At 43.2% G+C, this 132,442-nt stretch overlaps 1 protein-coding gene and 2 non-coding genes across 4 annotated transcripts; 2 read left to right on the top strand and 1 right to left on the bottom strand.

The window, feature by feature from the left end:
* Window positions 1-21,860: 21,860 nt before the first annotated feature.
* Window positions 21,861-21,967, top strand: LOC133049787 (U6 spliceosomal RNA). Its single transcript, XR_009691467.1, has one exon. It is a non-coding gene; the product is annotated as a U6 spliceosomal RNA (small nuclear RNA).
* A 21,409-nt stretch (window positions 21,968-43,376) lies between these two features.
* UBL3 (ubiquitin like 3) lies at window positions 43,377-90,576 on the top strand. Of its 2 annotated transcripts, none has more exons than XM_061133569.1 (5): window positions 43,377-44,031; window positions 79,052-79,160; window positions 83,613-83,699; window positions 87,282-87,359; window positions 87,659-90,576. In XM_061133569.1, exons 1-5 carry the CDS (start codon window positions 43,990-43,992, stop codon window positions 87,709-87,711), a joined length of 369 nt encoding a protein of 122 aa, XP_060989552.1. In that variant the 5' UTR covers window positions 43,377-43,989; the 3' UTR covers window positions 87,712-90,576. The 2 variants fall into 2 exon arrangements, with proteins under 2 accessions (XP_060989552.1, XP_060989553.1); XM_061133570.1 differs by lacking the exon at window positions 43,377-44,031 and adding an exon at window positions 44,431-44,454.
* A 9,237-nt stretch (window positions 90,577-99,813) lies between these two features.
* TRNAG-CCC (transfer RNA glycine (anticodon CCC)) lies at window positions 99,814-99,886 on the bottom strand. The gene has a single exon. It is a non-coding gene; the product is annotated as a tRNA-Gly (tRNA).
* Window positions 99,887-132,442: the final 32,556 nt, after the last annotated feature.

Genomic DNA, 132,442 nt, shown 5'->3' on the forward strand with positions numbered 1-132,442 from the left:
AAATTCCATCACAGAAGAACCTAAGACCTACAACTAGTCACAGCAGTTGAAAATAATATAATTATCACCATGTATCAAGTACTTACAAAGTGCTAAGATTTATATTAATATTTCCTGATAGAACCTCGAAACAACGCTCTGCAGGAGATTTTATTATCCCATTTTGCAGCTGTAGAAACTAAAGCTTAGAGAAGTTAAGTCATTTATTCAGGGTGATACAGCAAGAAACCTGCAGGACTAAGATTTGAATTCAGGTCCATCTGATTTTCTTATGCTCTGGTGCCTCTCTGATATGCCAAGAGCAAATGGATAGGGCTATGACCACCATTTGACTAACGAATACATGATTCTCTCTTCTATAAATGGGCCCTGGCCAGGGCTCAGACAAAGCAGTCTAAGCTAATGAGATTTCTTATCAGCCTAAGAGTCATTGAAGGGGAATTCATCCATAAATGATAGATTCCAGAGCAGGCAAATATGTTTCATCTCACTAACTCTGAATACTGATTAATGGGTGCCTGAACTGCTGTGTTGAGAAAGATTCTGAAGCCTCATGGAGCCCCAGAGCAAGGAAGGCTGTGATACATGGAGGATACCTGGCCTCGAGAGAGAATTTGCTGCAATATCCTTCCTATAATTTGATGTATCTTGGCAGCCAGAGTCTTTTTTATTTTTTGTTGCACCGTGAGACATGTAGAACCTTTGTTCCCTGGCCAGGGATTGAACTTGTGCCCCCTGCAGTAGGAGCACAGAGTCTTAACCACCAGACCACTGAGGAAGTCCCAGGAGTCTTTTATTTTCCCCAGGAGTCTTAAAATTCCCTTGAATTTAGATCATATGCTAAGTCAACAATTGCCATAGAAAATTAGGTATTAATTTGATGGACTTAATAAACGCAGTGCTGTTCACCAGTTCTGTGTGATGTGGGAACTATGGTTCACACCGTAGATCAGATTGGAATGAATGGTACAGGCATGCCTCATTTTAAGGAAACTTGACTTTGAAAACCAAAACTCATAAAATAACAAGACGCTTTCAAAAAGCAGCATCCCATCGCCACCCCATATGTATCCAAAACTTGCAAAGGGTTATTTATAATCTTTGTGACAAAAGAGGGAGCAGGGCAAGAAGCATAACTATTGGGAGTTATATAAAAGAATTGGGAGTTATAGAAAAGCAGTCAGGTAGGAGGATTTATAAAACTGATGCTGGAGTATTCGACCAGAGAAGTGAGAATTCAATGTATTAAAAGTTAACTGACATGACTTTTCAAGAACGGGTTTATCAAAGAAAGGCTTAGCTATTGAGAATCTTTTTTTTGTTGTTGTTATTTATTTATTTATTCAGGGAGATCACACCAGTCAACCCTAAAGGAAATAATCCCTGAATACTCTTTGGAAGGACTGATGCTGAAGCTCCAGTATTTTGGCCACCTGATGGGATGAGCTGACTCATTGGAAAAGTCCCTGATGCTGGGTAAGATTGAAGGCAAAAGGAGAAAGGGGCCAGAGGACGAGATGGTTTGAGAGCATCACTGACTTAACAGATGTGAACGTGAGCAAACTCCAAGAACAAGTGAAGGACCAGAAAGCCTAGTGTGTTGCAATCCATGAGGTCACAAAGAGGTGTACACTGAACAACAACAGATTTTTTAAGTCTTTACTGAATTTGTTATAATAATGCTTCCATTTTATGTATTGGTATTTTGGCCCCCTATGCACATGGGCTCTTGGTTCCCCAACCAGGGATCAAACCCACACCCCCCGCACTGGAAGGCAAAGTCTTAACCACTGGACCACCAGGGAAGTTTCCTGATATTCTTGAGAAGAAAAATATCAGTGGAGGAGGAAAGATCTTTATACCCAATAGTCTGTTCCGTGAGGTGATTTAGCGTTTGTTAGGATGGCATGATGCTGTGTCTTCATTGGAATGTGGCATCTTCAGAAAGGTTTGACACACTTGGAGCAACCTGCCTCTGGAATCAAATCATCACCCAAGGACCTTGGAACCAAGGGAGACCCAGGGTGGAAGGCTTTTCAGAGACAACCAAGCACCTCCTAGACCCACATGGAGCCATCGCCTGAGACAGGCTCTTGGAGACCAGACTAGAATTTGATGCCACCTAATTCCAGTACTTTGGCCACCTCATGTGAAGAGTTGACTCATTGGAAAAGACCCTGATGCTGGGAGGGATTGGGGGCAGGAGGAGAAGGGGATGACAGAGGATGAGATGGTTGGATGGCATCACCAACTCAATGGACATGGGTTTGAGTAAGCTCCGGGAGTTGGTGATGGACAGGGAGGCCTGGTGTGCTGCAATTCACGGGGCCGCAGAGTCGGACACGACTGAGTGACTGAACTGAACTGAACTGAATCAAAGATGCAGGAACTAACAAGAGTTTGGTGTGACTTTGCTCAGAAGTCTGAAAGAATTGCTTGATTTTCTGTTTCCATTTCCATTAAAACTATGCAAGAGTCACTGTTTCCTGATTAAAGCACAATTTCATATTGGGAACATCTTGTACGATCGCAATAATGTTGGGGGACTGTTTATATTTAATGAGCTTTCAAAGTACATCTGCAATGTACTTTACCACCAGAAGAAGAGGTGACCAAATAGCATGCGATCAGAATTTGAAAGCCTGCAAAGCTCATCTGATATTTCATTATCATTGGCATTGACTTCACAGAAGCAGTCGTCTTCTGGGCATCGGTGGTGGTTCACACCCACCTGCATGGACCCAGTGGGCCACTGAAGTAACCCCGTGAGTCAGCCCCACGCAGGGCTAGTCAAGTTCCACTGAGTAAGTAGATCCCTTTGGCTGAGAAGGATGGAAAGCTGAGACCACCTCTAGCTATATAGCAGCTCCTGTTTCTTCTACTCATTTGGAAGAAGAAACTTACAGGAAGTATATGTTGTTCAGTCACTCAGTCTTGTCTGACACTTTGCGACCCCATGGACTGCATCACGCCAGGCTTCCCTGTCCTTCACTATCTCCCAGAGCTCGCTCAAATGCATGTCCATCGAGTTGGTGATGCCATCCAACCATCTCATCCTCTATCACTCCCTTCTCCTCCTGCCCTCAATCTTTCCCCAGCATCAGGGTCTTTTCCAATGAGTCAGCTCTTCGCATCAAGTGGCCAAATTATTGGATCTTAAGCTTCAGCATCAGTCCTTCCAATGAATATTCAGGGTTAATTTCCTTCAGGACTGACTGGTTTGATCTCCTTGTAGACCAAGCGACTCTGAAGATCACAAAAACTTGTACCTTGACAGAGGGTTTTCTAGGATTCACTGTTGGAAATACTACATTTGACATCATGACCAAATACGCATATCCACAAAAATATGGCTGAAATAAAAGTCTCATGAAACAATAGTTAGCCTTACTCTATAGAATACATTCTCATGTGTTCTACTTGATTTCATGTTTTGAAAAATGCTGCAAGTCTGTTTGGAACATCAGAGAAAGTTCTCTGATGATAGAAATGGGCATTGTCTACACTGTCTAAACAGGGACCATGAGCCACAGGGGGTTATTGAGCATTTGAAATGTGCTGGTGCAACTCAAGAACTCAATTTAAAATTTTGTTTCAAGTTAAATTTAAATAACCATGAGGACAACCTGTGTCCAATGGCTATCATACTGGATAGCTCAACTTGGAAAACTGCTCGGTAGTATTTACTAGAAATAAATATGTCCCAACCCTGGGACCCAGCAATTCCAGTCATAGGTGAAGAACTGACTGTGGGAAAAGACCCTGATGCTAGGAAAGATTGAAGGCAGGAGGAGAAGGGGACGACAGAGGATAAAATGGTTGGATGGGATCACTGACTCTATGGACATGAGTTTGAGCAAACTCCGGAGTTGGTGATGGACAGGGAAGCCTGGCGTGCTGCAGTCCATGGGGTCGCAAAGAGTCAGACACGACTGAGCGACTGAACAAAATGCACATACCCAAGGAAAAATGAGTGGCTGTATCCATCAAAGGACTTGTAAAGTCACAGCACAAAGCTGGAAATAAACCAAATGTTTAACCATTTGAATTAATTTCTTAACATGCAAATTATTCATACAATAAACTACCACAGAGCAATTAAAAAAAAAAAAGAACAACTGCCTTATAGATACAGCATTTGGTTGAAAGAAGCCAGATAAAAGAGTATCATTATATGATTTTACTTATATGATGATTACGAATGGGCAAGATGGGACTTCCCTTGTGGTTTAGTGGTAAAGACTTCCCTTTCCTGTTCAGGGGGCACGGGTTCGAGCCCTGATTGGGGAACTAGATCCCACCTGCCCCATAGCATGGCCAAAAAAAAAAAATTTTTTTTTTTTTTCAAATAAGAATAGGCAAAACTCACCACAAAACAGTGTTTGTCTGTCTCTAGGGAAGTAAGTGGGTATTTACTGGGATGTCGCAAACGGGCACTTCCTGGGCTGCTGCAGATGTTCTATACCTTGATTTGGGCTTTGGTTGGTTTTATGTATAAACGTGTGCTAGGTCGCTTCAGTCATGTCTGACTCTTTGCAACCCTATGGACCGTAGCCCACCAGGCTCCTCTGTCCACCGGATTCTCCAGGCAAGAATACTGGAGTGGGTTGCTGTTCCCTCCTCCAGGGGATCTTCCCAACCCAGGGATCAAAGCCACGTCTCTTGTGGCTCCTGCATTGCAGGGGGATTCTTTACTGCTGAGCCACCAAGGATGCCCCGTTATGCAGATATAGATATAGATATAGATAGATAGATACTGCACACACATATATATAAACATATATACATTTCTGAGCTATATAGTACATTTAAGATTTATGTACTTTGTTGTACACATTATGCTTCAATTAAAAAGTTTTAAAAGATGCTGGTTCTCAGTCCCTGGATGATCTTAGGATTCTCTGCTGGGTTGGGACCCGCAGTCTGAAGAACAGTGCTGACACAGATGTACCCAGCCGCCTTCTCTAGCACATGAGTCCTTCATGGAAAGGTGAAGGTATTGAAGGGTGCTTTCTTACTCCAGCCTGGATTTCTTTCCATTTTCTCCCTGGCTCTGGTTGCTCCCACATTCTGATATCTTTCTACTTTTGGGTAGAAGAGCTGATATAAATGTATGTGGAATCAAATCAATTCGTGCATCACCCCAACGCTTTTTCCTCTTCGCTGTAGCTGGTCCCTCTGTTCTGTTTCCCCTGCCTTTATCTGTTTGCCTGGTCCACGGACAACATGGGGAGAATCAGGCAGGTAAACGCAGCAGTAAGAACAGTGCTCTGTAGTCACAAGCCGGCATGATGTTTCACCTCCTCTTCTCCCTGTTGCCAGGAGAAGGCCTCTCACACGCAGACAGTGAGTGCCCTTGTCCACATCCCCTCCCCCAGACCCAGCCCAGTGGCTGGAAGTGCTGTTCTCCCCACCTGACCAGAAGGGCAGGGGGTCTGCTCCACACTGGCCTAATAGCTGATGTTCTGCCTGGCTCTGCCCACTTGCTTACTGAGGACCAACAAGACGGGATACCCCAGCCCTCCAAGAGGCACACAGCCACCTGGAGGAAGCCAGAGCAGGAGGGTCACAAAGCGGTTCCCTGAGAAAACATGGGATGGAAAGTGCCAGGAAGGACATAGTGACTTTCAGGGGAGTACCTCAAGGACCAAAGGGAAAAGAAGTCAGGATGTGGAAACTAGGTGGGAAAGGGGAGACTTGTAAGTATGGAGCCCCTGCCCCAGGAAAACAGGGTGAATTATGAATGGAAGAGGGGTTGGGGCACATGTCCAAGGTCTGAGACTACTTGAAAATAATGAAGGAATAGTGAGGGGGTGAGAGAGGAGAATTGAGACTTATCAAATGCCTTCTAAGTGTAGATTCTTCAACACTTCTGATCTCATTTAATCTTCACAATCACTCTGTGGATAGGTAGCAGTCTATCCACTATACAGATGAGAAAGTTGAGGCCTTTTCATGCTGAAGACCTTGGCCAAGTTGTACCGCTAAGACTCCAACTGATGCCGTGCAGTTGTGAAGTTCATGCTCCTTCTACTCTGTTTAGTGAATGACCCTCCTGCCAAATCACTGGGATTCTCCACTCTGGACCTTCTCCTTCCAGTCCTGCCTCTTCAGATAATAGGAGGGCCTTTGGATTAGGCAAGTGGTAACTCACTGAAGAGTAAAAACAAGCTCCGTGATGTTTGCATGACAAGGGAGGAACTTGTGTTGCTCATAGTGACCAAAAGCATGTTACAGTTTTAGACCAAGAAGATTTCTCGACCCCTGGAAGCTCATTCTAGCTCCCAAACATCCAAAGGGATTCTAGTTCCCTACCAAGAGGTCCGAAAGTCCTGTTCAAGGCATAAGGGTCTCTGGAAAGGGGGTGATGGTCTGAGAAGTTCCCAATCCAACCTGAAGGGTACCCAGGAAGACAGAGAACATTCCTTTTCCAAAGTTTCCCAGAGACTTCCAAACCAAATTTTTTCTCCCTAAAACTTGATGCCTCTAACCCTCCATTGTTCACTGGAATTTCTGAAGTAAACAAGAAACCAACAGAGGCCCTACTTCTTTCAGGATGCACGCATCCTCCTTTGGCCCAGTTCGGGCAACAAACACATTGGTCCAGTGTTTGGTGAATTTGAGTCCAGATTCAGGTTCGACTAATGCTTATTAAGACCTACCAGGTGCCAGATGTACTCACATATACTATCTTATTTCATTCTTCCAGTAGTCTGGAAAGAACATGTTATTATCCCCTTTTTGCAGATGAGAAAGGAAAGAGGTGGAGAGACCTGTCCAATATCAAACTACTCATAAGTGCCAGGGTTGGCCTTCAAGACCACAGTCTCCAGCCATACCTCCCCAGCTCATTCCACCATGTTGTTCAGCTTCACATGGGGCATGCAGTTGAGGGGCCTCCACTATATCATCATGGTCCTTAATTACCAGGCTCTACAAAGCTCATGAGAGCCTCATAAAGGAAGGAGAAAATGCATTCACCTCACTAAGAGTTCAAGCATGAAGACAGCTTATAATCATGCCCAGAGTATAACCAATGTGTGTCCATCCTGACCATGGCCCTCAGTTCAAACAGAAAATCTCTGATGTATTTCAGGTACTTGATAAAAATACAAACAGTTAGATATCAAACCATTGAACCACAGGTTACTCCTCAGTCGTTTGAGATTAGCCCCTGACAGAATCTATAATATTAAAAGGTTATGTTTATGATCACTTCACTCCTGCTGTGTGTCTTGGGGTTCCAAGATGGCATCTTGAGTGGTATTCTAGTGTTTTAAATGGAAACAAGTTGGATTGTAATAAATTTTTGGAAAGAGTAAAAAAAAAAAGCACATATATGCTTGATCCCTATCTGAAAAAGCTTTGTAAAATAATGAAACTCAAATTATTTAAGTATTAACTGAACTCCAGTGTTTTCATATTAATTTTCTTTAGCGTATTTGGCAACCAGATGACCAGATTTTCCAGTTTTGTTCAAGGTATGAGGTAGATTATTAACCAGGAAACAAATTAAGTCTGCTGTGGCAACATGGTTGCCCAGGTAGTGTGGTCAAGCCTGATCATCCTGAAATGTGTGGAAAGATAGTGAACACCTCTTTTGTAAAATCTCACTGACTCCGACAGGCCCTAAATCATCACATCCAGCAAACTGGTGGTTGTGAGACACGTAATTAGCAAAGCTGGGAGTAAATGCAAACATTACTCTTAGCCACTGAACAATTGTTCCATAAGACTTCATGATAAACATTTCATTCACCACACTAGAGGAGAAGCTTTAAATATAGATTTTAATATTTTTAATTCAAAATCAAATTAATTCAATTTGATTTATATTTTGTTTATAATACATATGTATAAATATTTGATATAAATAATAAATGCTTTTTTACATACATAGTATGTTATGTAGATGTTATGTATAGTTATTATATAATTATATAAAATAACAGCTTCTTAATCTGTACAGTGAGTTATCTTGGGAACTCAACAGTTTCATGAAGACAAAACCAGTGATCTATTTATGGTAATGGTAGTTAAACTATGCAGAACAAAGAAAACTTGAATTAATTTAGGTTAAAAAAGAAAAGCTTTTTCTCTTTAAAATTCAAACAGTGAAGACTTACGGAAAATATTGGCAGTAGAATTTTGCAATGTTTGCCATTCTTTTTTTTTAACTTTTTACTTATTTCTTTATTTATTTTTGGCTGTGCTGGGTCTTATTTGCAGTGTGTGGGCTTCTCATTGCAGTGGCTTCTCTTGTTGCAGAGCATGGGATCCAGGTACATGGGCTTCAATAGTTGGGGGGTGCGGGTTCAGTGGAAGCTCTGTGGAACTCTCCCAGACCAGGGATCAAACCTGTGTTCCCTGCATTGGTAGGCAGATTCCTATCCACTGGGTCACCAGGAAAGTCCTACCATTCTTAAAATTAGACTGATATAGTTAAAACCTTTAAAAAACATAATCCAAAGGCTGCTACCTGCTAGTGTAAAGGTTATATGGGTTTTCATCATCCTTCTTTGATACACTTGGGCTTCCAGTGGTGTGGTTGATATTGCCAGTTCCCAGGGACATCTGTGGCATGCATGGGGAGTGAGAATGGGAAAAGAAGAAGAAGGAATAATGAGTCTAAATGAACTTGGCACCGATGATAACTGTAGATTTTAGAAAAGTGTTTTCTTTGCCAAGAAAAGGGAAGCTATTAAACTGTGACTAGATTTCATACAGAGCTTCGAAAGTCACACTGAGGGAGGGCAGGGCAGCTCCAGTCAGTTGGATGCTACCAAAGAGAACAATATGGCTGCGAGTCAATGTCAGCAACGTGCCATCAGCTCCAACGCCGTGGTTACAGACAGTATTAGGCCTTTCTGCAGTCAGTGAACAACGATGCCTATGGGGGCTTCACATAAACCATGTCCAGCAGAGGGTCCAGGGCTGATGTTGACAATTGCTTCCATATTCATAGGACTTAGCAAGGTCAGGACCTTCCTGTTCTCATCCAAACATCCTTTTCTTCAATTCCTAACTTCCAACAATATCAAAGCAAGAGGCAGTTTGGCAATAAATATTGGATCTCTTTCTAAGGGCATCCTCAAAGGTCTGGTGAAGACTTTGTCTTTCAAAACTAGAAAAGAGCTCCTCAAAAATTAAAGATTTTTAAAAATTCACGTGAAGGTGAAGGATGGACTGAGACAAGGAAGTACTTATCTTGGTAAATGACATAACTAATTCTCTACAAGACCATTTGTATGGTGGAAAAGAAGAAATTAAGTCTTCCAGATGTTTTACCCACATAACATGAAAAACTTCTTTGATTAAATTTTTTTATTTTCATTCCTGTGTTTTATGTTGCATAGACAAAGTCACAGGTAGGAGAATATGACAAGAAAATGAAAGGCATGTGGAAAGACATCATCAAAAATGCTTTTTGATGATAATAAAGTTCCCCTTTAATGTTTTAGAGTTTTCTTCCAAGCAAAACTAAATAGGTTTTACATTTATTTAGTATAGGGCATGTATTAGCACAATTGAGGACCTTTGGAAGCTGTTGATCTCAACATCTAAAAATGAAAGAGGAGAGTCACGCACTGAATTTTGGAATGTCTTTGTCATAAAAAAGTTTGCTCCTGGTAGTTATTTCAGAAAATAAGTGGTTAAACCAAAGTAGAAGCTAATGCAGGAAACCTATGTTTAAGGGAGGACATGCACCTTGTAAAGGCAATACAAGAATAAGAATAGAGACATACACTGGATGGCCTTGAAAGGTCTGCTGTTTTGAGACTTAATTGTAGAGAAATGTGGATGCCAGATGGGGGACTAATTTCTTTCATTAGTCCCTGAAGGGTCACCAATATTTATTTTTAATTTTGTGTTTATTGGTTGCCAACAACAGAATTTACTCTGCCTACTCCAAGCTGAATGAGAATTTATCACACAGTATTAAGTAGCTTATAGAAACCTCAGGTGAGCTCTACAGCTTGGCTCTGAAGCCAGAAAATCAGAGCTACATCATGAAAACACATCCCACCAACACTCCTGAAGACTGAATCTCCCACCTGCATTTAACAGAAGAATGGATCCCTGAAATCATATACCTGAGTCTTAGCTGCAAAAGAATCTGTGGTATGAGGTTTCCTAATGTCAACGTTAGGAAGACATTGTCCCCAAATATGGAAGGGTATTCAATGACGTTGGGCAGCTTCTACAGACGAAATCTATTACAGCAAGGAGATGGCTATAACTAGGAAAATCGCATGCATGCACAGTCAGACATGACTTTTTGTGATTCCTCTAGGCTACTCTATGGGACTTTCCTGACAATAATACTGGACTGGGTTGCCATTTTCTGCTCCAGGGGACCTTCCAAACCCAGGGGTTGAACCCACCTCTCCTTCCTCTCCTGTGTTGGCAGGCAGATTCTTTACCAATGATCCACCTGGGAAGCCCTTGTAGGAAAGTTAATTCGTCATTATTTGTGGACAAGGATTGGCATGGAAAAAGGATGGACAAGAGAGGAGCCTCTTCCACTTGTCAAAGGAAGTAGTGACAAGGTCTTTCACTACCATGTTTGTTAATGGTGGGAACACAAGGGAGTGGGGAGGTTCTGAAATCACTAGACAGAACTAACAACATTCACAATGATAGTGTCACTGAACCAAACTTGGGTTCACTTGCCTAATTGCAATAAAGCCCATCTACTGACACCAGGTTGTGGTGAAGGAAAGGGCAATGTTTATTGCAGGTGCCAAGAGGACTCCAGGCAGTTAGCACTTAAAAGGCCTGAACTCTCCCACAGCTTTCAGGGACAGATTATTAAAGGCAGGATGAGGGGGGAGGGTTGTGAGGTGTGTGATCAGCTCATGGACATTCTTCTGACTGGTTGGTGGTGAGGTATTCGGGAGCCAACACCATCAGTCTTCTGGTTCCCACTGGTCTGGGGTCTACATGCTTGTGGGTAACATACAGTCAACTTCTTCCACCTGGTGGGGGTTTCAGTATTTACAAACAGCTCAAAGGACATGGCTCAGAATATTATCTAAAGCTTTTGAGGAGAAACTAAAGGTCCTTCACTTTGTTTACGGTTAAAGTACTATTATTTTGTCTTGTTTGACTGTTTTCCTTTCTTACTATATTTTCTCACTTCTCTGATTAAATTCACCTTTTGGAATCTGGGAAAGGCCAGGGAGACTAGAGGTTTTCTAGAGACAAGAGGCAGGGAGAGGACATGGGCATGTCTCTCCCAGCAAGGCCCCATAGCATCCTGCTTGGTTACAATAGTTGATGCCATCAGGGGAAACAAGGAAGTCAGGAGGAGATACCCTTCCAAAGGGGAGGGTGGAGTTCAGTGGCAGACACATTCAGTTCAGGGACAGCAAGTTACCCATCATTGGAAAAAACCATGATGCTGGGAAAGATTGAAGGTGGGAGGAGACGGGGATGACAGAGGATGAGATGGTTGGATGACATCACCGACTTGACAGACATGAGTTTGAGCAAGCTCTGGGAGTTGGTGACGGACAGGGAAACCTGGTGTGCTGCAGTCCACGAGGTCGCAAAGAGTCAGACATGACTGAGCAACTGAACTGAACTGAAGCTACCCACTGGCGGGCCAATCCAGCAAGTGTTGGAAAGGCAGATCTGGAGTTTAGAGAGAGGCCTCCAGACACAGGTATTAGAGTCATCCACAGAGAGAGGAGAGCTGAAGGAACAGGACAGGGAGGATGTAGTTCAACATTAGTGTTTTCATTCCATTTGAAAATTGGTTTCTTTTCTTTGTGTCAATGCTCCTGGGCTTCTGCCAAAGAGATTTAAGGAGACCTTAAACCAGAACCTTTTCCCTCCAGCAAAAAAGGGACGATTTGAAATTTTGCTCTTATCCAAAGAATACATTCCTTTCTGTTTTGAGAAACTTATCACCTGTCTATAAACAACTCCCCTCTATTCTTTAGAGAAGGATGTCTTGGGGGTTTGAATACTTAATTGTTTTTGTCCAGCTGATGGGTTTGTCATAAATAAGTAAAGCCCAGCCTTGTTTTTATCACAGTCATTCTTTCACCTGGTCTGAGAAAAAAACCAAACGACATGGCTGATGGATCAAAAGAGTCTACATCACAAAAACGCAAGTTTCTAAATCTCCCACCTGAATAAGCCTCTCCCTGGAAGCAGAGGGAGGGGCCCACTTCCTGGGATTTCAGTGCCCTGAGAGCTTGAAGCACGGGTCCCCACCTTCCCGTCTCCTAACAATGCGCCTTCTCTGAGGCTCCAGAGAAAGGGACCCTCTGGAGAGTGAATGGGAGGCTTGTTACCCACCAGGAGTAAACTAAGAAGTTAGGACTGGCATTTTCTTTTACATCAACAGACCCTTTTGTTTTGAAGGACAAAACTGTCTCAGAGCAGCCTGGTGCTCCCAGGGGAAAAGCCTCACCACCTATTCTGCTCTGAGCAGGACCGTGGAGCCCCCACGCTGGCCAGGGTCTGTGCCCACAACACCCCAGAAGGATCCAGAAGCTATGCCGCCCTAGAAAGTGGAGTCCAATCAGCCACTCTGGACCAGTAAATGGGTACCACGTCCCAGGTGCTTGCCTTACATCTGAGCACTCACCTCCTGACATGGGATTCTTGTACAGGATGCTGGGGAGAAAACCTTCACACACACACACAATGCCCTGCTACACAACCAACCCTCCCACCATGCCATCTGTTTTCTGACAAGTAAGAAGGTCTGTGGTTGCCCAGCATTGAGACCAGCAGATGCTGCTTCTCTGATGCAAACCATCCAGTCCTTTCCCGTCGGGAGAAGCAGGGCATTCTTATTTAACACCTTGGACCATCACAAGTACTTCTTCTAAACAGTAACAGACATTGTTCCTGAGACAGAAGAGTCCTTCACCCAACTAGAAAGACATAGTAGGACCACTCGGGCTGGGTAGGGCTGGGGGTTTCCTTCAGGAGATCAGATGACTGAAGAGAGTCAGGACCAGCATTTCCATTCTGGTTAAACTCAAATTTCATGCTGTCTCGGGGTGGAGGGGGGCATTCTGCTGTCAAAGGCTTGACAGACTGTTCGAGATGGGGTAATGGATGATCGAAGGGAAAAGCAAACTTGTGCGTGGCAGAGCTTACTTTCCTCATGGGTTCACTCGAGCTTTAGATTTTGCAACTGTAAATGGAGAGACTATCTAGGAGGAGGAGGAAGACACAGAAGAAGGTGCTGTGGACTTGGTCCTCCAGGCAGAATGCAAGTCCTGAGGCGAAAGATCTCACAGGGATCAAGAGGTCAGTTAGGGCTGCCAAGGTGGCACAGTGGGAAAGAATCTGCCTGCCAACGCAGGAGACACAAGAGGCTTGGGTTCGATTCCTGGGTCGGGAAGATCCCCCGGAGGAGGAAATGGCAACCTGCCCCACTACTCTTGCCTGGAAAATTCTATGGACAGAAGGAGCCTGGTGGGCTACAGTCATGGGCTCACAGAAGAACTGGACAGGACTGAGCGCTGAGCATACACACACACACATAAGCAGTCAGTGCCTGATGACTCGACATAGATCAGCCTTCCCACCTGGGGCATGTTCTCAGACAGACCCTTTGGAAGGCCTCTAGGGGCCCCTATACTGGCTGCACCCTGGCCCTGACAGTGTTCCGAGGCCCTTGGGACTGAGTCTTAACCACAGCACTTCCATCCAGCTGAGCCATAATGGAAAAAAAAAAAAAAGTGATGCTGTTATAAGACACCTCCCACGTCTCTCAGCAGCAGCAATAAATCCAGGGTCAGCTTTTATGCCCTGTAGGCACTAAGTCAGCTACAGGAAGTGAGCATAAAAGATTTTATCTGTCTCTTGGTCCTGCAAATAACAGAATGTATCCCAGATCTCCTCGGATGCCTGCTCAGAGGGACGTCAAAATGAAAATGGGAACCGAAGGTGTCAAAGTTCGAGCTGTCAGCTTGCCCGAGGATTGTCTAGGACAAGAAAGAAAGAGGGGAGTTTGGGGGACTCTTGGACAGCGCTGAGGGTGGTCCACCCACACTGGTCCTTGCCACACTCCAGGCAGTGTTGCACAAAGATGTTATTTACCCACCAGCCACTGTGCAAATGTCTCTTTGTGGGTGGTCTGATCTGGTGGAGCTGGAGAGAATAAGAGGACAGGATGACTTGAGCCTGCTGACCTTTTACCTCATCACTTACTTGAGGGTGGTCTGGTTCTCACTGGTTGCAGAAAAACCAAGGTGGTCCCTTACCCCTCAGGCTGGTTGAAAGCTTTACCTTCCTACCTGTCCTCTTCCTCTGGTGGGCTGTCAATGACAGTATCTTCACACCTGGAGAGGTGTTTACAGACCACAGAACACATATGTCTCTGAAAACCCTCCAGACAGCCCAGTGACTAGTTATCATTGCCCTCAGGTTCTCAATGTGAAAACTGAAGAGATCGGTCTGATACATTACCATCTAAGGAAAAATGACTAGGGTCTATCTAGTGTTCATTGAACACCTACAACCTTTTAGATAAGTGCTTTATGTGGATTGATGATTTCATCCTTGTAACAGCCAATGTGGGGATATTACTGCCCCCAGTTTATAGATGGGGAAACTGAGGCACAGAGAGCATTCATGCATCTTGCCCATGGGCTCAGCATGCAAGGGATGGCAAGATCATGTGAACTAGGTAGTGTGGCTCCCAAATCCTGGCTTTCCCTCTTTAAAAAAAAAAAAAAATTATTTATTTATTTATTTATTTATTTTATTTGGCTGTGCTGGGTCTTAGCTGCAACATGTGGGCTTTAGTTCCCTGACCAGGGATTGAATCCAGGGCCCCTGGGTAGGGACTGTGGAATCTTAAACACTGGACTACCAGAGAAGGGAAGTCCCCAAACCCTGGCTCTTCATCCCAGGGTGTTCTGCCCCTGCCACTATGGGAAGCTGGTGGACGCTTGAATGGAGGTCCTTGACCAGTTTTTTCAGGAAATGGGGTATCTCCTTGAAACGCAGGTTCTGATCCCTCAGGTCTAGGGTATGGTCCAAGGTTCTGCATCTTTTCTAAACAAGCTCTCAGATGACACTGGTGCTGATGACCTGCCAGGGTGTTCTGTACAGTCTTTATCTCTAAGACCCAAATCCATGGCCTCTTCCCATACATACTGCTGCGAAGTCTACTCTTAATTAAGTGTACCTTTCTATTCTCTGGTGGTATCAGTTCGGACAACGGTCCTTCGCCAAGAACAAAGATAATAATCACTTGGGTGGCCCTTTCAACACAAAACTCTCACCTCAATGGCAGACCTTCTTATTCCATGTTATCAGGAGAGGGGCCCAGGGTCAGGACAGAGTTGTTCTCTGCCCTTTTCAGTATAAATCAACCCATTTTTCTCTAACCAAGACCCAAGTGACTTATACAACTAGACCCACGAAACGGGCTAGCAAAATCCGATTTCTCCTCCGTGGTGTACACTTATCCTGAAAGGGTCGTCTTCCCCACCATACCCCGATAGGTCGACTTCTCTGCCAATCACACAGAGTCCATTCACGGGATTGGCTCTCCTGCTTCTACCCCACCCCCAGTGACACAACTTCCCAGCCACAGACTTGGTTCTGCTAATTTATCAGCTTGGCCAGCAGGCGTAATGCCTAATCACTTCTGATCTCACATGTCTGAGACTGAAGGAGCATCAGTGTTATTTTCTCTCCCCCAAAGTCCTGAGCCCAGTCATTTAGCTATTATGAACCTTGGCTGAGAAATAAGAACTCTTCAAGAAGAGTCCTTTTACTTTAAGGATTTTCAAAGACCAATTTCCTGTGTGGTTATGTTTCCCCCGGACTTTTTTCTACACTTCCCTAAGAAAGAAATTCTCACATTGAGAAAAACTAGAAAGGTACGATGTTAGTGATGTTAATGCTCTCAGGAGCCCTCCTTCCAAAGTCTTGTTAATTGTACCCAGTATCTATAGTGATAAATTTAAAGACACATGAAACAGCAGATCTGAAAGACAGTGGACTGTTGTATTGACCTATTAAGTTGAAACAATGGAGCCAAGTCTCCAGCCTGTTTCCAGGGCAACTGAAAATGCCAGGCACAGTCAGGTGGGCTTTCTATGAATTTTTAAAATAGGGTTTCACATACTTTCTTATTTAAAATGGGAATGTTAACTGATCAGTATCTAGATAAAATATGAACACTTTGAATTAGAAAAATATATCTTTGCTTTAATCCCAAATTTTCTTTTTTAGTATTTGGTTGATTTGTGGCAAAATAAAATTTCTCATACCAAGAGAAAAAAATGGGCCCGTGGAAAACCCCAAAGCAACATATTACCCCCCAAAAAAGGGATGAATCGGCAGATTGAGACTGACATATATACACTAGTATAGGTAAAGTAGACAGCTAATAAGAATCTGTTGTATAGCACAGAGAACTCTACTCAATATTCTGTAATGACGTATATGGGGAAAGAATCTAAAAGGGCGGATATATGTGTGACTGATTCACTTTGCTGTACGCCTGAAACTAACACAACATTGTAAATCAATTATGTTTTATTTTTTATTTAAACTAAATTTTATTTTTAAATAAAAAATTTTAAAAACAAACAAAAATACAGCTGTAGACCAAAAAGTCCCGAGCTGTGGGCCTAGGGGAAGTTGCCAGTGTGTCCCACTGGACACTCTGCCCTCATTCTCTCCATCTGGCCTTGTCCCTCTCTGGCCCCGGTTGGTCCTCTGCACTCAGCTTTGACTCCTTGCCATGGCCTCTCGAGCCTGACCACCCATTTTGGCAGCATTTTTCTTGGCTGACTTCAGTATTCTCCTTTGGATGAGCTTTTAAATCCCTGCTCTCTAGACACATTGATGGTAACCAGGAATACAAAATTCTAAAGCTATGCTCTCCAGTATGGTAGCCACTAGCCACATGCAGCTATTTAAATCATTTAAAACTAAATAAAATATAAAAACCATTTCCTCAGGCACACTAGTCACATTTCAAGTGTTCAATAGCCACATTCCTTTTACTGCAGAAAGTTCTCTTAAACAGTGTTGATTTACAGACATCCCTATTTCTCTGGTAGCCCAAACAGTAAAGAATCTGCCTGCAATGATGGAGACACGAGTTCGATTGATAGATAGGGAAGATCCTTGGGAGAAGGAAATGGCAACCCACTCCAGTATTCTTGCCTGGAGAATCTCACGGACAGAGGAGCCTGGCAGGCTATGATCCATAGGGTTGCAAAGATTCAGACACAACCAAAGTAACTTAGCATGCATGCACGTAGGGTAATTACAATATCTGCTGATGCTCTTGCTTGACTTACCACCACTTCAAAACAACCCTATAGAGAAGAAAGAGCAGGAATGAAGCTCCAGGGTACCTCATCACAGATCACATATCACAAATGAGAAATTATTTGTAGGCACCTACTGTTATATACCCTAATAGGTGTTCAACACATACCTGATGGGCTAATTATAGATATTTCAAGTTTAAGAATAGCTTTAGCATTTGAATCACTCTGAAGCATGTTCATCCATCATGAATTTAATTTTAAGTCCCCAAAGCAAGTTTTCTCATGTATTTTTGATCAAATGAGCAAAAATCAGCCCTTCCACCTTTCCCCACCCACAACAAGACTTCTCCTTCACTCATTTGTTTATTGATTCATTCAACAGCTATTTTGTGCTCCTGCTCAAGCACTGTCCAGTCTCTGCAGAGGATAGAAAAGTTGACGAATACTCCTTGGTCTAGAAGCTTGACAGGTGACTGTGAGTCCCAACTAGGACCCACAACAAGTAGAATAGAAGATTCTCATCTTTTCTATCTCTGACCTCTGTCCTCCATTCCATGTTTTAGAAGCCCCAGCCCATCCACTAGAATACATCTTGGGTGCCTAATTGAAGAAACTCAAAATAGGCATGCTTAGACCAGATCAAACTTTCTATTTAAGGTAAAAAACCAGAGTTTGCCTCCAGGACTAAGATGATGGCTCTTCTGGAATCCAGGCTCCTTCTGTTCTCTTGTTTCACCAACCTTAGTCCATCACTTCATGATGTAAACTCTACCTTCCAGGTGACAGAAAGAAGGGAAATCAAAGAAGAGCATCCTTCACCCTTGTAGGAGGCTTCCTCTTAACCTCATTGGGCAAAAGTTAGTCCCGCAGCTGCACCTCCATACAAAAGAGGATGGGAAGTTTCATCTTTCACCCAGCAGGCTTCTAACTGGAAAGAGAAAGTCTGGAATGGATGGTAGGGTAGACACCTAACAATGTCTGTCACCTGCCACACTGTGTGTGCACACACTGCACACTCTATATCAGTGAGCTACTCTAATAAAATACAGAAGCAAATATCTATGCCCTCTGCTGAGGGAAACAAAGGGCACTAAGCCTGAATGAAGTTATTCACAGCACCAATGTTCTTTCAATTGTGCGTATTGCAAAGTTCTAATCTCATCTTTTGCATGCTTGCTTGTTACTGTAGAAGTAAAATAGATGTCAGCGGATGCAACGATTAAGAACTTTCATATATATTAAGACAAAACCTTTGCAGAGGCAATAACAAAGCCATAAAACACGGAAAGCTATAACATTAGACCATCTAAGTTTTTATAAAAAACAAAAACAAAACATTAAACTGGGCATATTGACCATGGTATTTTAGACTTCCAATTATCCTGCTAATTGCAAAATCTTAGACCAGGACATGGAAAATGAGGAAATAAATTAACGTTACCATGAAAACCCTAATTGTTGAGACCATAACTTTGAAATAACTCTGTCTTTAGTTCTTATGCATAAAAGGAAGAAACAGCACAGAGTGGAAAACACTGGCAAGTATAATACTCACAGTGACAAAGTCCATGGAGGCTTTGATGTTAGTATCTGACAGAGTTTAAAAAAGGACCAGATCAGACCTCACCTGCTGCAGATAGTCATTTGGGGATAATTAAATCACCATTAAGTTTCCCAAGCAGAAAAGACACACACTTTCTCGTGTGAAGAAACATGCTTCTGTAAGTTCTGCCCAAACCATAACCTAATCTCACAGTTAGAACTTCTTTTTAAACTGTGGTATAACTCAGCAGGGTTTCACTTCCTTTTGCCCTGACAGTTGATGTTGGATCCTGGTCCAAAGCAAGGTCCTCTCTGTCTACAAATGTTTCTGAGAGTTTCCCATGTGTTCCATGTGCTTGTGGAAAAGCCAGGTTGAATTTCCAGGGGGCAAATGTGGTGCTATTTCTGTTTATCTTCCACCTCCCTGGTGCCCCAGCCCTCTCCTCCCTGACAGAGTGCCACACCTGCAGGCCCAGTGACTGGCGGCCATGTCCCTGGGGGTATGGCCCCCCAGCACCCTGCCAGCACTTCTGGTCACTCATGGGCTCCTCAGTCTCCCACCTCACTGGCAAACATCAGATTTCTAGCCAGCACTGCCTACAAAATCAGTATAAATGCTGATGTGTGCCTGAACCTCAACAATGGTTGGGATGGGATGGGATGGATAGATGGGAGCTGCAATCCTGTGGCAGAGACTCAGAATTTTCCCCGATTTCTCTATAGTAATAGAATCCATAATTTTCACAGTACAAAAGGAGGACCATGCTTTTTGAACTCCTCCTGCAGCTAAATGTAAGAACTTATGTCTAAGTTCTGGCTTAAGAGATGTAAGTAAAAATGGAGGAGAGGGGTCATATCCTTCTTTTTCCCTTCCACCTATCTGTTGATGAGAATGCAGTTGCGGTGGGTGGAGCTCCAGCAGCAATCTTGAGTCATGAGATAATCTGGAGAATGGAAACTATACATGCAAAAACAACCAACCAACCAAACAAAGAAAGTTTGGGTTCTCCTGAAACTATGAAGTACAATCTATCTCAAAAGTAACTGTCTCTGGGCTTACAGAATGTAAGAGAAAAACAATCTTGCTTAAGAATCACTGTTATACGTTACTTGCAACCAAATTTAATCATAATTATATGCTACAAACACAGAGCTATCCATAATTAAAATAGTGACTGTGTGTTCTGAGTCATTTCAGTCGTGTCTGACTTTTTGCAACTCCATGGACTAGAGCCCACCAGGCTCCTCTGTCCATGGGATTCTCCAGGCGAGAATACTATAGTGGGTGGCCATGCCCTCCTCCATTGGATCTTCCTGACCCAGGGATCGAACCACATCTTTTAAATCTCCTGCATTGGCAGGTGGGTTCTTTAGCACTAGTACCACCTGGGAAAATAGTGACTAGGGAATTGATTTTTACATCTTCTGGACCCTCTTTCTTCCAGAATCCACTGTCTTCTGATACTGTCTGTCTCTGCACTAATACTCTCCACTGAAGAGCCCATGCTCTGCAATTTTTCTGATCACTCTTCATTTATCCAGATTTGCCAACACTTCCCTGGTGGCTCAGAGTGTAAAGAATCTGCCTGCAGTGCAGGATACCAGGGTTCAATCCCTGAGTTGGGAAGATCCCCTGGAGGAGGGCATGGCAACCCACTCCAGTATTCTTGCCTTGGACAATCCCCTGGACAGAGGAACCTACAGTCCATAGGGTCACATGGAGTCAGACACGACTGAGCGACTAACACTTTCACCAATGCTACATTCTATCCCCTTGGGATCTGGCAGGTGACTGACTAGGTAATGTGACCATTAAATTTATACTCAGTTATTCATGGGACATAATGAGTATTTTTATTCTAATATAGCATCCTAATAGGGTCTTGGGTAACAGGACCTAAGGAATGACTAACATGGCTACCCTAGTAAGTAATTTTGGTAAGTCATTTCAGACAGGCAAGCTTTTTCACATCTGATATTCAGAAAACTAAGATCATGGCATCTGGTCCCATCACTTCATGGGAAATAGATGGGAAACAGTGGAAACAGTGGCTGACTTTATTTTTTTGGGCTCCAAAATCACTGCAGATGGTGAATGCAGCCATGAAATTAAAAGATGCTTACTCCTTGCAAGGAAAGTTATGACCAACCTAGATAGCATATTAAAAAGCAGAGACATTACTTTGCCAACAAAGGTCCATCTGGTCAAGGTTATGGTTTTTCCAGTGGTCATGTATGGATGTGAGAGTTGGACTGTGAAGAAAGCTGAGCGCCGAAAAATTGATGCTTTTGAACTGTGGTGTTGGAGAAGACTCTTGAGAGTCCCTTGGACTGCAAGGAGATCCAACCAGTCCATCCTAAAGGAGATCAGTCCTGGGTGATCACTGGAAGGACTGATGCTGAAGCTGAAACTTTAATACTTTGGCCACCTCATGCGAAGAGTTGACTCATTGGAAAAGACCCTGATGCTGGGAAAGATTGAGGGCAGGAGGGGAAGGAGATAACAGAGGATGAGATGGCTGGATGGCATCACCGACTCAAAGGACATGAGTTTGGGTAAACTCCAGGAGTTGGTGATAGACAGGGAGGGAGGCCTGGCATGCTGCAGTTCATGGGGTTGCAAAGAGTCGGACACGACTGAATGACTGAACTGAACTGAACCGATAAGAAATATAATTCGGCAAACTGTCAGCCAGCTCCAAGTTTACATACATAGCACGTCAGATTCAATTAGGATTCCTAGATACTCATCTCAGCTTTCTCCTTGGATTGCTTACTTGTGTAAACCCATGCTGATGGTGTTCGAAATAAGGTACATGAGGTCTGGGTAAGAGGGAATGTGAGATTTTGCAGTCTGGAAACTTTGAACGCTTTCAGACATGGTATTCTTTTCATTTTCCTACCAATGAAATTGGAAAGGGTATTTGAAGGAGGCCCCCACATCCAGCACTACAATGTGTGTTGGAAAGTCTTAGGCTATCTCTATAATCTCCATCGTTCAGTTCTCCGCTACCCCAAAGAAGCAGACCATCTAAATAAAAACAGTGAGTGCTCGCTTCAGCAGCACATATACTAAAATTGGAACGCTACAGAGAAGATTAGCATGGCCCCTACGCAAGGATGACATGCAAATTCGTGAAGCGTTCCATATTTTTAATGAAACTAGAACATATTTTTAATGAAACTAGAACACTTTCTAACACCATACACAAAAATAAACTCAAAATAGATTAAAGATCTAAAACACTCTCTGACATAAATCACAGCAGGATCCTCTATGACCCACCTCCCAGAATATTGGAAACAAAAGCAAAAATAAACAAATGGGACCTAATGAAACTTAAAAGCTTTTGCACAACAAAGGGAACTATAAGCAAGGTGAAAAGACAGCCTTCAGAATGGGAGAAAATAATAGCAAATGAAGAAACAGACAAAGGATTAATCTCAAAAATATACAAGCAACTCCTGCAGATCAATTCCAGAAAAATAAATGACCCAATCAAAAAATGGGCCAAAGATCTAAACAGACATTTCTCCAAAGAAGACATACAGATGGCTAACAAACACATGAAAAGATGCTCAACATCACTCATTATCAGAGAAATGCAAATCAAAACCTCAGTGAGGTACCATTACACGCCAGTCAGGAAGGCTGCTATCCAAAAGTCTACAAGCAATAAATGCTGGAGAGGGTGTGGAGAAAAGGGAACCCTCTTACACTGTTGGTGGGAATGCAAACTAGTACAGCCACTGTGGAGAACAGTGTGGAGATTTCTTAAAAAAAACTGGAAATAGAACTGCCATATGACCCAGCAATCCCACTCCTGGGCATACACACCGAGGAAACCAGAGCTGAAAGAGACACGTGCACCCCAATGTTCATCACAGCACTGTTTATAATAGCCAGGACATGGAAGCAACCTAGATGCCCATCAGCAGACGAATGGCTAAGGAAGCTGTGGTACATATACACCATGGAATATTACTCAGCCATTAAAAAGAATTCATTTGAATCAGTTATAATGAGATGGATGAAACTGGAGCCCATTATACAGAGTGAAGTAAGCCAGAAAGATAAAGGCCAATACAGTATACTAATGCATATATATGAAATTTAAAAAGATGGTAACGATAACCCTATATGCAAAACAGAAAAAGAGACCCAGATGTACAGAACAGACTTTTAGACTCTGTGGGGGAAGGCGAGGGTGGGATGTTCTGAGAGAATAGCATTGAAACAAGTATACTATCAAGGGTGAAACAGATCACCAGCCCAGGGTGGATGCATGAGACAAGTGCTCAGGGCTGGTGCACTGGGAAGACCCAGAGGGATGGGGTGGGGAGGGAGGCGGGAGGGGGGATCGGGATGGGGAACACATGTAAATCCATGGCTGATTCATGTCAATGTATGGCAAAAACCACTACAATATTGTAAAGTAATTAGCCTCCAACTAATAAAAATAAATGGAAAAGAAAAATAAATAAATAAAAACAGTGAGTGCCATATAGAACTACTGCTTCTAGAAAAGCCTCTTGGCTTCAGTCCTTCCAGCAAAACTGTGACCACCCCCCCCCCCAACGTCCTCCACTTTGGAAGTAGGGGCTACCCCTGATAGACCCAGTATTGATACCCAATACTTCTTGAAACCATCACAGCCAACTTTACTGTTTAATAGCCCGGGAACTAGACAACGAGCAGACGCGGGAGCCCACCTGAATCACCAAATACCAGCTGCATAAACACACTTGCCTGAGCCCCCCTGGCATCACTTCTAATAGAAATACAGTCACTTGAGCCTGTGTCTTGAACTCTGAAGCAACAGCTTATGACAGGCATGTAACTGTAAACCAGCTTCCTTGAAGATAACAGTACCTTGAAATGCAAGGTTGGCCTTGGAAAACAGGGAGGAAGTGACCTCACAGTGACCTTTTTTCTTTTGGCCGGTATCTTAAGTTTCCTAACTAGAGATGGAACCCATACAGGTAGAGTGGAAGCAGGGTTATAAACACTGGGGAAGTCACCCGGTGGCCTCTTATCTTTTCTTTCAGCATCCTTATCTTGCCAGCCTCTTCCTTTTCTCCCTCTCTTTCATCCCACTGTCATTTATGACAGTAGACCCCTGGCAGGAAACAAGTTAAAAAAAAAGTTATGAACACATCTTAAGTTACCCACGATAAAAAAAAATTTTTTTCTTACCTCCCCCATTCTCTTATTTTCTCCTGAAGAAACATCCCCTGCATTGCAAAACTAGCAATTCCAAGTTGCGTAAAATAAAGCCATTATTTCATGCAAGTAACATTCCTAGATATTGGAGAATGGTAACTCAGGCAAAACTAGGGACTAAAATTAGAAAGGATGTAGGAGAAGTGGATCCAGTGAGGATAGGGCTGAAAGAAAGCCTGAATAACAACGATAAAGCAAGCTGAGGAGGCAGTAACTCAGGCTGGAGCGGGACAGAGGGCCCTAAGAGGAAGGTAACCGGAAAAAGCAGAAATTCAAACACGTAAACAGTCAGAGGAAGCACTGGGAGAAAGAGAGCCTGGTGTATTGTGCAGGGAAGAGATTAAGGGCTGGATGAAACATTAGCAACAATGTAACACTGTGCTATTGATTTAAAGAAACTACAGGTATGGTGTATGTCTTGGCTCTGAAGTGCATGACATTTGTAGAATTATGACATATTTGTAGAATTGTGACCTTTTCAAGTATATTGAGAAGGTGAAATAGGAGAAGTCAATGTAATTTTCACCTGTCAAGGAAGAAACTTTTAGGCAAGATCTAATATTGAAGAGGGCTTCCCTTGTGGCTCAGCTGGTAAACAATCTGCCTGCAATTCGGGAGACCTGGGTTCGATCCCTAGGTTGGGAAGACCCCCTGGAGAAAGGAAAGGCTACCCACTCCAGTACTCTGGCCTGGAGAATTTCATGGACTGTATAGTCCAGGGGGGTCACAAAGAGTCAAACACAACTGAGGAACTTTCACATAGGGCTTCCCTGGCGACTCAGATGGTAAAGAATCCACTTGCAAGGTTGGAGACCTGGGTTCTATCCCTGGGTTGGAAAGATCCCCTGGAGAAGGGAATGGTGACTCACTCGAGTATTCTGGCCTGGAGAATTCCACGGGCAGAGGAGCCTGGCAGGCTACAGTCTATGGCGTCGCAGAGTCAGACATGACTAAGTGACTTTCACTTTCAAAATATTGAATAAATGTGAATATTAAAAATAATGTCCCATGTACACACTGCTATATTTAAAATGGATAACCACAAGGAACTACTGTATAGCTCATGGAACTCTGTTCAGTGTTACGTGGCAGCCTGCCTGGATAGGAGGGGAGTTCGAGGGAGAATGGATACATGGATATGTGTGGCGGACCCCTTTCTCTGTTAGCCTAAAACTATCACAACATTGTTCATTGGCGATACCCCAATATGAAATAAAAAGTTCAAAAAATAACGTCCCTTCCTATATATCAATAACTGTTACTGTTTCAAGCCCTGACCTCCCAAGCTCACCAGGTCAGAGATCCAAGCCTCCAACACAGAGCTGAGAGCCAGAAGCACACGTGTTGTCTGACTCGTGCTATCCCAGGCTCTGTGGCGGAGTGTGAGTCACTTCTGACACACCTGTCACGATGAACAGGTAGGTCTTGTCGGAGGAGACAAGACAGGATGCATGCAGCAATGAGAAAACAATGTCAGCTGAAGGTAACTAACAAGGCTGTCATGCTATAAGTCAGTCCATGAAATAACATCGACGCCTAAAAATAGAGCTCAGGTGAGTAAGGAAGTAGGTGGGTAGAGAGGTGTAAGAACCGGAAAGGCCCAGTGAGGGCACTGTGAGTCACGCCAACTTCAGAGAGAGTTTGCAGAACTGCCAAGGGCGATTGTTTTGGCCAGGGCTTAATCCCGTTAAGGTCTTTCGTAAAATTTCAGTTTTGAGACATTCAGCACCAGTGGGGAGACAAAGGGCTTCCCAGGAGGCCCTAGGGGTAAAGAACCCACCTGCCAATGCAGGAGAGGTAAAGAGATGCAGGTTCGATCCCTGGATTGGGAAGATTCCCTGGAGGAGGGCATGACAACCCACTCCAGTATTCTTGCCTGGAGAATTCCTTGGACGGAGGAGCCTGGTGGGCTACAATTGGGGTCGCAAAGCATCAGACACGACTGAAGTGACTTAGCACACACGCAACGTGAGGAGGAAAGGACTCCAATGGGTGCCCTTTCTCTACAGTGGGAAAGTCATGTCCATCACTGGGCAAGAATGACTCTTCTGTCTCCGTCTATAAGAGAGCTTGGAGTTTTTTTCTGTGGCAAAATCCTTGGGGATGCAAGAAGAGGAAGGAAAGAGAAACCCTAGGAAGCTATTTGAGGAAATAAATGCAAGTGAAATGAGGCTTTAATCTTACTTTTAAGCCGTATCACACATGTATAATGCCTAACTCTAAGCTTTTTTATAAAAGGAGCTATAATTTAGATGCACTGAAGTCAATGTTTAATTACCTATGAGTTCAACATTATGTGTCCCTTTGCAAATGTAAAATCCTTGCTATTAGGAAGAAAATCCCAGCCTACAGTAAGGGAGACTTTGCTTCTAACTTAAATAAAGGTTGCCTTTAAACATGGTTTAAATTGTCGGGTTCATCAATTTATGACTTTGTGTTCAATGGGATAGAAAATGCCCAGTATACACTGGCTGGCCATGGTGTCTCATGCTCGGTAAATGTTAACTTATTATTTTTCACAAAACTATAATTAAGCTATGATCTGAGCATTCCACATTTTTCATTAACTCACTTTGTGCTTCTCCATTGAGATGAGCTTAAAATGCACAATAGGAACTCTTTGAAAATGTTCACAGTTTTTAAAATGATTCTGGACCCTCCCTACAATTCTCATCTCAAGGTTCTGTACTAGAACTAATTCTCCTCGTGTATTTTTGTAACCATATTATCTCAGCCAGGATCTGAGATCAGCAGCTTATAATTATCTCACCAAGTCAAACAGATCTTCATTGACAGACAAGACCAGGCTGCTTCCTGGAAGTGGGGACATTTTAGCGCAATGTATGGATGTCTGCCCATCATTAATCCTTAAAGAAATTCCTGCCGACCCAGTTTTAACAGCTGTTACCTGTCAGACTTTCTCTGGTAAGTGGTTGGCATCCTTGGCCATTTGGAGGGTATCACTGGCTTTACCCAAGAGAAGAGCTCTTGGTATAAATTAAAGGTAGGTAAACCAAATGATTTCCAGTGCAACAGAGCTATCAAACAATCCTCTAGTGGCTCCTTTGCAAAGTCAAGAATTCTTTTACAAAGCCAATAATCGCCTCCTAATGCATGGGGTTTGCGGATCTGGAAGGTAATCCTTCAGACTTTCTTAAAGCAGGCAGACCCTTCTTTATCTGTTTCTCTGAGCATTGGTCTTTTGTTTTAATTTTATTTTTTTATTTTTTAATATATTCTTTCCATTTATTTTTATTAGTTGGAGGCTAATTACTTTACAATATTGTAGTGGTTTTTGCCATACATTGACATGAATCAGCCATGGATTTACATGTGTTCCCCATCCTGATCCCCCCTCCCCCCTCCCTCTCCACCCGATCCCTCTGGGTCTTCCCAGTGCACCAGGCCCAAGCACTTGTCTCATACATCCAGCCTGGGCTAGTGATCTGTTTCACCATAGATAATATACATGTTTTGATGCTGTTCTCTCGAAACATCCCACCCTCGCCTTCTCCCACAGAGTCCCAAAGTCTGCTCTGTACATCTGGGTCTCTTTTTCTGTTTTGCATATAGGGTTATCATTATCATCTTTCTAAATTCCATACGTATGTGTTAGTATACTGTATTGGTCTTTATCTTTCTGGCTTACTTCACTCTGTATAATGGGCTCCAGTTTCATCCATCTCATTATAACTGATTCAAATGAATTCTTTTTAATGGCTGAGTAATATTCCATGGTGTATATGTACCACAGCTTCCTTAGCCATTCGTCTGCTGATGGGCATCTAGGTTGCTTCCATGTCCTGGCTATTATAAACAGTGCTGCGATGAACATTGGGGTGCACGTGTCTCTTTCAGACCTGGTTTCCTCGGTGTGTATGCCCAGGAGTGGGATTGCTGGGTCATATGGCAGTTCTATTTCCAGTTTTTTTAAGAAATCTCCACACTGTTCTCCACAGTGGCTGTACTAGTTTGCATTCCCACCAACAGTGTAAGAGGGTTCCCTTTTCTCCACACCCTCTCCAGCATTTATTGCTTGTAGACTTTTGGATAGCAGCCATCCTGACTGGCGTGTAATGGTACCTCACTGAGGTTTTGATTTGCATTTCTCTGATAATGAGTGATGTTGAGCATCTTTTCATGTGTTTGTTAGCCATCTGTATGTCTTCTTTGGAGAAATGTGTTTAGTTCTTTGGCCCATTTTTTGATTGTTTTAATTTTAGTTTAAAGAACACAAGCATCGATTTCTCCAATCACACTCCAGTTCTGGCAACATTGATGATCAGTGTGTAAGGGGTAATTTGGTGTAAATGGAATGGAAACATAAGGCACAGAAGTGGTCTGAAGTCCCTGTGCCACAGAGCAGGGTGGTCAAGATTCTTGCAGCAATAGAGAGGCAGCCAGAAAGAATAGACTTGTAGACACAGAGGGGGAGGTGAGGGTGGGATGAATTGGGAGAGTAGCATTGACATATAAACACTACTATGTGTGAAATAGGCAGCTGAATGGGGCGCTGCCATGTAGCACAGGGAGCTCCGCTCAGGGCCCTGTGATGACCTCGAGGGCTGGGATGGGAGTGGGGAGTGGGAAGGAGGTTCAGGAGGGACGGGATACATGTATACATATAGCTGATCACTTCATTGTAGAGCAGAGACTAACACAGCATTGTAAAACAGTTATCCTTCAATTAAAAAAAAAAAAAAAAAAAAGATCCTTGCACAGCTGAAGTTTGAATATCTCTGATTTTCTTTTAAAATTTACCAGGCCATTTGGAAGATTACATCCTACAAAAACAAACAAAGAAAATCCTGATATTCCACAGAGCTGAAAAAGTAGGAATGCATTTAAAACTGATTCTATTCGAGCGGGTTAATCTAGCACAAAGAGACATGAGGGCAGAACACGGAAATCTGTAAACTGATGTTGTAAAACAAAACCACAGAGATGGAAAAGGTCAAAATTAGTTGATGAAGTATGTTTTTCTAACCAGGAGAATAGAAAACTAAAAATAAGACCTCCTTCCTATTAAAAAGGACTGGACTGTGCCTTTATAGTTCTCTTTTGTACCCCTTACTCACATGCTCGTCTTTTATTGCACCATCCAGCCCTCCAGGGAGAAAAAGAATCTTGCTTTGTCCCTGCCAGGCCTTCAGAGCAAATGTAGCCCTTTGTATCAGAGCTCTTTCACCTTCACAAAATGCTGACACAGTTTCTACAGATCTGAGGCAATCCTATGGTGGGAGTGAGAGCAGGTTTTGCAGAAGAAGAATTTTCCTTTCAGTCACTAAGACAGGAGAAATTTAGTCATGTTCCCTGGTATGAAGATTGCTGTGTTGGTGGCCTAGACCCTTCATGCTTTGATGATTTCTTTCTGGAACTTTATCCCTACAACACAGAGCGGGGGAAATCTAACCCACCTAAAGGTTCTGTCTCTCCCGCTATCTACATTTTCCTCAAGAGTTTCAGCTGAATGTTGTTCAAGGTAATGCATTTTCAAAAGAAAACTTCTAATTCTGGTTGCTTAGCTCCATCAACCTCTATGAACTTCCCTTTCGGGTTCTCAAAATCCTCAACATGTTTTACTACTTCAAATTGAACGAGAGGGCATTTTGGGAGATCAATCAGAGATAATAGGAGGGTTCTGAGCTTTTATAGTTTAGAAGAATGCAGTGTTCAGAAATGGTGAACAAGAGCTCTATTATGAGCATTTAATTATTTCTATGAATACATTACAAACTCCTCCATCACTAGAATGTAATAACTAAAAACTGCCTTAGAATGACATTTAAATGAATTTCATTCCATGAAAATGAGACTTTAAAATCAGCCAGGCAAACAATGGCATTTTTTTTTTCCTGTTGGCTCCTCAAAACTATTGCTCCATCAAAACACCAAAAGAATGTTGTTCCTGTCATGTAAGACGTGATAGTAACATAACTTTCATCCTAGTTCCAAGACCCTAGTTATGTAATATTCCAGGGCAACTCCACTTACTTCAAGGATATTGTGAAATCTCTTTAAAAAAATAAAAAAACTAATTGTGCAGCCATGAAATTAAAAGACACTTGCTCCTCGGAAGAAAAGCAATGACCAACCTAGACAGCATATTAAAAAGCAAAGACATTACTTTGCCGACAAAGGTCCGTCTAGTCAAAGCTATGAGTGAGTGAGTGAAGTCACTCAGTCGTGTCCAACTCTTTGCGACCCTGTGGACTATAGCCTACAGGCCCCTCCATCCATGGGATTCTCCAGGCAAGGATACTGGAGTGGGTTGGCACTTCCTTCTCCAAGTCAAAGCTATAATTTTTCCAATAGTCATGTATGGATGTAAGAGTTGGACTATAAAGAAAGCTGAGCGCCAAAGAATTTATGCTTTTGAACTATGGTATTGGAGGAGACTCTTGAGAGTCCCTTGGACAGCAAGGAGATCCAACCAGTCCATCCTAAAGGAAATCAGTCCTGAATATTCATTGGAAGGACTGATGCTGAAGCTGGAACTCTAATGCTTTGGCCACCTGATACGAAGAGCTGACTCCTTTGAAAAGACCCTGATACTGGGAAAGATTGAGGGCAGGAGGAGAAGGGGACGACAGAGAATGAGATGGTTGGATGGCATCACTGACTCAATGGACATGGGTTTGGGTGGACTCAGGAGTTGGTGATGGACAGGGAGGCCTGGTGTGCTGCGGTTCGTGGGGTTAGAAAGAGTCGGACATGACTGAGCAACTGAAATGAACTGTGATGAAAAAAACACCAAACTTAAAAAAAAGTGCCAAGTTGCTTCAGTCGCGTCTGACTCTTTGTGACCTTATAAACTGTAGCCCACCAGATTCCTCTGTCCATGAGGACACGACTGAGTGACTGAACTAAACTGACTGATAGTCATATTCGGAGGCGTTGGGGGTTAGGGTTTCAACATGTGGAGTTTGAAAGTGACACAATTCAACCCATATCAGTTACTTGTATGCTGTCTGGATAGCCTATTTATTTTCTGTCTCTCCACACTAACTTTTTATCATCACAAGAGCAGAGGTTTGTCTTTTGTTCACTCTGTAGACCTGTGTCCACTGCCACATCATTTCATAGGAGATGCTAAGGGTTTACATTAAAGCAATGAACAGTCAGTGGTTCTGCATAATTTTTTGTTATCTTTCCCCAATGTGCCCCCTTTTTCTGAAAGATTTTTATCTCCTGAACTTCATTTATTAAGTTTTTATTAATAGATTTTTTCCATGAGAGAATCATGCTATCATGTTCCAGCCAAAAATCCAAGAAATGTGACATTTGATTCTCCCGAGCAGCCTTATCAGTTTTAAATATAGAATTCCTATTAACTATTTTAAAGAGTTGAAAGTATTTCAAGGATTCCTCCCTCCTCCCTTCCCCATCACCATCTTTTCAGATCCCTGACATGAAGGAACTCAAGCTGGAAACCTCATGGATTAACCCTTACAGGTTGTGCCTCTCTAAGTTTTCCTCTGATTCTACAATCAGGCTAGAATTAGAATACAGCGGTTGATCAAAACCTACAAGTGCCAATCCTCCACCCAGGACTATATATCCCTTTACTTATCCACGTGATAAAGTGAATTCCAGACCCACAGCCAGTTAGGTCATTTGAGCAAAAAACAAAGGCTGAAAAAGACCATCTACTTGAGTTAAAGAATCCATAATGAACCATCCTATAAAAAAATGATTGATTCCAAAAATGGTAGGTCCCTATCTTTGATGTGAAAGCTTTGCATATCTTGCAGTCAGCAGAAATTTTTACAAGAATGAAAATAAACACACCCAAGTGCAGTAAATAAAGAGTGAATAGGGTGCCAACTCAATGGCATCACAACCCAGTAAAACATGGGGGCCAGCAGGCAGCTCTGCTGAGAACCAGAGCATACCGTTGACAAGACAGGTACCATTGATTTATAATCAAGACTTCTAATCTATACTGAGCCTCATAAGAATTATTGTCACTGCCATTTATTTGTTAATTTGAGACTTCACACTTTTGACTTAACATAGAAACTAAAACCAAATAGCACGTACCCATGTAAAGAACATGTGTGTTAGTCACTCAGTTGTATCTAACTCTTTGTGACCCAATGGACTGCAGCCTGCCAGGCTCCTCTGTCCATGGGATTCTCCAGGCAAGAATACTGGAGTGGGTTGCCATTTCCTCCTCCAGGGGATCTTCCCAAGCCAAGGATCGAACCTGGGTCTCCTACATTGCAGGCAGATTCTAAGTCACGCTATAACTGGAATTTAAATTTGGGAGGGAAAAAGGCACCTCCAATGCCAACAAAACTCTCCCCAAAGTATTTTGTAGCTATTATTTAGCATATTTCAAAGGAATAATCTTATTCAGAGTAGGCTGGCCTTTTAATTTAATGACCAGACATTCGGCCCCAAAGTACCACCAGGTGTAGCAGAAAGCACCCTCAAGCTTCAACAGACTCATCCTTCACTTCGTTCAATGTGCAGCCTGGAAGGAATTTGAATTTGAAATTTGACAAGCGCTTCTTTAGAACACTTTAAAAAATGAGCTTTGAGCCACTTGCTTCTGTCCTAAAGGAATGGTGTTTGCAAGAAAAGAGTAAAAAAGCAGAAGATCCATTCAGGCCTGCAAGTATTTTATGGTGTCAGGAGATTCACTGAAGCTTGCCATCTCTTTGTGCTAATAAATGTTAGTCGTGTGATTTGTTATTAAATAACTGGCAAAGTTTCATTTCAATTTCTTTGACTATGTCATGATGCAGAGCTACCTGGAATCATATTTGTACAGAAAGAAGGAACACCTTTCCAGGAATATGAGAACCCCAAGAGTGAGTTTAATGGGTAAATTATATACTTGTCACTCAGTCGTGTCCAACTGTTTGCCACCCCATGGACCTTAGCCTGCCAGGATCCTCTGTCATTATAACCTTAGAAGAAACTAAACTCAAAGGCCAGTATTTTATGAAGGCAATAACTTATTTCTGGGTTCCTATAGATACTTGCCTGTTTTTGCTGTTTGTGGAAGAGAAGCGTGTCTGCATCTGCGAAGGAGAGTGAGGCTTCTGCTTCTCTAAGATTTTTAACTTAACTCTGTCTTCATGAGTTAATGCAAACTGCCGCAGGGTGCTTTTTCTGATTGTTCGCTGCCCTTCTCCTGAATCCTCAAAATTAAACAGATCTGAGTCAGAATCTTAGTGATTCTGAGAAAGTTGTCTTACTCCTGAGTCTCTCCTTCATTTGTAAAATGGGCAAAACGACGCGACCTCCCAGGGCTGTTGTAAAGATTACACAAAATAAAGTATGTGAAAACCCAAATGGTGCCCAAATGAGCTTACCTGGGAGAGCTTGCCTTCTGCTGCCCTCCCCCGCTTTTATTTCTAGTCTCCTCTTGTCTTTTCCTTCTCTCTCTCTAAACCTTTTTTATTTATCTATTTTTGGCCGTACCATGCAGCATTCAGGATCTTAGTTCCCTGTCCAGGGATCAAACCAGTCCTCTTGCTGTGGAAGTGAAGGGCCCCAACTACTTGACCACCAGGGAAGTCCCTTAAATCATTTTTAAAATTGAAGTATAGTTAATTTGCAATGTTGTGTTAGCTTAGGTATAAGCAAAGTGATTCAGTTATACACACACACATAAACACACACATATAGTTGTTGTTGTTGTTGTTTAGCCACTCAGTCATTTCAGACTCTTTGCGACCCCATGGACTGTAGCCCCCCAGGCTCCTCTGTCCATGAGATTTCCCAGGCAAGAATACTGGAGTGGATTGCCATTTCCTTCTCCAGAGGATCTTCCTAACCCAGGGATCAAACCCATATCTCCACGAGGCCAGGCTTTTCATCAGTGTGGTTCTACTGGTCTTTATAACAAGAGGCAGACAGTATGGCTGGATCCCAGCTGAACAAGAACAAATAGCTGAAAACTCAGGCCCTAAGAGAAGCTGGTTTAGTCAAGTTACTATCACAAATGAAAATCCTAGTACAGCAGAAAAAGAGAGTGAGACAAACACTTGAAGTCTCTCCCAGTGTATCTCATTTTATTATGATAATTGTCATCATCGCCTATTATTGACAGCTTATCATGTGCTAGAAACAGTTCTCTTTTAAATTTTTGTATTTTGTATGTATTTTTCTATTTCACAATTTTTTTTTAAGATGAAAAAATTGAGTAACTTACCCACATTTACACATGTAGTAAGTGGCAGAGCCAGGATTTAAATATAGGGCCCACATTCATAACCAATATGTTACTTTCCCCTCTCTCTTTCACTGGAATCTGTTGATTTAAGTTCGCTTTAGGTCTTCTCTTTTATCTGATAGATAAGACAGTAAAGAATCTGCCTGCCATGCAGGAATCCTGGGTTTGATCCCTGGGTTGGGAAGATCTCCTGGAGGAGAGAACTGGCTACTCAATCCAGCATTCCTGGCTGGAGAATCCCGAGGACAAAGGAGCCTGGTGGGCTACAGTCCATGGGGTTGCAAAGAGTCAGATGCAATGAATGACTAACACTTTTGTCTGTGACCTTACATCAAAGGTTGCCACTGTGATAAATTTATGACATCTGAATTCCCCAGAAAGATGAGAAGGTGATGTGGCATGAAGCCTCCTGACTTGCTGAAGGAGATGCCCAGTTAAGCAGGGCAATTCCTTTATCACTGCTGCCCTTGAGAGATGGTTAGGTCCCGGCTCCTGTGTGAAGTCTCTGATTGGCATGCTGGAGGAGGCGCGTGCTGATTATTCCATGTAACATGGTCATGAAATGCAGCCACATGGGTGGTTGCCCAACAAAGCCTGACTCAAGAGCTGAATCAGTGATGATGACAGAGGCCACTCTCTGGTCCCAGCCCTTCCGATTAGTTATCTCCCTGTCAATGTGATACACTGGAAGCCTTCACAACCATACACAAGGCTTTGGAGAAATCTTTCCTGGATTTCTCTGCCTTAGATATTAATATAATGTGCAATACATTTATTGATGGACAATGTCACTGTCTCCCTTGGTAAAGAAAAAAACACAGTTTGAACAGCATGGACTTAGTATGGGTCAATCAATCAAAAAACTAGTCTCAAAAACAGTAACTATCTGAAACTAATGTAACAGTGTAAATCAACTATCCTTCAATTTAAAAAAATAAAAACAAACAAAAGTCCAATGACTATTGTAGAGGTTATTAGGGTATAAAAAAAATAGAATTTCCAGTTCATGCCACAAGATTAGTAATCAAGAGAATTCTCTTGCCTACATTGATGAGAGTATAATCTTATACAGGATTTTTTATTATTATTGAATAGAGTTTTATTACTTTTGGCATTAAAAAATGCCTTTTCATTGAATAATCCTATGATGGTGGACTGATTTGCATGGCAATGAAAACCAAGCATAATGACTGTATTTTAGGAAATCAATTTGATGATGCATTTTATATTCGTTTGGTATATTTGTCATGACTTAACATAGAATCATGTAATAATTCAACAATTACATAATGCCGCTAGGAACCGTTCTGCCTTTTGGTTTCTTGGAACATCTTAGAGGAAACTCATTCTTATGTTCATTGGAAAATTATAGAGAAGACATGGGTACCTTTTAAGAGTTTCTATTTCCTCATTGGAGATGATGCCATTGCTAAGGTTCCTTCTAGATTCAACTTTAGATATTCAATAGTGCAGGCAAAACCCTGCAATGGTGTGGGCAAAGTGGGGTTGAGTCGGGAAGAAAAGCATTGTAGGACATCAGCAGGAGGTCAGATGGGGGCTGCTTTTCTGGTGGCCCGTGAATATAGTCTGCCCAACTCCCATGGCTGTTTGTTTGCAAAAAGACTTGTTAAAAACATGTTACCATTAAAAAACAGAACTCACTTTTTCAAGGTGAATTCCAGCCTGCACACAAAAATCGTCTTTCCATTGGCATATTCTCTTAGTCATGGGAAAGCAAATGAGCGAAGCCTGAATATCATTTCTGCCTTAATGAGGCACACTCCTAGGTCTGAATAGAACATCAAAAGATAATCCCTGACTTTGCAAAATCACCGAATTGGGAAGAGAATGTAGAGGTTCGTCTCTTCCGTGTGCTTACTGACAAGGTTATTGGGTGCTATTCCTACAATATGTTAAGCACTGGGGCTTCAGAGATGAATAAAACCCAGCTCAGACCCTGAAGGAGTTTACAGATAGTTGGAAGGAAAGGTGGCTACAGCCCAAAAGAGGAATAATAAAGCTGCCTATCTGTAGCAAAACTGGGTGTCACCTCCTTCACTCGTGATGTTGTGGCCCAGGAACTATATTAGGTATGTAAATTATTTGTAAATAAAGAAATAATTTGGGGGGGTGGTCCAAAATCACTGCAGATGGTGACTACAGCCACGAAATTAAAAGATTCTTACTCCTTGGAAAAAGTTATGACCAACCTAGACTGCTTATTAAAAAGCAGAGACAAAAATAAATAAATAAAAAAAAAGCAGAGACATTACTTTGCCAACAAAGGTTTGTATAGTCAAAGTTATGGATTTTCCAGGAGTCATGTACGGATGTGAGAGTTGGACTATAAAGAAAGCTGAGTGCCAAAGAATTGATGCTTTTGAACTGTGGTGTTAGAGAAGACTTTTAAGAGTCCCTTGGACTGCAAGGAGATCCAACCAGTTCATCCTAAAGGAAATCAGTCCTGAATATTCATTGGAAGGACTGATGCTGAAGCTGAAACTCCAATCCTTTGGCCACCTGATGCGAAGAGCTGACTCATTGGGAAAGACCCTGATGCTGGGAAAGATTGAGGGCAGGAGGAAAAGGGGACGACAGAGGATGAGGTGGTTGGATGGCATCACCAACTAATGGACATGAGTTTAAGTAAACTCTGGGAGCTGGTGATGGACAGGGAGGCCTGGTGTGCTGCAGCCCACAGGGTCGCAAAGAGTTGGACACGATTGAGCGACTGAACTGAACTGAACTGAAGGAAATAATTTCTGACTGTTACCTGATTGATAGCTGTACTACAATGACCCTTAAGGGACTCCCTGGGGGTCTAGTGGTTAAGACTCTGCGCTTCCAGTGCAGGGGGTGTGGGTTTGATCCCTGGTTGGGGAACTAAGATCCCACATGCCAGGCAGTGCAGCAAAATAAAAGACCCTTGGAACTCCAGGGTCATGTGACCCATGCCCAGCCAGGGGAAGATGCATCCTCCAGCTGTGGGGGGCCCCTCCCAGCTGTGCATCAGGCAAGATTCTGGGGCTTGCTCCACCCTGGCCCTGGACCTTACTCTGCTTGCTGCCCTGTTTCTGAAGGCAAGCCTTCAGAAATGTTTATTTCTTACACACAGGGAAAGGTTTGACCAGATAGAGATCATCTCAATGCAAAATGAAAAATCACAAGGAACAGGATTTTTTTCAACCAAAGGACAGCAAGGAGATCGCACCAATCCTAAAGGAAGTTGACCCTGAATATTTATTGAAAGGACTGATGTTGAAGGGCTTCCCCAGTGACTCTGGTGAAGAATCTACTGGCAATGCAGGAGCTGCAGGAGACTCGGGTTCAATCCCTGGATTTCAAAGATCCCCTGAGGCAGGGCATGGCAACCCCCACTCCGGTATTCTTGTCTGAAGAATCCTATGGACAGAAGAGCCTAGAGGGCTACAGTCCATAGCATCTCAAAGAGTTGGACATGACTGAAACGACTGAACACACACTGGGATGCTGAAGCTGAAGCTTCAATCCTGGGGCCACCTGTTGCAAAGAACGAACTTATTGGTAAAGACCCTAATGCTGGGAAAGACTGAGGGCAGGAGGAGAAGGGGATAACAGAGGAGGAAGTGGTTGAATGGTATCACCGACTCAATGGACATGAGTCTTAGCAAACTCCAGGAGACAGTGAAGGACAGGGAAGCCTGGCGTGCTGCAGTTCATGGGGTTGCAAAGAGCTGGACACGACTGAGCGACTGAACAATAAATTAGCATACACAGTCTTGGACAGATCAAAAGTTTCTAAAGGTAAGGGGTTTCCTATCTGGGTGGAGTGTGTACATATGTGTGTGTGTGCTCTTTCTGATCACCCCACTGTTCAACCAGCCTTCACCCAGTTCAATCCCAGATACCTCAAAGCTAAATTTGCCTCATTTCCTGTGTGCTTTCCGAGTGCTGGGTGCTAGTTCCCATGGTGGCATTTATCAACACATGACATGGTATTTTAAATTTCACCTTCCCCATCTCTATCTCTTACTGGACTCTGAGCAAAGAGGGAAATGTCTTGAGATAAAGAGACTCGGGCTGTATCAGAGGAGAGGTCAACATCTGAGTGGCTGAATGAGCACAGTGGGGTGGGGGAGGGGAGAGCAGGGCAATGATGATTATTCTTTTCATCTTTATGACTGTGGCCACCTTTGCAAATCACAGTACCTGCAGGTTGTCACTCATTATTAAGACAAGACTGACAAAGAGGAAGGAGGCTGATCTTACTTTTGAATGAATTTTTATTGGAGTAAGGCTTCTCTGGTGGCTCAGATAGTTAAGAATCCACATGCGATGTGGGAGACCCGGGTTTGATCCCTGGGCTGGGAAGATCTCATTGGAGTAGAGCTGTTTTACAGTGTTATGTTTGTTTCTGCTGTATAGCAAAGTGAATCAGCCATACATGTATCTCCTCTTTTTTGAATTTCCTTCTCATTTAGGTCCCCATAGAGCACTGAGTCGAGTTCCCTGTGCTATGCATCAGGTTCTCATTAGTTATATATTTTATACATAGTAGTGTCCATATTAATATGTCAATCTCAATCTCCCAATCTATCCCACGCCTATTTTACCCCCTTTATGTCCATGCATTTGTTCTCTACGCCTGTGTCTATATTTCTGTTTTGCAAAGAGGTTCATCTGTACCATTTTCTAGAGTCCACATATGTGCGTTAATATACAATATTTGTATTTCTCTTTCTGACTTACTTCACCCATGTGACAGTCTCTAGGTCCATCCATGTCTCTGCAAATAGCACAATTTCATTCCTTTTTATTGTCCCATTGTATATATGTGCCACATCTTCTTTATCCACTCCTCTGTTGATGGGCACCTAGGTTGCTTTGATGTCATGGCTGTTGTGAATAGTGTTGCTATGAACATTGGGGTGCATGTATCTTTTGGAATTACGGTTTTCTCAGGGTATGTGCCCAGGATTGGCATTGCTGGATCACATAGGAAAGAAGCTGAACTTGAAGGAATTTGACTTACATAGTGTTTCTCAATTGTGGCTACACAAGTGAATTACTTGGGTGAGCTTTGAAAGATAGTGGCGTCATGTGTGGTTCAGGAGAGTCTGACTTACTTGTGCTGGGGTAGGGGTGGGGCATCCATCTTTTTAAATGGCTCCTAGTGATTTTTATAGGAACAGGGTTGGGAATGTCTGGTTAGGGGAGTGTAAGGTTAAAAGGCTAGACATAATTGCGACTCGTGTGTAAGGGTCTTCTCGGGAGTGAAAACAGGCCAGCCACGTGTCCGCCTGTTCCCTTGCCTTAGACAATTTAACTCTTTTTTTCACATCCCAAAAAATGTATTCATAGCACAGTTCTTAAATCTACAAACACACATAGTATATTCATTCTGTTCTGGAAAGAGTAAAGACTAAAGGTGGGGGAACTTCCCTCACGGTCCAAGGGCTAAGACTCTGTGCTCCCAATGCAGAGGACCTGGGTTTGATCCTTGGTCAGGGAACTAGATCCTTCGTGCGGCAACTAAGACCTGGCATAGTCAATTATATATATATGACTAAAAGGGGAAAGTCCATTACTAAACCAGTAACTATCAAATTATCTCCTGTTTCAGAGAAAAAGTCCTTGATCTTTTATTATGGTAGGAAAGTGACATTTATTGAGGACACTTCTATTGATAGTTTTCACATTGGCATTAGGGGGCTTCATATAGGTTTTCTCATAAGAAAGAAACGCAGTATACTTTTACAAAGTAAAACATCAAACTGACTCTTACACTGGAACCAAAGAAGACCGGGTCAGCCTTGGGCAACATTGGATGGAGGTGACAAAGGGGCTGGTGGTTGCCAACGGCTGGAGGGAAGGGGAATGGGAAGTTGTTCATTGATTTGGAGTTTCAGTCTCACAAGATGAAAGAGTTCTGTGGATGGATGGTAGTGAGTGTAGTACAACAAAGGGAATGTTAATACCACTGAATTGTGTGCTCCAAAAAAGTTAAGATGGTAAATTTTATATTATGTATATTTAACTGTAATTTTAAAAATAAAAAATAAATTCATCCACATAAAGTGTGAAATTCAATGGTTTATGGTGTATCTACTCTAGAATTATGCAGCCATTGCCATAATCTAATTTTAGAATATTTCCATCACACTCAGCTCCACCCCATCCCACCTCCAAAAAAAAAAAAAAAAAACCCTTATACATGTGAGCAGTCACTTGGGAGAGATATTTTTAACAGATCATGGGTGTCATGTGTTATTCTTCCGGAACTTGACTTCATAGACTCTTAGAAGCGACTTAGAGACTTTTAGTCCAATCTCTGCAGATGAAGAAATTGAGGCTCAGAGAAGCAAAGCATCTTGGCAAAGGTCACACAGCAAATTCATTGGCAGAAGCAAGGCTTCTGATTTCCCATGGAGTTGCTTTTCCCAATAAAAAAATGCTGTGTCATTCACTTTCTTTAGATTGTTGCTGACAGTGGATTGAAGGTATCAAAAAGATGCTACCCTTTTCTATTGTGGACACAGGGGTTCTTTCTCCAGCCTCTCATCTTACCCACCTGAATCGGGAAGTACAGAGTAGACAGGAGAGTGCAAAAATCTGCGGTGGTGTCTGGTCATGCTTCCTTATGCCTTAACACTATTAGGGAAGAGCGATAATGAATTTTATGGAGAATAATGTCGCAGCCTCTCTTAGAAGAATGATTAGCAACACAGCCAGGTGTGAGGACTTTACTTTTGAAAGATGTGGCGTTTTGCTGTGGCAGCAAACAGAGCACCACGTGTCAGAGATGCCAAGGTTTTGGGCTGGCGGCGGAGGTCATTACTTCTCTTATCATTGTATGATTATTGGGAAAGAGCAGAGGAAGTGGGTTGAGGCTTCTATACATCCTGCTGTCTTCTCCTTCTTGTCTTTCTACTTTCAGACTTAGCAGAGCCTTGGCCAGGGCAGCAGCTGGATGAAAGTTGGGATTTGGAGTGGGGGTGGAGGACGAACTTGGTGAGCTCCTTGAAGCACCTTTGGCAGTCCTTATTTCCTAGAGGGCTGGTGGAGAGGGCGCTGAGGTTGCTACATGTGGGGAATGAGGCCAGGGAGACTCACACAGCTACAGACTTAGACATATCTAGATCAAGTCCTGAAATCTACTCCAGGTTTGGGTCTCTTTTGTCTTCTGCCCTTTGGTCTTTCTGGGAATTTGACATACCCTCCTCCTTCCTGGTTACCACCCTAACTCACCCCAGGATGATGTACACCCCCGGGAGTGTTTGGAATTTCTCCAGCCAGGCTATTCAAGAGGTAGGTACTCTAAACTTCCTGAGGGTTTCCATCATGATAGACACACCTGACTGGAGAGATTGCTGGGAGAATGACACAGGCTCCTAGCCAATGGAGGACACTGCCTGGGTTAGTCATCTATTAAACTTCCGGTGCCTCGCTGAGGGCCTGGAGGGTTTGCTGAATGAATAAGTAGTAACATTTCACATCAAACGATGCATATTATTTACAAAGTGATTTATTTCCCATGCACGGACTCATCCTCACAACTGCCCCTACTTGACCCCTGGAAGGTAGGCAAGATTGTTTCACAGATGAGGTCACAGAGCTGGAGGTTGGAGAGGTGGCTTTCAGATACTGAAGTCTGTTGGCATTTTTATACAGGTTATCTTATTGAGATGGCCTTTCCTAAAACAAGCGTCACAGAGCTGGAGGTTGGAGAGGTGGCTTTCAGATACTTAAGTCTGTTGGCATTTTTATACAGGTATCTTATTGAGATGGCCTTTCCTAAAACACTCAGAGAACTAAGAGAGATATGAGTCAGATAGACGTTTGCGGTCTCTGCATTTCATTCCTAAATCTAGGGTAGACATATTCTTCATCTAAGTCTCTCACTGATGGTATTATTTTCTGTTGTTTGCTAATCACTGCAGGTGTATAAGTTTTCAAAAACATTCTGAGTTAAGTGGGATTTCAGGGCTAGCCTGGTAAACTCGTGTCACCCCATGTGGTTTGGCATGGGTAGCTGTTTCCTGATAGAGATTTTGCATCATACACTATTGTATCTAACACAGTTTTTGGTTCACACACTATTGTCTTGAATGTAGTTTTGGGTAATTTCGATTAACTGGATTGTAGTTTTATGGCCCTGGGTCGTCAAGAAACACATGTTCAAACATTCTCCCTGCTTAATGATATCCTTACTCTTGCTGAACTTCTAGGACCTTATTGGAAATCAATGATTGCTTCTGATCCTCCAAATGTATTGTTGAGGAGAGACCTAGATGAAATCACTATATGAAATGCTTTGAGATTGCAGGATGTGGAGAGCGCGCTGTCGTTAAAATGAATGATTCTGCTTGGAGGTAAACCATGTTTTAAGTCTGCGAGTATATTGTGCATGAGGGAATTTCTCCGTGCAGAATCATTTCCCCCCCCAGTAATTCGCAGGATCACAGCCCTCCTGGCAGCAGGTATCTCCCTAAACTCCTGGGCAGTCGCCGGGCTAGAGCGAGCTTTCCTCTCCTAGCAACTGTTGCTAGGAGGGGCGTGGCCTCGGAGTCCGGCTAGAACGCGTTTGGTGTCCCGCTCCCCACCCCACCCCCACCGCGTAGACTACATTTCCCGTGATGCTCCAGGGTGGTCTCCGTAGTGACGCACTCGGTGTTCGCGGAAAGGGGGGGTGGTGGGGAGAAGGAGGGCGGGGGCGGTGGTTGCGAGGAAGGTAGGGGGGAGGGGGCGCCGTGCTCTCCGCGGGCCCCCGGCTCGCGCTCCAGCAGCTGCCGCCGCCGCCGCCATGTTGGCTTGAGGGGTGATGACAGGAGGCGGCTGCGGCGTCGGGGACTGAAAAGTGGAGGAGGAGGAGGCAGAGGGACGGAGTTCTGAGAGGAAAAGGTTCCCGGGTTGAGGAGAGGAAGGACCCGGCCTCTTCCGGGGTCCGGCCGAAGTCGGCGTCGCAGGGAGCTCGCGAGGCCGGGGAGGGGAGCGGAAGGCGGAGACGGTGGGGGGGAGGCGCAGGCGGAGGAGGCGGGAGAGGAGCGCTGGGAAGCCGGAGACGATGCGCCCCGAGCCTCGCGGCTGCCCGGAGGCGCCCGCGGCCTGAGCCCCGACGGGCCGTGGGGGTCTCGCTCCTGGCGGGCCGAGCGCCCCGCGCTCCCCCCCACCCCCAACCCCCCGCTCGCCGCCCCGGGCTCTCCGGCCCGGGCTAGCGCTTCGGCTGCCAACGAGTTAAATGCCCTTGAGCGCGGGTTTCCGCGGCCCCGGCCGCGCGAGTTGAGAGCCGTTTGCCCGCGCCGGTCGCCGGGGACACGTCCATGTGTAGCCACATAAGTTCTCTGTGTGTCGCGGCGCCCGGGTATCCTCCTCCCGCTTCATGAGGACTCGACTCGGGAGCGGGTGTGAATCACGGCGGGGCTGGGAAAGGAGGAAGGCGATTTAACCCCCTCCCACCCCGCTCCATGTCCGTGTGTCACTCGGCTCGGTCCACCTGGCGCGGCCGGTCCTGGCGCTGCTGCTGCCGCTGCTGCTGACTTCAGAGACCCGGGAGTTGCTCCGCTCCGGCCACAGCTCTGCCGGCGATTGTTCCTCTGCGCACGGCCAGGCCGGCACTTCGGCTCGGAAAGAACTTACTGTTTTATTTAAAAAAATTATTTTTGGAGAGCACATCTCGAACTAATTAAGATCTTGAAGATTGATTTCTGTTAGCTCGAAGACTTCTCTTTTTTTTAATTTGTTGTCTTAAAAAAATTTTTTTTTTCTTTGCGTAAACATCTGGGTATATGTCAAACGGCAAGATGTCCAGTAATGTCCCGGCGGATATGGTAAGTGAAGGATTAAGAGTTAACGACAGCCTTTGATTTAATTGTGGTTTCCAATCTCGTTTAATCAGAAAGGATGCAGGCGTAGGGTGAAGGTTTGCGGGGTGGGGGTGGGGAAGCCACGGTGCTGGGAGATTGTGGAAGAAGTTGGAGGGTCTGGTGTCGCTCTCGTTGAAAGCGCTGCTTTTAATACGGATCTTCTCACTTGGTTGCGTTTTCTAAATGGTAAAAGACAATGGAGAAGTTGGGAACATGTAGCAAGGTGCCTTGAAGTGGAGAAAAATCTCTTCCGCTTTGCTAGAAACCTCTGAATACTTGTGTCTGAAAGCTTCTGAAAACGACAGAGCTGAGGCCGGGTGTCCCTGCTGGATACAGAGGTTGGCAGGAAATCGGGGATCTTGCCCTGTGACACTGCTCATGGATGCAGTAGGTGCAAGCCGGGTATTTCCAAGAAGTGGGGACGTCTTATCTCTTAGAAACTCGGCCAGGATTTGCTGTGAGCTTTTTCGAAACGTTTGGGAGAACAAGTACGGCGACAGAAATAGACGTTTTGGAATGTTCACAAATCCAGGCTGACTGTATTTTGGTACTTTTAATGAATATTCCAGGACTTTTAGTACCAAATACTTAGTAGTATGACATCACTGGGCTTTTAAAGGCTAATAAAACACATTATTGATTGAACCTTGATCCTGGAATGTTAAGAACTGGAAACCAAAGTACTCTTGTTTACTGACGCTTTTCTTTTTGTTCATGAAGAAGGTTAAGCTTATGAAACTGTTGATTAACAGGAACCGTGTAGGCTTACAGCGCTGGGAAGGTGGGTTTGTGTGAGGTGAAATTACTGTTTGCTGTTCTGGGGACAAACGTAATGCAATTAACAGGAAGGAGAATAATCTCCTTTATGAAAGAATTGAAGTGAACGTAGTTATGCTCATATATATGAAGTTAACATTTGAGCATTTGTATATTTCAGTGAAAAAACAAAATTGAACTTTGCTGAGGATTAAATTTTAAAATGTCAGATGTTTCAGTTAGAATGAACCCCATTTACGGGCTGTAAAATTAAATTAAATGGCTCTAAATGGCATATTTTGACCTTGGTTTAAAGACATTTTGCTTGTGTTTGATTTCCCTTTCAGTGCACTGTTTAAATGCAAAGGAACCACAATATTCTGTCTCCTGGGTGGCCACAGAGCAACCCAACACTCTCCTTCCTGAGTCTTAAAACTAGAGCACTGTCCTTTTAGTTTTCCTTTCCCCTACACACCGGAGCATAGTCTCCTGCCGGCTTAAGGCTAGCCAGACTGGATTTCCTTCACCCTGTTGGTGAAGTTGCCTAGATAGGTCTCTGGATGGAGCAGGAAAACCGTCTTTCCCCGATGGATACTCTGTGGGCTCATACCCTCCAGCAAAGACTTGCTCTCTGGCTAAAACCTCCGTCTTATATCATCATGCACACTGTGTGATATGATCACCTTACGTACTATATGTCTGTCACAGAAGTTGTCGTGCAATAGATCTGTGAGATTAAAACAGTGCAACAACTTCCTTTATTTAGGCCCAGTGACGAGAAGGAGCTGAATGTGCGTAGCTTCACTCGCAAATTGGGGTGATTTGGAGAATACTGTTTCCAAGTCAGAGAGGAGGTTTGGAAGCTAGTGTACGGATCGGGGTGCTGGGAAGGGATGGCAAGGTTGTATTAATAGCTGTAGTTATCAAATACAACTGTTTCTGTTCTGGACTGTATTTTAAGGCCTTGATGATTCTGTGGTGCTTTGAGATCCCTTGATTAAAGGTGATAGGCAAGGGCAAAGCAGTATTATGTAATAAACATATAATTCCTTGGTGATACCGTTTCAGAGTGTGTCTAAGGTACAGCTCAGATTAGATGATTCTGAATAATTTTTATGTTTCATTTTCTAGCCATACAACTCGCTGGAGGCCTTCAGGATTTTTTTCCAGCATTAAAACCTTTTAAACCGTCATTTGCTATTACTCATTTTGCATTTTTGTTTAAGAAGTGTCTTCCTTTTATATGTACCTAGAATTACAGCTTTTTGAAATATAACATGATAAATACCGGTTAGAGGTCGTGGACTCAATACTTCGTGTTTGTTAAAGTTTTCATTATCAATAATTGACAATCTGCACTTACATTCTGACTTAAAGTGAGGAAAATGCCACCGCTCTTGAAAAGCATCAGCCTTCTCAGCCCCACCTCTCCACAATCTGATACTTCCCTTGAAGCATAACTCTAAATTGATTGGGATGCATATTCTTGCAAGTATGAATACATACATTTGCCAGATGCAGTAAGCATTTTAAGTTTCTCCTTGGTGACAGTGTGTGCTATTTAGAAACAAATGTTACGCTTTTTCACCTGTTAATGGTGCTTGTCAACTGTATAGGAAAATCCTATTTCGGAGAAGAGGTGAGGCAGTTAAATTATAATAAACCCTGTCATGGTTTCAATAGAGATAGTTCATTCTTGAGTTCTAATAATTGCTAAAGCAGTTGATGTTTTTGGTAAAGTCTCCTGATAGCAATTATTGTGACTCACTTTTTAAAATCGATTCTTTTTTAGCATGACTTTTATTTTGTAAATATAACTAATATTTAAAATTTATTTTTAAACATTCAGTATATTTTTTTGTGTACCATAAGGGGTCTCTTTTTCTTAGAATCCAAATTTAGCAAGTCTATCTTTTAGGGGAGGGTACGAATGGTAGGTACCCCTAGTGAATGGATTTGCTATATTCTTTACAAAAAATAATTTGCAGTTGATACTTTTTCAATTAATATTCTGTAAAGATGTTCTATAAATGGTATAAATGTATTTACTTAAAATGTTGGCTTTTTCTTTGCTAAAGGTGATTGAGTTTGAATTGAAATTTACTGACATTTCAGTGTAATAACTAATTTGTGAGAAAAATCTGAAAATATCCTGAACCGAGTGTCATTAGAAAACATTGTATTTAAGTGATTCATTTTCCCTCTCAGCCCAAATCATAGCTCATGATGCGGCTGTATTCATTGTTTATACTTGTAGCATGAATTATGTTAATGATTTAGGCTTTCTGAAAGAAAGTGTTTAGTCTTTCTATCAGTAATAAAGCCCAAGACTGGTTAGATAAGCTGGTAATTTCGTTTTCTGGATTTGGAAAGTTTTCAAGATGTAAAATAATATATTTATAAAATTATTATATAAAAATTGGAACTACTGTTTGGAACTATACTTTATGATATCTATAAAATTGGAAACCCTATGTAAGAGAGACATTGACAGTGTGAGAATAATGGCAAAGCAGTTTTGGTTATTTGAAGCATTCTAGGTGATAAAGAACCTGTACCTTTTTAAGCTATGAATGTAAAATTGTAGCACATGTAACCATGTTTAGTCTGGGATTAAGTGAGCTAATGATAATTTGATTTTTTTCAGTGCTTAATGAATATTTTTATTGTAATGTCATATCTTTTCCATTTGTGAAAGAAATATTGGAGCCCTCTAGTGGACAGGAAATGATTCAAATGGATTTCTTTTCAAAGTGAAGTTTTATCACTTTTCTAAGTTAAATGACAGATATAGAGTATATACTAGGGGGAAAATGTCATGCTCGAAAAAGGTATATCTCTTATGGTATATTTCTTTAAATTGTTTTACTTGAATGTGTCTTAAATTTGGTATCTTGAGTTAGACATTTTTATTGAGAAAACAAATAGCACATTATTTCCCTCCATTTTGAATGGCTTTTCCTTTCCAGCTCTGAATCCTACTCCAGCTCATGTCCCTCTCTTGTGAAACTGGCTTTTAGTCCATTCTAGTCCACAGTGATCTTTCCTTCCTGTGAACCATTTTCTGTCTATTTCATATTCTTACATGATGTCAAATTTACACGAATATATGTCTTGTATTTATTATAGCTACCGTAATTTCTAAAACATTTAAAAACTGTTGAGTGATTTTCTTGACTCATAAGGCATTACTCTTTCTGGGGGAACATAAATATTGTCCCGTACCACTACTACTACTAATGACGGTGTTAAGCATGAAGTCTGTGATGTCTGATACTACTTTAAATATGGAAAATGTATTTTTAGTGTAGTTTGGAAGTTATTTTAAATTAGTGGATAAAATACTGATGGCTTTACTAGTTTTCATAACATGAAAGAGTAAATAGGTTTTAGGAGACTGAACTTCAACATGCTCTTTAAGAATTCCTCTCTTTCTGGAGGGGGAAAATTGAAAGTGACTAGAATTCATGGTAACTGGAGACCCTGGGTAATAAATTATTCTGAATCAGTAAATTTTTTGGATACATGATCATTATTTTGGGGAATATCCCAGTCTATTTTGGATTTCTGTCCTGTTTGCTTACATGTAATATGCAGCACATAATTTAACTTACTTTTGGTGACTTAGAGCCATCATTTGAATAATACTGATTCAGTCCAATGAAGTTCATTGACTGTTTCTCTAGAATGTACTGTCATTATTCTATAAACTACAGCATCTTAGCTCAGCATCTGATACCGCTTTTGAAGCTTTGTGCCCCTTCACTACTAGTAATTGGCAAAGTAAGATGAGGCAAGTCAATTGCGATTTGAGAATAAAAATATTAGAACTTCTAGTTTATTTTGTGCTCCAAAAAGAAGGAGAAATTGAACTTTTTTTTTTATTAATACATAGATTGGGTCTAAAAAACCTCCAGGCTTCTCTAGGTCCACATTCTAATGAACATTTTCCTGAGGGACAGTATGAGAATTTTGTAATGTAGAGACAGCAAGACTATGAGTTTCTCATAGTTTTTGCAGTTTCTTTATGATAGTCTTTTTATATAGGTTCTTTAAAAATTATTTATGTTTGGCTGTGCTGGGTCTTCGTTGCTGCTCAGGCTTTTCTCTAGTTGCAGTGAGCAGGGGCTTCTTGTTGGCTTTTCTAGTTGCAGAGCATGGGCCCTAGGGTTCATGGGCTTCAGTAATTGCGGCTTCCGGGCTCTAGAGCACAGGTTTAATAGTTGTGGCTCATGGGCTTAGTTACCTTGTGACATGTGGGTTCTTCCTGGACCAGGGATGAAACCAACGTCTGCTGCGTTGGCAAGCAGATTCTTTACCACTGAGCCACCAGGGAAGCCCTAGGTACTTTTTAAGAGAATCTATGATACTTTGAATGGAAATGGGGAGCAGAGGTTCACTGTCAAAGTACCTCAGAGAGTTGTAGAACTCAAAACTGAACAACACATTTTTATTTTACTTAAGATGAATATCTTAGATGCTGATCAAAAAATAGTCATATTCAGTAACAGTGGTCTTAATGTTAAGAGTAATAGTATTTTTAGTGGTTGCATGATGAAAACAATGTTTAAGATAGTTAATTAAAATTAAAACAAAATTTTAATCTTTTAATTTTGTTTTAGTGTGTTTTATAATTTGCATAAAATGTATGGTTTATAAATGAATATATTATATATATTGGCATTGTATGCTGAAGTATTTTATGGTTGGGATGTTCAGTCAAACTTTAGAAGCTGTAAGATGACTTCAGATTTCTAAGTATTTTGAGTTCTGTTTGATGTAGTGTTCCCGTCTCCTGCCTTGTTGAGTATTTTTCTGTGGTCAGTATGCCTAACTGTCCCTCTCTGACTTCATAGTTGCTGATTCTAATTTGCTGTGGGTGTAGAAATCAGATTTTCAAAGTTTATTAGGACAAAGTGTTAAAAAGGAGTAAATGACGTCCAAGTGGGATTTTCAGGCATTCTTATTGGAAAGTGCATAGTCTTTTATTTCATGGACTTGGTCATGTCTGTTTTGGCTGTTAAGAGTTCTGTTTACTTGAGGGGCTTATTTCCTGACTGAGTTTTGGAGAGATGTAGATTTTTGCAGGGATGAACTACATAGATAATTTTAAAAATAAATTTACACAGGTAGCTTTATTTTGAGCTCAGAGGGGAGAGATGCTAATATTTGTTGTGTCCTAACTGTTTCCCAGGCAGATGCTTGGCATTTGACAGGATAACATTTAGTTTCATCCTCTCAGTGACCCTGGAGAAATAGGTTGGTAAGTAAAAAAAGAGGCCGCTGTTGCCCCCCTGGTGAAGAGCACCAGGAATACATCTGTAGTGGAACAAGTCGAATTTACTGACTTGCTGCAGCCACGCAGTCACAGAAGAGGGTATCGCAGAGGTTCTCAGTGGGGTTTGCCTCATGATGCTGATGAGGGAGCCGGGGGAGAGGAGACTAGCGCAGGGTGGAATGCTGCAGACACAGAGTGGAAGTGGGTTGGTAGTTGGATCTTTCAGCTGTCTTTGTTTAGGAGGCAGGAAAAAGGAAGTGGGCTGGAGGAGCTCGTCAGTCATTGTGGAGCTGTAGTGCGGCCCTGGGAGAGTTTATTACCTGTTGGTCTTCTACCGGCCTTGTCTGTCTGTCACAGAGTGATTGTTAGCAGAGCTATTTTTACTTTCTCTCAGCCTAGGTTCAGAGAGGGTAAGGATCTTCTTTGGAATCACATAGTTAGGAAAATACAGAGCGAGGGTAGGAATTTGGGTTTCATGGCAATAGTGATAAACACCCTATGCTTTTCCCCTGTGTACCTGAGCAGACAGTGCTAACCCCTCAGGCCCTCTGTTCAGCAGAGTACCTGGATCTCCTCCCAACACCTTGCTCCAGGTATCTTTGCAGAATGCTGTGTAACCTATGGGTTGGAGTGATTGTAATGCAGGTGGGTTTTTCCCTGGTGACTAGATGGTAAAGAGTCCACCTGCAATGCAGGAGACCCAGGTTCAATCCTTGGTTTGGGAAGATCCTCTGGAGAAGGAAATGGCAACCCACTCCAGTGTTCTTGCCTGGAAAATTCCATGGACAGAGGAGCCTGGTGAGCTAAAGTCCGTGGGATCGAAAAGAGTAGGACACGACTCAGCAGGGAGTAACACGCTTTTCTTACTCACTGCTTAAATTCAAGGGAATTTTCTTTAAACTTGTTGGAGCTTTGAGTCCTCTTGTATATATATTATACAATAGAATTTTTTTCCTATAAACTTAACACTTTGAATTCAAAGACTGCTGCTGCTGCTGCTGCTAAGTCACTTCAGTCGTGTCCGACTCTGTGCGACCCCATAGATGGAAGCCCACCAGGCTCCCCCATCCCTGGAATTCTCCAGGCAAGAACACTGGAGTGGTTGCATTATATATGTGACAGACACATAGGTTGATTTAGTGCTTTCAGGGTGTTTTGTTTTTGTCTTCCTACTAGTATCTGCTTATGTATGATGCAGATTCTCTGTTGATTGATTACAGTCTAGCAGCATCTTTTTTTATGGTCTAAATAAAATATATACATGGGCAGTCTTCTATAACTAGGTTTTGAAAAGAAAATGTTCTTTCTGTTGAGGAAAATTATCTTAAGTTAGGCATTATATCGTATTTATGAACATAAATCAACATGGCAATTCATTATGTCTAGACAAAATGCTCTGTCAAGACAGATGTTTGATTTTGTTTACTCTTATAAAATTAGTGTTTTTGCCATAGAAATGTTCCTGCTTTATTCATTTAGTCATATATCATTAACAACTATCCATAGAAATAAGTATAGAACCATGTTATAATTTTGAACTGATTCTGAGTGACGTACAAAAATTGTTTCGCTATTCCATATTCATAAAGCATTTAAAAGTTATTAAAAACAATGTTGTAATGCCTATCTTAGAGTATGTCTCTGTGCCTTGTCTGATTACTTTCTTAGGATAAAATTCTTAGGAATGTAGCGGCTGTATGTTTAGATATGTGCTAACAACTGGGGTGAGGTAGGGGTACACATCTCACTAATTTTGAAGCATCCTTGATTTTCTGGATAAACCTAACTTTATCATTATGAATTATCTTCTTAATATGCTACAATATATTTCATTTACATTGTTTTCAGTTTTGTTCATGAAAAAGATTGACTAGTGATTTTTAATTTCTTGTAAAGTCTTTGACACATTTAGCTATCAGGGTTATTCTGACTTCGTAAAATGACCTGAGAAATGTTTATTTTCTGAGTTTGTGAAAACTGATTTTATTGCATCCATAAATGTTTGGAGGAGTTCACTGGTGAAGGCATTTGGAGTTTTCGTTGGGGAGGGGGGTGGAGATTATTGATTCTGTTTCTTCAATTCATGTAGGACTATACATGTTTTTTATTACTTTTTTGTCAATTTGACAAGTTTTGCTTTTCAAGGTGTTTATCTATTTTCTAAATTTTCCAATGTGGCTTAAGTTTTTTTTTTTTTACAATATCTCTTTATTATCTTTTTGATGTTTGTAGTATTTGTAATGAAATGTGCTTTTAAAATCTGATTGTTGGTAATTTGTGTTGCTTCTTGCTCTATTGACTTTCACAGAGTCAATTTTCAGATTTCTTGTCTTGCAGGTCTTCTATTAATAACTAGTTTTGTTTGCCTGGAAGTGTGTTTATTTACCTTCATCTTTAAAGGGTCTCTTCCTTTAGCACCTTTAAGTTATTTTATAATTTCTGGCTCCCACTGTTTTTACTAAGTCAACTTGTGGTCTTACTATTTTTCCTTTGAAGTTAATGTGTTTTCTGTTTAACTTCTGTTGAACTTAATGTGTTTAGGCTATTTTCAAGATTTTATCTTTGTCTTTGGTTTTTAGCAGTTTTACTAACTATGTGCTTGTACATAGCTATTATTGTATTCTTTATGCGTGGAATTTGTAGAGCACTTTGAGTCTATGGCTTGCTATTTTTGTCATTTCGTGAATTTTCTAAGCTGGAATTCTTTTTTAAATTTATTTTTTATTGAAATATAGTTGAATTAAAATGTGTTAATTACTGCTTTATAGCAGAATGACTCAGTTATATTGATACATGTATATGCATTCTTTTTCATATTTTCCATTATGCTTTATCACAGAATATTGAATGTAATTCCCTGTGCTATACAGTAGGAACTTGTTGTTTGTCCTTTCTATATATACCACTTTTCATCTGCTGATCTCTAACTCCTGATCCAAGCCTCTCCCACCCCTTTCCCCTTGACAACAGCTAGTCTAGTCTATGTGCTTGATTCTGTTTCTGTTTCATAGAAACAGATTCTGTTTCTGTTTCTGGTTCATTTGTGGCATATCTTAGATTCCATATACTAATGGTATTAATACGGTATTTGTCTTTCTCTTTCTGACTTCCTTCACTTAGTGTGAAAATCTCTAGTTGCATCCATGTTGCTGCAAATGGCATTATTTTGTTCTTTTTTGTGGCCCAATAGTATTCAATTGTATATATGTACCATATCTTCTTTATCCATTCATTTGTTGATCGACATTTCGGTTGTTTCCATGTCTTGGCTATTGTGAAAAGTGCTGCTGTGAACATTCTGTTCACTTCAGTTCCATTGCTCAGTCCTGTCCGACTCTTTGCGACCCCATGGACTGCACCACACCAGGCCTCCCTGCCCATCACCAACTCCTGGAGTTTACTCAAACTCATGTCCACTGAGTCGCTGATGCCATCCAGCCATCTCATCCTCTGTCGTCCCCTTCTCCTCCCACCTTCAATCTTTCCCAGCATCAGGGTCTTTTCGAATGAGTCACTTCTTCACATCAGGTGGCCAAAGTCTCAGCTTCAGAATCAGTCCTTCCAATGAATATTCTGGACTGATTTCCTTTAGGATGGACTGATTGGATTGTATGGTAATTCTATTTTTAGCTTTTTGAGAGACTTCAATAGTGTTTTCCACAGTGACTACACCAGCTTACACTCCCACCAGTTTACACTCCCACCCACAGTGTAGGAGGGTTCCTTTTTCTCCACACCCTCTCTGTAAGCTGGGGTTCTTCAAGTACTGTTTCTATTCAGTTCTTTCTTTCTGGGACTACAAATGCATGTGTGGTGGGTCATTTCAGTCATTTCAGTTTTCATTCTTTTTTCCCCCTCTGTGTATCTATTTCGATATTTTTGCTGAACTGTCTTCAAGTTCACTTATCTTCTCTGTCCAGTATCCAGTTATACCCAATTATTAAGTTCTTAATTTCAGTTTTTGTATTTTCAGTCCTAAAACTTATACAGATTCAAATTCTCACGTTTTACCTATTTTTCTTGAGTATGTAAACATTGTTGCGGTGTTTCTGTCTGATAACTGTGATACTATCCCCATCATCCATGAGTCCATTTCTGTTGTCTAGCTTTGGTCATTTGATCCTTTTTCCCAATATGCCTGGTAATGTTTTAATAACATTGTGATGAAACATTATAGTGGGTCTGAATGATGTTATCTTTCTTCAGATAAAAAATACTAATATTCTCTGGCAGGTAGTTAGGTAAACATTGATCACTTTGATTCATTAGTGATTAATAAGAAATAAGCCTGAATTCAGGGTGATCAGGAAATTCAGATAGCCTTCTAACACATAGCTCTTCTGAGGTCTCATTTAAAAGTTTAAAGTGTTTACAAGATTCTTCTTCCTTGGCAAGCCCTGAATTTTAAATATGATGAGGCTGATAAAAGCTCTGCTTAGCTTTTTTATCCTCTGCAACATCTTTTTGAGGAGCTTTTCTGCATTTCAGTCCATGTTGTTTATGATTTAGCACATTCCTGGAGGGCAAACACTGAGCAGGATGTTGGGCTCGTTCTTTGCTGCTGCTGCTGCTAAGTCGCTTCAGTCGTGTCCGACTCTGTGCGACCCCATAGACAGCAGCCCACCGGGCTCCCCCGTCCCTGGGATTCTCAAGGCAAGAACACTGGAGTGGGTTGCCATTTCCTTCGCAGTTCCTTTTTATCTGGGATCCTCAATCCTGGCTCCTCTGGTGTAGCACAGAAGTCCAGTTTCTGCCTTCCCATCCCAGCGGGACTGCCACAAGCTCCCGGCTTCTGTTCTGCCTGGCCTGGATGCCCTGTACTGGTAACTGGCAGATGCCTCAAGGGGAAAACAGGGGCCATCCGTGTGTGTCCCTTCTCTCGGCATGTGATGTCCTGGCTCTCTCGGTGGTTTTCTGTGTGCCTTCAGATAGCTCAGTTTGTTTGTTTGGTATCTTATGCCACTTTTGTAGTTGCTTTCAGTGAGGACTTTGGTCTGATATTGCTCTTCCTCATGGCTTGACCTAATTGCCCTTTGTGTGCGTTAGTTCCCCTGCCTCCCTTTTGGCTCTAAGATTATCAAGTTTTTTTTTTTTCCTCTCTCTCTTCTATCCTGATAGTAGCTATGAGTAGCTAAAATTAATTCAGTACTTAACTGTGTTACTTACCATGGCACCATCAGCCAGGCAGTTGCTTAAGTCAGACATCTAGGAGTCATCTCTGATCTCTCCCTTTGCCTCATCCCCCAAATTCAATCCATCTCAAACTGCATCTGGAATCCATCAACTCCTCTTCTCCATGCCACCACCGCATTGCAAGTACCATTGCTCTTTCCTGGACACAGCATTAGTCTTGGAGCTAATTATTCTGCTTCTGTTTACGTTCCCCTGTGATGCATTTTATAAAAATAGCGTAAGTGATTTTTGTGAGACATAAATTGGATCATCTTTCCTTCTGGAAAAAAAAAAAAAAACAAACAAAAAACGGAAAACTTCAGCTTTCCATTGAGGAATAAATTCCCATAGAATAAAATCACAGATCCTTAAAGTGGCCCTTCAGAGTCCTGCATCATCTGGCTCTTGCCTGTCTCTATAATGTTATCTCCTTTGACTTCCTATGCTTCAATTATCCTGGGTCCTCTCAGACAGGTCACAGTCTCTTTCCCACACCTGGGCTGAGCCTGAAATCCTCCTCAGTGTCCTTCTGTACCCTACATCTGTGGGCAGTGCTGTCTTGCTTCCTGTCCTCAGAGGTACTCTTTCTGTTCACATCTAAAATTGAATTCCCTCATCTCTCCATTTCTGACTCAGAACCCCATGGGCTCCCTCTGTGGCACTTGTCACACTTAGTAATTCATTAGTTTGTCTTTAGATTTGTTTTAATTGTCAACAATTCTGTTAGGGTAGGTGTATCTCTTTCATTGGCCACTGTGGCCAGTAAGTATGATGCCTTTTATATAGTAGGTTTTTCATAAGTATTTGTGGGCTTAAGAAGTAATTATATTGTAGGCACTGTGCTAAGCTAATGACTTGAAACAGACTTAATCCTCAAAAAAAAAAAAAAAAAAAAAACCTCTCAGAACAAGCTTACCAGGTAGGTGGGTGCTCATGTTAGCTGCATTTTACTGATGAGGAAGGTGAGAATTAATGATATTTTGTCACTTTCCCGAAGCCAGCCAGCTAGGTGGGCCCGTTTTGTGTTCTTGGATATTTTTGCATTTCTAACTTTTCACCATTTTAATGTTATATCATCTTCATTATATCTCAAAGCTAATGACTGTGATTATACTTATATTCTGGTATTTCAACTTTAGCTTCTTGCATTTGCTTAACATTTTAAAATAACCAAAATTTCAGAAAGGAAATTAGAAATTTGTAATGGAAGCTGAAGAAATATTAATAAGATTTAAATACTTGAAGTGGTGGATTTGCAGTGTAGCTACCAAGTATTATGAGTGGTTTTTCAAGCCATAAAATCTCTCTCATTATTTGTGATGAAATAGAAAGCCTGTGTTACTATTAAATGCATATATTTGATATATATAAAAACATATATTTGAAGAAAATGTTGTTTGAGCCATTTGTACTTAAAGGACTATTACATAGATTTTTACCTTTAGCACTCAATGTAATCGATACATTTCCATGTTAGCTATCACTGTACTTCCATGCTTACTTGTCTATGGGTAATAATCCTGCTCTGTTTCTTTCTTTTCGTTCTTTAGTTAATCAGTATGTATTTGTTGAGCATGTGCTTATGCCAGGCACATTTTTAGGCTCTGGTGTACAGCAGTGAGTGAGGGAGATAGACATTAAACACAATAAATAAGTAAAATACATAGTATGTGAGGTGGTGGTATTTTTTTCTCCAGGGAAGAATAAGGGAGAGGGTTTGGAGAGTGTTGAGGGAGAGTTGCTGTGTTGCCCAGTTTTACATAGGGTGATCAGGGGAGACCGTTGGGAAGGGGTCTGAGGGCATTGCGGGCCATCCAGTGTCTTGGGGGATCACATGCCAGGCAGTAGGATATGTCCTTGTTTGATTTCCTTGTTCCTTTTCAGTTTCTTTCACTGTCAGTCCTTCCCTTAAATATTTGTGTTTCTCATGGTTTTTGTTCCCTGCCCTTCTGTGTCATCTGCGTGATCAGTATCTTCCTCACTAATTGTGCAGCAAACATTTGTCGCCTGCCGGTGTGCCAGATAGACCCTGTCGGTAGTCGGAGCCAGTTAGTTTTCTCTGATGTCAGCACACACACACAGTGTCTTTTGAATGAATTTCCTGTTCTTTATCTCCACTGCCTTCAGCCATGTTTTCATCCAGATATCATTCCCCTTTATCCACCCCCCCCCCCCACTTCTGTTTATCTGCCTTTCACCCTTTCCCCAGGTTTGTCTTTTGAAAACACAGATCTCATTACAGAGATCTCGTTGTTTAGCTCTTCTACCTAATTATGGTTGGCCAGTCCACGCCCAGCTCTTTAGGTGGTGGCATTAAAGCTCTTGGCATCTGGGCTCCGATCCAGCCTCATCTGCTACAGTTGCCCGCTGTGTGTGCCCTGTGGGGGGCTATAATGAACTCTCTGCTGGCCCACAGACCCTCAGTCAACATTCCTGCTTCTCTCATCCTTGCTTAGCCTACCCTTTCTGCCTTGGGGCACCTCCCCCCTCCCTTCTTGCTTTATTTGCACTGAAGACTTGTGCTTCGTGGCAGTGTTAATTCCTTGGTAATGCCTTAACTACTTGGTCAGGAGCTTGGTCATTCTAAGTATAGCACATGCTAGGAGATCCAAACCAAAGGGACAGTGGAGGCACAGCTGTTGCCCTGGGAAGGACCAAGGGGAAAAAGAGTGGCAGCACGGCCTTCTCCTTCCAGGGCTGCCAGCAAGTTGAAGCACCAAGTCCAGAGGGACAGAGCTAACACACTTCCTGTTCAGGTTTCAGCATCTCTGGTTCCAGTGAGCCCACAATTGCTAGGTAATGATGAGTCTCAGCGTTACCTGTTGTACCATCATAACGGCCAGGGAACAAGGTCCGGTCCACAGGAAACTAAAGTGAGAGGACTGCAGTTCCAGCTGATTAGTCTGGAATTCCAAGAGCTGAGCTTCTCAGTCAGTCCTTCTCTCATCCACGTTATTACCTCTACTCAGGCTATGGTTTTTCCAGTGGTCATGTATGGATGTGAGAGTTGGACTGTGAAGAAAGCTGAGCGCCGAAAAATTGATGCTTTTGAATTGTGGTGTTGGAGAAGACTCTTGAGAGTCCCTTGGACTGCAAGGAGATCCAGCCAGTCCATCCTGAAGGAGATAAAGTCCTGGGTATTCATTGGAAGGACTGATGCTGAAGCTGAAACTCCAATACTTTGACCACCTCATGCGAAGAGTTGACTCATTGGAAAAGGCCCTGATGCTGGGAGGGATTGGGGGTAGGAGGAGAAGGGGGCGACAGAGGATGAGATGGCTGGATGGCATCACCGACTCGATGGGCATGAGTTTGAGTAAACTCCGGGAGTTTGTGATGGACAGGGAGGCCTGGTGTGCTGCGGTTCATGGGGTCACAAAGAGTCGGACACGACTGAGCGACTGAACTGAACTGAACTGAGCACTTGTCAATATTTTTGTTTGTCCACTAGACAGACTGTGTACTCTCTGAGGGCAGAGAGAAGCTTTATCTTCCTCATCTCTCTATACCCCTGTTCCTATATAATAGGAACTATTATAATAGCACTGCGCCTGTTGTATAGAGAATGCCAGGTGAATGTTGAGCTAGCACTGCAGCTTTGTCCAGTAGAACATTCTGCAGTGATCGTAATATTCTGTATTTGTGCTGTCCTGTAGAGTAGCCACTGGCTGCACGTGGCTGTTGAGCACTTGGAAAGTGGTGTGTGACTGAAGAACGGAATTCTAAATTTTATTTAATGAATTTAAATATGAATAGTTACAGGTGGTATTGGACAGTGTGGTTATATAGTTTACATAACTATTTCTCTCAAGTGCAGTTATATAGTTTACATAATTATTTCTCTCACTGGACCAAAGAGCTCTCTAAATTTTTTTTGGCTTGTATTTCAGATGGTCCCAAACTGCTCAGCTTTTGGTTTTACTTTTTGTAATTTTTGTTCTCTCACTGTCAGCATTTTTTGCTACTGTCATTGTGTACACTGGCATCACCTTTCTTTTAACTTTTTGGATTTTAGTCTACATGACATAGAAAGACATGTAATCAAGCTAATGGAGTTCTTTTAGAAAGAGCAAATGGTATAGGGGCCTGGAAGTCATCTTTGACCTTTCCTAATGTGAAATAAGAATTAAGTAAGAATGTGGAATAGCCCTCAGAAAAGAAGAGAGAAGGCTAAAAATATAAATGAATGTGGAATAGCCCTCAGAAAAGAAGAGAGAAGGCTAAAAATATAAATTAATGTGGGCATTAAATTGAAGAAAAAATACCTAAATGACATTAGATGAATTCACTAAGAGATGAGAGAGCAGCCCAAAAGTATATAGTGCCTGTAGTTAGAGGTAGCATAATTTTTTAAATGAGAAAAGGAACGAAGTTATGGTGAAAAATTGTTTTTTAAATTTGACTCTCAGGAAAGCCATTCAAGGAAAAACCCAAGCAAGAGTAGCAGTGGGCAACAGCAGAGATTGCAGGGGCGATTGGATAAGGACCAATTAAAGTCCATTTTGTGTAATTTGGTGAAGGTTGCATGGATTTTAACTCATTGTCAGATATTTTACTGTAGTCAAAACATTGTTTTCATTATAATTCATAGAGTTTTCTTCCATATTGAAGTGTTAGAAAAATTCAGCATGTCCACTTTTTTTTGAAGTCACTGCAGTTTTTCAGTTTCTGTGTCCATATCTACCTTTTCTTAACCTTCTCTGTCAAAATATTTTGCTTTGCTATTATATATAATCTGGACAAGCGTTAATAATACTTGCTTTCTGCCCTGAAGTTGATCCTTTTTAGTCCTGCCCAGGTGAGTCTCTCTGTTACCTGGTGGGAGGGTTGTTGGTTCAGTAGCAGCCACTGAGTTTGTGCTTTGATGCAGGGTTTACTAAGAGGTGTTCCGTGTTTAACTCTTCACATCCAGAGAAAGACAGGTTTACTAAGAGACTGAGACATCTAGCCTCTTGGTGGTTCTGTCAGATTCCCAGCTGGCCGAGGAAGCAGGCAGACAGCTCTTAGACTTCCCAGAGCCCTGCCTGCCTCACTCCTGTGGGATTTTGGACAGGCTGCCAATGAAGACAGAAAACTGGGAAAGCATTCTCCCTAAATATCTATATTCTGAAGTGGAGATGGGCTCATTCTTAGGTTGTTTATACTACAGAGTGCAGATGTAAGCTTATTATGAGTCATATCTGAAATCTCAAGTAGAACCACGAGCTGTACACTGAAGTCTTCCTGGAATAGTTCAAGTGGCCATCTCAGTCTACTATGAAATCCCCGCACACATATACATACACCACGTCTTCTTTATCCATTCTTCTGGTGATAGACTTGCAGGTCATTTCTGTGTCTTGGCTATTGTGAATAGTGCTGCTGGGAACACTGGAGTGTACATTTTTGCTTTTTAAAATGCAGTCGTCATCTTTGGGGATTCTGTGGAGTCTAATATGGAGCACCAATGACTAGAAATACTTTGCTAATTTTAATTCAGTAATTCCCCTAAAGTAAAAGCAAAACAAAAATTCACTTAAATCAGAGTACTTTATTTCAGTAGAGTCAAAGAAGGAGGAGTTTGAGTTTATTGAATAATATTTGAGATTTGTAGGAATGCTTAATATCTTTCTTATCTTACAAAAGATCTCAACTGTCTTGTTTTTTTTTTTTTTTTTAAAGCTTTTCCCTTCTCCAGCTAGTACTTTGCTTTATCCTGTTTCTAGGTTTGGAAGAATATACATAAAAATAATAACATCTATATATATGTTTATGATTTTTTTTTAAAAGAACCTTATACTTTTAATTTTATTTACTCTCCAGTCATCTGTCAAAAATAAGTAAAAATGAGTCTCTAACTGTACTTTACGAATTTTAAAGTACAAATAACTGTACTTCACAAAATGTACACTTTTTTTTTTTTGCTCTTCAGAAATCACATTTGTGTAAGGTTATTGACTTACTGAGTTAGGGCTCTGCTAGCTTATAAGCTATTTTATCTGCCACATGTATTCTACCAAGGTAGTGTATTCCAGTGATGGTATTAATTATATCAAAATTAAGAACATCAACACTATTTCTCAACAGTCCTAAAGGAGATCAGATTTCTAGATCTTCTAATTTAAGTAATTTAATAAGACTGTAGAGGACCAGTTGCAATCACCTGGCAACTATTTATAAAATACTCTTAATTTCATTTAAGTTCCTTGAGAGGCACTGTTAATGATTCTATTTGGGGGGTTTATGTGCAGTAAATTCATAACATGTATTTGTTTACAAAATCAGTATACAATACTAATATAAAAAGTTTGAAGAGTTTTTATTATGGCCTTGTATTAGAGAAATACAGAGCAACTAAAAGTTTTTTTATTGGCGTACTAAACTTTGCTATCTGTGGAATACATATTCAATGAATAAAAGATACACAATAGAAAATGGTAGAAAATTCAACCAAAGAAATTAGCATGATCTTTTTGGAAATGATTGACTCTCCAAGTTCAAGGTAAAATTTAATATCTGCAAAGCAATAATAACACCATCTCTTACTTAAGAGTTTTAAAGTTAGACTTTGGAGAAGGAATTGGTAACCCACTCCAGTATTCTCTCCTGGGAAATCCCATGGACAGAGGTGCCTGGCAGGCTACAGTCAATGGAGTCGCAAAGAGTTGGACATGACTGAGCAACTAAACAGCAAAGTTAGACCTACCAAGAAACTTTGGCAGAATAGCTTCCTAAGCAATTTGTTTGGTTACCCAAGAACCATGACTACTGTGAAATGACATAGTATAGTTATAAATAATAAACACAAGTTCAGTCCTGATTTGTGTTACAGTTTTGTACCTCAGAGGTATTTTATTTTTCTCTGATGAACTTAGTGTAGTAAATCAGATACTTCAAGTAATAGGTTTTTAAAAAACGCACAAGTAACATCAGATGTATTGGAACATTGCTTAGATTTCAGTCTTATTAACACAGTCCTTTTGGAACCTAGGTTGATTAGCCTTCTTGTGTAGTTTTTGTTGTTTTCAATGTAAATAGTTTATCCTAGTATTCAGTGTCCAGGCGGGCCCTATCCCAGGTGCTTCACACACATTCATTCAGTAGAATTTCCCTACAATGCTATGAGCTAGGAGTTATTATTAGCCCCATTTTACAAATAAGGAGACTGAAACATGAGAAATTAAGCAATATCTTGGTGACAGGTGGAACCAGGATTCAGATCCAGGTATTCTCTTTTCAGAGCCTATGCTATGAGTGTAACATCTCTGGAATTCTGGGAAAAGTGAAAGTGCAAGTTGCTCAGTCATGTCCGCCTCTTTGCAACTCCATGGACTATACAATCCATGGAATTCTCCAGGTCAGAATACTGGAGTGGGTAACCTTTCCTTTCTCCAGGGGGTCTTCCCAACCCAGGGATCAAACCCAGGTCTCCTGCATTGCAGGTGGATTCTTTACCAGCTGAACCACAAGGGAAGCCCAAGAATACTGGAGTGGGTAGCCTATCCCTTCAGCGGATCTTCCCGACCCAGGAATTGAACTGGGGTCTCCTGCATTGCAGGTGGATTCTTTACCAACTGAGCTATCAGGGAATTCTGGGAAGGTATATTGTATTCTTCAGTACTACTGTGTGTATTAGAAATGAGCCAGTTCATTTTGTGGACACACAAAAAAGGTAGCATTTATTTAACAAATGAATAGCAAGCCAGGTAAAGGGTCATCTTTAATGTCTTTATTATGCAGTTGAGTTTATTGTTTATATCATGGTTGTAACCTAGCATGTTGATTTGAACGGTGTCCATATCTGATTCCTTAAGTTGAAAGAACAAAGAGTGGAAGATAACTCAAGGAAAAAACAACTTGAATTTAATCTTTTTAAATTTCTAATACCATTTCAGATATAGGAACCATGAATGTAAAATAAACTAAGACTGCAAGGAATCTGGGAGTAGTCTGAACCTAGAATTCATTCTCTCTTACTATAAAAAAGTCTTTGAGGACCTCTCAGGTTCTGCTTATCTCCAGTACATCTTTTCTGCAGGGTTGCTAACATACTACTCACTGTCTTCATTAGAGAAGCTTCTTTCCAGAAAAGAAAATACCTTAAATTAGGAGGAATTGTTTGGCGTATCCAAACAACATAAATCATTCTGTTAAGCTTTGTAGAATCTTCCACATTTCTAAGTGATTGACATTTTATCGTCGCAGTTGTCTGTAGAAAAACGAGTGGGGAAAAGGGATTATTACCCTTGATTTATTCCCTGTGATGGAGATCTCCACTCCTTTAGTCAGCCTTTAACATTAGTGAGTGTTGTTCATGAATTCTTTGTGGGAGGGTGGTCCTTGGATATCTTTCTAGATTGGTTCTCTCCAAATTGCTAATCAGATTCTCTTCTAACTTTCCTCTCCCTCTCTTTTTTTTTAAATGGTATCTTTTCTAGTGAGAGGGCTTCCCTGATAGCTCAGCTGGTAAAGAATCCACCTGCAATGCAGGAGACCCCGGTTCAATTTCTGGATCCGGAAGATCCACTGCAGAAGGGATAGGCTACTCACTCCAGTAATCTTGGGCTTCCTTAGTGGCTCAGACGGTAAAGAATCTGCCTGCAATACGGAAGACCTGGGTTTGATCCCTGGGTTGGGAAGATCCCCTGGAGAAAGGAACAGCTACCCACTCCAGTCTTTTGACCTGGATAATTCCATGGACAGAGGAGCCTGGCAGGCTACAGTCCAAGGGGTCCCAAAGAGTTGGACATGACTAAACGCTTTCAAACACTACAGTTATCTTTCTGGTGGAAAGAAGAGCACATTTTGTTTTATTTTGAAAAACTGCTCAGAAGAAAGAAATTCACATAATTTGCAATGCCCTACTAGTTTCATTAATTCATTATTGTAAGTAAACTGATTATCTGGGATGGATTGGACAAAGTATATAGCTGCTTTATTAAGTATTCTAACTGTCTGAATAGGTAGGTTAACTTTTCCAGATTTGTAACAGTTCTGTTATAACATCCTTCTTAGTTCATGGATTTGGTGGAATATTTTATTCCCTGGTGGCTGCATTTCTTGTAAACTCTATAACTGTTATTCCAAGACTTCTGATATAGATGCAACAAAACACCTTACTTAGTCTTTGACTTCCATCTTATGCTATGATAGTTTCTCATTTTCTGTCGCAGAGTTAAATGACCAGCTTTACAGTTTGACTCAACTTCTTTAGCTTACAACATTAAGAGTCCCTTAGGTGGGATTTTGTAAATACTTATTTTAAGTTTTATGAAAAATTGCAGACAGAAGTGGAGAGATAAGTATAATAAACCCGCATGTATCCACATTCCAGTTTCAACAATAATTAACTCATGGTCAGTTATGTTTACTTGCTCTTCCTGGATGATTTTGAAACAGATCATATTACATATGACATTTGATATGTATGAATGAAATATACATGATAATGACTTTTTAAAACAACCACAATAATCATTACAGCTTCAAAATTAGCAATAATTACCTAACATTATCAGCCTTACAGATACAAAGCATATAAAGACAAGTATTCATGCCACTTTTTAGTAGTTTTGAACTGAAGGTACTGAAAAATTTAATGTTTCAAAGGCTGTTTAATATTAAAGTGTTTTTTTTTTTTTGTCTTATGAACATTGAGACCTGAAGAAGGCATAGTGTAGCAACTTTCTTTTCTAATCCTGCTGTAGACAATATTCTTAGCGTTCTCATCTTTTCTCTTACCTCTAAAAAGAAGTAGAAAATGTTCTCACTTTGCTGTCGGTATATACAAACTTAAACATTGACCACAGATTTTGAGCATAATTGCACTTATTCAGATTATATGAAGTAAGAATGTTTTCGATAAGTAACAATCTATCTTTGAAATCTAGAAAAATTGCCTAAAGATGTAAAAATAGTTCTTGGACAGAGAAATATATTTCAGGTGATTAATTGGCGTTAATGTGGGAAATTATTAGGTTGCTATCTTCCTTTTTTATTGCAAAGAAAAGGAAGAAAATTGTGCTTGTACCTCTGGTCAGTGACCTAAACAGTTTGTTCTCTTTTTCCTTTGCTCTGTAATAGGTTAGTAGTTATTTAAATAATTGATGTTAAGTGTCTCTGAATTCCTGTGGTTCACAGATACTATTAACCTTCTCTTCCTGACTGAAGAGGATGTATAGGATAGAATCTTTTTTCCTTTGTCTAAATTTAGAGTTCATCATGAATTAGAAAGTTTGTGAGTGTATCTGAACTGGAGGTAAAGTATGGCTATTTTCTTATTTTTTAGCTTTGTTTTGCTGCTGCCGCCTTTTTTTTTTTTCCCCCACTCTATGCAGTTAAGGGTGAATGGAGAGCTAAAAATAAACATTTGCAAACAGTTCAAGCTAGAAGTTATTTTTCTATAATCCTTGGGCTGAATAAAAGCAGAAGTTTAAAAACTTCCCTGAATTCGAGTTTCACTGGCATCCCTGGCTTACAGAGAAGGCATTTGGTTGCCATTCACCCAGCTACCTGCTCTTGTCTCAAAACCCTGACCTAGTTCTAGATCTGAGTAGGGATTGGCGCCATGTGCAAGTTTATCCGTACCTGTGGAATTGCACTTGAATATCCCTTTTAGCAAACTTGATGATCTTCTGTTGGCTGGAGATGTTTTTTCTCCTGTGATTACTTTCTGCTTGAAGAGTTGGATCACAGGTTGACATTAAAATATCAAAAGCCTCTGGAAACCCTATCCTTTCTAATACATGTAAACAATTTTGTTTGTGGCCCTTTCCCTGTTCCTCCCCTGAGAGACCCAGTCTTTTATGACCATTACTGAGACTGTCCTTCTCAACACACACCCCACCCCCAAGGGTGGGGAGGGGACTGAAACATACATGGCAAGAGCAAGCCTGAACAACTTAAATCAGATTTTTAAAAATTCAAAGTTTCTGCTGCCTCTACAAATCTGTCCAACAGGAAATAGACCAAAACAGAGGAACTGAAATTTATTTGTTGTAATTTACTTTTATTCTTAACATTATAGCATACCGAGCTGTTTAGTAGTAGCCTTTCCCCACATTGACATTCAGACTCTAAACTAGAAAATGCTCTTGTTCTTTTATTCTAGAAAGAATAAAACAGACAAATTAAATTTATATATTCACCTTCTGCGTCTGATTTTAAAAACTGAAGTGGTTTAGCATTTTGCACTGTAGCTAGGAATTGAACAGTCCTCAGAACAAATTGTCCGGGGATAAAGAGGACGTGACATAGCAGCATTGCCATGATGTTCTCTTGCCCTTGAGGATTGCTACGTGCCCCTAAGATAGTTTGTGTTCCATATCTTGATCAGGATGTAACACAGCATGGGATAGATAACCCCTAATTTACCTGTCTGTGTAGCGGTCTGTACAGCAATAGGTTGCTGTTTCTATAGCAGTCTCTGCTGTGTAGAGTTTAGCTAAGACCAAGAAGATAATAATGAAGGCCTCCAAACAGCAAATTTTATAACCAAATTGATTTTGGTTATAAGATTTCCAGAGGTCAGCATCGATGGCATGTGAAAGTGAAGTCGCTCAGTCGTGTCCGACTCTTTGCGACCCCATGGACTGTAGCCTGCCAGGGTCCTCCATCTATGGGATTCTCCAGGCAAGAATACAGGAGTGGGTTGCCATTTCCTTCTCCAGGGGATCTTCCTGACCCAGGGATCGAACCCGGGTCTCCCGCATTGCGGGCAGATGCTTTAACCACTGAGCCACCAGGGAAGCTCTTATTTTAGACACAGTTTAAAACTGATTATCTCAGCCTGTAGCAAGAGAGAAGCTCTCTGGATAGCCACCACAAGCAACTTCTGTGATAAAATCTCCTTACTGTTGGTTGGATCTAAAAGTAAATTCCCTGAATTCTGTGATTATATTTCATAATTAGTTTCTTCAATATCTTCAGTGCTTTAACTGAGGGGAAGAAGGAACTCTATACATAGTAACATAATAACAGTAACATTGACGTAAATAATACTGATGAAATTGCAATATATTTATGGAGTGCTTTTCATAAAGTTAACAAAATGCTTTCATTCCAAGTGTTTTATATGATAGATTTCTTTCTTTCTTTTTTTTCTTTTTTTTTGGCTGCACCATGTGGCTTGTGGGATCTCAGTTCCCCAACCTGGGATTGAACCCACAGCCATGACAGTGAAAGTCTGGAATTCTAACCACTAGGCCACCATGGAACTCTAGATTATTTCCTCTAATTCAGAGAGTCTGCTGGCTTAAAAAAAAAAAAAAAATCCTAAAAATTGGCAGAATTCCTAGCAATTCCTCCCATGGACGGAGGAGCCTGGTAGGCTGCAGTCCATGGGGTCACTAAGAGTCGGACACGACTGAGTGACTTCACTTTCACTTTTCACTTTCATGCATTGGAACAGGAAATGGCAACCCACTCCAGTATTCTTGCCTGGAGAATCCCAGGGACTGGGGAGCCTGGTGGGCTGCAGTCTGTGGGGTTGCACAGAGTTGGACACGACTGAAGTGACTTAGCAACAGCAGCAGCAGCATCCTGAAAGTTTGGGGGGAAATGTCCCTGAGCATCTACCTAATAGATCCTAAAGGCATCGTTGTTGATAAACGATATTTATAATGGCGCCCTGCAGAGACTGGTTACTTGATGTATATTGAAAGACGCTAAGCTTATCTCCCCTAGACATGTATGGATCATGCAGCTGTTCACAAGTTGGTCTCAGAAAATAAAGTTAAGAAAGAACTACATGGGTTTCCCCTATTGCCTTAAGATAGTTTTCCAGACGTCTTCCACTGAGTGCTTCTCTCTGTGGGTTGGAATCTTTTAATCAGCCTGTGAATGATAAAGCCAGTTGTTTGCCCTGGTATGGAACTCATCTAGTAACTTAGATCTCTGTGCAATTCAGGAAGCACAGCTTCCTGAGAACTTCCACAAAATGCCAGTAATGTCATCTGAATTTTTGTTTTTTGGTTCTGAGTTGAGAAGTTAGTACGTATTTGGGGATTAAATAGTATTCAGAAAACTGAGAATAAAATGAAGATGTTTTTTGGCTTTGCAGTGGGTTAAATGTATTCCTTGGTTTCTGGGCCTCCCAAATTTATTCAGGAAATTTCTAATATGGTAAAGTAATTTTAACATTAATAGCCTTGATTCCTTTGATCCATGGCAGATTGGCAGTTCATGATGATTTCTCAAAGTGTGTGCATTTATGGCTCTGTAGCGTCCAAATGAGAGGATCTCAGGAGTTTGAAGCAGGTGTATTTAAGAGGTCCTTCCCGTCATCCACTTTCCACCAGGTGAACTCCCTGACCTCTCGGTGTAGGATAGAGCCTCTCTGGGATGCTGCGTTCGGCCCTGTAAGTCTGTGTTGATGTTTGTTGGCTCTGTGTGCCTGATGGATGACACAGGGTTTCCGCTGTAGTGCTGAGTTACACCGGATTGACATTTCAGTTGCTGTTTTGTTTTGCCCAGGGTTGGGTCAGTTCATGTAGTTTGGGAACTAATAGTAATATTTTTAAAATATTTATTTACTCAATATTAATTAATGGAAGGATAGACTAATTTAATTTTTATACTATTTCCATATTGAAACAAATAGAATTTTGTAAGGGTCAATTTTAAAAAAGCAGGGTCAGTTTTGTATAAAGAATTAGGCAAAACATTTCCCAGGTTTTGGGTGTTTTAATTCATAATTTTTCTAAAGCAAGAAGGAATTAGTCACTCAGCCATGTCTGACTCTTTGCAACTCCGTGGACTGTAGCCCGCCAGGCTCCTCTGTCCATGGGGTTTCCCAGGCAAGAGTACTGGAGTGGGTTGCTATTTCCATCTCCAGGGAATCTTCCCAACCTAGGGCTCAAACCCGAATTGGCTGCATTGGCAGGTGGATTCTTTACCACTGGGCCGCCTGGGACAGTCTTCCGTGTACCTCATTGGTCAGAGCTAGATACATGGCCACTCCTAGTTGCAGTGAAGTTTGCTATAGTTCTGATGTCCTTTTGTATTAAAGGTTGCTTCTTACACTCTATGAGGAAGGAAAGAAATGAACGTCGTATGAACCTGTTAGCATTGTGTTTAACTGTTACATCATTGCGGAACTGTACTTAGTGGCAGTAAAAAAGTGAGGGGTTTACATGCTTCCTGCAGCAAGAAATCTGGATGGTGACCGTTTAGGGTTAGTACAGTGGCCTGAGGCTGATCTCAAGGGACCAGGCTCCTCCTGTCTCTCTGCTCTTCTCTCCTTAGCCTGTGGATTTCTGTCCGGTGGTCTAAAGGTAACTCCAGACATCACATTATGCTCCAGGTGGTGAAAAGATGGAAAGGCAAAAGGCTTTTCCTGAGCAGTGCTTTATTTGAGAAGGGACTTCCTCCCCAAGTACTGTAACCTCTGTCCCACTGACCTGGAGTTGTCAAGGGCCTGGGCATACGTGGTGCTGGAGATTTGAGTAGCCCTTTCAGGCCCTGATTGTAGAGGCTAGAAATTCATCAGTCTTGGTGGTGAGGGAAAACAGCACCAGCGCAGGAGCCAGCCTTTCAGACAGAGGAGCTTTGTGTCCCTGTGTCCTTTGTGCAGCTCCTTTTCCTGTGTCGAGAGCGAGTTCTCCATCCTGGTTTGTATTATAAGCAATGTTAGTTCAAATAAGGTAAATCATGTTCTTTAATTAAGTTTAAAAACATCCAATTCCTATGTAGGAAACTCATTTTTAGAGGAAAAAATGGCTGTATTTTCACTTAGTGGGAAATTAAGTAGTCATTAAATATTTACAAAGGTTGTGCACAGAATGGGCTGCATGCCCCGGAACTATTCTAGGTCATTAGTGATCTCTAGGATATAAATCCAGGAAATGCTTTTCTGTCTTCACGGTACTTGGCCTCTCAGCAGAGAGCATCTGGTCTTCCTTTACACACTTTCTTCTCTCGGTTTCCGGGACCCCACATGCATCGCTTTTTTGTGTTGTCTCCTCAGCTACCCCCTCTCAGTTTCTTTTGCCAGCTCTCTCTGATTTGCTTTGGAAGTGTTAGCTTTCTTCAGGGGTCAGTCTGGGCTCTCATCTCATCAGCCGCTTTATCCCTACAGCAGTCAAGGTGATCTTCAGTGGAATTTGAATCATGAGCCTCGCTGTTTAAAACTTTTAAGTGGCTTCACAGTTCACTGTGAACACTCAGACGCCTCCCAGGTTGTGTGAGAGGATCCAGCCCCTGCGAGCTCTTCAGCTGCATTTGTGCCACCCTTCCTCAGTCGCTAGTCTGCCCCTGCACTTTTCAGGTTCTTCCTTTTGTTCCTTGAAGTCTTCTTAAGCGCTGGAGTGTCCAGCGCCCAGCTTACTGCCTGGAGTGTCCTGCTGCCCACTCTTGGCATCCCTGGGTCCTGTTTTAGGTCCTCAGCGAGGCCTTCAGTGAAGTCCCCCTGAAGCTGCCTGTTCCAGAGTCTTGGTTGTTTCATGGCACCTCCTCACAGGTGATCTTTTGTCCTTTTGCTTCTTTACATACCCAGTTTGTGTGTAGTAGGTACTAATTATTTTTTTGGCTGAATGCATGGTTAATATCATGGAGAGATTCTTAACATTATTTTGAGAAAAAGAAAGATTCTGTTGAGCATGATCATACTGTGTAAAAAATGTTTATAGTCCTATGGTGGGAATCTGTTTTTTAAAATTAGCTTCTAATGGCAAAGGAAAACTTAACTCCTGTAACTTGCAGTTTTACATCTGAATGGAACTCTCGAGATCATTGAATACAATCACTTCCTCCCTAATCAGGGAACTTGGATAATAATATGCTATTTTTTGTTTTTACAGAAAGTTTTAGAGTTAACAATACTTTCACATACGGTCTCATTTGAGCTTTAAAGTAGATTCTGAGTAGTTAGGGTATTCTCTGTATGTAAGCCCTCGTCTAGCCACCAGGCACGTGACCTTGGGTGGGTGAGAAAATGAGGGTGGTGTGAGTATCCAGAGACTTTATATAAATTTTGTGAACCCTGCAGTTTGAAACATGTTGGTGGTAGTGGTGTTACAACTAACAAACCTAGCTCCCAGAGCAGTGATGTGCTACCACGGTGTCCGGGATGTCACAGCTGGTGAGCGGTCGGGCTGATACCAAACTCCCGCTGTGTAGTCAATTGGAGAAATCTCCCTTGGGCAAGATGTTTAACCTCAGTTAAGCCTCAGTTTGCTCACCTGGAAAATAAAGATACTATCTGCTTTATACAACAGTAGTTAGCACAGTTTCTCACACACACTAAGTAGTCAGTAAATCTTTTTGTTGTTACCACCACCAGTAACATCAAGCACGACAAAAATGACCAGAATGGTAGTTTGATGAGTAGTTTGAGTCTTACAGAGTTTTGAATTCTTTGCTAAATTCTCATTTGAGAAGTAATTCACATATACAGGTGTGTTGTATAATAGCTGTGCTGCAGCATAGCAAGACTGCTTAGAAGTTTTTGTTTTCCACATATTTTCTAATTGTACATGCTCGGGCTAACTTATTCAGATTTAAATCCCCAAAATAATAGCAGTTTAAAGACTGCAAAGTGTGTAGGGCGACTGCAGACATTCAGAGGGCTTTGAAACTTTGGAATAAGGATTGTTAGTAAGCACTCGGACTGTCAGCTTACCTCTTCAGTGTTGCTGTGGCTTCTTAGAGACAGCGTCCTGATCATGGTCTCTTTCTCTTCCTCGCTAATGGCCCCCTGATGATTTTATTGACGCACTTTAGGGAGCATGATTAGTTGGTTCAGTACTTGTAGCATGCCTTCATTAGGATGTTTAATACGTAATGCTGCCACAGATACCTAATCTGTAAAAAAAAAAAAAAAAAAACTGGCTGATGGTGGGAGGAAGTAAAGACAGAAGGAATCCAAAGAAAGAAAAGTGAAAGTCGCTCAGTTGTATCCAGCTCTTTGCAACCTCATGGACTATACAGTCCTTAGAATTCTCCAGGCCAGAATACTGGAGTGGGTAGCCTTTCCCTTCTCCAGGGGATCTTTCCAACCCAGGTCTCCTGCATTATAGGCAGATTCTTTACCAGCTGAGCCACAAGGGAGGCCCATGAACACTGGAGTGGGTAGCCTGTCCCTTCTCCAGAGGATCTTCTGACTCAGGAATTGAACCAGGGCCTCCTGCAATCCAAGGCTGTGTGATTTCTGCCCTTGAGGAGTTTACAATCTCCTTGAAGCCATCTGCTGCTATTGCATTTGCTTTCTGTATTGTAATGCTAAATGTTTTGATGCTGCTGGATTTATATTCAGTAACAACTTCAGTAACACACAGGTCTTGTGTTTTTCTAAATGAATAGCCTTGATGCATTCACCCCTAATGAGGGGCACTCCGTGATTATGTTAATAAATGATAGACATTCGTAGCTCAGGTGGCATATCCTGCATAGATGCAGACTTTTGTGCTCTCTTCTACTGGCAGTTGTACTGAACATTATATACTGATGTAGACGCATTAATCATGTTTGCCTTTTTCATTTTCTGCTCGTTTTGTGGAGTTTCGCTGCAAAGTAATTTGCCACACTGAAGTAAAATCATTTATTGTGACTTTAAAATTTAATAAATAATAAGTAATAAAGCAATTATATCCAAGTAAGAATTCACGAGTGTTCCAGAGACGTCCAGTTATAAATGAGAACCTCAATGTCAGGAGCACATGAGGTCATGGCTCTCTGGGGCACCACTGAGTGACGGGATCCCTAGTCACAGGTCGACGCGAGCCGTCTGCGAGCTGAATAAGCTTGCGGATTCAGGCTGCCGAGACAATCGCCGTCTTCATGGCTGCCCAGAATGAGTTCTTCTTGGACAGGAGAGCTGGCTATCACTTTTGAATAATCAGTTGACTGAGAAACATATTGTAAAGAATAGGATGATTTTTTAAATGCCTTGCTCTTTTTTTCCCTCGTCAGGGCAACTGTTTTTCTTTTATCACTGTGGTCTGTTGCAGGGCTTGTGTTCCCTGATAATTTTACTTGGGAATTTTAGAGGACTCTTTGACCTCTCCTTTACCTATATTTCTGAGTAGGTGTTTCTACAATTAAAAAATAAGGAATCCCATTGAGTTTTTACCGCTACAGATTTAATAGTTCATGTACATTAGAATCTACATCATTTTCATCATTTTAAGTGTTAAAAAGAAGGTAAAGATCCCATAGTTTTAATCCATTTAGTAAATCTCAGTGTACCTTAGTTTATGAGTACATAATACAAGTAAATTCAGAGACAAGAATCCAGGTGTATTTTCTTAGAAGTTAAAATATGTTTTCATAATGCCTTACAATAACTTCTTCACAAAGAATGCCTCACAAAACTTCTTCATTCCAATAAAAAAGTAGGAATGCTTTCTTGGCTTCTTCAGTTATATTTTAAAATTCTCCTTCTGCTCTTTGTTTGAAAATGTAGTTTATCACTTCATCCAGGGTGACTAGGCACAGGAAAATTTTTTTATGCCATCCCCTCTCAAACATGTGAGCCCAGAGTGTGTGTGGATTGGAGTGGGGCACCGAGCATTTCGGCCAGAAGGAACAGCCTGGATGCAGGCCTTGAGGCAAAAAACTTGGCAGCTTGAGGCACTGAAAGAGGGTCCCTGTGATTGGGGCATGGTGGGGCCAGAGTGGTCGGGGTGACAGGATAATCATGGAGACCTTGCTGAGGAGTTTGCCCGGGCCACTGGTCTCCTGAGCATGGTGGCCCACAGCAGGTATTGCTGGTGGCGGTGGTGGTCTGGGTTCAGCTCTCAGCTTCCCTCTTGCTGACATCTCTCCTGTCATTCCCAGGACTCTAGATGTGGGTGGTAGCGTCAGAGTCCGCTAGGCTGAGTACTAAAGTTCTCAGGGAGCATGGGTAGTAGCAGTTTTACTTCTGGCCACTGTTCATACACGCCCTACCCTGGAATTTCCAACTCACAAAAGGTTCTCCTCTCTTTTCTCTTTTATATTCATTTGGCAGATACTCGTTGAGCACTTTGTAGCCACCCCCTCCTCCACAATCAGTTGTTTGTATGTCTCCTAGCTTCCAGGGTATGAAATCTCCAGAAGTTTCACGTTAAATATTTTGTAATCAGGCACCAAGTGCAGATCTGTTTCAGAAAATGTCTGAATAAGTGAAAAACTAAAAGAAAGCTTATGAATATGTAATCATCATCTCTAAGCACTGCAGTTATTTGAATAATTTGTTTTTAATCAGTCCTGTGTAGAAACGTGAACATGTTCCTCCTTCGTTCCATTTTTCTTTAACATGCAGTTAACAGAAATTCAAAACATGCCATTTAAGTCCATAGTTCTAGGGAAAAAAATACGCTTATCTATTTTCAGCCTCATACCTTAAGTCACTGATGGTTTATATTTCTCCTCTAGATCAAGTGGCTATTTTGATACAGGATTATTTTTTAAAAAGCACTGTTCACCTTCAGGTGAAAATAAGAAAGATAAATAAAGACAAATATATAATACCATATACATATTTAGCAAGTCAAGCTCTTAATTTTTTAAAATAATCTTTTTGAGATAATTATGTATTTACATGGGATAGTAAGAAATAGTACAGGGAAATCCCATACACCCTTCACCTAGTTTTCCCTAATGATAGCTAGCATCTTATAACTAGTTCAGTAGCCTCAGGGAGTGGACGCTGATAAAATCCACAGGCTTTATTCGGAGCTCTCCAATTTTGCATGCTTTCATTAGTGTCTGTGCGTATGTAGTTCTGTGCAGATTCACAGGCTGCTCACCCAGCAGCACATGTTTTGGTTCCACCCCGAGGATCCCTACACGTCCCTTTATAGACACAGCCACTGTCTCCCTTCCCCTCTTCCTAGAACCCGGCCACCACTCTTCTCCATCTCTAATTTAGTAATTTCAAAAATGTTGTATAAATGGAATCATATATACGGTGTCATCTTTTGAATTGACTTTTTTTTTTAACTCAATATAATCCCCTTGAGATAAATTGAGAACTTTTTAAAAATGATTTGCAAAGAAAGTCTAACCTCTTTCCCACTGGCCGCTTACCTGTCTTTTAGCAAAAACAGGCAGGAATGAGCCCCACAAAGGCACAGGCAGAGGCCTCCCCTCTGTGCCCCAGGACTCACTCTGCTCCTCAGAGACTCTTGGAGAAGTCAGGAGTTGCCCTTTTGATCAGTGTGTTGATCTCTGTGAAAAACAGTCATATTTCTTTCAGAGGGCATGGTCCATCTCCATAATCTGTTTTATTTCCAAAGGCTGTTCCAGTTAATCCCGTCTTCCATTCCCCCTCTTTCTTTCCTCTTAATTTTTTTCCATCCTGACCTACTCAGAACAAATGGTTGAGTGAATTAAGCTGTAGATAAGTTTTCTCCAAATTGTTATAATCCAACAAATAGGAATCGCAATCAGTTTGACCGAAAATCTTAAAAAGAACAAACAAACTTGAAATTACATGCATGAAAGAGCTTCTTTTGTTTCCATTGTCTTTACAGGAAATGATCCTGGTAGTTCTGCTTCACTGATAGTCTTGTTTTGATTTGTTTTGCCTCCAAAGTAATTATAAAATGTATATCATTCATTTGGATGGTCTAAGTGCCATCCCCTGGGTATGTTATTCCGTGATAAGAACTCCATCTCCTACCAAGTCATCCAGAGTCCTGATGAACAGTTTTGTTTTTAGATGAGTATGTATATGAGTATATCACATTTTAAGCTATAAATAAGAGTGTTGTTTGTAACCCACTGTTGATGTGTTGAGAATCCCAGTACCTCACAAGCAGAGATACTTTTCAGGTATTTTATAGATTGACTTACCTTGGCTTCAAAGAAGAAAAAAGGTCTTTCATTAAAAAGTATTCAAATAATTAATACTTAATCTTTCTAAAGAGACTAGCTCACATTTGTAGAAATTGCTATACGTTTTACTGAGAGGAGCTGTAATTAACATTTAATCTGAATAAGCATGATAGATTCTACCTATACTGTGCTTGCTTAGTTGGTCATTGGTATTCGACTGTTTGCGACCCTGTGGACTGTAGCCCACCAGGCTCCTCTGTCCATGGGAGTTTTCAGGCAAGAACACTGGAGTGGGTTGCCATTTTCTTCTCCAGAGGATCTTCCTGACCCAGTGATGAAACCTACATCTCCTTTGTCTCCTGCATTGCCCTCTTTACCCACTGAGGAAATCCTAACTATACTATAAGAACAATTAACTACTGACCAACCTATGTAGCTAGATGTTTGGATGATTGCTTCAAGATTTACTCTACTTTTTTTTCTCAATTTGTAGCTCAAAGCCACTTTCAAACTGTACCATGAATTATAAACTTAATTTCTGTGGCCATCCAGGTATAAGTGTATAAAGCAGACCAGCATGAGTAAATTGAGAGGATATGTGTCAAACTGAAAAGTTCATATCCACCTGTAAACATTTAAAACAAAAATTAACTGTGTCAGACACATCTACAGGCCAAAAGTTTTCAACATTCTGATCATCTTGATAAACATAAATTCGTTAGACCGTTGATTTTGAAATGTGAAAGAGTTTATTAGTGACAGTGATTGTATCAGGTTTAAAATAGGAAAAGCCAAGAACTTTGCAGCATGAATGCAGTTAGCGTTATGTATTTATGAGGTGAGGTGTGTGTATTATTTCTTGTTTAATACATTGTGGATGTCTTTCCACATCAAATCATATAGGTCTGTATCTCATGTCATTTAATGATTGTAGGAAGCTTCCATGATAAGGATGCACTATCATTTATTTTTCCATTTTCTTGCTGATGGATATTAGGGAAAATCTAAAGTATGTGTCAGTGTAACCTTTGCGGAAAATAATGGTTAAGTCCTCTTCTCCTATTTTCTTCATTATTTTAAAATATTATAACTTGAATAAAAGCTCAGTAGAAATTAATTTTTAACTTCAAAGTTGATCCCAGGAAATAGTAGGTTCCTATCATTTACATAACTCTTCGGAAGCCTGGATTTAATTATATTTCTTTCTGATTCAAGCAAATGTGGCTGACCCATTTTGAAGGGCATAATTTCTTGGGCATTAATGGCTGAAGTGCCCTTCCACAGTAGTTTGAAGCTATTAAAAGATTCCTTGTAAGTTCAGAGCAAATAGATATTTACCCATATTCACACCTACAGAGACAGTGTTGAATAGTTATGTGTGTGTGAGAACTAAAATTCACACTGTCTTGTGTAGACATTAGGCTCCGTGCTTTAGCAGTCACTCGTTACTTGTTGTGGGAAAGAAAGAAGGTGGTGCTTTCTTACAGCTGAATCATTATTGTAAACTCTTCTTGAATTTTATTCTGATGGAACTTACAGTTCCTGGATCAAATTACTTTTTGCCAACAGTGTTGTTTCATCAGACCTCTTCCTGTAGTAAGTTCTTTGGTATAATTTCATTTTAGTTAGGAAAGGCAGCAAAAATTCTCACAGGTCATATCGAAAAGGCTTTTCACCTGAGACGTAGACTTCTTTTTCTTTTATCTTTTGAAATACTTTAAAAATTGAGATAATAGGGTACATAGCAGTTAGAATACAGATTCTAACATGGAACCCAATTCTACTCCATCTGCTGTGAAATCCAGTTACATCCCGTTGAATGCAGAGTTGGGTGTATATAGCATTTTCCTAGAGGAGATATTTTATAATTATCAATACATTTTCAAAGTGGTGATTTTGAGGTACTGGGAATAACAGTGGCCATGGTGGTGGCAGATAGTAAATGAGTGACCTGGTATCTTGGTGGTGCTGCAGTGGATTCCAGTTTATTCATTGTAGACTTTGTCATCTTACAGATTTACTGGGTTTTTTTTTTTTTTTTTTTTAATAATAATAAAAAGATGTTAGTAACTGAGGAGGAGAACTTGGGTAACCTGGAGCATTGGCAGTCTCTGTGCTCTGTGTGTAGAGAAACTGGGCTCTGGCTGTACCCTTCTTTTTAAATAACGTGTTATTTCCTCTCGTATAACAGAGGCCTTACAGGTATAGAAAACCTCACGTATATATCTGTAACTTATAAGGGAGATGAATGAATATTGTGGTTGAAAAAAATTGTTAATTCTGGACAAAGATAAAAATTTTAAAGTGAACATTTTGGAAACTATATTAAGAATGGTATAAGCAAATATATATTGACTTGGAAGTGTAAATCGAGTGGCTCTCAAGAATGTTAATTCTATTGTCCTTCTTAGGTTTTCCACTGAGGGTGAATCTGTGTTCTTTGTTACACAGAGCTCCACGAAAGTGAATGATCATGTAATTGGGATTAAAGTAACTACTGTTACTGGATCTTCCAATTAACTCTAATAAAGTTCTTCAAAATTACAGTTTCTGGTTAATTTGTTTAGGTTTGAATGATTTTTATAGGATAAAAAGTTGTATGTAGTTTGTTTTTTCTCTTCCTGTTTTCTAAGAAGCATATTAGCAACTGAATTTTTTTTCCTATTTAGTGATGTGATCTGCAGGGTAACAACTTGTATTAGCTGTTTAGTGGAAAATGTGTATTTTATAGTTATAGCGATAACCTGTAAAAGTCCATTTCTGAACATTGCTGGAGTAAATTTAAAAGCGTAATGAATTTTGCTTTCCCTTTGTTCATTTATATGGTAAATATATCCTCACACACACACGTATTAAATAATGAAAATAAAATCATGTCTCAAATTCCAGACCTTTAAAAAGAATCTTTTCAGAATTTAAGTAAATAAAAAACAGAAAATGGCATTAGTAATAGTTGAGAATGTGATTGAAATGAAAAGGCTATGAGTCGTTATTTTACTTTAAAAATTTTAAGACTTTAAAAGAATCATTGTCTTCTTTCAGATAAACTTGCGCCTCATCTTGGTAAGCGGGAAAACGAAAGAGTTCCTATTTTCTCCTAATGATTCTGCTTCTGACATCGCAAAGCATGTGTATGACAACTGGCCAATGGGTGAGTGGTGTTTTTCTCTTGAGAATGAGTAATGTTGATTCTTTATGCCCTGTCTTGTTTCAGAGACATTTTGAAAAAGTTGTCAGTAAAATATAACAAAACAAGCGAATGATTGAGGGTACAAGGCTTAAAGTTGAAGGGGCTGCTGTATCCCTGCTGGGTTTGGCCTTTCAGCTCCCTCAGTGCAGAATGGTAAAGGAGCCTGGGCATCAGGTTGCTGGGTGGCCTTATAGCTGTTTTAATGGAAAAGAAAATTATTTTTTAAAGGAAAACACAAGGTAGCCAATACACACACACACACACACACACACACACACACACTTTCATATCAGTAACTCTCTTTACACCAAAGTACAAAGTAAAAACAAAGAAAAACTATCTTTAACAAATTATAACACGTTTTTTATTTTTGATCTATTCTATACACAACCTGCTTAGCGTGGCATTTGACAGAAAGTGAATAGCTCATTCATGTCACTTCCTGTGTTTTTTGAACTACTACAAGGTCAAGGAGGTATAAAATCCATTTATGCTTTGCATTTTCAAGCCAATATCCAGGACAGAATTTTGGAGTGTGTGCGTTTATGTGTGTGTATATGTGTGTGTGAGAGAGAGAGAGAGAAATCCTTTCTCTGGTTCTTTTCCATGTAATAAGACTCATGCCATCCTTAAATGAGTCTTCAGCTTATGTTCTTCCTGTGAAGCTAACCCAAGTCATTTTGATCCTCTCAATTGCATGTACCTAGTGATACGACTGTGCTGATTTCACTAATTTTACTGGACTTCCCTGGTGGCTCAGACGGTAAAGAATCCACCTGCAATGCGGGAGACCTGGATTCGATCCCTAGGTTGGGAAGATCCCCTGGAGAAGGGAAAGGCTACCCACTCCAGTATTCTGGCCTGGAGAATCCCATGGACAGAGGAACTAGCCAAAACAGTTTGTACTTTTAAAGCACAAGACTTGTGTTAACAAAGAACACAGTGTATACAAAATGAATCAATGAGATGAGTACTGCTCAACCTAAAATAATAATATATGAAACTCTTTTAGAAGAAACTCTTTAATCCTTATTAACTTCTATACAACCATGAAACTAAAACCGATCTACAAAGAAAATGCAAATATAGCTCTAAAACCAGTAATGTTCAAATTAACAACTTTAATGTGCCATGTGGCATATTTTTGCTAAAACCCACTCGTTGCCTGCCCCATGAATATGGTACTGTGGAGTACGGCGTGCCTCCTCTCCCGCTGGCTGTATGAGAACCCAGGTATGTGTGGATTTACCACAGACCCTTCATTCACACAGTGTACCAAACTGTCATTCAGCCTTCACTGACAGGAACATGTCATTTATGGATTAAGTCGACCTTTGTTCTGTTCTTGTTAACCTCTTGACAATTAAAGAAGTACTGCTTGGCACCAGTACAATCACAAGCTTAAATGCATACATGAGCACTAAAGTCCCAAGGCTGTTCTTGGTTGTAAGGTAATAATTTGAATTATCTAGATAATCTCATCCAGGTTATCATTAAAATGAAAACACAATCTAAAAATTCTTGACGAGGACTTTGAGACCCAAAGAACCTGTCTTAGGGATTCATAGACCTGAGTTTAAGAAATACTGCTTTAGACAAATAATTTGAAATGACTGGGTCTTTCTTCTCACTGATAACCAAGGAGCAAGTCAACACTAGCTCCTGAATCAGAAAGAGACTGGAGCTAAAGGTCATAGATAAGAAGGAATTTCAGAAGAGCTGAAGTAACTAAACTTAGAATACTGGATCGTCTTCATAGCCAGGCAGGATAGGAAAGTGAGACTGTGAAAAGCGTTTGTAAATGTCTGAGAGTGATGCTGTCTGTTTAGTGGCTGAGTTGTGTCCACCTCTGAGACCATGGACTGCAGTGTGCCGGGCTTCCCTGTCCTTCACTATCTCCCAGCATTGGCTCAAACTCATGTCCATTGATTCATTGATGCCATCCAACCATCTCATCCTCTGTTGCCTCCTCCTTCTCCTGCCCGCAGTCTTGGTCAGCATCAGGGTCTTTTCCAGTGAATTGGCTTTTTGCATCAGGTGCCAAAGTATTGAAGCTTCAGCTTCAGCATCAGTCCTTCCAATGAATAGTCAAGACTGATTTCCTTTAGGATGGATGGGTTGGATCTCCTTTCAGCCCAAGGAACTTTCAAGAGTCTTCTCCAAATCCAAAGTTCAAAAGCATCAATTCTTTGACACTCAGCTTTGTCATGGTCCAACTCTCACATTCGTATATGACTACTGGAAAAACCATAGCTTTAACTATATGGACCTTTGTCAGCGAAGTGATGCCTCTGCTTTTTAATATGCTGTCTGGGATCATCATAGCTTTTCTTCCGAGGAGCAAGTGTCTTTATTTCATGGCTACAGTCACCATCTGCAGTGATTTTGGAGCCCAAGAAAATAAAGTCTGTCATTGTTTCTATTGTTTCCCCATCTATTTGCCATGAAGTTATGGGAGTGGATGCCATGATCTTAGTTATATTTCTCCTGGCATTCTTGATTCCAGCTTGTGCTTCATCCAGCCTGGCATTTTACATGATGTACTCTGCATATAAGTTAAATAAGCAGGGTGGCAGTATATAGCCTTGACGTAAATGCCTTTCCCAATTTGGAACCAGTCTGTTGTTCCATGTCCAGGTTCTAACTGTTGCTTCTTGACCTGCATACAGGTTTCTCAGGAGGCAGGTAAGGTGGTCTGGTACTTCAGTCTCTTTAAGAATTTTCCATAGTTTGTTGTGATTGACAGAGTTAAAGGCTTTAGCATAATCAGTGAAGCAGAAATAGATATTTTTCTGTAATCTCTTTTTCTATGATCCAGTGGATGTTGGCAGTTTGATCTCCTGTTCTTCTGCCATTTCTAAATCCAGCTTGTACGTCTGGGAGTTATCAGTTCACATATTGTTGAAATCTAACTTGAAGGATTTTGAGCATTACCTTGCTAGCATGTGAAATGAGTGCAGTTGTGCAGTAGTTTGAACATTCTTTGGTATTGTCCTTTTTTGGGATTGGAGTGAAAATTGACCTTTTCCAGTCCTGTGGCCACTGCTGAGTCTTCCAAATTTATTGACAAATGAACAATGCTAAAGGAAAAAAAGGAAATATTCTATTTACAATAATCTTGGGTGTGATGAATTCAAAGTAATCCATACCAGAGTGTTAACAAATTATTTGATCTTCCTTCTGGAGGAGAGGGACCTGGGATCATGGGAGTCAGAAGGCACTGAAGGAGGAGGACAGGATGGGAGGAGAGGCTGGGGGTGGGGCTGGGGTGGGGCTTAGGTTCATTTCTCCTTTCCATTCATGCTGAGTCACCGACAGGCACTGGTCGTATCAAGCTCATGTTCTTCATTTTGAACAGTCAAAACAAGGCAACAGGGAGAGCCCCGAACTCACCTCCTTTATCTTCTGTCACTTGCTCTTGAGAGAGTGTTTTAAACTAGTCTTTGTGTTGACAGTTGTCTCATGAAAGCAGGAACTTCTGTAGGAAACACACACATGATGCTAGAATTCTTAAGAAAGGTGATGATGGAATTCTCAAATCTCTATCAAAATCACAACTTTAAATTCTGTATATACAAGGTAGTGAAAATTACTAACCCCATACTTTGTCATGATAGAGTGTCTTCAAACCACTATTTTGACAGAATCGTATTCCATGTTTTACCATAATAAGGTAAGTTATACGCTAAACTGAAGTATTCTGTTATCCATTCTACACACCAGTTGTCTTTTGATTGTCTTTGTACATTATCCTAGATTTCACACTTGTATAGTACCTTCTAATATCTATTGTTTTTCAAGTTCATTCTGAGAATTTTGGGTAAAGTGAACTAAAATTGTATCTTCTGTCATGTTTATCAATTGGCTTTAAAAAAAGCAATAAAGTTATCCACATTATCAAAAAGTAGACACTGTTCTGCTTTTTAAAATTTTTATTTTCTAGTTACTGAGGTATAATTTTTTTTTGTTATGCTCTTTACCAATATCCTAATGCTTTTAAAAATCTTTGTTAAACCTACTGTTTCCAGCCTCAAACACATGTTTTAACAGGTACAGATACAGGAACATTGCAGTGTTTTCTGTTATTTCAATAAAAGTTAATTTTCAACTGACATCTTTTTAACTAGGATTAGACTTTCCCCAGCTCATTTGTTTCAGTTTTTAAACTTCAGGACCGTGTTCTGGCACATTTTGTGTTCTCTCAGAAGCAAAGACTAATCTTAAGCAGTTCCTCTGTGCAGTGAGAAGCAGCGAGAGCAGTGCTTGCGAGACTTGTGATCACTTCAGTTAGCAGGAAGCTCCAGGTGACCTCTCTGATACTCTTCATCTGATTGAGATCGGAATTTTAGAACAATGCGGTAACACCTTAATTTTACGTTGAAATGCACCTAACAATTCCCTGGTTCTTTTCAGACTGGGAAGAAGAGCAGGTCAGCAGTCCAAATATTCTACGCCTTATTTATCAAGGACGATTTCTGCACGGAAATGTCACATTAGGAGGTAATGGTCACCTTTGTAATGAGACTTAGTGCCTGTCTTGCAGCAGCATCACTCATTTGTTTGTTTAGATGCTTATGTTTGGTTTTGCTAAAAACATACAATTTCAAACTCTATGAATTTTGCCTAGATTTGGTATGTCTACATTTTTGCATTTTGCATTCTAATTTCAGCTCTATGCTTAAGTGTTTACCATCTTGTAAAATAAACTCTTAAGCCATTAAAGATGGGAGTCCACACTTATTATTTTATAAATGTAGTTTAATTTTACTTCTGGATAATATAGTTTAGATGTCATATTTTTAAGTTAAAACCAGACACACAAACTCGGCGAAGTTTATGATGGTGGATTTTCAGATATAATATTAAAGGGATGTTTTCATTTTGACTGTAATTGGTGGAATTGCTAATCATGCAGAAATACAGGTAAGTGAGTCATGTTAGAGAAACAGTGAAGTATAGTGACTGGAAGAGCAGACCTTAGAGCCAGGTTGTCCATGTTGGAGCTTAGCTCCACTGCTCACTGGCTCCTTAACCTTGAGCCAGTCACTTCCCTGCTTGCTGTCCTAGTGTCGTGGTTTCCTCGTCAGTAAGTTAGAATAACCGTAGTGCCTCCCTCAGAACAGTGCTTGGCACCTGTTACACACTTCGTTAGTTATTACTGCTCTTTATGTGTGAATAGAGACGTGGCTCAATAGTGCCCCCTCATGGGGGTGCAGTTTCTACCATGAGCAGAATTTGTTTTTCTTTAAGTACAAGTATTTCAAATATATTATGATAATTATCAATAGAAATTTGTAGGCAGAGGAAGTGATCTACCTTAATGTATCTTTGTATACATATAGTCATGAGTTTTTTCCTCTAAACCTAACAACTGAAGTGTTTAATCTGATCTTCCTTAAAGGTAGGATATTTTCCTTCATTCACTCATTCATTCAGCATCTATTTATTTATTATGTGACAACGGTGCTAAACAGTTAAAGATACAGGATTGAAAAAGATAGACTGTCTTCCTTCAGGGTACTCTGGTATTAGATAGTAGAAGCAGATAAAATTCACTGTTAAAATACTGTGTGACAAGGGCTGGAGTAGATGAATGCAAATGATTATTATGACAGATAAATAGAATGTTTCAGTATGTAATTACAAGTGTTGTCCATGGCTGTATTTCACATTCATTGAAAATGGGACCGTATTTTAGTCTTTCTTTGATTATCTGTGCCTCAGGTAACTCTTGGAATGTCACTGGGAGATGTGGCCTGAATTAACCTATTGACTCCACGAGTGGCGTCTTGAGACTCCACTTCCCTTTAAGTATTGACCTGTGTGAGCATTTTCTCACCTACTTAATTTAATTACCTCTCTGTTTTGGCCCTAAAGCTCCAACTTCATGTTAGAGATCATAGAATTTGTGTTAAAATCAAATCATTGATTGTTTTTTGGAATTTGTTTTTGAATGATTAATAGATTGACTTACATTATTTACTGTGTTGCTATCAGTCTGTTCAAAACCAAACCATCTCTCCAGTCTTGTGATTTAGACAAATAACATTAAGAGTATAACCTGGCTTGTCTAAGTTGATCAGTAAATCTGGGTAATGACATTCACCCCTTGGGGGGTTTTAGTTATTGTGTTTCTTTGCCTCCTGTATTCTTGAATGTGAGTAATGAGGAGACAGTGCACAGGGTCATACAACTGAATGGCCAGCATGGAGCAGGCCTGGGCGTGCTCTCCACAGTTTGAGGGTTGCTCTGTACTGTAACCCTACCACCCCATGGGTGTTGGAATCTTCCTTTAAGTGCAGATTTCTGCACGCCCAGTCCGTCCCCGTCTGCTCGGGGTGTCCCGCCCTCGTTGGCTCCTGTGTGAAGTGTGGGGCCTGTGACCCGGCTGCTGTGCACTGCCCCAGCAAAAGGCAGAGCCCCACATGAAGGAGAGAGGGCGTCTCAGGTCTCGTTTCCCTCTTCCTTTTTCTGCTCTGATACCGTTAGTGTCAGTGTCTGCTCTTTCGAGTTAAAATTCAGATGGAGAAGAGCAGTAACCGTCCCCATTAATCACATGGGTAGCCTGAATCCGTAAGCCCCTCAGCAGCTTCCTAGGCCTGACCACAATGTTTCTCCATATTTGCATCTCAGTTTGCATACCTGTTCTCTGAGACCCATTTTTCTTGCTGCTCAGAAAGATGATAATGGTGATCGCAATAAAATTTATGGGGTGCTTCTTTGGGCCAAGCCCTGAGGTAGGCACGTCCCTGGATTGTTTCTTTTAATCAATACAGTGGTAAGGGGCAGGTGCTCAAATTCATCTCCCAGTTTGGGTGGGGGAAACTGAGGCATCAGGAGGAGGCAGATAGCACTCAGAAGCCATCTCACAGTCTGTGAGTGGCAGGGATGCGCTCTTAATGCAGGGCCGGCTGCCTGCGGTCAGGAAGCGGTGTGAGAGTCGTCTGCACACAGCGTGGTGTGTAGACGTTGCAAATTCAGTCAGGCTTTCCCAATACATTTAGTGAAATGATTGGTAATATAAAATTTTGTTTGCATTTCAGTTTTAAAGCAGGCCCAGGAGATTATCCAGTAAGGGCACTCCTCTTGTTTCAGCCTACTGTGTATTTGGGGCCATTATGCTTCACTTCAACTTCGGAAGTTAAGAGAATAGACCAAATAGTGGCTGGCTAGCGTTAAGTGACTTGGCAGCAGCAGCAGCGTTAAATAAGGTGGAAAGTCACCTTGATTATATGAAATACTAGGAATATTGAAGATTATTAGGGCTCTTCTTAACCATCATCCTATAGAGAAGATTTAAAGAGGGGGTGGCAGGAGGACCGAGCTTGTTGAGTACTGATCTGAGCCTGCCTTCAATTTTCCAAGTGAGGGGAGTAGATTGAAATTCAGAACTAGAACATTGCAGCTGCAGAAACAGCTCCAGGCCGTAGCTCCACTGTCTGGTTCTCATTTTATACACAGAATGACAAAGGGATTTACTTTGTGTGACTGGTTCATAGGTACATGGGTGCATTATATTACTCTATGTCTGAAATATTTCATAATAAAAATTGTTACTTATAAATGAGAAAAGCCTTTTAAAGGCTTGATTAGAAAACAGTGATTACTAATAATGCCAAACAGTGATTCGTTTATTTAAAGTAACCTTTTAAAGAAAATTGTTTTCTAACTGAAGAATATAGGTTAAAAATAATAAAATTATGTATTATTATTATGTTTAAAATCATTAATATGTCATTTATTCTATTTCTACATTGTGGTGACCTCTTTGATGCAGGAATTTTATTAGGTGACTAAATAAAATTAGGTTAAGCAATTATGTATTTTCTCTTTCCCCTTTCTTACACAATATGTTTATATATGTCAAACTAATAGTCATAGCTGAATAATTTCTGAATTCTAAAAATTGCTTCTGATAATATTAACCTAATTTAATTATGTAAGAAGTGCTGTATCCAGTAAGAAGTGCTATCTGTTGAGGAAGTCATACAGAAAGCAGTCAATTTTTAAAGTGGTCTCAATTCTGGTGAGTGATTCCAACAGGTTGATGTACATGTAACAAACGGTCTTCTTTTCACACAGCATTAAAGCTTCCTTTTGGCAAAACAACAGTGATGCATTTGGTGGCCAGAGAGACCTTGCCAGAGCCAAATTCCCAAGGTGAGCTGTGTGCTGGGAGCTTTCTGCCTTGCCCCACAGAGGCAGGCGTTCACAAATGGCTCCAGTTCTCTTGGACATTCTGGGAAAAGGATGTTTTCATAGTGTATGGTCAGAGCTCGCTAATCAGATAACCAGCCATTTTGGAAACAGGCTAAAACTAAAAGGGTATTTATTATAGCCTTTTAATTTTAAAAAATGCCAACATTAATTTAAAAAAAAAAATCCCTGTTTCTTATGTTGGAATCCCTCTGCTTCCCCCAAGCATCTTTATAAACAAGGCTTCTCTTCATTTTCCCTAGGTCAGAGGAATCGTGAAAAGACTGGAGAGAGTAACTGTTGTGTCATCCTGTAACTGGTCTGCCTGGCGTTGTATGGCGTGGTCTTTGTGTTTCATGCTGCCAGGCCAGGGGAGACCCGGCATTGCTTCAGAACCTTCAGGAAGAGTCTGTCTGTAGACCCATGGACCTCAACTACCACGTGAACACTGTCATCTTCTCTCATGAAAGTAAAAGAACCAAGAACATTTTTCACTATGACTTTTTATTTCTAGTAGTTTTGTTTATGTTAAGCAGTTTTAAAATATAAATATAAATTGATTTTTGAATGCAAGTCAATCTCCAGGGGAAAAGTTAACAAGTGATTTTTCATAGAAACCATTTTGCTGCCACAAAAGTTTTCATCACCAGAACTAACAAGTCAAGTGTTCCAAATACAATTTTGCACTAAAAATGAATGACAATTATTTTCTTCATCAGCAGAATTTATAACATGGTTTATGGTACCTAGAAATACTCATATGTGCAAATCCACACTGGAAGACACTCAGCAATTAATGAAGTTAATTGCTGGGTCAACTTGAGAGGAAAAAATGGAAAAGAAACTAAAATGTTGGGTGAATTCTACCGAAGTCAGCCACGGCGGCTGCCCTGGCCCAGAATCCTGCCCTGAGCGCGGCTGTTCTCACTGCAACAAATGAAAAGACACAGTGTGCCTGTTGTTGGAAGTGCTCGGCAGAGGGCTCATGAAATTAGTGTTTCCTTCACACGTGCGCTCCAGTCAGACTGACTGGGGGTTGTTCACACAGCACAAGAGGGAGAGCGCACATCCTAGCCTTAACGCGGGGGGGGGAGTTCCAGTCACTCGTAGATTTCCATGATTGCACAGAAATATTAGAAAACCTCATTGGTTCACCACTTTTATGTATTTGAATATCAGCAAATTGAATTTTCCGTAATTATTGCTCATCTCTGTGTCCCGTGTCATACTTAATCATTAATGAGAGCTCAGATGAATTCTTAAAATTAAAAATTCTCCATAAGACTGATTTTGTTTCTTTATGTAGTTTGCCTTGGGTATTAGTGCTTGCAATTGTATTAAAATCAAAAGCTGATTTTCAAGGCATACTTGATTAGGGATGCCATTCTTTTGTTTTGTACTGATAATTTAAAAATTGATATGCTAAAAACAATTTGCACAGCACTAAAGCATGAGCTAGTTTCATCTAAACCTGTTAAAAAAAAATATAAAAGATTTTATATTTTGTCACTGGGAAGAAATTCTTCCTGGGTGAAATTGCGAATATATGTAGAATATATTTAATAAAAACCTCATAAAATACCTAACTATAGAACTTAAATATAGATTGGCGTGTAGTATATAGAACAATATTCCATATAAATAACTCTAGCCTTTATAAAAATGAAGTTGCAGGCTGACATAATGTTCTGTACTGAAACAAGTGTCCTCGGCCCTTACAAGCAGTAAGTGTAAATGGTTTCAGTCAGCTTTGTTTAAAGGTAATCAGGTTATTTTATTCATTGTTAATGCTTTGATGAAAAGGCTTTATATGCAGTAGATCTACAAAAATATTGTTCATACTGATCAGAATTAAATTTGTATAGAGCAGAGTTTTAAAATGAATGTAAATAGCACTAAACATTTTCTTTCTGCAACCTGTACTTATAGATTCTTTCTGTACACTAAATAAAAAAATATCATTGCATTTTGGTGGTAATCTTAAAGGTCTTTGATTAGGTTGATAGTTGTTTAAGTACTGTCTCATCCATGTTATAATTGTTCAATTTTTATTTCTGAATCTTTAAGAAAATTTGTTGAATATTCTATTGTTAGTTTTGGGAGGATTCCCAGTGTATCTCTGATATTTAACCTGGTTAATTTGTGCACAGTCATGACAATGGGTAGAATTACGTAGTCTCTGTTATCACTAAGATGTTCTATTCGAGATGTTAAGTATTTATATGCTTTGTTGACTGGCTCAAATGTGAATTCTGTTAGTGTTGACTAAAGAAGAATCTGGTAGTTACTTAATTGGGCAATTAAGCCATTTATGGCTGTATTCTTTCCTAATATAAACTACTGGTAATTACTTTTAATACCTATTTTAATTCTAATTATTCTTCTATTTTTCCAAAGTTAAAGACTATCAGTTAAATTATAATTGAAAGTTTATGATGGCTAACCACATTCCCTATTGGTTTTCTATGTATTTTTCTGTGAGTTCCCACGTTATAAATTTCCCTTCACAAGACTGCAATTTGGAGTTTGCAAAATGGATAAACTGGATCATTAGTAGAGAAAGAAATGTGTCACTTAATACCTAATATCATTGTTGTGCAAAATGAAAAAAGAATAAAAAATAGCAGTAAGATTATATACTGAAAACACCAAAAATTTAGATGCCTTAATAGTGCATACATGAAAATACTCAACTGTCCCTTTTTAAAATAATTCTTTGGACTGCTTGACGGTTAAAATCGATACCACATCCCAGTGAAGATCCCTCTGCCAGAAACAGCTCGCTCACCAAAAGGTGAGGGCTGCAGAGGTTCAGTCCTGTAACTCAGGCCTGAGTTACGGGCCTGTGACCCTCCTAGCATTTGGTGTTTAAGTCCTGTCTTTTACCTAAATTGTCCTGGACTTCAAGCATTCTGGGAAAGGCAAAGCTTTTCTTCTTTGTTAAAACCTCAGCATGTCTCCTTCATCTGACTTATTTGCTTTCTCTTCCAGATAAATTGTATCTTATCATGAAAAGTATAGTATCTGACATCATCACTCACATTAAATGAGGTTTCCTCATAACAAACATTTATCCTTAGTTTTATGTCATCTTGACCAATGTTACAGTAATTTCTGTTAGCTGATTGTGGTATACGATGTTTAATGTGAAAAATTAAAACTTTCTTCATCTGTTGTAGAATATTTCTCTTCTTTTAAATCACTTCTGTTCGTAATTTTGGTGTAAAATTTTGTGTCTCCACTATTTTCCTCTTTTTTTCCTTCAGTTTATTTCATTACATTCTTCAGTAAAATCAGTATTGTGTCAGCCCTTTATTCTTCTGTGTTACCTAAACCAAAGAGAAAGTGATCAAGTAAGATTGAGTACGCCTTCACACTGTCCTTATTGGTAACTGTCACAGGCATTTCTTTAATTTTTTTTCCCCATTATTTTGTGATATAGTCACTGGTTAGCCAAACTAGGTGTTTGGGGGTGGGAGGAGGGCTTGAAGGAGCGCACATAGCCTGTACTTGTGGTTGAAACCAAACTGCAGGCTGCTGGTCGTCTCCTCGGCAGTTTCCCTGTCCTGGCAGAGCAGGCCTCTTGCCCATGGGCAGTGGGTATTAAGTTATTTTGTGGCTCTTGACAGTGACATCAAATGTCTTGTAATATTATTTTTTATAATTCTGCCTCTTTTTCAAGATGACAACTTTAAAGAAATACACAGTAGGCATTGTAAATTAATGCTGTGAAAAGGGGGGGTGCCAATCTCTCCTTTGATTCAACCAATAAAAAGCAGAAATTGAGGGACTTCCCTGGAAGTCCAGTGGTTAGGACACTGTGCCTCCACTGCAGGGGTCTGGGGTCTGATCCCTGGTTGGGAGATCTCATGCCACCTGGTGCAGCCAAAAAAGAAAAATACACATTTATTTATTAATGTAGATCTAGAAGTAATTTGTTTTGAAAACAGAGTGTCTCAGGTAGAGATTTGACTTAATTCTAGAGTGCAGTGTACATTCAGACATTCAGTATCTGATTTGTATTTTCTACAGACATCTTATTTGGATGGACAGGGAGTCTAGACTTGTAGTAGAAGAAGCCTCATTTTAAGTAAGGAGGGAGCAGGATGTAGAGGGGAACAGTGCTGACCACAAGCAGAGTGGGAACCTCCAGGTTTAATCCATGCTGCTCTTTGGTCTGGCCACATATTCCACGTGATGATAAAATAGAGGGATTTATTTCATTCTCAGCTGTCTGCTCAATAAGGTGGATTTTCTGGCATTCTGGAGCCTGCCTCCTCATAGTCCCCCCTTCTTCATCACGCACCATGGTTTTCTCTCTGGGGTGGGAGGTGGGATTTCTTAACAGAGCTCACTAATCAGCGTGCTGTTTTCTACCAGTGCTTCTCAGGCATTTTAAAAATTTTGATTAACACATCTCCATCCTGACTACCCCTGCCCCTCAGCCCTCAGAACACAGGTTACCATTCAGGAAAACCACAGGGCTTCAGGGTCCATTTCCTTAACCTTTGGGCTTTGGTGGTTTCATGTGTAGAGTGAGAATAATACCTATTTTGTAGGGTTGTAAGGATTATTTTAAGATAAATATTTAGAGCACTGATTGACCAAAGAACTTACCTGACCAATCCGCAACCCTGTCAAAGGGCCTTCTGATGGAAGTAGAGGCCAGGCACCCATGTGGTTCTAGACGTTCCGAAGAAGTAGATTAGGAAAAGGAGAGAAAAAATGAAAGTTTGGCATGCAGGTCTCTCACAAGTAAATATGACCATATAGTCACAAGTTACCGTGATGAGGAAGGAAAAAAGACATTGAGAAGATCATCAAGGCAACAAGTCAGCTCTCCGGTCTCATAACTTAGGCACGAGCAGACGGGGAGCTTGACTACGTAAATCAAGGGTGAGTCTAGTAAGTGTCTAACACTTCGGAGAATGATGTTCGCTTGGAATGAGCTGGGTGGAGAGGAAATAAGAAGTACATGTTTACTGTGTTTGCAAAGGACAGGGCAGCAATATGCTGCTGGGTGTCAACCCTGGCTGCACGTTGGAACCACCTGGGGAGTTTTTTTTTGGGGGGGGGTAGTTTTTTAATTTTTCACTTTTTCATGTTAATGCCTGGGCTTCTCACATCAGCTGAGTGAAACCTGAACACTTCTGGCTCGGAATGGTCACCTTTGCAGATGGCCAGAAATTGAACCACTTAAAGACCAAAAACACAAAGGAAAATTGGAAAGACTGCAACAAATGGTGTTAAAATAAAAATGGAAATGGGATGAGAGGCTGGAGATGGAAATGAGGAACTCGGCCGCCTTGGGTTCAAGTCAACAAAGCCGGATGAACATACTAGGCAGGATTGTAGGAGCCGTTGTGCATGCTGGCTGAGCAGTACCACCCCCTGCCCACCTCCCACCATTGCCCCAGACCCCCTCCTGGGGCGTTGTGTCTGGGTTCTGTGCTGGGCCCCATGTTTGAAGGTTCAGTGACACACCTGAGTGTGTCCAAAGGTGACCAACCAGGGTACCTAAGGACCTGGAAATGATGTCACAAGTGAGCTGTTAAACTCCCAAAGAAAAAACAGAAGCAGATAACTTTTCACATGTTTGAAGGTCTGTAATGCAAGGCATGGTACCTTATGTGAGCTGCTGGTCAGAACAGAACTTGGGCAGAAATTGCAAGTAGGCAGATTTTGATTCCGTTTGGTTCTGAACTGCAGAAATGAAAGCAGCTCTTTTTGAGTAGTGAGACTGCTGTTATAGGAAGTGTTTGAGCAGAGGCTGTCGGAAGGAACAAAGGCTCTTTCCTGCAGGCAAGATGCAGAGGAGAGTCACGCGTTGGGTGCAAGAATGGATTAGTTCACAGGAGCTAAATCTGACTCCCTCCTGAATTGCTCTGTTTCTTTCTGTCCTCTGCAGGATTATTCTCTCACCACACCCCTCATTCATTTCTAGGCACCCACCCCTTCCTTCTCCCCTCCAGTGTGGCCTTTCTTACCAGTGAAGATTGTCTTGGGACCCCCTACATAATTACTAAGACTTCCTTCATCCTCAGTGTCTCCAAAGAACTACCATCACATTTTAGCTGAAATGTGACCATCCCTTAGTACAGTAAGTCCCTTACATACAAACGAGTTCCATTCCAAGAAAGTGAAAGTTGCTCAGTTGTATCCGACTCTTTTCGACCCCATGGACTATACAGTCCATGGAATTCTCCAGGCCAGAATACTGGATAGGTAGCCTTTCCCTTCGCCAAGGGATCTTCCTAAACCAGGGATCGAACCCAGGTCTCCCACATTGCAGGTGGATTCTTCACCAGCTGAACCACAAGGAAAGCCCTCCATTCCAAGAACGTGTTTGTAAATCCAGTTTGTCTGTAAGTCCAAAAAGTTAGCTTGGGCACCCAACTGACACAATCGGCTATGTAGTATTGTACTGTAGTATGTTTATAGTACTTTTCACACAAATAATACATAAAAAACATTGTAGACTGTACAGTTCCTTGAAAAGTACAGCAGTGCAGGATCCCAACTGGCACTTCTTAGCAGTGCCAGCTACATCACTACTTCCAGACATGCTGCCAAGGCTTGAAATAAAGATACTGAACTACTGTACTCTGCACAGTGTTGTTGTTCCGTCATTAAGTTGTATCTTTGCAACCCCGCTGGACTCCGACACCAGGTTCCTCTGTCCTGGGGATTTCCAGGCAAGAATGCTGGAGTGGGTTGCCGTTTCCTTCTGCAGGGGATCTTCCCAGACCAGGAACCGAAACTCTCCTGCATTGGCAGGTGGATTCTTCATGACTGAGCCACTGGGGAAGCCTCACTCTGTACAGTACTGTCCAGTGAAGCACAGAAGAGCACAACCACACACATGGTTGTAGAAGATGCACACACATGACAATGTACGCCAGGCTCAGAAGCTAACTTACCTATTGGGCGTGAGGTCACATGTTCGCATCTTTGAAAGTTCGAAAGTTAAAGGTTCATATGTAGAGGACTTACCGTATATATTTCTGAGCTGAGATTCCCTAGGGAATAGAGACTGCGGCAAAGCCTACATGCTAAGGCTTTACTGGTTGTTTTCACCCCAGGACAATAGGAAAGAGAAAAAAAATCAGAAATTTGGTAGGCAAAGGGGGAAGGTTACCTGAATGGTAGGGAGTTCAGAACTGGTTTGGGGAGTAGACAGTGTCGAAGTGCAATCATAAAAACGAGAAGGATTTGCAGATCAGCGTTCATAGCAACATTATTCACAGTATCCAAAAGATGGCAATCACTCAAGCAGGTGAATAGAGAAGCAAAATGTGGTTTTGTCAGACAACAGAACCTTAAAAAGGATGGCAATTCTGATGCGTGCTACAACACAAAAGAGCCTTGAAGGTACTATTCTAAGTGAAATAAGAAATCACAAAATGACAAATAATGATTCCACTTAGACAAAGTACCTTGAATAGGCAAGTTTACAGAGCCAGAAAGTAGAATAGAAGTGACCAGGGGTTGGGGAAGGCAGGGTTGGGGAGATAGAGACTCAGTTTCAGTTTGGGAAGACGAAAGTGTTCTGGAGATGAATGGCAGTGATGTTTGCACAACATGATGAAAGTATGTAATGCCCCGACTTGTACACTTAAAAATAGTTAATATGGCAAATTCTGTCTTATGTGTATTTTAACCTAATAAAAAATTAATTATTTCCCCCAGAAATATGAGTAGGCCTTACCCAGGAAAAGGGGCATGGTGAAGGGTCAGAGAGAAAGGTCGGGGTGGTGGCAGGGAGTGATGCGATCAAACGGAAATGCAAAGGCCCAGACACGAGAGTAGGTGAGCTGGCCAGGAAACTGTGAGTAGCCCCGAGGTGGTAAAGTCCACCTGCCAATGCAGGAGATGTGGGTTCAAAACCTGAGTTGGGAAGATCCTCTGGAGGAGGACATGGCAACCCACTCCAGTATTCTTGCCTGGAAAATCCCATGGACAGAGGAGCCTGGTGGGCTACAGTCCAGGGGGTCGCAGAGACTTGGACACAACTGAGCGATTGCGCATGCATGTAGTATGGCTAGAACACCAAGTCCCTGACTTTGAGGGGGAGGACATGAGAAAGTTGAGCCTTGAAAAACCAGCCAGGAGCGCAATGTGGGGAAACTCCGCAGCAGCCCCCCAATTCTGAAATCTGGACTTTGCCTGCAGGGGGTTGGAGCACTGAGATCACCCCCATCCACACCCCCAGAAGACACTTGGCCCCTCCAGCGTTTCTACCGTAATAAATTATGAATTACCAAACTGCTTTTGTATTTTTACAAAATACTTTTTTATAAAGAATTCAAAGAGTCCTAAAGATGAAGAGATGAAAAGTGTTTTTTTTCACTTTTGTTTTACCCCAAGTCCGTCACACACAAAGAAGAAGGTGATCTGGATATTATAGAGTGAAGTAGGTCAGAAAGAGAAAAACAAATACTGTATATTAGAGCATCCATGTGGGATCTAGAAAAAACTGGTACAGGTGAACCTATCTAGAGGGCACGAATAGAGAATGAACATATGGACCAGACGAGAGAAGGAGAGGGTGGGTCTAACTGAGAGAGCGGCGCTGACATGCATACACTACTGTGTGTGAAACAGCTGGTGGGAAGCTTCTGCACAGAACAGGGAGCTCGGCCTGGTGCTCTGTGATGACCTAGGGGATGGGATGGGGGAGGGAGGGAGGTCCAAGGGCGAGGGGATGTGTGTATACGTGTAGCTGATGCGTGTCTTTGTACAGCAGAAAGTGATACAACATTGCAAAGCAATTATCCTCCAGTTAAAAGAAGAGGAATATCTGGGAGGAAAAAAAAAAAGAAAGGAAGCATAGAAGTGGATTGCCTTTATGTTGGAATGACTCCAGACTCACCCTGTTTCCACCTGCTTGACCTCTTTGAGCACTGGTTCCATACACGCACACACCCCTGGGCCCAGCCTCACGTGTCCTGGAGACCCGGCACCGGCCCATTCTTTCTGACTCTGGCCCGGCAGCTCCTTGGAATCCGGGTGTCTGGGCCCTGCTTCTAGATGCCACTCACCTCCCCACGCTGCCCACATGCCTGGACTCGTCCTACAACCAAACCCACACCAGCGCGGCCCCAGTTTCCAAAGGGGGAGATTCGACAGTTCCTGAATGGTGGAAGACCTTGGTCTGGGAAGGTCTGGGAAGACCCAGACCAATCACTGGGGTTGACCCCATAATGACAGAAGGTCTTTGCAGCAAATTTCTCAAAAAAGTGTCTTCTTCATGAATTGTGTTGACCTAGTTATCAGACGAGAGCCGGCAATCTGTTCCTTGGTGCTTGGAAACTCAGCTCTGTTTTACACCCACTGGCAGCTGTTTATACCCTTAGCCTCCTTTTCCGTTTACTGTCTACACAGCTGTCCAGGCTCTACATACCCTCTGTAGGTAACATGGAAAAACACAAGCCCCACCATCAGACAGACGTGCTTTTGGCCCCAGGCCCACCATAAATCAGTCTGACGAGCATGGGCACTGTTTCACTCCTCTACACATCATTTCTCCATGTGAATAGGGATAGAACACCCGGTGTCCCAGTGGTTGGATGATTGTTGAGCTCCCATGAGCTAATATCCACGCAGAAACCCAAACATGTAAATGCTCAAAAGATGTGAACTCTCTTTCCTCTTCTTTTTTTTTTTTTTTAATGGACCCATCCCAGCTGTTTTTTGCTTCTGAACACATTGGGAGGTAGGCTGGGTATCCATACTGAACAAAGAAATAAACAAGAAGATAGGGGCTCTGTGGAGCCTGGCCCCCAGGGGCCAGGACACTTGAATTGTAAACAGGAGGACAGTCAGGACCTGGCATGGAACAGGAGTGGGTAAGTGCATGAGCCACGAATGCAAATTGGTTCTCTGTCTCAGTTCCCCAAAATGGCTGTGGGGAACTCCAAGACGAGTTCCCAAGGAAGAAATGCAGCCATCGCTGTAAACAGTTGAGAATGGTCTCCAAGATCGTAAACAAGTGTGGGAGCCAAAAACCAACATTGCGACAGTTTGTGCCTGGCCCGGGAACAGAGGCTGGGCTGGTTCAAAATATGAGTCTGCAAATAAGTTTGTGCTGGTGAATTTGGGTTAGAAAGCTCATTTTCCCTCTCTTCTGAGCCCTTGTTTTGGGTGTGCGTTCCTCTGGGCAAACGACGACTTCGGCAGCTCTCAAGAAATATTTGCCACATCCGAGACAGATGGGGACAGTGTGTGCAGCACGGGAAAACAGGTCTCTTTCCCATCGCTTTAGAGCCTTGTGCAGTCTTATCAGGAGGAGACACAGGGGAGAGGGGACCAGAAACTGAACAGACTCAAGCCCAACAAGTGATTTATAGGAAGGAGAACCACATGGCCCAGTGATGCCTGTTGTCTGGATACAAAGTTGTTTCTTTTTAATTTTATTGAAGTATCAGTTGATTTACAATCTTGTGTTAGTTTTGCTGTACTGGGTACACTTCTTTTTGTTGTTGTTTAATTTGGCTGTGCTGAGCCTTAGCCGCAGCACGCAGGAGCCAGTTTCCTGACCGGGCACCCTGTATTGGGAGCACAGAGGGTTTCTGTTTGTTGTTCTGTCGAGGATGTTTATTTTCTCTTATTCTTGGAACATCGTTGCTTTACAATGTCACATTAGTTTTTGGTGTGTAACACAGTGAATCAGCCACACGTGTACATTTATCTCCTCCCTCTGGAGCCTTCCACCTCCCCACCCCCATCCCACCCCTCTGGGCCATCACAGAGCCCCGACCTTTGCTGCGCTATATGGTAGCTTCCCGCTAGCTAGCTATTCTACACGTGGTAGTGTGTGTGTGTGCCAATGTTACGCTGTGCTCAGTCAGCTTAGCCATGTCCGACTCTCTGTGACCCCACAGACCGTAGCCCACCAGGCTCCTCCGTCCATGGGATTCTCCAAGTAAGAATACTGGACTGGGCAACCATTCCCTTTCTTCTCCAGGGGATCTTCCCCGCCCAGGGAATAAACCCAAATCCCTTGTGTCTCCTGCATTGTAGGCAGATTCTTAACACCTGAGCCCCCTGGGAAGCCCAATGTCAACGCTACTCTTTCTATTTGTCCCCCCCTCCTCCTCCCTCTGTGTCCACAAGTCCATTCTCTATATCTGCATCTCTATTCTTGCCCTGCAAGGAGCACAGAGACTTAACCACTGGGCCACCAGGGAAGGCCCTGGCGACACCTCTGTTAGGGCTCCTTTTCACTCTGTTCGTTGATCCTCACAGTATCAGCTTCCTAGAAGTGCCCTAACAGAGTACCGCAAGCTGGGTGCCCTAAACACTGAGACGGTCTCATGGAGGCCAGAAGTCCGAGACCAAGTTGTCAGCGGGCTTGGCTGGAGGGGATAACGGTTCCACACTGCCGTCCGGGCTTCCCCAAGGTTACGGGCTATCTCTGATGTTCCATGACTTGTAACAGAGTCTCAGCGTCTGTCCATCTTCACAAGGTGTCTGCATATCTGTGTAGGACACCTTTCATAGTGGATCAAGGACTTGCTCCGCTGACCCCCCCATTCCAGTGGGACCTCATCTGAACCAGTTACACTTGTGATGACCTGTTTCAAGTAAGGTTGCGTGCTGAGGTACCGGCAGTTAGAGCTTCCACGCATGAATTTGTGGGGACACCTGTTGAGGGTACACCTTTGCTAGATGCTGGGAGATGGAAAGACGTGTGGATACACAGTCTTTGCCACGATCCAGACTGGAACGCATCTAGCAGGGCCTTCTGCAAGTGGGCTGCAGCCCATCAGCAGGACCGTGGCAGGATCAGTCACCTTCTGGGGGAGTGTGAAGGAGGGCGCCTGAGAGAAATGACCTTTGAGTACTGGGAACAACCTTCAAAGTGCGTCCCAGTCTGATGAAGGAGATTTCAACAGAATACACTTCACTGTTTTTTAATAACTGTACTTGTTTCTGGCTGTGCTGGGTCTTCGCTGTCGCACGTGGGCTTTCTCTAGTCGTGGTGAGTGGGGGCTCCTCTCTGGTTGCGGTGTGTGGGCCTCTCGTTGCGGCGGCTTCTCTGGTTGCGGGACACAGGCTCTTGGCACACACGGGCTTCAGGAGTTATGGCACAAGTTGCTCCTCGGCATGTGGGATCTTCCCAGATCAGGGACCAAACCCACATCCCCTGCATCGGCAGGCTGGTGTTTTTTTGTTTTTGTTTTTTTTTTATCACTGAGCCACCAGGGACACCCCTGAATCCACTTTGAAAGTCATCTTTGGGGTACCCTTAGCCTTTCTATAGTGTAAAATTGTATGGTTGTTAAAATGAACATACTGTGGCACATAAGCCATCTGGTCTAGAATTTATTTATTTTTAAAAATTTGTTTATTTATTTGGCTGCACTGGGTCTTTGTTACAGCATGTGAGATCTTAGCTGCAGCATGTGGGATCTAGTTCCCTGAGCAGGGATTGAACCTGGGCCCCCTGCATTGGGAGCACAGTGTCTTAGCCACTGGACCACCAGGGAAGTCCCTGGTCTAGAATTTAAAATAAAAATACTTCAAGTTTTGAAAGAATGGTCAGACCATAATTTTAGTTAAAATGGTTTAGAAAATTCATCCAATTAAGTCTGTTATCATGTTCAAAGTTCACAAAAACATGTTCTCCAAATGTGGTTTATTAAAATTGTGCTGTATTTAGTAATTCCCATAACATAAGATAAAGTAAAATAATAAAATAAAAATACTGAATTGTGGCTGACTTGTGTCTGACCCAGATTCCTACACTGAAGCCCGAATCCCCAGTATCCCAGAGTGTGAATGTACACAGAGAGAGTCGACCAACAAACAGTTGATTAAAGCAAGAAAGAAGCCTTTAGGGTGGGACCTGAATCCAAGATGGCAGGTGTCCTTATAAGAAGAGGGGATCAGGGCACATGGGAAGAGATGCCTGGGATTCAAACCCACACAGAGAAAAAAGCCGTTTGGAGACAAAGGGAGAAGGTGTGGTTTGCAAGCCAGGAAAGGGGAGCCTCATGGAGCCAACCCCACCAACACCTCAACTTGGACTGCCTGCCTCCAGAACTGTGGGAAAACAAAATACATCTCTGTTGTTTAAGCCCGCCGTCTCTGGGATTCTGTTGTGATGGTCCCAGCAAATCAACACACACTGTTGTGCTGCGCTCAGCCCCTCAGCCGTGTCCGACTCTCTGCGACCCCGTGGACTGCTGCCCTCCAGGCTCCTCTGTCCATGGGATTCTCCAGGCCAGAAGAATAGGGTGGGTAGCCATTTCCTCCTCCAGGGGATCTTCCCAACCCAGGGACCGAACCGGGGTCTCCTGCAGTGCAGGCCAATTCTTCACCAGCTGAGCCACCAGGGAAACCTAACACATGGTTAGTAGTTTACAGTCCTCGGAGTTTGCTTGTTCACCTGTTGGCATTCAGTTTGGTTTTGCTTCTGAATGTTTTCAAATTAGCATACACAGGGGTTTCCCTGGAGGTCCTGGTTAAGACTCTGAGCTTCGACTGCAAGGATCATGGGTTCGATCCCTGGCCGGGGCACTAAGATCACACAAGCCGCGTAGCATGCCCAAAATAAACAAGAAAGTAATACACACACCTCCCTTTTCTATCTCATCCTCATCTCCTTGCCCCATGTAGCCTGTATTACAATTTAATGGATGTATGTACATGTGTGTATGAGCTAAAGGAGTCTTTTTATAAATATTATGGTATTTTATAATTACTTTGCAGCTTTTTTTTTTTAGTTAATTGTATGGCTCTGAGATCTTTCTGTCTTTTATCATATTCCTTATTGATATACTTTTAAATTGTCTCCAGTGTTTGCTAGTAAAGTCTTTATTTTAAAAAATAGTACTTCCGGTCCAGTTGGTAGTTTCGAGAGTCCAGTGTCTTTAAATTTGTGCAGAGACTAGGAACAGTCATGAGTGAATAAACTGTTATGCCTTTGAAGAACACAGGACTTCCCTGGTGATCCACTGGTTAAAACTTTGCTTCCAACACAGGGGCACAAGTTCCATCCTTGGTCGGGGAGGTTTTGCAGTCTGCTCTGTGGGCCAAAAAAAGAGAAATGCAAAAATAACTAGAGTTCGAAGTTTCTTAAGAATTCAGCAGAGCCATATTCCTTATTGTGATGGTTTCTATGGAAAAAAAAAAAACCTCCAATAGGACAGTGTACTTATTTCAGTACATAGAACTTACACCCAAACCAGAAAGGATTTCTGATTTCTTAGCACTAAATTCCTTAAAACGTCATTTGAATATTGCCCATAAGGCCTGCTTTAGCCTTTAGCTGCAGCCCTGGGACTGTACAAGGCTTGATGACCACTTGCATTTTATTGCAACTTGTATGGATCCAAAGTGTTTTGAGTTAAAATCAATCCTTGGGCAAAGAAAAGCTGATGAAATTTATTTTAGACATAGAGCAACATGTCAGATGTGACAGCCCCTCCAATACCTTTGAGAGATTTAACTGTGTTTCACAATAGTTTTGGTGCATCCAATTGTTTTATTTCATTTCCAAAGGATTTTTACTTTGACTATAGCCATGAATGCTTTGTCAATTATTATTCGTACATTTTCCCCTTTCAATTTAGCAGCAAATAGCTTATATTTGAGATCCAAAGCAAAAGCAAATACAATAATCTGAAGAGATGTGTGCTGGTTAAAAAATATCTCTTGGGCTATCCAGCAGCAATTGGGTCATGCACATGTGTGTGTGCTCTGTCCTTTGAAAAGAAATCTATGAATTTTATTTAAAAATCAGTTGAAGCAAACAGTGTACAGAAAGTCCTGATGTAAGTTAATATTAAGTATCTATCAGTTTATAGTTAAACTATCCAACTTTAAATAACAGTGATAATTTAAAGATAATTTGTTCAAATATTAGAGTACCAATTAAAAATGTGAACTTTGTAATTCTGAACATAAAAAGCAAGTGTGTGTGTGTGTGTGTGTGTGTGTGTGCGCACTCAGTTGTGCCCAACTGTTTGAGATCCCGTGGGCTGTAGCCCGCCAGGCTCCTCTGTCCTTGGGATTCTCCAGGCAAGAATACTTGTGTGGGTTGCACTTCCTCCTCCAGGGGATCTTCCCAACCCAGGGATTGAACTTACATCTTCTGCGTTTGCAGGCAGATTCTTTACCGCTGAGCCACTTGGGAAGCCGTAAAAAGCAGTAAAACTTCCTTATTGTAAATTGTCATTGACACTCACATACCTCTCTCCAAAGCTCCATCACACCCGGGAGATGACAGGTCCACTGGGAAGCTGCAATAGAAGACAATGGAGTTAGATCTATCAGAAAACCTTAACCAGTAGAGTAATATTAGTGGTAGCATTAATAGCAATAGCAGGAGTATTTATCATCCAACTTAATACATGAAACATTGGCAATTAAACTCTCACAGGATTTTTGGTATTTACAGGAATTGAAACTTGAGAAAAGCCTCTGCAGGTGTTTTCATAAATGCAGGTCCCCTCTCTCCTAATGGGTTAAGCCTTCTTGGTGGCAAGAACTAGAAAGAGAATAAAAACCCTTCTCCAGGGTGCGTTTGGCTAGGAGCATATGCAGAAGGTGGGGTGCCACCGCAGGGTACCCAGCTCACTTGCCGGGACCAGTTTTCGCCCTCTGCAGCCCTGGGCTTGGTTCTGAAATTCCATCCCAGTTCTAGCACTTCACAATACCACTTGGTCCCTTCACCTCTTTCTCTTAGAAAACTGGGAGCAGAGTTATTGCCAAAGCACAGTTTCTGGTGGTTTCTGCCATGGGGTTGGGAGGCTGAGTGGAATGGACTTTGGTGTCAGATCCACACAGGCTCAGCTCTTGGTTCCTACTTTACACTCTCTAGTTGTGGGATCTTAGGGAATTTCTGTAACTTCCTTAAGTTCCTAGTGTCCTCAACTGAAAAATATTAATAGGACCAGTGCTACTCAGCCATGGGGTTATTGTAGTGACTGAGACACAATGCACGTGTCCTGTGATGGTTCAGAATAACAACGTGGTCACGTCAGCATTTCTTTAGATTTATCGGGAAGTCCTGGCGTTCTCTTTCACAGATATTTTTATGAGTGTGAAATTTAACAAGTTAAAAAAAAAAGAGTGAAAACAAATATTTGCTCATCAGAGAAATTATAAACTTAATACAAATACTAAAGAAAACTTTTACAATAGTTGTATTTTATCATGCAAACGTAAAACTTTTAGACAACTTTCTTAAAAGCGAAGTGCTTGAAAAGTAAGCAAAAGCTACATAGAATGAAGACTATTTCATGGTAAGTAATGAAAAATAAAGCAAGTTTATTTGACCTTTTTATCAGAGCTCAATCTCAAAAAAAAAAAAAAAAGTGATTCCATGGTTCCATGGTTTAAGGGTGAGCTTATTTTTATTGAAAAATTTGCAGCTACTAAAAAAGCTCTCCCCCATCTTTTTTTTTTCTTAAAGGAATTGCGAGGAGGTAATTACAAGCTAAGGGACTTCCCTATTCAGGAGGTAAAGAATCCACCTGTCAATGCAGGAGACTTGGGTTCAATCCCTGGCTTGGGAAGATCCCCTGGAGGAGAAAATTGCAACCCACTCCAGTGTTCTTGCCCGGAGAATCCCAAGGACAGAGGAACCTGGCAGGCTACAGTCCATGGGGTCACAAAAGAGTCAGACATGACTTAGCAACTAAACAACAAGAGATCCAGTTCCATAGTGGAGAGTGGAAATGCAAGGAGTCATGGACGGATCCCAGTAACCATAGGTAATAGTGACAGGATAGGGGGGTGAGGGCAATGGTGCCTTGTACGAGTAGCAGGAAGGGATCGGACTCGACTGAAGGAGGTGCTTCTAGGGCTCTGTTCTGCGTGTTGAGTTTGACATGCCCAGGGCACACCTAAGTGGGAATGTTCGCCAATGGAATTGCTTCACAAGAGGACATGGAGACTAAAAGAGGGCCCAGGACCCAGCCTTGAGCAGATCTAACATCTGGGGGACAAACAGGGAAGGCAGAGCCAGCCGAAGAGCATGGAAGAGAGGCCAGTGCAGGAGGAGAAGGCAGGGACGGGTGAACTGGAGATGCCCAGGTAATAGTGTCTCAAGAAGAAAGACAGGCGGGACTTCCCTGGTGATCCAGTGGCTAAGACTCGGAACTCCCAGTGCAAGGGGCCTGGGTTAGATCCGTGGTCAGGGAACTAGATCCCACATGCTGCAATTAAGACCTGACACAGCCAAAGAAGAAAAGAAAGGTCAGGTATGTCCAGTAGAGTGCCCTGGTGTTGGCATACGGAGGGTGTGGGTGATCAAACCACGCACAGTTCCAGGGTAGAGACTGGCGGCTGGGAGCTCTGCTGGTGAGAAAGTGGATGCAGTTCTTGTAGATAGCTCTGCTGAAACCTCTTCCTGTTTGCCAAATGCGGGAGTCCAGAACAGGACCCCGAAGAACCCTGGGGTAAAAAGATGATGATTTTCCCAATTAACCATCCTCAATCCCTGAGCCCAGAAACCTTCTCCAAACAGGAGAGCGTCTTCCTCCAGCTTCATCCCCACCACCCTCATAAATGCCCAGCTGAGGGTGGGGATGCAAACGGACCACTTGCTTTGGGTCTCAGTGGGGAGATGTCTGCTCACTTTGTTGCCCAAGCCCCTCTCCCCTCCCTCTGCTAACAAGCCCAGCCCCTCCCTCCACACCTTTCCCATCTGGGCTAAACTCCCGGTGAGTTTCTATCACTTACAACCAAGCGACCCTGACTAATACTTTTTCTTCTGAAATGGTCCAAGGTCAGCTCTCCTTGACTTTCTCCCTTCGCCAGCAGTGAGGTAGGACATGAAAGAGTCTAAAAAACACTGGAGGGTAGGAAATTAAAGAGAACTTGGAAGAACACAGTTGTTCTCATAACATTTTTATTTTTCAAATTTTATTTTGTTAAACTAACCACATTATGGGAAATTGCCAATGGAGGAATATTGATTTTTAAAGTACAGCAGTGCTTTAGGAAGTGATTACATGGCTTTTATTGAAATTGCAGAATCGCTGTATTTTGTACGTGCCGTCTGTAATGGCCTGGTGGGGTGGGGTGGGGGGGCAGTGGAAGAATGTGTAATATAAGTAAGAAAAGGAATAGAAGGGATTTCATTAAGGGTAGGATGCTAGAAGATGAAGATTCCAGCTCTTGTGTAACTGGAGAAGGGTAGAAATTGAAAACCAGGAACAAAGGGAAATAAGAGAAATGCAATAAGATGCAGCAGATTTAACTGACTGTCCCACCTCCAGTTAGTTAAACTCTCCTCTGCAGATCAGACATGTTTTCTCTATTTGCAGCAAAGCTTCAAAGCTACAGGCTGGCTTCAGGCCATCAGAGTGATTCCAACCACAATGATGACACTTCCTGGAGTCCGGCTTCCAACCGGACTTCCCAGTGGGAACTTCCAACATCCCCCTCTCCCCTCATCTTGCCACGTCCTGGCACCAAACATTTTAGAAGATGGGAAAGGAGAATATTCTTTCCTTTCCCTTTCGATGCTTTCTGTGACTCCCAACAATATGGTCCCCAATTGTCCCCTGATCCCCACCCCTGCCCCACTGCTTCCAGGCAGTTTCAAGCCAGGGGAGTCTGGGTGGACCCAAACGAACGCATGTCTTTTTCTCTAAAAAACCTTGTGGGAAGTCCCCACTATCCTATGTGGTAAAAGGATGATCTGTTCCATTCATTCTCTATTTCTAATGCCCTGCCCAGGGCCAGGCACGTGACTGACAACATTTCTCTAATAATGAAAAATAGATAAATGTGCTTCCAGTTACCTTGAAAGGAGTTTCCCCTGTTTGTTTTTGTACCCTTGTCCCTTGGGGCAAAATTCAAAATAGCAAAATGACTTTTCGCAGGGTCATGAAGCTTTAAGGTAAGAGGATGGGATCTTGGCAAATCTGAGAAGCTGACGATGCCTTCTCTGGCTCGACTCCCTCTTAGAGTCTCCCTGGTCATCTGTCCCCTTTCCCCACCTCTCATTTCTCTGGCTTCCCCATCCTCCTTCTCCTCTCGTCTCCAGGACTCAGCTATGAATTCTGCTGCCTGAAATATAGCCCTTGAGGACTGAAGTCTCCTAGAATTATTGGAATTTTAGTAAAAGATCTTGAGAGCCAGCACAAAAGAAAAACAGTAATCGGTAAAATGTCCAGTGGGTGGGACCAAGTGATTTAGAAGGATTTAAGTTTTCCATTTCAAACCCAAATAGGCAGCTAATGTTCCAACCATTCATCAGGCTGGGTCTGTTCTCTGATGAACCAAATTGGATTAGGACCCAGAGATACAAGATTGCCTTCAACCAGTAAACACCACCCCTGCATCCATCCTTTTATCCATCTATCCCATTCATTTATTCATTCACTAAAGAAAAACTCATGATGAAAAAGACAACTACATACTAGTTCTCTCACAGCTTACAGACTCAGAGAGCGAGAGATGGTGGCCAAATAACCCAGCAAGTGAGAGGAATTCCTCCAAAGGAGAGAGGCTATGGGACTTTATCACAGGGTCTTACCTGGTGGGCAGGGGAGGGGAGGGGTTGGAGGGGTAGGGGGTTGGGGAGTGGTAGGGGTGGGGGAAGGAGGGCTAGAGGGGCTTTCTAGAGGAAGGAGAACTCAATAGAGCAGGGAGTGTGGCTCCTTCAAGGCATGGAAAGCAGGCTGGAGGGGCTGGAGGGGATGATTAGTTGGAAGGGAAGCCGGAAGCCAGACCATTCAGGCTCTCTGGGGCCACCATTAAGATTTCATTCTTAAGATCAGCAGGAAGCCATGGAGTAGTCCTAAGTGGAGACCGACAATGACGTTATCAGGCACTAGGATATGTTTCAAATCTGTTCATGTCTTACTGTGCCTTTCTTTTTTGAGCTCCTAAACCCACATGGTTCTTCCTAGGGGAGGATGAAGGCTATGCTTTCCTGAATGGCAAAGACAAAAGACGGGGTCAAGGTTTGGCCACGGGCTTCTGGTCCAGAGATAAAAGCTTTGAGAGCCAGAGCTCTGATTCGTAAGCGCAGAGCATCCAGAGAATCAAAAGGCAACGTCCCAGGGGCTGAACGTCAGGGGCTGAAGTTCATCTACAGTGAACAGACCTAACCTGGACTGTATGGGGGGTGGGGGGAGCCTGAGCACGAGGCCAGAGGGACTTACTGGCCTGCAGGAACTGTACAGAGAGGAGGGTGTGAAGGGATCACCCACCCTCTGCTCCAGAAGCACCAGGTGGGACCCTGGCCCACATGGCAGCCTGTTTATACCCTGGAAGAGCGCATGGCTGGGAGATCCTGGGCTGAGGGGCCATCATTCTCTCAGCATGCTCTCCCCACATCCTAAGCCCAACAAGAGGGACTTCACCCTTTGTTCAGCCCAAGCAGACTGTCCCCCTTGGTTCAAAGGCTCCTGACATGCGTCAGTTCTGTCCGCAAGAGGTCATGGTGAAATGGTAACCTGGATGTACCCCGATGGGGACAGGGGCACCGTGGATAAGGAAGCCCCCATAGTCAGGGCAGAGTGAGAATCAAAGCATCAGCTGGCCCAAGAGATTGGCGAGACTCTTTAAAATGAGGCTGGTCCTTTTCAAAGGTCATATTAGCTGCAGGGTAGAGAACTCTATGCCAAGGGGCCAGAGCCAGAGAGCTGTGACCAGGCGGGAGGCTTTGCCGAGGTCCAGGCAAAAAATGGGCCAGAGCTTGGGCTAAGATAATGGTGGTCTTGCAGACGGAGAGATGTGATTAGGTTCCAGAGATATTACTGTGATAAACTGACAGCACTAAATGGAGGAGTAGATATGGAAGTACAAGATAATTATACTGATTAGGTTTGCACCACAGTGGAATAACAAACAGTTGTCAGTGGTTTCCACTGTAATATTGGATAACCCAAATTCTCTGTGGTTACAGTAATTATTTCTTTTTCTTTGTTATAGGTCTCAGGTTGGCTGGGATCCATGTATTTCTTTTTTTTTTTTTAATAGAATTTTAAAATTTATTTATTTGGCTGTATTGAAAGATAGAAAGTGGGAGGAGATGGGGACGGCATCTCAAAGGATGAGATGGTTGGATGGCATCACTAACTCAATGGACATGAGCTTGAGCAGGCTCCAGGAGTTGGTGATGGACAGGGAAGCCTGGCGTGCTGCAGTCCGTGGGGTTACAAAAAGTCGAACATGACTAAGTGACTGAACTGAACTGATTGGGTCTTAGTTTCACATGTAGGATCTTTAGTTGCAGCATGTGAGACCTAGTTCCCTGACTAGGGATTGAACCCAGGCCCCCTCACTGAGAGTGTGTAGTTTTAGTCACTGGACCGCCAGGGAAGTCCCGATGCGTGTATTTCTCATTCTAGAAGCTGCAGTTACCTGAGGCAAGCTCTTCCATGGTGGACAGAGGAAGAGCAAGAGGCCAAGCCAAAACACACTAGCGCATTTCAAAACTCTGGTGAGACAAGGCCTGAGAAGAGTCTGCTCATACACCATCAGCCCAGGGACGCCAAGTGGCAAAGGGCAACGGCTGTGGGACAGGGAATCAGACTCCGCCCCAGGAAAATGAGGGCAAGGGGGAATCATGAACACATGACACTCTCGATCTCCACCCTAGGGTTCTGGCTTGCACGACCAGATAGACTGTGGTTGCCCTTCACTGAGAAAGTAAACACTGGAAGTGGGGCTCATCCAGGAGAGATGATGGGTTCGGTCTTGGATATTCGGTTGTGAGGTGCCTTTGAATACCAAAGTGGCCATGTCCTTGCACTTCAGCCCTCACCCCCCACCCTCGGGGGTGGCCGCTGCCCACCCCCAGGCCTTCTAACAACCTACACCTCTCGGGCTCTCCCTCGGCCATCCCCACACGGCTTCTCATTATTTTCTTATGAAAGAGCTAATAACCTCACTTTTTTGCTCAAACTTCTTCCAGGAATCCCCATTGACTGTGTTTTAAAGTTCAGGTTCTTTAAACAGGCGCACAAATCTTCTGGGGTCACACCCTGACCTTTTTCTCTGGTCTCATACACCCCAGGAACATCTGCCTGCTGTTACATGAAAGACCCAGCAGGGTGCCACTCACCTGTAACCAGCCCACCCAGGGAACAACGAAAGATAACAAAACATGGTTGTTTTAAGACACCACGTTTTCAGGTGGGGAGGCACACAGCGACAGATAACCAGAACGGAAACCAGTACCAGCAATGGGGCGTTGACATTTAAAAACGTAAATCATAAGGCCTTGGCTTTAAGCCTATGCCACAACTTAAAGAATTTCAGAAGATTGTTATTAGCCCTGGAAAAGCCGTAAGGAAATTGCTATTGGAAGCTGGAGGGGGAAAAAAATATGTGTGATGTAGCAGCGGAAAGTTTAGCAAACCTGTCACCTGCTAAACTGTGACAGATGTGGAAATGAAAGTTGGAAAAGAAAGCTATCCATGACCAATGGACAGTGGGTTTGGTTAAGGAAGTGTCAGGTAGAATGTGGAAGGTGCAAACTGCTGTCTTTCAGCAGGTAAGGGACAGACAGAAAGGAACTAAAAGAAGAAATTTTCAGTTTTCAAATATAACTTAGAGAATATAATTTTCAAAAGCCATGATTTTCTGGGTTCAGAATTAAATTGCTTCACACTCCCAGTCTCTCCAGAAAGACAAATTATTCTCAAAGTGAGATGGCCGTGAGGGGAAAGGTACCCTCTTTCATGACTCCAGGAATATTTAGAGCACAACTCCGAGACCTCTTAGCTGGTCAGAAGGCTTCTAAGCCTCTCATGGGTGGGGTCTCACAGTGTCCTCCATCGAATCCCAAGCCAGATGGGGCCCTGTCTCAAAATATCTGTGAGTGTGACTTTTATAAATTCCCGGTGAATCTGGGGAAACCCACACCACGTTTATAAGGCTTGGACTGATGGGTGCATCACCAGTGTGAACTTCAAAGGGCAGAGACAGTTCAAAAATGAAAAGAAGCCTCTGGACCTCCAAGCTGATGTGGGCAGGAAGCGGACTGCAGAAGCCGCTCAGCAGCAAACCAGGAAGGACCCTTTGCTGCAGAGAAGGAAAGATGCAGAGACCCGTGGAGAAGAAGGCCCAAGGCAGGGCTGTGACCTGCAATAGAACGCGATCCTGCCCGCTGAAAAACCCAGGATGCGTTCTTCCTCTTTAGTGTTGGCTGGACAGGAACAGGGTTCAGAGCCCTGGGCAACAAACTTGGTAAGGTGCCATTACCTTGTCTTTGTTTAGTCTCTCAGTCATGTCCGACTCTTTGCAGCCCCACGGCCCGTAGCCCGCCAGGCTCCTCTGTCCATGGGATTCTCCAGGCAAGAACACTGGAGTGGGTAGCCTTGCCCTCCTCCAGGGGATCGTCCCGACCCCGGGACTGAACCCGCGTCTCCTGCATTGGCAGGTGGGCTCTTGACGACTGAGCCACCAGGGAAGCCCAGCCTCTTATCACTTCTCGGTCCCCGGAGACCAGGCACTCTGGAAATGTTTGTTGAATGAATGAGTTTATAAAGGAGGCAGACTGGTATGGTGGGGAAAAATAAAAGCACAGGGTATTTATCTAAGTGATCCGAGGGCCAAGTATGTCATGCACGTCCTGTGGGACGCTAGCCAAGTCCATTTTCTCACTCTAAAGTGAGGCCCGCAGTCGGTGTATCTCCCAGAGCAACTGTACTGAACACGCGAAGTCTATGAAAGACTTCTTTCTAAGCTGTGAAGTCCGAATAAATACACGTTATTGTCATGGCGAAAATCTGGAAGCTACTCGGAAGTCCTTCTTCCGTGGGTGGAGGATGGTTAAACAATGTGTGGTCCGTCCACACCGAAGGATTACTACTTGGCGATGAAAGTGAATCCACCATTGGACAGAGACACACGGCAACTCGGATTGATGGATGGATCTCACGGGAACCGTAAAAAGCAGCTATCCCAGCTATTCTGACATAACGTGATTGAAATGACAAAGCAGAAAGCAGATCAGGGATTTCCCGGGGGGGAGGCTAAAGAGTGAGTAGGGGCTGTCACAGGGCGATGCAAGGGGTCCTTCTGGCCGCAGAAACATTCTGTATCTTGTCTGCATCCAGGTCGATTTTCTGGCTGTGATTTGGACCGTGGCTTTTCAGGATGAACTCACTAGAGAAAGCTGAGGAATCTTTCTATATGATTCCTTCAACGTCAGTGAATCTGCAGTCATCTCAAGATTAAGATTCTAAGAAGATGCATTAAGGTTATACAGTTGGATCAGAAATCTATAGAATAACTTGTGTTTACGGATTGCTCCCATTGCACCAGTTAATCTTATTTATTCTCGTAGTATAGCATTGTTACAAAGGAAAAGGAGAAGGGGGCAACAGGATGAGATGGTTAGATGGCATCACCGACTCAATGGACATGAGTCTGAGCAAATTCCAGGAGATGGTGAAGGACAGGAAAGCCTGGCGTGCTGCTGTTCATGGGGTCACAAAGAGTCAGACACGACTGAGCAACTGAACAAACATTGTCGTCCTACTTTATGGATGATAAAACTGAGCACAGGAAATAGTAAGGCCACAAAAGCAGTGAATGTCCTATTGCTGAGTTTGGAGTCAGGACCACAGTCCTGGCACCACAGTCGCCTCAGGTAAGGACAACACAGCACTCCTGGCATTTGAACTGGACACAGCTTAACCCGAAATCCACCTTCAGGTGTACTTAATTAAGTGCAAAGGTCACCAGCTATAAGGCTCATTAAGAAGTCATTTTCAGGACTTCTTTGGGGGTTGATGAAAATGTTCTGGGATCAGACAGTAATTATAGTTGTACCTATCTGAGGATACAGTAGAAACCACACACTGAATTGGACACTTTAAGCAAGTGAATTTCACGGTGTGTGAATTATATACCAATCCAAAAAAAAAAAAGCCCTCCCTCCAAAAAATAAGCTCTTGTGGTTTGGAAATAAGGACTTGGCCTCTGATGGTGGCAATGGAGGTGGACTTCCCCAGTGGCTCAGCCGTAAAGAATCTGCCTGCAAAGCAGGAGCCACAGGAGATGTAGGTTCGATCCCTGGGTTGGGAAGATCCCCTGGAGGAGGGCATGGCAACCCACTCCAGTATTCTTGCCTGGAGAATCCCATGGACAGAGGAGCCTGGTGAGCCCCAGTCCAGGGGGTCACAAAGAGTCGGACACGACTTAAGCGACTTAGCATGCACACATAGTAATGGAAGTGGTAAGGAAATTTCTAAGAAAGAATGAACTTATTAAAAAGAAGTGGAACGTGGCAGAGACATTGAGACGCCCGAAGTTCTGAGCCTGGGGACAAGGAAAAGGGGAGGGAGGCACAGAAGCTGGTATAGGGGTATTGAATTCAAGATGACAGCAGCCCGTCCTGGGGGCCACTGGTGGATAAATCAGGGGTCCGATGTTTGGAAGAGAAGTCACAGAAGTACGGGATCCAGAAGGAGATGCGATATCTCAGGGAGATGGAATCAAGATGGAAGATCGATTATTAGGAGTAGATGGGGTGGAAAGAATTGCTCTCCAGCAGAAAAATAGAGCTCAGCGTGTGAAATCATCCATCTCCGGCAACACAGAGAACTCACATTTTTCTTCTCTCCCTCAAAGGGCAAAAGCAGATCCAGTGAGAACAGAATGAGGCTCAGAAGAGCAAGTAAGAAAAACCATGTTTCCCCAGGGAAGCATGTCACCTGGTTTCTCCTCTCTACTTTGCTGCTGCACATTTTTTGTGGTCCTGAAAGGAGACATTGAGCCCCCAAAAAGATGACTTTGGTGTTTAAAAAATTAATACAGTGTTGAATTAATACAGTGTTCAAAAAAGTAATGCATTGTAAAACCCAGCTTCTCTCAAGCTTATGAGTCAAACTTAACAAAGCTTATTCTTTTACTTAAAAATTTATTTAAATTCAAGTAATTTTCTGCAAAAGGACTTTAGAACTTTTCAAGCCTCCCAAGTGACTCAGTGGTGAGAATCCACCTGCCAATGCAGGAGACGCAGGAGTCGCAGGTTCAATCCCTGGGTGGGGAAGATCCCCTGGAGAAGGAAATGGCAACTCAACTCCAGTGTTCTTGCCTGGAGAGTCCCTTGGACAGAGGAGCCTCAAGGGTTACAGTCCATGGGGTCACAAAGTCAGACGTGACAGCACACAAGCAGGTTAGAACTTCTGGCTAATTAAACTCCCTGGAACGTTTCATCGTGCATTTATAAGGAAAATATGTTTTCTTTTTTAAGCACTTTGCTTGTCCAATGAGCAAACCTTTCTCAATACTTAAATCATGCTTACAAAATTAGTATGTCAGCCCTTATACAGATGGTGAGAATGAAATTCTCTTGAGCAGGGGTTGCTGGCTGCCTCGGGCCACCCCACAGAACCGAGTAGCCTGGGAGTGGCCTGTGATGGCACAGTTTTAGGAGAGGGTGGGCACAAGAAGGCAACTGTTCCCCCATAAAAAGCAGGAGAACAAGCCTGGCTGACCGAGGACACTGTGCCAAACTGCCTGTGGGAAAATCCCAACTTGTACACACAGCAGGACCCGCCGTGTGTGTGTGTGTGTGTGCGTGTGCATGTGTGTGTGTGTGTGCGTGTGTGCATATGTGTGTGTGTGTGCATGTGTGTGTGTGTGTGTGTGCGTGTGTGTGTGTGTGTGTGTGTGTTCATCCACTCGGTCGTGTCACCTGGGAAGCCTCAAATCACCTGGGGGTCTGGTTAAAAGGCAGATTCTGACTCAGGAGGGCTGGGGGTCCTGGATTCTGCATTTCTAACATGCATCCCCAGGCGATGCTGACGCTGCCATCCCTGGACCCCACTCTGAGGAGCGAGTGAACGGGGAGCAGAGTCCTCTTCGGGGTCTCCGCAGGCTGTCCCTCCCACAGGAAGGACCCCACTTTGTGGCCCAGGGTAAGCATTCATTACAAGACACCAAGCGGGTCATACACTTCCCTGGTGGCTCAGCTGGTAAAGAATCCGCCTGCAGTGCGGGAGACCTGGGTTTGATTCCTGGGCTGGGAAGATCCCCTGGAGAAGGGAAAGGCTACCCACTCCAGTATTCTGACCTGGAGAATCCCATGGACTGTATAGATCATGGGGTCACAAAGAGTCAGACACAACTGAGTGACTTTCACTTCATTTCAAGCAGGTCATACATACAGCAAAGAACATAGTCAGGGGTAGCGTCGACCGTGAATAGATGAGGTCAAGAAGCCTTGACCCTCTGGGTTAGTGGGGCAGTGCTGTTGGGACAGTCAAGGGTGGCATTCAACCCCTCCCTTTCTCTCCGACGTTTGGACCCATGGGTCCTGGGGCCAGGGCGGGGTGGGGGGCGGTGACTTGGGATGGTGTTTCTGTGCCTTTACATTTGACAAGGGGCTCCTGGCGGTGCCTATGGGTGGCACGCAGGGTGCTCCACCTGGCCCCCATGTGCAATGCGTCCCCCCTCTGCTCTAGCCCCGCGGCCTCTCACTGGACCTTCGTTGCAGGCTCAGCCTTCCGGCCATAACGGCACCTGAGTTTGGCGCTCAGCAGCCTGGAGGATTCAGAGAGGCCATGGCCCAGGGGGTGCCAGACTCTACCCTGGTGAGTCCTGAGTCCAGATCACCTGCAGCTTCCTGGACCTCACCTGCGACCCCTCATCGGGGTCCCTGGGAGTCGGTGGCAGTCTCTCCCACACTGGATTCTGAGACTTGCTTTTCTCTCCGGGATGCCAAGGATGGCCCCCGTGTGAGCCTGAGCGGCGGAGAGGTCCCTGCCTGAGGGGCCGCTCTCCCATCAGTGAGGAAGCCCACAGCATCGCATGCTTGTCCCGGTGACTCTCTGCGGAGCTCCAGACGAGTACCTGGCTTCCTCCCCTGGGCTTGATGATGGGAGCTTGTTCTCCTCTGAACGCCATACCCCTTTCATCAACAAGCCCTTTCCCGGAGCTTCCCAATGAGACAAGAAAGGATGGTCCCAGCTGAAATAGTCGACATATGAGGAGAAGATGATGAATCTGTATGAACATCACCCAAATCAGCAAGAAGGTGGAGAGCATGGTGCTGACCAGAAAACCCCAGCCTCCCAGGCTGGAGGCGATGGATGAACAAATGCAGGGGGACGGCTCTGGAGCAGCTCGCCCTGTCGGGGAGCGGTGCACGACCTCACCAGAGAGGAATATCGCATCAGGAAAGAACTGTACTGGTGGGTCCGGGCCAGGTCTTCTGTCTGTGAGAGACCAACAACTTCAGATGTTTTCCATGCTCATATGAAATCAGTGCCTTTTTTCCTTCCAGATGAATGAATCTGGGGGAACCGAGCCAGAATCAGAGAAGTTTCTGTGGATTTCTCCTAGAATTCCAAGGGCCTGTAAATCCTGCTGCTGGCTGGGAGCCTGCTTGCGATTATTTTTAATGCAGAAAACGATGTATCTGAGCATCTGGCCTGGGAAATGGACTAAATCTGTCCCTAGCATAATGGGTTTGGAAAGAGCTGGAAGACAAATTGAGACTGTGGGTGTAAACAGAAGAAAAGGTGGCAGAAGGCGAGCCAGATGGATGCGCTCAAACACAAAACACACACAAACAAAAGCTGCTTGGGGCACCAGAGGCGCACATGTGCCTCGGGGGACCCAGAACCAGTCGAGCACCAGGGGGCCTTCGTGGCTTGGAAGCGTCTAGACAAACGTCTGGCTCCCAGGACGGAGCCTGCATCTGCATAAGCAGGAAATCTAAACCGGCTCTCACCCGGGGTGATCCCCGGCCACACTGTGACAGGTGGCTCCAAACTGGCTTGGGGGGTGAATTCAGAACATAGACGAATCTAGACACATCACTTGGTTCCTTACAGAAGTTAGGCTCAAGGCTGGGGTAGACATGTGATCAGAGCCAGAGATTTGCAGAAGATGACTTCTTGATTACTGTATATAATTGTGTGTAGAGCGTCTCTTGTGTGGGGGTACTAACAATGAAGGCAGTGATGCTGACGTTTGCTGATAAGAGAGCTCTGTACTTGGCCACCTTACTGTAGGAAGGGTGGGGAGGCGAGGTGGGGGGGCGGGAGGGTATCAATGGTTAAAAACATCCACTGCTGAACTGTATCTCGTGCTCATGAGTCAATAGTTTCAGGGAGAAGCTGTTGTCCAAAAGACATAATTCCATCTCCACCCAGCAGACACTTATAATTAAAAAAATAGTAAAATTTTCATTTCCTGAGAACATTCCCCAGAGTACCAGAAACAGTCCTGGGAGGGAGAGGCACAGCCAGAGATGCCACTGAGCCAGGTGCCTTTAACAGCCCAGCAGGAGATCATTATGCTGCCCTTTTCAGAGCCGTGGACCCGCCCAGTTAAGCCTCCGAGGAGCTCATTCCGGCTGCCCGCGGCTCTGGGCACCCCTTTCACGTCTGTCATCACAGCCCTGTCTTCCGTGTCTGCTTTCCTGTGCAGTGTGTACCCCATGCAGTCAGATTTCATGCTTCTGAAATGAGAAATACAACTGCTGGTTCTCCTCTCTTTGGGGGAAATTAGTCTTATTTCTCCATCAATCACAAGCACGCTGCGGCTGTTGAACAGAGCGTGAGCAACACCGGAAGTACATTAGCTTCCCGTGTAGGTGAGACCCGAGGAGGCTGAGGGTGACCTGGGACTTTTGGTTTGGGGAAGGGGAGGTAGGTGGCTTTGCAGCGGGTGCGGCCTGTGTTCAGATGAAGGCAAGACGCCCACGCCTTTGCCAGGTGGGCCGGAAGGGCCCTGTTCATGCCTGATGTCACCCGGTAATGGTCAAGCACCCTTCTCTCAGCAAGGGTCTCATGTTTCTTGATGAACTATATTACCAGTCTAATTAAAGTGCACATAAAATAAGGAACAAAAGTTTGTTTTGTGATCGAAGCCAGGCAGACACAAAAGGCCCCTATTACCTGATTCTAATAATATGAATTATCCAGAATAGATAAATTTACAGAGATAGAAAGTAGATGAGGACATACTGGGGGTGGGGGGAGTGGGGAGTGACAGCTAGTGGAGGTGGGGGGCTCCTTTTTGGGGGGAGGAAAATGTTCTAAAGTTGATTGCAGTGATAGTGGTAAGACTCTGAATACTCTAAAAACCACTGAATTGTCCACTTCAACTGGGTGATTGGTATAATATATGAATTCCATCTCAATAAAGATGCTGTGTTAAAAGCTTAGAAAGAGTTAAACCAAGGAGGGGGAGGGATAAATTGGGAGATTGGGATGAACAAACACAAACAACTATGCCTCTGCATAAAATGGATAATTGACGAGGACCTGCTGTAGAGCCTCTCAGTATTCTTTAATAACCTAATGGGAAAAGAATCTAAGAAAGAGTGGATATGTGGGTCTGTATAACTGATTCTCTTTGCTGTACACCAGAAATGAACACAACGTCGCAAATCAACTACACTCCAACAAAATATTTTTAGAAAGATTTAAACCACAGAAATACCACAAAAGGACAGAAAAAAGCTTGTCCTCTGTGTTTCTGCTAGTGAGAGAGGCTGTGCTTGAAGGCCTGGTCCCTGCCTCCAGGGCTGGTCCCTTGGAGGAGAGGCTGGGTCTTCACTTTGAGGGCAAGTGGTAAACCTTGCTGGCCCTGGAGGGGCCCACACCACAGCACCTGCACTTTTCTGAGTCCTGTTGGAGCGAGAAAGGGGGTTCCAGGTTCCCCACGGTCACTGCTGAGAGTCAAGGTGTGCGGGTGGTCCTTCAGAAGATGGAGGGATTGGGGGTACCTTGCAGGTGGGGGCGAGCAGGTGTAGGCAGAGCCCAGCAGCAGTGATCAACTGGAGGGAAGGTGGCAGGAGATTCAGACTGGGGCCTGCGGGTCCTCACGCCCATGGCCCCTGGACTTCTGCTTAGGGAGGGGAGAGGAGGAGTCCTGGGGGGCAGGGAGTGGAGGTAGGTGTAGGGGATAGGAGTTTATCTTCCAGGAGAGTTGAGCCCATTATTCCACATGTAGCACAGAGTCACAGTGGACACGATCTGCCCATTTTAGGTCAGAAACTCTAGGACACAAAGGACAACCACAAAGGGCCCACTTAGCTGGAGGGTCCCTCAGCTCGCATCCTCTGACAAAGATGGTTGTTGTTGCTGTTTAGTTGCTAAGTCGTGTACGACTCTTTGCAGCCCCATGAACTACAGCCCACCAGCCTCCTCTGTTCTTGGGATTCTCCAGGCAAGAATACTGGAGTGGGTGCAATTTCCTTCTCCAGGGGATCTTTCTGACTCAGGGGTTGAACCCATGTCTCTGGCATCGCAGGCAGATTCTTTGTAGCTGAGCCACCAGGGAAGCCCTTAAAAGAGATTCAGTTCAGTTCAGTCACTCAGCTGTGTCCGACTCTTTGCGACCCCATGGACTGCAGCACGCTAGGCCTCCCTGTCCATTGCCAACTCCCAGAGTTTACTCAAACTCATGTCCATTGAGTCGGTGATGCCATCCAACCATCTCATCCTCTGTTCTCGCTTTCTCCTCCTGCCTTCAATCTTTCCCAGCATCAGGGTCTTTTCCAGTGAGTCAGTTCTTCACATCAGGTAGCCAAAGTATTGGAGTTTCAGCTTCAGCATCAGTCCTTCCAGTGAACACCCAGGACTGATCTCCTTTAGGATGGACTGGTTGGATCTCCTTGCAGTCCAAGGGACTCTCAAGAGTCTTCTCCAACACCATAGTTCAAAAGCATCAATTCTTCGGCACTCATCTTTCATTATAGTCCAACTCTCACATCCATACATGACTACTGGAAAAAACAAAAGAGATTATGGGACCTCAAATGCCCCATCCATCCACCAGCGCAGGGATCCTCATTCACGGGAAGGGAGTTGAACTTGAAACCTTAGTTGAAACCAAGTTGAACTTGAAGCCTTAGAAGGCTGAAAGTTTCCCTTTACATTTTCCTATCCTCTGCCTCTTGGAGAGGGTCTGGCGCTCAGCAGTGGCTGTTAGGGTGGATGGACTGACAACCACATACATGGGGTTCACAGGAGGAGAAAACGCTACCGGTCCCAGCTCAAGGCTAGGGTCATCAACAGAGGGCGCTCTAAGCCTTAAGAGCAAGGCCAGGGGCTAGGACCAGAAAAACCTGTTTGGTGCTGGGGTGATGGAGCTCCGGCTCCCTGCAGACCAGAGGTGGAGATGGCGCGTTCAAACAGGAGCTGGGAGGCAGGCCCTGAACCCCAGTGTCCATGCGCTGGGGGCAGGGAGGAGACAGAGGCATCCTCTGCCTGGGCACTTCCTCAGCCTTTGAAAAGGAAACCAACCGTCTGGGTCCAGGGTGGGGTCCATGATAGGTTTACTGGGCAGTCTACCCCCTAGCTTCCTGCACAAGGCCCGGCACAGAGAAGGCTCACAGTCAGTATGTCCCAGATGGAATGAATGAATGAAAGAGGCCAAGAGGACGAGATCATAACTGGACCATGTGATTCTCAGACTGTATCCAGATACACATGTTCCTAGGCCATCTCTCTGCCCTCTGCCATCATCCGTCTTGGGAACCAGAGTTGGACATCAATCCCCGTAAACCACTGGGTGGGGTCTGTGCCTGGGCTGGTCTTTCCACTGGATGGAGCCGAGGGCGGCCCAGTCGTGGACCTTTTCTGGGAGATCAGTCCCTACTCACCCACCCTCCGCCCCTTCCTAAATCACGTCTGCAAACACGGGGCAGACAAAGTGAAGAAGGAACAGCACGGAAAATAGCGCAAAGCTCTCCCACGAGCGCCGGCACGTGAGGTCACAACATCTTCAGGTAAGTGTCCCTCTGACGTCCTGAGGGTCTGGAAGGATGGGACTCCAAGGGGATCCAGGAGTGAATGAAACAGAGCCAGACAGCCATGCCGTGGGACCCTCATCACGTTGTTTCCTGCTTCTGAATGTGCCTGCCTCTGGGATGATTTCTTTCTTCACTGCAGGTCCTTGGTTTTATTGTCCATCTTGATTAGACAGGGAGCTTTCCAGGTGGCGATAGCAGTAGAGAATCCACCTGCCAATGCAGGAGACACATGTGGTTCTGGCACATGTGTCGGAGGGAGGGAGGAGGACTGGGCTTTCTTGGCCAAACTTCAACCTTGAAGATATTCTAAACCTTCCCTCTCCTATCTCCTTTCCCCAGTTTCCTGAGAACATGGTGTTCCCTAACTGCCTGTAGTGACCCCAAAACCCTTGTCTGTGTCCTGGCCTCACCCCTACTCCAGAATTCCTTCTCCTCCTCCCTTCCCTCCAGCCTCCCTTCTGCTTTCTTCTCCCTGCCATCTTCCTGCTGCGCTCAGCAGCAGACTTCCCATCCCAGCTCATTTGTGAGCATGCACCATGGTCCAGGGCTCAGCAGCAAAGAACCCACCTGCCAGTGCAGAAGACACAGGAGACGCTAGTTCAATCCCTGGGTTGGGAAGATCTCCTGGAGGAGGGCATGGCAACCCACTCCAGTATTCTGGCCTGGAGAATCCTATGGTCAGAGGAGCCTGGTGGGCTACGGTCCATGGGTTTGCAGAGAGTCAGACACAGCTGAGTGCATGCATGCACACACACATTGCAGTCAAGGAAATCTGCCCAGAAGAGGGCTCGGGAGTGGATGGGAGGGCCCGCAAGATGGGTGCTCTGAGCTGCAAGGGGGCTGCCTGACAACTTGCCTCCTGGGCAGGCGGTGAAGCGCACACTGGCCTTGGGGCCCTGCTGCAGGTGGGCAGGCAGCAGCCTCGCCCCTCAGAAGGTGGCTCAAGGACAGATGTTGTTAAGAACAAGCCGCAGGAGTCCCTCACAGCAAGCAGTGTGTTCTGCCAAAGGCAGTCGCTGCAGATACCGGGTCGGTGAGGGAGGGTTAGGGTTCTTTCTTCTTTCTTGTGGGTTTGGAGTTCTCTGTAAGCGCGAGCTGTTGAAAGCACCCGTGAACTTGTTATTTCTGGTCTTAAATTCTTCTGGGACAAGCTCCACAGAATCTCAGGGTTTTAGTGCTGATGGGAAAAAGAGTAAGAACTTCAAAGTCCCCTTTATTCGGTGTGAGAACATCAAAATCTTAGGTGGCTAGCGACTGCCTCCTACCTCAACACACACACACAATCACTCACACACACACACTCACAACACTCACATACTCAGTCTCACAACATACTCTCACAGACACACAGACACTCACAGACACTAACATACATACTCTCACACTTTCACAACACTCATATACTCAGTCTCACACACACACTCTCACATTCACACACACACTCACTCTCTCTCAACACACACACTCACAGACCCTAACACACACACTGTCACACTTTTATAGCACTCACATACTCACACACACACTCTCACAGACACACACAGTCACAGACACTAACACATACACTAACACGTACACTCACACTTTCACAACACTCACATACTCAGACTCACACACACACACTCACACACACACACACTCTCACAGACACTAACACACACACTCTCACACATAGACACTAACACACACACTGTCACACTTTCATAGCACTCACATACTCACACACACACTCTCACAGACACTAACACACACACTCTCACTCTCACACACATACACACTCTCACAGATACTAACACATGCACTCATACTCTCTCTCACACACACACACACAGAGAAGAAAAAGAGCCATCAGGATGAACCTGCCTGTGTCAAACACACACACACTCACACACACAATCACACACTCTCACACACTCACAACATTCACAACACACTCTCACACACACACTCACAGACACTAACACACATACTCTCACACTTTCACAGCACTCATATACTCAGTCTCTCTCTCTCACACACACACACACACACACACACACACACACGAAAAATCGCCGTCAGGATGAACTTGCCCGTGTCAAACGCCAGCTGACGGACGTCACTTTGGCATGTTACTGTGGCACCGGCTCATGTAGCACCAGCTGGGGAGGGATGTCCCCATGGAGCCCCAACCATGAGGTGCCCCCCCAGAGCCCCTCGAGGGCTTGGAAACTGTACTTTGAGTGAAACTAGAAAAATCCAAAAGGAAAGGATAAGATTAGCTGTCTCTGGGAGTTGTTGGTAAACATGGGACTAGAGAAGTTGGAATCACTCACCACTCAGGAGACTCAAGGAGGAAAGCAGCCTGGAGTGAGATGCACTGGGCGGCCCCACCAGGCCCTGTTCAGAGAGGGGCAAGGAGCACCTGGCCCTGGAGGCTAAAGCAGGGAGAAGAGATGGAATCATCAAAGACAGACTGATCTGCGCCCCCTGGCAGGGAGGGAGGGTCTGGCTGGACCCCTGAGAGCTGCCCAGAGTCTGTCTGGGAGAAGGGGGGCCCCCAGTGCTGGAAGAGGGCCCTTTCTGAAGCTGGACCATGACCGGCATCCACGTCCTGCCCTGGGGCTCTGCCTATGAGGACCAGTGTACTGGGCAGAGATGGCCTGCCCTTATCCATTCCATTTCTCCCTGGAATCTGGGAACCCTTTGCCTGGGGGATGGGGCTTCCCAGGTGGTGCTAGTAGTAAAGAACCCACCTGCCAATGCAGGGGACATAAGAGATGTGGATTTAATCCCTGGGCCGGAAAGATCTCCTGGAGGAGGGCATGGCAACTCACTCCAGTATTCTTGCCTGGAGAATCCCATGGACAGAGGAGCCTGGCGGGCTATAGTCCATGGAGTTGCAGAGTGGGACACGACTGAGCAACTCAGCACTGCATGCCATTGCCTGGGGCCGGAGGGGGTGCAGTGTAGCTAGTTTGTTAGGCCTAAGGACGAGAGTGGCAGAACCCTGTTAGCTTTCAGAGACACCTTAACTAATCACCACAAACTGGCAGCTTAAAACATCAGAGAGTCACCCTCCATGGTTCCCGGGGCCAAAAGTCCAAACTCCTGATGCTAGCCTGGCCACGGGTCCCCTGGAGGCCCCAGAGGAAGAGGACCCTAGTTCCCTCTCCCCACTTCCTCATCACCTGTGCTCATCACTCCAGCCTCAGCTTCATCTCGTGCCTTCTCCTCTGTGTGTCGCGTCCCAGACCTCCCTCTGCTCCTGTAAGGACACCTGTCTTAGGACTTAGGACCCAACAGAAACCTAGAGTGATTTCACCTCTTAAATACACCTGCAAAGACACTTTTTCCAGGTGAGTCTGCATTCTCGGTTCTGGGAGCCGGGACTTGGGCGTGTCTTATGGGGGCCTCAGTTAAACCCACCACACGGATGCACCCAGAGTCCTGGGCTTGATTCCTGGTCAGGGAGCTATGATCCTATGTTCCTTGCAGCCAGAAAACCAAAACAGAAAACAGATGGAATGTTGTAACAAATTCAGTAAAGACTTACATCTCAACTATCACCTAGGAAGAAGCTTCTAGATAAGGTAGGGTGTGGAGTCAACCAGAGGCTAGGGTAAATGCGTTCATCAAAACCACAGTTTCTTCCCCCTTTCCCCTCAGGGGAATGTAAGCAGCGATCATCCTGACTCTGCCAGTCCCTGGGCTCCTTTCACTTTGGCCTTCAGCCCTGGCAGTGGTGGCCAGCTCCCCAAAGGGTGGCGGCTCCTGCTTGAACAAGCCCAGCCTCGGGGCAGCTGCCAGGCCCAGGGAGCAGCTCTACCAGCACCCAGCAGGCCTAGAGCAGACACTGGAGGTGCCCGGCCACCTCCAGGGCAGGGGTTAAGACCCTAGGGTCCATAATCAGTGTTTGAATCTTACATCTTCTGGTGACATGATCGTGGGCAGATTCTTCAACCTCCCAGCCTTCATCTGAAAAATGGGTGGTTATGAAAATTGTAAATTTCCAGGTAAACTGCCTGATAACATACTGTGTGCCTGGCTCGCAGGGTGTGTTCAAAACATGCTTGTTGTTACGGTTACGATCACAAAGAGGAAGGAAATTCACTGATCACACCCCTTTATCTGACCTCTCAAAGCTCAGGGCTAATGGGCTGGAAACAGAATTATAAACCAGTTCCTTCCACCCCATGAATTCTTCCACTTTCTAACCTATTTGTCATTTGTTACAGACATTTGTTTTTTCAATCACTCTGAGACACTGAGACTTTCTCCGGATGGTCTGATTGATGTAAAATGCCAGGCTGGTTTCCTAGCTCTAATGAGCCGGGAGGAAGGAAGCTGTTTCAGAGCCCTCTGCCTTGACTCCTAAGTGTGGTCCCGCCTGTCAGGGCGGCTCTGTGTGCAGCCTCTGCAGCCCCTCCCCGCATCCTTGGAGAAGGAGCTGATGTCTTCCCAACAGGGCCACGTGTGGGGCATGTGACAGAGGCTTGGCCCATAGAACTCCACTCCTGAGGCTGGGGGAGAAAACCAAATGTCCCTCACGAGTCAGGGCCCAGCACTCACGGCCTTTGTGCTGTCCCGGTTCCATACACAAGAAGCAGGTAGGATAAAACCTGTGTCTCCTCACCTCCCCGCATCCTGCGTGAGTGGACCTGGCCCACCTGCCCCCCTCACCCTCCACTCACCTCAACCATCCCCCCTCACCCTTCACTCACTCCTCACCACTCCACTCACCCTCAATCACCCCACTCATCCCCCTACTCCCACACTCCAACTCTCCCCCCACCCATCCCCACTCACCCACTCACCCCTGCTCACCCTCACTTACCCCTGCTCACCCCCGTTCACTCCCTACCCCTTCCTTCACCCTCCACATCCTTCAGTCACCCCTACTCACGCACCCCAGTCACTCCGCTTTTCTTTCTTTCCCTCAAATGCCACAAGTATTCCCACCCCAAGGCCTTTGAATTTGCTATGCCTCCCGCCAGTTGCACTCTCCAGGGATCTTCACGAGGCCTGCCCCGTTTCATGCCTCAGGTGAGGCCGCCACATAAACGCCCTGACACTTTATCTGCAAGTCAAGCAGACTGGTTTATTTCCTTCACGATGCCAGTCTATATTTTGAGTTGTCTCATGTGTTTACAAGTTTCTTGTCTGTCTTCTCCGAGGTGGCCACAGCTTTGGGTGTACACACTGTGAAGTTCCCCGAGCACAGAGGATGAAGTGTCAGGAGGAGAGAGGATGGGAGAGGACCTTGGCGCACGGCGATTACCAATGGCGGCTGCCATCTGGGGAGCTGAAGGATGGGAATGGCATCGCGGGTCAGGACGGAGGTGAAGGTTTGGAAGCACAGGGAGCTCACACCCGGTTTTAGCAAAGACATTACTACTGTTACCCTAGCAATGTCAAGTGCAGGGACGGGCAAGATGGAGGGTTGACCTCGAGATGTCCAAGAGCAGAAGACCAGGCATGGAGACTCTGGGGTCCTAGGAAATGAGTCACCACAGGCTTCTCAGAAGAAAAGCCCACAGTCCAGCGGCAAGCCCTGACTTCCAGGGGAGTGAGGCATGATTACTGTATGCTGAGGGGGCAGGCAAAGTCAATCAGCCATGAGAAAGGCGAGCTATGGCAGAGCTCTGGTCCCGCCTCCGTGACAGGGAGTGTCCGTCTGTCTGTCTGCCCGGAGTTCAGGTCGCTTCCCTCAGGAGCAGACCTGTGGCTTCCTCTCTTTATGGGATCAGGTAGAACTGTTCACTCCCTCACCTGTTTCTTAAGCAGACTGTGAAGATTATCTGGTTAATCTTCCTAAAGGTCTTTCTAAAGGAAATCCAGTCAGTCAAATATTTACCTTTATTTTCAAAACACATTTCCTTTTTAAATGAGCTTTTATTTTGGAATAATTCTAGGTTTGGGGGAAGGTGCAAAACTTTTTATAGAATTATAAAATACAGAATTCCTGTATTTCCTCCATGTTGTTTCCACTAATAGCAGCAGCTTTCATTATCATAGTATGTTAGTCAAAACTAAGGTGTTAACTGCAGATGGTGACTGCAGCCATGAAATTAAAAGATGTTTGCTCCTTGGGAGAAAAGCTAACTTAGCGTATTAAAAGGCAGAGACATCGCTTTGCCAACAAATGTCCGTATAGTCAAAGCTATGGTTTTTCCAGTAATTGTGTGTGGATGTGAGAGTTGGACCATAAAGAAGGCTGAGCATTGAAGAACTGATGCTTTTGAACAGTGGTGTTGGAGAAGACACTTGAGAGTCCTTTGGATGACAAGGAGATCAAACCAGTCAATCCTAAAGTAAACAGTCCTGAATGTTCATTGGAAGGACTGATGCTGAAACTGAAGCTTTTGAATACTTTGGCCACCTGATGCAAAGAACTGACTTGAAAAAGACCCCGCTGGGAAAAATTGAAGGCAGGACGTGAAGGGGACAGCAGAGGATGAGATGGTTGGATGGCATCACTGACTCAATAAACATGAGTTTGAGCAAGCTCCAGGAGTTGGTGATGGACAAGGAACCCTAGCATGCTGCAGTCTATGGGGTCTCAGTCAGACACAACTGAGTGACTGAACTGAACTGAGGGCGTTAACATTGGTGCAGTACTGCCAATGAAGCTCCAGTCATATTTGAATTTCATCAGCTTTTCCACTAATGTCCTCCTTCTGTTCCAAGAGCACATCCAGGATCCCACATGGCACTTAGTCATCATGTCCCCATAGTCTCGCCAGTCTTTGACAGTTTTTCAGGCTTTCCTTGTTTATCATGACCTTGACAGTTCTGAAAAGTGCTGTCCATGTGTGTTGTAGAACGTGGCTTAATTTGGATTTGCCTGACATTTCTCATGATTAGACTAAGGTTATGGGTTTTGAGGACAAATACCAACAGGCAAAGTGAGTGAGAGGGATTTTTTTCAAAAAAGATTCTTCAATGCCTTAACTGCTAATGGGTTGGTATGAATTTTCAAGAGGGAAAGCTGTTTCTTACAGAAACAATTTCAAGAAAAAGATATCATAAGGTAACTTTTCTTGTGTAGTCTTTCCTTTCCTACATGTTTTCATTGTTGCTATTGTTTAGTCGCTCAGTCTTACCTGACTCCTTTGCGACCCCATGGACTGCAGCCCGCCAGGCTCCTCTGTCCATTGTATTCTTCAGGCAAGAATACTGGAGTGGGTTGCCATTTCCTTCTCCAGGGGGATCTTCCAGACCCAGGGATTGAACCTACATCTCCTGCATTGGCAGGCATGTGCTTTACTGCTGAGCCACCAGGGAAGCCCCACGTATTTTCATCCTGACCCTATTTGCTAACCAGACGTCTGGGTCTGTCCTCAATGCTTTAAAGCCGGCTCAGCAATAAAGGGTCTTGGCTTTTTCCTGCTCCTTCAGTATAAACACCCACAGTGGTATTAGCTGCAGAGGGAGGGGCCAGAGTCAAAAAGCTGTTGAATATTGGTCTCTGAGGGTGATGCAAACTGAAGCAATTTGGTGTAGTTTGTGTCTGGGCCTTTTTGCTAGATGATGGTGGCCTCAATGATTTGGGATACATAGAAGGGTACAGGTGCATCCTGCCTCCCTTCACCCCCCACCCGCCGCCCCCGTCCCTACCAGGTGTGTGTAGGAAAGAGAGCAAGTCTTAGGCCACATGTCCAAACATGAACCAACTTCTGTTAGCAAGCAGGTAGAATACCAATCAGTCTCTCCAGCTGTTCCAAAACTTTGGGTAAGTCCCTGCTCTCTGTTCTTTCAGACTCTCCAATAAGCACTTTGCATGAAAGTTTCACTGGTGGCAAATGAAACTGTATGCCAACAATAAATCAGCTTAAGCAAATCAGATGGCAGAAACTTCCAGGAAGTGGAAGGACCAAGTGAAGTGGGGTTGAGACCTCGGGTTTCCCTCTCTTCTACTCTTGACAGTGGTGTCCATCCAAGTCCACCATATTCCCTCAAGACCACCCACTCCAGAAACGAAAAGCTGCTTCCACATCCCTTAGCCAAAGAGCACAGCCTCTGGTGAAGATGGTGAGAAAGGTATTTGAAGTTGCTGCAGTCCCCTCTGGGCTGGAAACTCCTGCCAGGGTTTTGTTTGTTTATTTGTTTTTCCATGTTTGATAACAACCTTGATGTATGAGTTCCTGACTAAGATACTTCAAATATTAAATAAAAACTTTAGGCTGTGGATTAAGATTAACGTACTCACGGATGTTATCCTGTTAGAGAAAATATAATGTAAGAATGGGAAATCATTATAATGTAGTATGACAGGAGCAGATAAAGGTATGAGAACCCAAATGTGGAGGTGGATGAGGTCTCACAGTGGGGGCTTAGAGAAACTGCCAGAGAAGGCACTCTAACACAGCTCCAGAGGATGCGAGGCTGTCCCTCAGGGGCCGCAGGGAGACAGGGATCCCAGATAGACGGGGTAGCCCGGGAAGGGTACAGAGGGAGGAAAGAGGAGCCAGGCATGGGGCCCAGAGGGCAGGGGTGGTGGCAACAGAAGCTGAAAAGGTGAGGGGGTGCAAGTCTTGTAGGCACTGGACATGAAGCTATCTTGAGGCTTTGTAGAACAAAGAACTTTATCAGAGGGGTTTTAAGAACTGCAATTTGGGAGACACAGACTGGGGATAAAACCGAAAGAGAGGGGCAAAAGCCATGAGACTGTTCTCTGACACAGGAAGTGAGTACTTGTTCATAAGGGACAAGCTGCTGTGGGTTGCTTTAGCGTAGGGGTCCTGTCAGTGGATAGGCTGTCGTGAGTGGGGCAAGGGTCTGACAAGAGTCTTGAGTTTCTGGAGGATGTTCTGGCTATCGTCCTTAGGAGAAGTGGTCAGAAGTTCAGATTCCATCCAGGTTGAGACCTGCAGAAGCCACACCTCCTCAGCCCCCACACCGTGGAGAAAAGCAGGTCCATTATGATTTTCCTTCATTAAGGTCACCTAGTCAGAGAACGGTGGACTGGGGAGCCACGAGAAGACGTGTAGTAGAACTGAAAACACGTGGTCAGGGGGACTTCCCTGACTGCCCGGTGGCTAGGACTCTGCCCATCTATTGCAGGGGGCCCAGGGTTCAATCCCTGGTGGGGGAACTAAGATCCTGCATGTTGTATGGGCAGAAAAAATAAAAGAAAGAAAGAAAGAAAAAAATTATGCTCAGAGTTCTGTTTGCAAGTGATCTCCTTGGCCGTCACATGGAAGGAAGGAGGGAAAAGGAACTAGAGTCAGGGTGACCAGTTAGAACTTGTGTGCCTATGGTTCAGACAAACGGTGCTGACGACAGTGACATGAAGGCGGAATAATAAGGTCACCTGGGTGAACGTGTGCTCCGGAGCCAGGCTCTGTTCTAAGCACTTTCCCTGTATTAAGTCATTTCTTCCTCACAACCTTTATTAGGTTTATCAGTTTATCATCCCCATTTTAGAAATGAAGAAAGTGAGGCCCACAGAGAGTGACCGGATGAAATATGGATGCCCCATGATATGTGAATCTCAGATAAATAAGGAATACTTTTTGAGTCTACATATACCCTGTGCAATATTTGTATTTGTTGAATCTGGCACCCAGGGACCCTGAAAGATGAAGGAAATTGCTCAAGGGGGGCGTAGCCGCTGAGACCCAGACCTAGCACTGGACTTGGGCAGGCAGGTGCCAGGCGGCGCCGGGCTCCACCACCCTCCACTCAGCTGCCTGCCTCTGCCGCGGGCACAGCCAGGCGGGCTCCCTGCCCACGGACGGGACTGGCAGCGCGGCGGGCGAGCCGTGGGCAGGCCATTAAGAGTTACTCATCCGGCAGCCCTTCATTTGCCCTTTTGCTCTTCCTGCTCTCAGAGGGCCTATTTTCTTTGAACAGGTTCTGCAAAGCTCCCATAAGCCACCTTAACGCCTAGAGCAAGATCCATGCCCTGTGACTAAGAAAGTAATTCCCCCCATCTCCATGGCTTTCTCTGCCCTAAGGGATTGGAACATCTTTCAAGGTTTCCAGCTCCCCTTTTGCGCTGAGCACAGTAATTAGGAACTTATTCAGACCTGATCTGCACACAATATTGCATTTACTGTCCTACCTACCTGTTGCTACTGGCCTGAGATATGAAACATCATTTAAACAGATATGTTTGAACAGATTTAACAAGGTTTTACCCGAGGTGCAAAAGGCTTTCAATGTTGGAATGTTTCAGGTTGTCAGAGAATGAAGGCTGGGTGCTGACGGTTCAGTGAAGTCCAGAGCAGGAAAACTACCCTAAGAGATGATTAGCCAAAGGAGTTTCATGGAAAAGATGGATATACATTTTTTTTAAAAAAGAAAGCATACCCAGAACAATTCAATGAATATTGTAAGGGAATGTAGGGGAGGCCTAGGAATCCTGATTTTGGAGGAAAAGGATGGAGTTCTCCACGTGATCCTCATGGAGGCCCCACCCAGACCTGCAGAATCAGAACCTGAGTTCTAAGAAGACCTAAGGATGACTCCTGGGCACGTGAGTTCGAGAAGCACCCCTTGGAGATCACAGAGATGATACACAAAATGAATGTGGAAGGATGACTGGCTTCCCAGGTGGGGTCCACACGGAGGGAACAGTAAAGTCATGGCACTGTGAAAAGAAATATATTCAGGAAATGACACAATGGTGTCACTGTGTATATGGTATATCGAGAGCCCAGCGGTACATGGGAGTGATGGATGGAGAGATTGGAAAGGTTGGCAGAGACAGGCTCAGCGGGTGGGGGGGCAAGACTGAGGCTTTATTGTCAAGGTGAAAGTTTGATTTTTTTTCTCAATATATATATTTTATTGAAGTATAGTTGACTTACAATGTTTCTGGTGCCCAGCAGGGTGATTCAGTTATACACATACACAAATATTATTTTTCAGATTATTTTCCACTATAGGTTATTACAAGATACTGACTATAGGTCCCTGTGCTATACAGTAAACCTGGGTTGCTTGTTGCATATCTATTCTGTTTTAAAAAATTAGAAATCTAGCATTCTATCCATACTAAGTCAAACAAGGGGACTCAAAAATGTCATAAAATTTTTAGTTAGGCATAGGCATAAGTTTTCTAAGATATATACATTATGCATACTATTTATATATATGCATATATAAAGCTTTTCTACTAGTTAAAGGCTTGAGAAAGAACATAAAAAAAAAAGATGGAGAAATTGGAAAATATAAACTGAATGAAATGGGAGCACTGATTATGGAGCTGAAAAAGTGAAACAAACTAGATAAAAGTAGATCATCATAGAAAAAGGTCCAACATATAAAATAAAATAATGAGTGTGGAGTATGAATCAAACATCACAGCTACAGCCTGCTGTGTCTTCCCCCTTCTCCCCCACTGCATTCCCCTTCCTCTTTCCCAGACCTTCTGTTCTGAGTTTGGTGCTTAATATTCTAGTGTCATAAAAGTCTTTATGACTTTTATACAGATGTTTATAAGGATGCTGTGTGCATAAACATTGTTTTGCATGCCATGTTACTATATGCATTTTGCTACAACTTGATTTTCTGGATCAGTGCTGTTCTGAGATTTATCTATGGTAGTACACAAGGCTCTAGTGAACTCATTTTCAGCTATGATATAGTACTTTTTAAAGATTATTTTTAAGATTTATTTTAAAAGATTCTTTTGATGTGGACCATCTTTAACGTCCCCATTGAACTTGCTACAACATTGCCTTTGTTTTTGTTTTTTTTTATACCTTCGTGTCTTGGCCATGAGACATGTGGTATCCTAGCTCCTAGACTAGAGATTGAACCCTCACCCATTGCATTGGAAGGCAAAATCCCAACCACTGGACCAGCAGGGAAGTCCCTGATATAGTTCTTTGTGGGGGAATATACCACTATTTTTGTGTCTAGTCTCGCAATGATGGGTATTTTGTTGCCAGGTTAAACAATGCCTAAATCTGAGGGTACTGTGGGTCTTCTTGTGCACATGTTCGGGTTTCTCTCGGGAGCATCACTAGGAATCTTCCTCTTCATTAGACAGCATCAGACTGTTCTAAAAAATGCTTGGACCTGTTTACACTCCTACCTGGAAAGTATGACAGTTCCTGCTTCTCCACATCCTCTCCAACACTTGATATTGCCACATAGAAAAGGTTTTGCTGTTTTATGCGAGTGAGGAGGTATCTCATTTTTGTTTTTATTTCCTCAATGACTAGTGAAGTAGGACATGTCATTGTATATTTATTGGTTGTTCAGATTTCCTCTTTTGTGAATTGCCATTGCCTGCTTACTTACTGGGTGGGTTGATTCATATTGATATGTAGTTATTAAAATATTCTGGGCACTGATGCTTTAAATACTCCCCAGTATGCTACTGGAGATCAGTGGAGAAATAACTCCAGAAAGA

Source organism: Dama dama, chromosome 30 (genome assembly GCF_033118175.1).
Source record: "Dama dama isolate Ldn47 chromosome 30, ASM3311817v1, whole genome shotgun sequence".
In the NCBI taxonomy this organism is placed as follows: domain Eukaryota; kingdom Metazoa; phylum Chordata; class Mammalia; order Artiodactyla; family Cervidae; genus Dama; species Dama dama.

What these genes read in the sequence shown, in the direction of transcription:
- UBL3 (XM_061133569.1), top strand. Translation starts at nt 43,990, where the DNA reads ATGTCAAACGGCAAGATGTCCAGTAATGTCCCGGCGGATATG. An exon ending in GTAATGTCCCGGCGGATATG is followed by an intron (nt 44,032 to 79,051) that starts GTAAGTGAAGGA and finishes GTCTTCTTTCAG; the next exon opens with ATAAACTTGCGCCTCATCTT. An exon ending in GTATGACAACTGGCCAATGG is followed by an intron (nt 79,161 to 83,612) that starts GTGAGTGGTGTT and finishes GGTTCTTTTCAG; the next exon opens with ACTGGGAAGAAGAGCAGGTC.